Source organism: Aotus nancymaae, unplaced genomic scaffold, assembly GCF_030222135.1.
Source record: "Aotus nancymaae isolate 86718 unplaced genomic scaffold, 86718_ANA_hifiasm-v0.15.2.pri h1tg000036l, whole genome shotgun sequence".
NCBI classification, from domain to species: Eukaryota; Metazoa; Chordata; class Mammalia; order Primates; family Aotidae; genus Aotus; species Aotus nancymaae.
The window spans coordinates 58495024-58639202 of NW_026988450.1; the positions used below are offsets into that span (position 1 = coordinate 58495024).

At 38.9% G+C, this 144179-nt stretch overlaps 1 protein-coding gene across 5 annotated transcripts; it reads right to left on the bottom strand.

Moving 5' to 3' along the window:
- Positions 1-326: 326 nt before the first annotated feature.
- On the bottom strand, positions 327-75891 carry SYBU (syntabulin). Of its 5 annotated transcripts, none has more exons than XM_012443274.2 (8): positions 75776-75891; positions 71812-71892; positions 69887-70088; positions 45788-45985; positions 12632-12734; positions 6056-6259; positions 4176-4325; positions 327-2353 (listed from the first exon to the last, which is right to left on the bottom strand). In XM_012443274.2, the coding sequence occupies exons 2-8, from the start codon at positions 71833-71835 to the stop codon at positions 1246-1248; spliced, it is 1989 nt and encodes a 662-aa protein (XP_012298697.2). In that variant the 5' UTR covers positions 71836-71892; positions 75776-75891; the 3' UTR covers positions 327-1245. The 5 variants fall into 5 exon arrangements, with proteins under 5 accessions (XP_012298697.2, XP_012298696.2, XP_012298699.2 ...); XM_012443273.3 differs by having other exon boundaries at positions 69887-70091; XM_012443276.3 differs by lacking the exon at positions 6056-6259 and having other exon boundaries at positions 69887-70091; positions 75776-75889.
- Between the last annotated feature and the right edge of the window lie 68288 nt (positions 75892-144179).

Below are 144179 nucleotides of genomic sequence, written 5' to 3' on the forward strand. Positions count from 1 at the left end.
TTTGCAAACAAACACTTGAAATCATGGATTCTGGAGATGAGCTCTGAGATCCTGAACATTTTTTCTCTTTGAGGCTTAGCTCCCTTATATGTGTAAAATGCTAATCTCAAAATTTTGGTGTAAGCACCAAATGAATATAGATCAAATACCTTCTTATCCCTTCCCAGCCACCAGCCCTCATCCTTATTCTGGGGAAGAAAGCTATATGGCACTAACATATTCTCCCTCTCCTGCACACTCTTAAGCATGCCTAAGAGAAATCAACCCAACGTTCCTGAAAACCCTCAAGATGTTTACAAACATCTTGTGGACAAACAAGTGCGTGGGTAATTTAAGAGCAAACAAAGCTACTTTTATTCAGAAATGATGCTTTTTAAGTAAGGGTAGGAAATTTTCACCTTTCTTTAATAACTCTTTTTCCCTCTTTCTCATTTATTCAATTCTTACAGACCCCTATTGATAAAGTGTAAGATTTGCTATTTATTGTCTTCCTTATACATTTAAGTAAAATCACAGAAATGATTATTTTATAGGAGGATAAAACATTTAAATGGAAACACTAATCTTTATTTTCATCATGCTGAAGTGTGTGGTTACAATTGCCAATAAAACACTATATATAATAAGCAAAAAATAAGTTAGTACATTGTAAACTTACACACAGTTTCATCAATTAACAGTTTAAGAACAAACAAGCCATTTAAGACTTTGGAGCTACATTTAGTAAAAAATTGCAAACACTTAAATCTTATCAACCCCAAGTAAGACACTAAAGAGCTATTCAAGACTTCTTCAAACCAATTACACAAATACATGTTTATTTTTGGTTACAGTCCCCTGCTATGCACAAGACCATTGGAATGCTGGAACAATTACACATTTTAAAACGGCACAAAGCAAAGCAAGGAGATAACATGCCAGCCTTAGAGAAGCTGTCTTGAAAGTGCAAACTGCTTTTTCTCTTCCTGAACCACTAGGATAAGAACGGGTACCTCAGACGACACGGCAGGGTCATAAGCATGCTTTCTATACTGCACTGGTGGGACATTTACTGGAACCAGGTCTCCATGCCTTTGAAGATACCTCTGGTTTTAAACAGTGAACAGGCTTCAACTAAATATAGTGCAAATCAAATACCGAGGAGCAAAACAACAGAATAGAGACCGTCACAGATCGACCTCCTGTTTCTCTACCTGGCACAACCCACATGGGACACATTGGCACACGGTTAACAACAACTTCTATTTAGGTTTTGATGTGGAAGGCAGTGCGGCGGAGCGAATGCAGGGCAACCACGCAGCAGCCCCTGAGCAAGGCCCCGATGTTATAGACAGGATCCGTTCCCCCTCTCTGAGTACTGAATGCCCACAGAACCGTGGGGACCACGGGGGCAGCCACAGCCAGGAAATCCACCAGGAAGCTGCTGCTCCAGTACTGCCTCATGACGCCCCCACGAGCCAGTGGGATGACCCCATCCAACCTCTCTTCCAGGCAGGCTGCAAAATCCAGCTCTCTCATGACGCGGTTTGCATGAACTTCCGCATCCACCTTGGCATAAGGGGTCTCCACGGGAGACAAAAGGATGGCTGAGTTTGGATTTCTTGGAGTTAAATCAATCACTAAGGCAGGGAGGGACTCTGGGAAGCTCTCCATCGAGTCTGGCTCAGACTCATCAGGGGATGCCAAGCTTGATGGACAGGGGTCCTGGAGCTTCTGCAGCACATTCTGAATGAGCTCCGAGATGGCAGGGCTGTAAGGCACCACGTCGGTCTGGACAGCTCGCTCCACCACCACACTGCCCTCCTCCTGACCCACCACCATGGGCAGCAGCTCCAGGACGTTAGCCCCAGGGGTGGAATGCACAAGCTCCAGGTCACCAGATTCTGTGGTGGCGGCTGTCACCATCTCATCTAATACATCTGTGCCGTCGGCTATGCTATCTCCCACCAGCAGCTCCCTGTCAGCCCCTTCCCCCGTTTCCTGCTCTTCCAGAGATAACCCATCTGCCATTGTGTCAAGAGGTGGGTTGAGGGCTAAGCTCTTCTCTGGGGAATCACATGGAAAGTCTAGGCACAGTTCATCCCTCAGAGAGCCACTGTGTGCCATCTCCATGCTCTGAAGGAGAGACTCCAACTTCTTGTTTTGGATGTTTATGTCCACAAAATATTTCTGAATGCCTTTATCTTTATCAGCCAAGCTGCTCCGCATGGTTTCAATGACCTGTTTGAGCTGTTTAATCTCTTTCCTGGCTTCTTTGAGTGCCAACTGGGCCTCTACTCGGTGGCACTCCTCCTCAATCCAGTCCTCTCGCATGCGGGCTAGCTGGGACTTAAGCTCCACGATTTCACTTTCCCTAGAGTGCCAACAAAAGCATGGTTAATAAAAAAAAATTAACTTTGATCTGGGCAATAGACAGTTCTGGCAAAGAGCCAAGAGCTCATAATCTAATACAACACAACTTGAGAAAACATTCCGGCCTAAACTTAAAGAAGCAGTACATTTTCTCTTTGGCAGAGATTAGCCATGAACTTTCTCTTTAATTGTAAAATGGCTAAAGTAATAATAGTAATCAGAATCAGAATCAAAATAGCTACCACAATTTCCTTTTTTTTTTTTTTTTTGAGTACTCATTATGGGTCAGACATTGCCCAAAATGTGTTACAAGTCTTCAACTCAACCCTCAATATTTGAAACTTTATGATTAGAACAACTTAGCCTCTCTTAGCCTGTTTTTATCTCCATAGCCTACCTGTTCCTAATGTCTATAGTTTGTGGAAGAAAAGGCCAGTTCACTTTTAATTACCTATCAAAGACAAAGGGGAGACTGGTAAGTTTTAGCCTTGCTAAATTGTTCTGATGGTATTCCAATGATAAACATTTTGGAAATCATAAAATGCTCCACGTGGCAGGGACTTTACATGTTGACAACTGCTTATTCGATCTCCTCTCAGGATAATACTGAATTCATCCCACACTAAGGAGAATCTATCCTAATTTTCAGATCCTTCACTGGACAACCCTATTCAAGATATTGGTATATAAATTCTTTCCTACATAGAATTTTTTCACAGTCAGTCCTTACATTCTCAGTGGATAGGAAGTCAGAGTAGTCAGGATCCTCATATATATAAAGAAACATCAATATTGCTCTTTAAGTTTAGGCTAGAATATTTTCCCAGGATTTGCTAAATTCTCATTTCTTCCTCCCTTGAGTGCTCAAATCCTCCCATGGACTCCTCAAACCACAGACCAAACACTTCCAGACTCAGGGTTTGACTCACCCCAGAAGAGAGTTTGGGTCTCAGTTCTATTTCAGACAGATGAGGAACCAAATTAATTTGGAAGATGAAAAATGTCCTCTCCTCACAGTCTATGCCCTTATCTGCTCACAGTTTTAGCAACCAAGGTCAGTGAGTTTTCTCCATATCTTTGTGGCAGCAGAGGAAGAGGTTTGAGCTGATCAGGTAGCTAACCCCAGACTCTTAGAGAATGCAAATGCCACCTTCACCCTGAACTCACAGCTACACTGGTCAGAGCTTTTCTGGTCTGTTCCAAAATGTTCCAGGGGAAAATCATCAAGCAGAAAAACTGGCCTGCTGCCAAGATATCAAAGGTCTTCTCTCCAAGATAAGATCTCTTAAGCATGGGCTTTTTTTTTTTTTCAACAACACTTGGCCAAGAACAATGAGCCCCTTCCTTCGGCACAAAAATAGCATGCAGGAATCACAATGCACACAGATATCCATTCGTGCACGAATATAAACAGGGCTTAATTGGTCCATGGTGTGTGACCATTGTGGAAGAAAAGGCCAGTTCACTTTTAATTACCTGTTCTGCTGGAAGTATGGGATTGTTCCTGCACGTGTTTTTGCCATTTAAAAAGTCATGCACACACCCAATTATTCACCTCAAAGCTGTACACACTGGGAAAAAACAACAACAACAACAACAACAACAACAAAAGGATGCCCTCTAACCTACAGGTCTCCCTGAACTCCTGCAACAGTCAAATCACACAGAATTATGAAATGGCTCTTTTCAGAGGCTGATTTTAAAAATTTGACAAAAACTGAATACAATCATTTTTTCTTTTCTTTCTGTAGGTTGGGTTCATATTTCATTTTATGGAAAAAGCAGCTATCGCAAACCCCACTGTGCAAGGAAGGTAGGTTCACCTTTCATGGAGTCGGCGCTCGGATTCCTTCAGCTTGGTCTTTAGGTGTCTCACTGTAACCTCTTTCTGCTGCAGAGGAGTCAAATACTGCTCTGGGTTTGGGGGTCTGACACCATGATTTTCACCGCAAGACATGTACCTTCCAGAACGCCTGAAACAAAGTAATGAAACGTTACTTTTGCTATTTCCTTTTCTATATAAAGAAAAGTAACACACAGTGTTATCAACTGAATGTTGTGCCCTTCAGAATTCATACGTTTAAATTCTTACCCCAATATGATGGCATTAGGAGGTGAGGACTTTGGGAAGTAATATAAAAGGAACCCCAGAGAGCTTTCTAGCTTTTATTTTCCACCTTGTGAGGATACAATAAGAGGTCAGCAGTCTGCAGCCCAGAAGACAATCCTCCCCGGAACCAGATCTTGCTGGCACCCTGATGTCAGACCTAAGCCTGCAGTATGTAGCCCATGGTTCTCGAAAGATTTGGACCAAAGTCTAGGGCACTTTGTTAAAGCCACCCACATTGAGCCAGACATAGTTAACAGCTTGAGAAGGAATGGCAGCTGTGTGCTGGGGTCTTAAACCTCAATAACAGGTGACCTCACTTCAGAAGGTGAGCTGTAATAGAACTGCCAATCTTAAGACTGTTAATTGCTTTGAAGATTGAGGCAGGTATTTGTGTATTTATGGAGAGAATAGGGACAGTGGAAAAGGAGAATTTTCTATGGCTTAGGAATGGTCTTATACATAATAATGCACAATTGTCCAGGTGCCAGAACTGTCAGTTCAGAGTAACATGCGGCACAATGGGTGGGGGACTGAGGATGGGCCTGGGCAGAAGAGAAGAAAGCAAGCAAGGTGACCTAACTTTCTGCACAGTGTGCCACTGCCTAAAGATCCTGATGGCTATTTGCTGAATGCAAGTTGTTCTAAAATCAATCTCTGCTGTGAGTATGCCTGTTTGGAGGAAATGGAAAGGTCCTTCTGAAGGGAAGAAGTTTCTACCTCTATTTAACTCTCCCCAGTGTGTTTTATAAGAGAGCTCAATGTTTTACAAAACAGCCCTTGCTGGAATCTTGACTCCTCTCAGGCCTGGCTGGGAGCTGGGAATCCCTGTTGTAAGAGAGCTGACTGACAAGAACAGGGCTGCCCAGCAGGAAGAAGATCGAAGGAGGAAGGTAGCCAGCTCCCTCTGACTCTGAACCCAGTCTCAGCCACTGTGCTGCCAGCTCCCTGAGCACCTGCCTGCCTCCAGGATGATCTGTGTCCATGCCTACCATCCAGTCTTCCTGTCGTGGTCTCTTTGGAAATGCAGTTCCTTCTTTCTACTCCACACTCCCCATAGCCTCATACAAATTAACTTCTTGCTTGCTCTTTAGACTTCAATTCCATTTCACTTTCTCAGGGAGACCTCCTCTGATTGCTCCAGACTGAGTTGGATCCCACTCCCCACCTTTCACACACCTCTGGAGCAACAGATGCCTACAGAATCATCTTAAGTTGTTTTTGTTTGTTTTTTGAGATGGAGTCTTGCTCTGTTGCCCAGGCTGGAGTGCAGTGGTGTGATCTTGGCTCACTGGAACCTCTGCCTTGCCTGCTGGATTCAAGCAATTCTCCTGCCTCAGCCTCCTGCTGCCTCTGTGTTATTTTCTCTCCCTATCCAGGAACTGCTTGGACTGTTGTGCCTTGTTAGAAACTGTGGTTTGTGCTATTTCTGCAGCAGCCCTTGAAGAATCAGCTGAATGTGGGAAAAGAAAGCGCAGTATCTTGTAGAATCAGGCAAGGGATCAAGAGTTGTCTAACTTTTTGTTTTTCTTTTTTAAAGAACAGCTTACCAAGTAGGACAAACTAAGGTGCATGAATTAGGTGAGCAGGACTCACCTCATGATGGGGCTACAGTCGCTTCCTTTGTAGGAGCCTGAGTTGCTACTGCTTGGGGAAGAAGGTGCATAACTGGGATGGATATTGACAGGGCTCAGCTGATTCCTGCACAGCATGGACAGAAGGTCCTTTTCCCGCGGAGATGATGGGCTGCTGCCAGGCTTGTGTGATGAAGCTCCATTACTCCGCCCATGAGGACCTCGACTGGGAGAAAAGCATGAAAAATGTTAAAATCCTTGGGGCTACAGATGCCCAAGGTCTAATGTCTTACTCCCTAAATCTAAGGAAATCCAATTTATAGCGTTGAAAGGGGCAATACAGTTATTTGTGTAGACTGTCCTTAGGAGTAGCCTTCTTCCCACCTGGCTGGTGTTTTCTCTCCTTCTGTCAACAGCACAAGCAACCTCTCCCTCTGTTGTTCTTTCAAATAGTTTCTGACCATAAAGCTTGTTTTGGATTACACCCAATAGCCTGCTAAGAACATACACAATGTAGAATATTGACTTAGCTCAGGTTTATTTTGGAGGCTGTTTTCAAGATGTGGTTTTTGTTCTAGTCCACCTGTTTCAGTTTAGAAGCATTTGCGTTTGGTTCATGTCAGGGTAAGAAAATTAAGGTGGTTCATTTGGAGGATGGGGGAAGGTGGTAGCCCATAAAGGAGGAGAAGAAAACAGGGCAGATAAACAGAACACACATAAATGTATAGTCTGTAATTTTGATCACTTAAAAAACTATTTTTTCATTTTTTTCTAGCCCCAATGACTTAAGACAACCTTTGTCATTTAATTGTTGAAATGCTATAACAGCCCATCTTGGTTCTCCTGCCTCTTGCCCTGCTCCCTCCAGTAGAAGGCTGGCCTGTGGCTGGAGTGGTCTTTCAAAATGGAATCTGATTCACTGTCCTCCTCAAAGCCTTTTGATGGTTCCCCACTGCCTCCAGAACAAAGGCCAGCCTCCGTAAGATGGTTCACAAGGTCCAATCCCACCACTCCATTCAACCCCATCCTCCACCACTCCTCCCTCCTCCCTCTGTACTATAGCATTCCAAATGACTTACTGAAGGATGCATGCTTGACCATCCGTAGCTTTTTGATCTCATAATCTCTGCTAGAATGTTCTCCTGCTCCCTTCCCTAAGCCCCTGGATACCAGGATACTTCCTACTTTGAGACTGATAGGGACTTACTCTACAGAGCTTTCTCTGAATTCTTCCTTCCCTAGGCCTGTGTAGGAGCACCTTTTAATGCTCTCTAAAATTTGGTGCAAATTTCCACCACTGGACTTATCACATGGTGTCACAACTGCCTACTTACTTGTCCTTCCTGCTAGACTAGGCCATCCTTGAGGGCAGAAACACAGCCTGTTCTTTCTATCCTCCTACTTTTGATACATGGTAAGTGTTCCCTAAAGGACTGCTAAATAAATAAACCAGGCGTGAGTCACTGGAACTGCCACTTAGTAGGAACTTAAGCAAGTGAGCCACTTAACATAAGGATCAAAACACACACGCACAAGCACACGCACACGCACACACATGCACCTTTCCTACCTTCCTCACAGAATTCATGTGAAAATTAAAGAATGAATGTGAGTGCATTCTACAAGCTATTAAGTGTAACTCAACTAGAGTATTATTAGAGTATAAACTTGTTCAAACCTCACCTGTTGCAGAGATTTGATACCCACTAGTGTAAGGAAGCATCTTGAGAATGTTGAAATTACTTAAACAGGATAAAAGTTCTATGTCAGGAATATTACTCGATGGCAAAAAAAGAGAGAGAAAACAAGATACCCTTCATATAGTAGTACTGCTTCCTGACAATCCTTTCTTTGCACAGCTATATCAACTGACATCTTAATGAGAAATGTGTGTAAATGTGAATGCGAGTGTGCATAGGGGTATACTTGGCTTTGAAACCATTACTTATTTACAATCAAATATAATTTCAACTGGCTGTCAACCTAGCAAATCAAACATAAACAAAATGTAACCAAGTTCTAAAGTGAAAGTTCTTTCCTTTTGAAATTCATTTGAATAAATGAATGCCGCTCTTCTCTTCGTGAGAAGAGGACACTTTACATGGAACAGATGGGCTGATGGCTTTCTGACAAACCAAATTCAGCAGGCTGTGGTAGAAAGAACTTCACGAGTAGCTGAAAAGAACATGTACCCTGGTGTGCATTTTCTTTTCCATGCTTCACTTCTAAGTCTGGCACCAACCAGACTATTTCTTAATCTGATTTTGAGAAATATGGAGGATTAACTATTACAGGCTAGGTGGGAATGTAAAGAGCTGTCCCATATTTTGACTTGGAGAATTTTATTCCAAGTTAACTTCCACTGAGGACCTTCTGTGACCCTAGCACTATTTCCTATGGTCTCTGAATATTGTTCAGGAAATAAATTATCAGACTATTTATAATAGCTAACTTTATTTTTTGAGACAAAGTCTCACTCTGTCACCAGGCTGGAATGCAGTGACACAATCCTGGCTCACTATAACCTCCGCCTCCTGGATTCAAGTGATTCTCCTGCCTCAGCCTCCTAAGTAGCTGGAACTACAGGCACGTGCCACCAAGCCCAGCTAATTTTCTATTTTTAGTAGAGATGGGGTTTCACCATGTTAGAATGGTCTCGATCTCTTGACCTCGTGATCCGCCAGCCTCGGCCTCCCAAAGTGCTGGGATTACAGGTGTGAGCCACCATGCACAGTCTGTAAGAGCTAACTTTTTAAAAAGAAGCAACATGCTTAAAAATATCAGTTCTCTTCATTTAATAGTTCAAATGCTAACATATATAGGTACAAACTCATTATAGGCATTGATAGTAAACATTTTCAAAGGGGAAGCTGAGATTCCATGTTTGCCATGCCATGTACTGGCAAACCCAATGCTATCCTCTTCAGCCCATCCGAGATCCTTTGGTCTGGTGGACAAGAAGAACGAAGTCCACAAAGAGGAGAGAAAATTCTGCTGACCCTGCACCCTTCTACAAACCTGAATACAGCAACTGGAAGGTTAGAGAAAAAGAAGAGTGAAGGAGAAACCTCATGAGTGACCTGGGTGAATTTCTATTCCCTGACCATTGGCTCTGGACTTCAGGTAATATTATTATCACCACCATCATCATCATCATCATCACCTTCACCATGATCTAGGGTTGAATTGTGTCACCCTCTGCAAATTGATATGTTGAAGTCCTAACTCCCAGTACCACAGAATGACAGGGCTTTTAAAAAGTGATTAAGTTAAAATGAGGCAGTTAGGGTGGGCCCTAATCCAATTTAACTGGTGTCCTTATAAAAAGAAGGAATTTGAACAGGCATAAAGAGAGGGAAGATAATGTAGAGACAGAGGGAGAAGATGGCCACTACAAGCCAAGGAGAGGAGCCTCAGGAGAACACAACCCTGCAGACAGCTTGGTATCAGACTTCCCATCTCCAGAACTGTGAGTAAATATATTTCTGTTGTTTAGACCATCCAGTCTGTGGTACTGCATTATGGAGCCCTAGAAGACTAATATAATCACTGCCACCATGATTACCACCATCACCAGCACCAGCAGCAGCAGCAGCAGCAGCAGCAGTAGCAGCAACAGTACCACGTCTCTTAATATTACATTCACCCCTACTGACAAAAACCACCTTTTACCAACCCTTTCACTAAGTTCTGGGCACCATGTCAAGCACTCACATATATCATCTCATTTAACTCCGTGGAGTAAGATGCTATTATTATCCCATATCCCAAAACAGGAAACTGAGGCTTGGGGTCACACACCTGATAAATAATGGAGGCTAACCTCAATCTCACGTCTGTCTAACTGCAAATCCCAAGGGTTTTCTTTTCCGTCTTATTTCTATCTTCCAAACAGATTAGTGTTTTAGTTTAAGAAATTACTTAGAAATATCAGTAGAGTTGGCCTTCTGTGAGACAAAATAATCTGTAAGCCTTTCAACTTTTGTTTTAAAAATAGTTTGTCAAAAATATTCTCTTCAACTCCACTTGTTCCTCACATCTCGTATTGCTTGACCAATCTTCCTGTTAGCCTTCCTTCAGGAAGCTAATTCTCCACAGAGAAAATTCATTCACTAGAGGGGAACCAGCCAATTGAAAGGATGACAAGCTACTACAGAGTTTGGCAGGGATACCTGGCTACTCTAGAGGATCTGCCCTCCATGCATAGTCCTCCAGAACATGAAATTTACATGAAATGCCTGAGATAGTCCATGATGAAAATCTACTGATGGTACTCTCTGTTGGGTGAGATTCTTTTATTTATTTATTTTTTGAGACAGAGTCTTTCTCTCTCGCCCAGGACTGGAGTGCAGTGGTGTGATCTCAGCTCACCACAACCTCCGCCTCCCAGGTTTAAGCCATTCTCCTGCCTCAGCCTCCCAAGTACATGGGATAACGGGCAACCACTTACATGCCTGGCTACTTTTGTGTGTGTGTGTGTGTGTGTGTGTGTATTTTTAGTAGAGACCAGGTTTCACCATTTTGGCCAGGCTGGTCTCAAACTCCTGACCTCAAGCAATCTGCCTGCCTCGGCCTCCCAAAGTGCTGGGATTACATGTGTGAGCCACTGTGCCCGGCCAAGATTCTTTTAAAAACTGAAGATAATAGATAGAACATTGCCATTTTCAATTTTCCATCTATTAATTTTTGTTAAACCTTTGAAGTCTATTGTTGCTTGGCTACAACAGATACTAATATAAGCATTCATCTGATTTGCATATAATTATATTTAGCTGTTTTATGTTTAATATATCAATTTTTGGTCACTTAAAGAAACCATAAATTCTAAACTAGAATATTTTCTCTTAGTCACTCTGTATTATTGACACAACCTTGGAATTTAACCACAAACAGAAATTCCTTTGAAATATTTAAATTGGCTTTGCCTACAGGCCTTCCTTTTTTATTTTTTTGCCTTTCTATATTCTTTGATACCTTGTTCCATGTGTATGTCGTAATTTCTTGAATGGGTTAGATAAATGGTTTATTCTCAGAGCAAGCCATATCTGATTTACACAGAGAATGTTTACATTATGTCCTATATAATCCCAGAAGCACTTGGGATTGCCAAAATGGGGGTGGGAGGTGGGGGCGGGGGATAGAGCAATTGTGCTCTTTTACTGTGGACTTCACTCTTTCCTTATAGGTTTGTTGGCTTCAGCTATATTTTTAATGATAAAACTGTGCCCTGGGGGTCTCAGGTCCCTCTATAAACATCAGCTAAATCTTCAGCTCACCCACAAGAAATAGAAAATATTTGCTTGCTGAGTCCTGGAAAGGCAGGCTTTTAAACACTAAATGGATTTTCTCCAGGAAGAGACCTTAAAAAGTCACACAGTCCAACCCTCTCTTGGACACTGTGGCCCAGGACAGTAAAGTCAGAAGCCAGGTCCCCCCATGTTGTGTGGCTCCCTCCATAGCTTCCTTCAAGTCCCTGCTCAGAGCTCAGCTCATCACTGAAATGTCCTACAACCCACCAAGCTAAAATATACCACAAACAACATTACTCTCTATCTCCTTTCCCTGAGTGTTTTTAAAAATAATGTAATTACTTTTAAAAAATAATTATATTATTTTTCAATTTATTGGTCTTCTTGTCCTACTAGAATGAATATAATTTTGTGGAGTTTTCTTTCCTCATAGTGGATGGTCAATAAATATTTGTTAAATGAATAAACGAAGCCACTGGTAGCAAGCACAGAATCCTGGGGCTTACCATCCCTCCCACTAAATGTGAATAGTGGCTCCCATGTTCTCATAGTCCTCTCCCTCAATTCAAATAACATCAATGGAGAGCATTGGTTTAAGCTTGCTAGGCTCCGTGCTCTGACTCAGCATTCTACCTTTATTAACTTGTTTAATCCCAACGATAAACCCTCTGAGGTAGTTAGCTCTAATTTACAGATGAGGAAAACGAGGCATGGAGTAGTTAAGCAACTTGCTCAGAGCCACACAGCCTGGAGTTGGTGGTGCTGGCATTTGAGCCAAAGCAGCCTGGCTTCAGAGCCCACACACCCAGCCAGTGTTCTCTCTGGGTGGCCACCTATGCCTATGAACTTTACGACACTTTCTTCACTCCCTCCCCAGGTAAATGCTGGGAGTGGTCAGGGAGTAACTGCTTCTTTCACAAAGGTTAAAAATGGAAGCCCAGCTAGGGGAAAAAAAGGGTGAAGTCACAGGCTTCACAGCTAAGAGACTCATAGATTCATGGAGGGGAGGTTGGTGGAAAGTGGGAGACCACTAGCTTCCTACCCAGGTAGGTACATAGGTGAGTGAGGGAAAGAGAGAAGGGACAGAAGGAGGAGTGGGCATAGAGCCAAGGGCTGGATGGCAGACAGCCATGGATGGACAAACACAGGTGTGCCATGTGACCATAGTAGGCAAGGCAGGAAAAAGTACCAGTTTAAAATCACTAACCCCCACCAAAAAAAAAAACCGACTGAATAATAAAAATAATAAAATATGAACAGACAGTAAGCTGGGTGGTTCTATGGATGCATAGATGCAGGTGAGTCACCTGTGTAAAGCATCTTAATTACAGAGCAGAGACGGTGCCTACTTGCGTGAAGAAGAAGACCGCTTGCTTCCCGCAGTCGACATATGGACCTCAGGAGCGGAAATGCTGCCTGTGCTGCTCGAGGAGCTAAAATCAGCTTCACTGCCTGAAAAACAACAGGGGAGAGAGAAGCATGAGGGAAAGAAAACTGGAGAACACGCTGGCCAGTTCTCTGCCTTCCAGGTCCCTGCTCCCTGCGTTTGCACGCTATTGGCAAGTGCCAAGATTCCAGAGCTTCCAGGCTCACAGCATTTTCCTCAAAGCAGGCAAGAGAAGGCCCAGGACAAGGACATCGTTTCATCAACACAGCTAAGACACACAGTAAGGCTGGTTTCATAAAGACGCCAGTCTTCCTGCAGACACTGTCAACAGTGACCCAAGCACACCAAAAAATGCACTGCTCTCCAGTGTGTGAGGCTCTCACTCGACAACAACAGGCTCACTCTACTTCAAGCAAAAGAAAAAGCAAAATACTTATCAGTCCAAGAGTAGTTTTTCCAACAGACTTTATCTTTGGGCTTCTGCAGTCAGCTAGTCATACTTCAATTTGGCACATTAGGTTTGGAGACAGTTAACCATTTAGAGGCAGTCGAGAAAGAGGAAAGCCTGGACCCTCAGACTGCCTGCGCCAGCACTATCTGAGGAGTGACTTTCTCTGACTGAAGTTTTGGTTTTTCTTTAAAGAATAGATCCTTAACAGAAAAGCAGAAATTTAACATTTTTAAACAGGATAACAATGATAGAACCTGTAAATTACACGGAAATTTGGAATTTTAGCTTCAGGGTAGGAGTACAGGCAAGGATGTTGATTAGTTTGCAAAAATCACATTATATTTTGAGTGCAGACTACAGTTGGGTGTGTAATTATAATAGAAACATGCTGTACGGTAAAATTATATAAATTCACTTTAATGAAAATATGTTCTGAAAGAGTAATAATGGAAACATTCTCATACACTTCCTGGGGAAGTGAGAGGAGGTGGAAGAGGCAAGCTAGAACAATGAGAAGAAGAAAAAGAATGTTTTAAAATGGTGAAGTACCTTGTGCTTTTGAAAATAAATCTAGGTATACTGTTTAATTTGACCTTGTTGTTCAACCCCTACAACACAATTTGTGCCTCTTCTGGTCTAGAATCCAGAGCCAGCTCATATTTCTGAGCTAAAGAAACTATGAATAGCCCAAATCCTTGATTTTCTAACAAGCAGTAAAGAATAATTATCATAATAATGACTTTTTTGAGTGCCTACTAGGTCCCTGGCCCTGTTCAAGATGCTTTCTATTCATTATATTATAATCTCACTATTTTACTATGGAGGAAACTGAGGCTGATTTGCCTGAGGCTTGTAGGTGATAAATCCTGTTCAGGACCAAATCTTCATGCTATTTCTTCAATACTATGCTTTGTCATCAGGAAGGCAGTGGGAAGAAGCAGGGGAACAGGAGAAGTTCTTAATGAAACTATGCATTACCATCTCCCTAACAGGCCAACATGAACCATAGGTACAAGATGAGGCCAGACTTTGGCCAACTGGAGAACAGATTTCTCTCTCTGATGGGTTTTATTAGTTTTGCTAGAGAGGAAGGTAGGTAATCACAAGGCAGAGAGAGAGAAAAAAATCCTTTCCCTGGTTTCCAGGAGCTCTCAGGAACTCCAGCCTCTAGGAAATCCAGGTCTCCAGGAACGAGACCAAGAATGACCCATTAGCCAGATGACAGCAGTGACTCCCAGCTCCCAGCAGAATTCTGGGAAGATTAGCATGGCAGTTTATCAGAACTGAGACTAGCTATTCCTTCTGGATTGGAGAGACTTTGTCTAATGATGTAATGAGCTCCTAGAAGTTCCCCAAACTTCATCAGTTGACTCTAAGGAATGCACTGTTAAACTGTAGTAGTTTGCAATCTCAAAGATTCATGATTGGTAATGCAGTCCAGTAACACGCTATTCCTGACAGCCTAACTCAACCAGCTTTGTTTGCCAGTAAATTACCAGTTTGGTTATTAAATGATAAAGATAGGCAATTTTCAAATATAGGTCTCCTGTGGTTATAGCCATCAGGTTTAAGATATTATTTTCTAATGTGAAATTATTACTCTGAAACACTCAGTTTTCATTCCTTTCACAAAAGCCCATTGATTGTAATTTAACTGCTTACATAAAAGCAGAAATTCTAGAACAGGAATAGATAATTGCTGAAAATCCATTGTTACCCCATAGTGCTTTTGATCTGTGGTAATTATGTTCTCTGAACTAAAAGGACAACTTTGTTCTATATTTTATTGGTACTGGAACTCAATATATTGACTTTTATGTATTTGCAGGGCCTAAGGTCACTTTGCTTCAGTACTTCCCTCTCTTACCTTCTGTATATCTGAAAGAGATTAGAAGGCACATTCAGGGACCCCTGCAGCTGTATTCAAGACTATTTGAATACTACGATAGTGAAAAATGAATATACTACTTCACAACTATTTCAATGTATGAATTTAAAAAATGTAAACTGGGTAATGCAATGTAAAAATCAATGAATTATTTTTAAGGGATACACAGGAAGGCTAAATATAATACATCATCTGATATAATCTCTTCATGTACTAAACAAAATAACTAAGAGAAAGGTTGGACACCTAACCCACTTCCCGCATTTATCTATTAGTTGGCAACAAAGATACAAGGAAGGAGAGGCACTCTTTATTCATTTCCTTTAAACAGTGTATGCAACTAAGGTATTGTTACAGTGCTCTTTTGGGTTACTAAAATCACACACAGAATACCTAACCTAAAAACAGAGAACCTCAGCTGGGCACAGTGGCTCATGCCTGTAATGCCAACACTTTGGGAGGCCGAGGTGGGCGGATTACCTGAGATCAGAAGTTCGACACCAACCTGGCCAACATGGCAAAACCCCGTCTCTACTAAAAATACAAAAATCAGCTGGGTGTGGTGGTGAGTGCCTGTAATCCTAGCCACTTGGGAGGCTGAGGCAGGAGAATCACTTGAACCAGGGAGGCGGAGGTTACAGTGAGCCAAGATCATGCCACTGCACTCCAGCCTGGGTGACAGAACAAGACTCCATCTCAAAAAAACAAACAACAACAAAACCATAGAACCTCAGCTAGAGAGCCTGGATTCAAAGCCTGCCTCTAATCCATGGTAGGTGGAGAGTTTTAACCAAGTTACTTCACTTCTCTGTGTCCCAGATTCCTAATTGGTTAAATAAAGATGATACTCAGCACCTGGCCCATAGGTTTCTTGTAAACAATGAATGTCATCCTCATCAACAGTCTTTGTTCCTCATCAATACAGTTTTTGATCAGCTGCCGGGTTAGTGGAGTGTTATTCCAGGACTGAACAGACAGGATGAATTTGATGACCTTTAAGACAATGCTCTGATGCCAAACTCCTGATGACTAAGCACCCTGCGGCAGAAGGCGTTTTTCCAACTATCAAGAAGCTATGCTCAGTTGCCTCCAGAAGTTCTGGCAGTTTTTTGTTTCACAGCACTGATGAACTCTTTTGGGAGATGTTCCTTTTATTTATAATGTTAGAGTAATAAGTGTTCTGTGCATGTTTGCTAATGCCAGGGAATTAGAAAAGGAAGGAAAAATGAAAACAAAAAGAATACGTGCCCAAACTGATAACTCATTAGACATATTTTTAAGCAGTGCCTGTAATCTGGTCTCTTAGGATGTTATTATTTTTGCCTGTTTTCAAGATATGGAGCAGTCCTCATACATCAGAATATCACAATATAGAGCAATCCTGAGCTCTACTAAGCTGTATTAAGCCATTATAAACCACTGATTTAAGTATCTCCAAACCCTCTCTTATCCTTTATCACTGCAAAGCTATCAAATTAATTCAGGTTGGACCACCTCAAATAGAGGCAGCAAATTAAAACAAAAAGCAAAAAATACCTAGTTCCCACCCCTTCTCTCCTAGCCTCCTTCTTCCCCGCCCAACCCACCAAAATACACCAATTTTTACATTTACAGGTCTCCAGGGAGGAGAAAGGAACCATTTTCATTGAAGCTAAGCACAGCTAATAAGGAGCAGCAGGAGCAGTGCACCCATGCAATTATGGAAGACACTATTAAAAGAAGCTGCTCTAAAGTACATTCAGTAGAACTGACTGTCAGTTGCTAAGGCTTGCGGGGGGTCCAGCCAAGGAATCCAAAAAACACTTCACAGCTTAAACAGGGTTTTTGTTTTAGTTTTTGCAAATTACTTTCCTGAACCCCCTGTAGGTATTTATCTCAGAAAGGGGATATTTGGTTAAATGATCAATACATTGATAAGATACATACACAGGTTTTGTTGCATTAGAGAATGAAAGTATTCTTGAAAAATTGTAATTTCCATTTATATCAGTTTCAGAAAACAGTTTTTTTTATTATGATTAATGTTCAATTGATGGACCTGCCATATACTTAAAATCATATATATATACACACACACACACACACACAAACATCTAAACACAAAAGAGAAGTTTGAACTTGAAGTATTTAGAAGTGAATAATTTGTATTGATAAATCCAACTACATAAAATAAAACTGCTTATGGGAAAATAGGAAGGTCAAAGACAAATGATACACTGAAAAAAATATTTACAATACATGATGAAAGGCTAATTCCCTTCATTTACCAAAAGCTCATAAAATTAGGAAAAAAAAAAATAACAGAAAAATGGGCCAAGGACATAATAGGCAGATGACAGAAAAATAAAAACAAATGGCTGATACACAGGAAAAGCAATATATAATCTATCAACGCCACTAAAAATATAAATAAAGGTAAGGATACTTTTTTCATCTATGTGATGGACAAAAGAGTTTGATAATACAAGCTCTGTTAAGGGTTTGTGAAAACAGAGTTAGTAAGAGCGTGAATTATGCTACATGCATAAAAATGAACACTGTACTGCTAGGAATTTATCCTGCACATAAGGATCCAAACAGACAACCTAGTCATCCATCAATACAGACTGGTTAAATCAGGTGGTACACCAGCCTAAGAGAATACTCCGCCATCATGAAGAGGAGTAACATGATCCTGGGTGTGTTGAAGTGAAAAGATATCAAACACCTGTTATTAGATGAGAAAAACAAGATGCAGAAAATTGGATATTACCAGTCTGCTTTTTTTGTAAATAAATCTTTAGATAATATGTAACCTGTTATATGCACAGAACATTTTTCTTGAGGGACAAAATGATTTTTATCCCTCAAGAAAAATGTTCTTGCGGGATAAAATGATCTGTTAATAGCGGTGTCTCTTGGAAACATGAAAGTGTCGATATAAAGTGACTCTTATTTTCATTTTATTATCTTTCTGAGCCATTTGGCTTTTCTAACCATGTGCACATTACTTGTATTACAAAATATGTATATGAGTCCACTGATGTATGAACAATCCATTTTTTCTTTTTAAACAATAGAATTTTTTAAGGAAAATGTTTTTATAATAAGAGTAGTCACACCATATTATGTAGTAATAAGAGAGTTCTGGAGTTGAGACACCTGGGTTTGAATCTTGGCTTCTCTACTTACTCTCTATGGTGCCTTGAGGAATGAATTTACTCTCTCTCTGCCTTAGTATCCTCATCTATAAACTAGGGATGAGGTTATTAAGTATTGCTAAAAGATTGTGGAAATTCAGGTGAAACATGCAGAGAAATTAGAATGATGCCCGGCATATAGCAAGCCCTTAATAATACCATTTTAGCTGAAGCTACTGACTGGTACAGTGGCCCAAAGGCCAGGAGATGGCTTCTCAGAAAAGGCCTTGATTACACTATCCCTTAAAAAGACCTATAATAGGAAATGCTTTTTTCCTACTCATACATTTTTAAAATTACTCTTTACAAAAGGTGGTTTTCCTTTTGCCATTGTTCAGTGAAGAGCATGTTTCTGTTTTTTTATTCTCTCTGTGTGTGTGTACACAATAGGGTGTGTCTCTGTGTACACAATAGGGCGTGTGTGTGTGTGTGTGTGTGTGTGTGTATACAATAGGGTGTTTCCGAAGATTCTGATTCTAAAAAAGACTCCCCATGGGCTCCTCCAAAAAGTTCTAGTTTCTCCTGGGTTAGAACTCTGCCTTCAGAACGTCTCAGATCTGAGAAAGGGAGGAGGCCCTAAAGAGGCCAAGAGGATCAGAGACAACTCCACTCAGTTCACTCCTGTACCTTGGGCTGGCTCAGCTACCTGTCCTAAGCAGAAATACAGGCAACCCATCTGCTGAAGAAGAGTGAATGAGAGAAATGATAAGCAAAGAGGGTGTAAAGAAACTTCAATAAACAAGAGGAGGTGAAAGTTTCTGACTAGAAGTAGCTATAAAGCCCAGCTCCACCTGTCACTAGCTTTGTATCTTGACCAAGTTTTTTTTTTAATTTCTCTAAGGCTTACTTATGTATGTATACACACACATTTTAAAAGGTTAATGTATTATTTGTTTAGCAAAAAGTTATTGAACACCTGCCATGTGTCAGGTCCTGTTTTAAGTGCAAAGACAATGATTCCCACCCCACTGGGTTGTTGTGAAAATGAATTCATTTAATGCATAGAAAGTACTTGACACAGTCATAAAAATGAATCTTAAAATTATAATTAATAATGCAATGACCCCTAAACCTAACTGTGTATGAAGATTACAATGGAAGTTTAATAATAGTGCATATTTCTGGGCAACTCTCCCAAGAATTCCAGTTCAGAAGATCTGGGAGGAGGGTGACCCAGCCATCTGCATTTTAGATAATTACTATAGTTGATTATGCAGCAGGTGGTCCATGAACCAATTGTGAGGAGGAGAGCTCCAAAGATAAAAAAGCGCCTGGACTTTCTCTCCAAGTCTTGTCAAAATTGCAAGAGTTTTCTTCAGTGAGATGTAAACAATGAGAGAGCAGAAGCAAAGGCAGGCCAGCAAGAGGAAGAGGAAGAAATTCACTGGCAAAGTGCACAGGAGAGAAGAATTTAATTTACAGAATGATCTGTACTCTCACGACTCTCCAGGAACACTTTCCTGGAGTGAATACATTGTCAGAGGACCAGAGGGAAAGATGGAGCATACATAAGGCACAAGTTGTTTGAAACTGGGCCAGTTCCAGCCAAACTCATGTACACAAATGTTGGCTTGCAAAGCTAGTAGGATACTTAACAGTTGGTTCATGGTTCAAAGTCCTCATAATCCTGTTGTAAAAGAGGATGGACCAACCAGTGTGCAGTTGAGGGTGTCAAAGGCCATTCAGTAGAGAAAAACATTTCACAATCCAGCATATGCTGCATTTAAGTTATTCCATCAGGGCCAACCTGGATTTTCCATGGCAGACATGCTTCACAGCATCAAAGGAAACGCACAGAGGCATTCGTCGTCTCCCACACTGACTCAACTCAGGAACCACTCCAGTGGCAGGCATGTACATGGGGCAGCCCTCCCCCCATTGCCTTTCACCCAGCAGGTCTGGGAAAGGTTACATCCACCGTGGTCATAAACTTCATCCTAGCTCATTATCTTAGGGACCCAGTAATAACAGCAAATCCTCCCTGAAGTATTTTCCAGACTTGTACATGTTACTTATCTTTGATTTCTTGTCAAATTTACCGAAGTGAACTGAATTTCTGCCCCTTTAAAAGAACTATCTGGAAAGCCTGCTGCTTCTATTTAAGGAGAAGCATTTATCCAGTGTTTACCAAAATGAGATGCCTGCCCTCCTGTCTGGCAGGAAAACCTAAATCAGGAAGAGCAGCACTAATGGTGGTGGTGGGTGTGGAGCAGGGGTGTCATTGCAGGAGGCGCTCATAGCGGAGGAAGGAGGTGATGAAGGGCTAGGAGAGAAAAACAGGGAATGAGACCCCAGGAATGACAGAAGGTCAGGAAGGGCTGGGATTTAAGTCTATGACTTGGTCCAGAAAATAAGGAGAAGGAAAAGCTGAGAATGTTTTGGAGTCACCTCATTTTCCACTCTTCTTCATCTCAGTGAGGTGGTGCTGTCTGCTTGCAATTCTAGACCACAAACAGAATAAAACACCCACTTACTGGGAAACAGATGACATAATTCACAACTTGTTGCCAAGACATCCAATGGGGCCCTTAAATAACGTTTTTTTTTTTTTTAAACTTCACTTCTGTACTTAAACGTGGCTTTTCTTAATTGACCCTAAGACCAAACAGCCTTGACCTTTCAATCCCCATCTTCATCCCCGCTGTGTGAAAACCTCCAGGGTACACCATCCTCCTGACCCACAGCTTCCTTCCCTCCCTTGGCAGTGGCACTCAGAGTGTCAGGAAGGTTGCATCTGTCTTGCACGTGGCTCACTCCTTGGACTTTCTCAGTAGCACTGACCTCCACCTTCTCTGCATTTAAACAGAGCAGAGTTCCAGCACTGGACTTGGCCATGCTCCCCTTCCAATAGCCTGATGAGCCTTCACCCTGGTTCATTAGTTATCTTCTCTCTCTTCCTCACTTGCATTTTCAGCCTCTATGAAGTTATTTCACTTTGCCTTTCATAAAATAATATGGTTTAGTAGTTTCAGTTACTAGCTGTGTGACCTTGGGAAAGACAAGCTCTCTGAGCTTCATTTTTTTTTCTATGAAAGGAGAATAATAAGAGTATCTATTTCATAGAGTTGCAAGGATGATATAAGATAACATATGTAAAACACATAAAAATAGTGCTGGGACTCAGTGAGCACTTTAAAATTTCATTATTATCTTTATTTCTCTTCTCATGATTACCCTCTTTGAACCATATCTAGGTCCCAATACATGTGAGGCCAAAATCTGGAAGACCTTAGAACAGGGGCAAGGAATGAGGTGAGGCTGTTGTGTGGTGTGACTGGCAAGAAAGGATTCAAAACAAGCATGAAAATAAAAAAAACACAGAAGATGATCTTGGCAGAGGATGGTAAAAATTCTCCTTATAGATTAGAAATCAATGAGTAAATCCTCAGATCTTAGCTGTATTGACATAATACTCTAGTTTCACAGGAAGGCCTGCAGCACACCAAGCAACAGGGAGCTAATGACCAAGCCCTTCTCATAGGTTCTGTGGCTCACAAAGAACACGTGGTGAGAGCCATTATCTCCACGAGTTCAGATTTGTGTGTTCCCCAGCTCTTTGCTAGCACACGTGGGCTGAGACCCTAGTCCTGCCTTCAGAGCGAGGCAAATGTCTCAGGAGGCACTCAAGTTAGGTACTAAGAGAGGTCAACGATGGGAAAGACTGTTTCTTGCTGGAAGCATGAAGACATCATGGAGGAGACATACAGAACTAGCCAGGTTTTGAAGCCATTCACAACAATTCAGGACTGTAGCAGGCAGAGCTGTGGAGACAGCACAAGGTGAAGGGAACAGCATGCAGAGATGGTAATGTTGAAAGAATGAGAAGCAACAGCAGGGAATGAGGCAATCAAGGCAACTTGGAGACAGGCAAATTTAAAAGCTTCTAAGACATAGGCCTCAGTGGTTATGACTGGTCAAGTTAAGAGTTGCTCATATTTGATGCACAGGTCTTTTTTATTTTCCTAAATTCCCACTTTTACTTCTCTAAAAAAAATATGCAAACATTTTACTTTACTCAGAGAGGTGAATATTAAAGAAAAGCAAGCATATATTTTTCGTATTCTAGGGATCCTACAGCCACAATTCTGTCTGAAGTGATTCCACTGACAACCCTTAATGGTCTACTGATCTGTGCCCTTTGGGATCTCCATTTAGAGGCTGAACCTGCTGACATGTATGAGGGGAGGAAGTGGCAGGTCAGAGAGTGCCGTACGGAAACTAAGCATGGAACTATTTTTCTATAGGTGAGTGACCTTTCATTATTTTCTCCGTGACCTAGAAAGCTGTTCTCTCAATTTCTTTTTATTTAAAGTGTCTCAGATACCACATTGCCATGTGTGTACCTATGCAACAATCCTGCATGATCTGCACATGTATCCCAGAACCTAAATTACCATAAAAGAAAAAAGAGTCTTAGATGTAAAAGAACTGGATTAATCATAATTCTTCGTTCTGGATATTCTCTCATCATTGGCCCATGCAAGACTATCTTTATTTATTTACTGACTGCTCTGTTAATGTATTTATGTTTTGTTTATGTTTAATATAATAAATGAAGAGACCGCCACCCATCATAAAAGCTAGAACATTGTCACTAACTTACATCCATCTATGTGGTCTTCCTCCATCTCATCTCCTGTTGACCATCTCCTTGCTTTCACTTTTACAAAGAATGATCACATTTATATATTTTTAAAAGGTGAATTTGAGAATTTTTTTAGTTGTTTTTAACTTTTTAAAATGAATAGGTTATCATGATGTATATAAAATCCTTTGGAACAATTTTCATTCAACATTATATTGCTAAAATTCTCCATATAGTTGTAGTGCATTCATTTGCTATATTAGAATGTGTACTTTTTATCCATAATTTATTCTTCATTCTCCCAATAATGAGAAAATGAGTTGACTTTATTCCAGTTACTTGTTTAGCTAAATTTTCCATTCTGATAAACATGTATTTGCATTTCCAGAGCCTAAAAAAAAATCAAAAGGAAATCTACTCTAGTAATATATTCCATAGGCAAAAAGAAATGTTCTGTGGATCACTTGTCCTTACATATTTGTATTTATACCCTCTTCCCTGTCATTATGAAGAATTAAAAGTAGTTATGAAGAGTTAAAAGTAAAACTAGAATCTGCTTTACCTTATCCCAATTTGAGAGTCCAACATGCCTAAGGTGACCCCTTGTCTTATAGTAGCTGCAAACCTGAATAGCCCTCAAAGATCAGTAATTACCTGATGCCCTGTTGAGTCTGGCTTAGGTCACTCCACAACCCTGTACTTAGCATTGGCAAGGAGGCGAGCCCATGAACATGGGAAACTGACCCAGAGTTGCTGGATTATGCTTACAACCTCACTGAGAGAGAAACCTCTTGTCCCAAAATGGAGAGGAAGTATGACGGGGGAAGGCTTCCCTGAGGGTATGTGCTGGTGTTGAATGCAGCTCAGAACTTGTTTCTAATTTCAAGGCTTAATTCCAAGTTGCAAGTGAAGAAAACATCTTCATTTTAAGGCAAACGCCACTGTTTTGGAGAAGGAGAAGCCACCATATGTCTCTATATTAGGGCTGGGTGCAGTGGTTCCTGTCTGTAATCCCAGCACTTTGGGAGGCTGAGCCAGGCAGATCAATTGAGCGCAGGCGTTTGCAACCAGCCTGGGCAAAATGGTATAATCCCATCTCTGAAAAAAATATAAAAAAGTAGCTGGGCATGGTGGCTTGTGCTTATAGTCCCAGCTACTTGGGAGGCTGAGATGGGAGGATCAATTGAGCACCAGAGGTCAAGGCTGCAGTGAGCTATGAGCATGCCACTGCACTCCAGCCTGGGTGACAGAGTAAGGCCCTGTCTAAAAAAAAAAAAATTTTTAAGTCTATATAAGGAAGTAACTACCATGCTTTAGAAATGTTAAAGGCAAAGTAGAAATTTCTATCTTTTGATTTTTATCTAAGTATCTATGTGTTAGAGCTGATGACTTGTCACTTCAAAATGTCTTTGTGAAGTTAAATGTCTGTTGAGCAAGTCAGGCAATTATGGCACAGATTTTAAACCATCCTCAGTGAGTCAGAAACATGTTCCCAGGTGGTGCTGATGCTGCTGGTTTGGGACCACTCTTTGAGAGTCAATGTCTCAGAAGAATGAGAAGACAACTAATTTAGCAGAGATGACATTTTATAAGATTAAATCACTTATGGGTAGAGGTGAAACCCAGTAATGTAGGTTTTAATAAGCCCTCCAGGTATACGGACACTACAGTTTGAGGACCGCTGCTCTAAGACAGGCCTATGCCTGAGATCCCCCAGCAGCTTCCTGAATGGCTGCCTCTGACAAAGGGAGAGCAGGCAGCTTGACTGTAATTTAACATACAGACACACAGTGTAGAATGTATTTTGAGAAGCATTTTTACTTATTAACACTGAGTGATACTAACCATGCTGTATGTAATTGACAATATGTATTTAGCAGCTGTGGTTAAGAGCAGTTTCTGACATTGGCAGGTCCAGGGCTCAAATATCTGCTCTTTCATTAAGGACAGTGTGACCTCAGGCAATCACTAAACCTCTCTATGCCTCAGTTTACTCACTGTTAAAAGGGACTAAAAGAGCACCTATCGCATGGCATTTTTGTGAGAATTAAATGTCATAATGTGGACTACTATAAGTTCACAGTAAATATTCATCATTATCATCATTAGCCTACTTATCCATGTGTTTGCTATGTGTGCTGCTAAACACTAAGTTTTTCTATAATTCTTGCATATGGGCACTGTAGACTTTTTTTTTTAAGTAATGTGATTTAAGAAGGAAAGGTATTTATTAAGTGACTAAACTCTAAATACAAGTGATAAGTTGTAGATTACCTGGCTTCTCTCAGCCATAGTTAGAAATGACTTGTTATGTTCACACACTGTTTGAAGTGCTTTACAGGCATTCTCATTTAATCTTCATATCAAGCATATGAAAGGGGTACAATTATTATTCCTATTTTGCAGGTGAGGAAAGTAGACAAAGGTAACTTGCTCAAAGTCACACAGCTCTTAAATGGGGATCTGAAACATCACAATAAGATTCAAAATATGCCTTAAACACCAGGAAAGTACACCTGCATGGAACTTTAAGATTTGGGGCAATTTTGCCACCTATCCTACCCAAAGTGCTTGCTTGCTCTTGCAAGGAGCACACTAAAACTTTTGAAAATACATTTACAAACAATCTGCAATAAAAGTCTTAACAAAATTATCATTATTCTGTTCTGTATCCCTTACCAGAGAGCAAACAATTTGTGAACACAGATGACACTAGCAAGGAGACTGCCCTTGGACAGTAAACCCTGGGGCTGAGTCATTCCTCTACTTTCAACCAAAATAACAGGATTGAATCTTCATTCTTAAGCAAAAAGTTAACATATTAGAAATATATTTAAAAGAAGTATTGCCATTTGAAACATCAAATAATTAGGGTTTTTTTATGGTGCAGTCTGAAGACCACCTGCATCAGTATCACCTGCACTATTTGTTAAAAATACAGATTCTTGACTCATACTCCAGATCCGCTGACTGAAATTTCTTTAAGTCAGTCTCATAATCCATTTTCACAAATTGCCCAGGTGATCTTCTATGCACAGTCAAGTTGTAAAATCACTACAATAAGTGGTTCATGATTTCAAATCTATCTGTTTAGTAACTGTGTCATCTGTCTGCTCTTTCCTATTCTGAATGCTCCACCTGAGGCCATCATCATTTCTCACCCAGAATTACTGAAACAGTATCACACTGTGCCCAGCTGCTCCTTGTGGCCCTAAGCAGTTTGTCTCCGACATGGCTCCAGAGAAGAAACCTCATTAGGCAATTCCCTTGTTGAAACTCCTCAATGGCGCCCCGTGTCCACAAAGTCCAAACTCCTTATCATGATTTACAAACCCTCCATAATCTCTTCAGACTGTCCTACCACAACACCTGCCAATGGAGCCATTCACAGTTTCCTGAAGGAGGCACTATAGCCTTTTGACTTCCAGTTTTCACACACACTGTTCCCTCTAGCTGGATTGTTTTTCTGTCCCTCTGGACCTGGCTAACTACTACCTGTTCTTCAGGTCTCAGTTTAGCCTTGACCTTTACCTCCTTCAGGAAGAGGATTAGGTGGCCCTCCTTTTTCTGACCTCACCCAGAATTTAACAAGTATTTGTCACATTGCACTGCAATTTCCTGTTTGCTTCAACATATTTGCCAGTATGCCTGTCAGCTCCTTGAGGGCATGTTCTTTTGTACCTCAGTATATCATGCACAGTTTAGCATAGAGTAGATGTGGTTATCTTGAAATGTTATTTCATAGCATTAAAAGTTTCTCCACCATTAGCATTTAGGAATAACTTCTCTTTCTCCAATTTTGCCATTTAGGTTGGATTGACAGACTGGTGTTATTTCCAATTAGGACAAAAATTTTCCCTTCCACTCCTACTTCCAACCCATGTGCCCAAATCTCTTAAATGTCGTTTTCGGCTCAGGATACCAGCATGCAAAAACCATGCTAACTGGAAAAATCTGTCTTGTTCATCACTGCATCCCCAGAGCCAAGAGCACAGAGCCTGGCTTATAGGGGAGACTCAGAAGAATATTTAATGAATGAGGGAAGAAAGATAGCAAAAGAACTTACATAAAAGACTGCAGAAATGATATCATTAATTTTTGAGAAACTGGAAAGGATGGGAGGTAGAAGATTGGAAATGGGCAAAAAGTCTGCAGGTCATAAACAAAGATAAAAGTTAAATTCTGAAAAATCACAAACTGCTGTTTGATGTTGATCTCCAGTAAAATTGTAGAGAAGGCCCTTTAATAAGGCAAGAAGGAGCCAGCAAGAGTTCGCTGAATCAGATGTGAAAAACAATCCTCATTCCTTTTCTGACAGAGTTATGACGGCCACATACATCACATATCTGGAGTTCAGCAGACGTTTAATATAAACACTTAGGATACTTTTATGAACAAGGTTGACATGTGTGCACTGGGTGATAGCACAGTTCAGTACCCACGGGATGTTGACGAATAGACTGTCTGTCAACCTCCAGGGAAATCTCTAGTAACACATCACCTGGCCCTGATGTCATCCATATCCTATTTAACATGCTTTATTAATGACATGAATGAAATCATGGATGGTATGGTGTTGACGGCAGACTCCTGATTACACAAAGCCTTGGAGGGATAACTAATGCAATGGATGACAGTGTCAGATAATAATGCCACTAGCCACTGTGGACTCAGAGCTTACTCTCTCAAGAACTCTACAGCTGCTATTTCCTTTAATCCTTCCTCCCAAAGACATACCAGGTAAACACCAGGAAACCAAAGTTCTGAGTGATGCTGAGACTCTCCTCAAATCATAGAGCTAGTAAGCAGCAGAGCTGGCTTATCTGACATCACTCTTGCTTGATCCTTGTGATCAGAATTCACAAAGACCTAAGAAAAGGGAACCAAGACAACAGAGTTCAATCTAGTCCATCTCAAGTATGCGTTAAACACTTCCTAAGCTAAGGCACTGGATGTGGGAGACATGGAGAAACACAGTTCAAATGCTCAAGAGTTTCCTAGGAGGAGTTGGGCTATCCAGACAAACAACCAGGATATAAGGCAGAATACAATGAGTGAAAACAGACAGGGAGGGCACCCAGAGAACACAGAGGGGGAAGAAATCCTCTTAGCTAGGATGAAGGCATGAGGGCAGGGGAATATGTTATGGGAGAGATGACACTTGAGATGGGCCTGATATACCAGGAATATAGTGTTGGGGTCATGGACAGGAGTTGACCTTGGATGAAAGAGCTCAAATGAACTAAAACACAGAGGAAGAAAAACACAGGGCATGTTTAGTATGCACATATATATATACACACATATATGAAATCCCTTGTTTGGCTAGAATATAGTGATCAAATGAGGAAATGCAGTCAAAGAGGTGAGTTGTAACCAGAGAGTTGAAAAATGTAAAAACTATGCTACAGGCAAGAGGGAACCATGACATACTGAAGGCAAGAGAGAGCCATGATGAGTTTTGTTTGGGGTGGTAACATGAACAGTGATGCTTTATGAAGAAAACACAACACCAATATCTGAAGGAGAGACTGGAGGCTGACGGGGAATTCAGGTGACTGTTACAGTTTGGAGATGGGTCATAAGGTAAGGAAGAAGGAACCCTGAACAAGGAGACACTTTCCAGGTAGCTCTTAGGTTCACAAAATTAACTGTGAACTGTTAGGTTCAAAATCATTTGACACCCCAGGTGAACAAAATGACTAAAAATAGAAAAAGGATGAAGTTAAACATTAAAAAACACGTTTATTCTTCTGCTATATGCTTGACTACAGTGCTACCCACATAGAAGAACAATCGAATGGAGATTTGTATATTTGGAAAAGCAAACAAAATCAGAAATATCTCAATCAAATGAAAGAATGTCTCATATATTGCCTGAAGAATTTGTAAAAAATTATATAATCTGATAAGAATGGATTGAGGTACTCCAAGATCAATGCTAGATTTTAGATTTACCCTCTGTGTATGGTTTCTGTCTTTTTTTTTTTTTTTTTTTGAGACGGAGTTTTGCTTTTGTTACCCAGGCTGGAGTGCAATGGCGCAATCTCAGCTCATCGCAACCTCCGCCTCCTGGTTTCAGGCAATTCTCCTCCCTCAGCCCCTGAGTAGCTGGGATTACAGGCATGCGCCACCATGCCCAGCTAATTTTGTATTTTTAGTAGAGACAGGGTTTCACCATGTTGACCAGGATGGTCTCGATCTCTTGACCTCGTGATCCACCCGCCTCGGCCTCCCAAAGTGCTGGGATTACAGGCTTGAGCCACCGCACCCGGCTTTTTTTCTTTCTTTGACAGGGTTTCACTCCTGTCACCCAGGCTGGAGGGCAGTGGCTAGAACTTGGCTCTCTACAACCTCTGCCTCCCAGGCTCAAGCAATCCTCCTGCCTCAGCCTCCCAAGCAACTGGGACTACAGGAGCACACCACCACACTCAGCTAATTTTTGCATTTTTAGTAGAGACGGGTTTCACCAGGCTGGTCTGGAAGTCCTGACCTCAAGTGATCCACCCACTCCAGCCTCCCAAAGTGCTGGGATTACACGCCCCTGTGTAATGTTTAATGTAAATTCTGTTTGCAAGCACAATTGTCAATACAATAAAACAAATGAGCTGGGTAAATTCAGACAATGTCTGGCATCTGTAGGGAGTGTGACAACAAAAGCAAATGGAGAAATGGAAGGCCTAGTAGGGTTGTTTTTAACTCTGACACGTGTTCAAGGAACTCAAGTGAGAAAGAGAAAAACAGAATAATGAAGTCACAAGAAGATATTTCCAAGATAAGTCCTGGCAGCACAACAGAAAGTGTCTGGATCAGGTGATGTGCTCAGTGGAAAGCAGGCGGAACAGCTCCTGCATGGCTACCCTGGGACACCTGTTCAAGGACCACAGAGCCCAGGGTCCGCCCCAGGAGAGGACACGCACCTGGGATGCCTTGCTCCTACTTCTGTCTTCCTGCTCGAGCTGGGGCAGAAGCTGACGAGAGGCAAAGTGCTCTGTCTCCAGCAGCAAGCAACAACATTTCACCTCATGCCATTGTCTATCAATTGAAAATTATTCTAACTCTCAAGCTTCTGAACAAAATGTTTTTGAACTCCCACTTATCCTTCCAAAAACATTTTCTACAAATCCTGGTGTGGTTTATAGCACTTAAAATGAATGAAGCATACTCACGATTGGATTATGCTCTGCACACAAATTATGCTCTGCATTTCCTTGGACTCGTTTAGTGGAGCCTTCCCCAGGATCTCACTCTCAGTGACGTCTGGCACAAAGCACATGTTCCCAGGCCAACCCTTCATTTGCCCAGCTACTCTGCCCCACCCAACCCCCACACACAAGTTAACTTTTAAATTCAAGTGTACTCAGTGTTCTCTACTTTCTCCACCCCTTCCCTCTCCAGCCCACAATGTTCTGTGAAAAACCAAAATAAAATGGAAAAGCAAAGCAGAGCATTACGAAAAATAAATCAAGACCACTCTTTTTAAGACCATCAGAGAATGTTTGCATGGCAGCAAAAAGAAGGGAATAAGTAGGCTTTGGAAATAGTCGTTTTGAAAATACCCACCCCAACACATTTTAAAGAGTACATATCTAAGGTGGTAACATTATTTTTAACGTGCAAGGAAATGTTAAAACACACATTTCAGTACAGTGGTTACCCCTGGGGAAGCCAGAGAATAGGATCTGGGAGGAGTGTGCAGGCAGCTTCCCTGGTGGCAACTCTTAAAGTGGAAGGTGAAATCACAAGTTTTGTTTTATTATTATTCTACCCAGGTCACACATAGGTCACATACATTTTCCTTAGGCATCACATTATATATAATATTTAAAAATAAAGAAGGGAAGCAGCAAAAATGAATTTAAAACAAAAGTTAACACAATGATTATCAGAGAGAGAGAAATAAAGAAAGAGAGAAGGAAAGAAAAGAAAAAATGAAAGAACAAAAAAGAAAATATGATCTTATTCCTAGAAAGGTTCACATCCTAGTAGAGAGCCATCTAAAAAATTATTATTAAATATAACATGGTGATCATAATACTAGAATTAAAAAAAAACACCACCTCTAAGGTCATACATAGTATTTAAGTTAACAACAATTGCATGTGACATTCAAATCTCTAAGTGTCTTTGCCTTAAAAATATAGTTTTACCCTTTGTAAGTATCAAGATTGCATTACATTTCCTGGGACCCTTCCCAGACCCCACAGTCTGGATGACATCATTGTCCTCTGGGCTCCCACTGGACACTGTGCTTCCTCCTGAAATGTATCACAATGTACAGGGATCCCCTGGTTTACTATTACTGACCCAGTGCCTGCGTCAGTGCCTAGCACATTAATAAACACTCATTTTAAAAAAAAATGATTAGCATTACCAGGTTCAGTTCTGTTAAATCGTGGCTGAGACTGAGAAGAAAAGGAAGGGTTGAAATGCTAAACGGGAGAATCTTTTCCAAACTTCAAGAATGACCCAGTGTTGCATGGGCAAAATCCCTTTACTGTCCCTGTTTCTCTGGGCTGAGCAGGATAGGAGGCTATGGCACAATCTGCAGGTTCTAGATGATTGCCCTGTATGCACTAATGCTTCTAACCCCATGGCTTGGATTTATCACTTCTTCCTCTAACGATGAGGGAAAAGGCACTGGATGTCAGGCAGAAACCCAGTATCAAATTCAGGCATAGCCTTCATCTTTCAAGAACAGTCAGGCCCGCCAGTAGTCTCGGCAGAAATCAGACCTTTCTGGCAGGGGCTCGCAGAGCCTGTCTATCTCAACCGCAAAGGTGAATACGAGAAGCCAAACCCTCAGGAAGATCCAGTTTCCCTGAATAATGTTGCCGCCATGTAAGACAAGGTAGCATCCCTTCCTCTGAAAGTGCCACAGTCTCTCCTGATGGAAAAGGAAGCAACAAATAGAAATGTTAACTGAGACTTCAGAAAGCTCCCAGATATGACCCGAAAATCATGACAGCAGCACCAAGTACCTAACAAACAACTGACAAATTGAGCACCATCAGAGCATGTGCATGCATGACTAATAACAATGGAATAGAAAGTGGGGCATTATTTTGTTCACAGAGTAGCAGAATGTAAGTAAAAGGTCACCATGCTAGCGGGGATGTTGCTAAGGATTTAATTGTTCCATTCAAACTTTAAAATAGAAGGCTTATTCTAGTTAGACCATCTGAGTTATATTGCATCTGAAATTATGTTTAGCTAAACATATTCAGCATGTATGAACATACATTGATTCCAAGTTCCCAGTCTCTCAAGACCTCATTTTAAACTACATCCTACAAATGTCACCCCCAGTTCTTTTCATTCAAGTGAGTTGGTATAGTCCTTGGTGCACATGCCACGTTCTTTCCAGGGAAAACAGAAGGAAAGAAGAGAATATGCCAGGAAGAAGTAGAAATTAAAGTGGCATTAAAATAAAAATAAAGCTGCAAAATATAATCTGGGTCAACTCTTCATGCGTTTTAAAATAAGCACCAGCAGGCTCAGCACATATGGCATTGATTTTATGTATTTTTTTGGCTCAGAAGTCACAGAGAATTGGTCCAAAAGGAAAAATCCCAGCATGGGGCCTATTTTGATACAGATTAATCAATCATTTCCCATTTCCTCCCCTCCCATCATTCCTCAAACTTTGAACTTAATGAAAAATGAAATTCTTTTTTCTTTTCCAAACTACGTCATGGAAATCCTTTCAGGAAAACAAGCAAACTTCATATTTGAACTTAGATTTTAAGCATGACACTTCAAATTCAAGTTATAAATGTTAACTAGATTTATGCTATGGCTCAGTCCCTTTTATATTACATATTTATTGTGGTATCTTACATATCCATTTTGCTAATGGCAACACAAATATATATATATTTTATATATATATGTATATAAATATACATATATATGTGTGTGTGTGTATACACACACATATAGTTCTTTAGCAAAACAACAAAGCCACACATTTGAAGAGAAAAAAACCACTACTGTATATTTCACTTTTTGTTAGCTACATTCTCATGTACATAAAATCCCACAATTCCCATCAAAATGTCAAGCACCTTGTAGATTCTTAGTAAGTATTTGATAAGAAATCTGATAGGCTGAATAGAATTGAAACAAAGAATTGTTCGAACGATTAGATAATGCCTCCATTGACTACAAGGCATTGTAAAAATGATGATAATGAGGTTTATAGTAATCATAATACAATAGAAGCTAATATTTTTTGTATGCCATATGCCATTGATTATTTCATTGAATCTTCAAAGCAGCCTTGTGTGAAGGGTACTCTTACTATCTCCACTACATAGATGAAAGAAAAGTTTTACAGGAGTGATTCAGGTATTTTGAGGTTAAAAAAAATCTCATACTATGCTGGTTTTTAGAAATGGAAACGGAACTTCATTGCAGATACACTGAGAAAGGGACACGGGGCCTTATACTGTTAATGCAGTAAAAGTTTGGAGAAAATGTCATTCACATGGTTTCCAGGGCTCCAAAATCATGATCTCTATAGAATTTCTCACACACCCATGTTTGTCTGCTGTTCCATGTACTGTGAGAAATTATATTTATGAAATATTGAATTAATCACCTAAAGCTTGACTCCAGTGACAAAGCTAGGGACAGAATAGTCCTTGGTACATTCACATTCTCAAAGGGTGGTACCTTTTCACCATTCTGGGCAATTAAAATTGAGTCATGACTAACCGTTGGAAAAGATGACATAAAAACAGTTTGTCCTTTGCCTAAGTAGTCATGAGTACAGAAAAGTAAAAAAAAAAAAATAACAATCTAGCATAATGCTGTGCTCACTTTTTATATGATTAAAGATGAATTTCTTTTATACTAATATAGTATATATTTTGTTTTTTGTTTAGAGTTGCCAGATGTTAGCTATCTACGTGAACAATCTAAATATCTTAAGTTTACACAATTTTAAAGTTACCAAACTAAAGTTGGAGTTACCATAAATATAGTCTTTCTTTTGTTTCTACTAATTAATTCTAACACCACAGGCATTAATCATTTGCCCAGCAGATGAAAAGTACTTTAAGATGACTCATGTGTTTTATAGTACTGCAAACTCAACCTTTATGCTCTTGGAATGTACAGTAAAGAGGAAGTGTTAGCTCACTTAATAATAAAAATAAAAATATTCCACATCCCAATTCCATGAACATTAACTGTGTCAGAATTTCAACTGGATGCCATGTGAGAAAAGTAAATTAAAACTGGTCAGAGAGATGTGCTTTGAGTAATTTTCATGGTAATCAGGCAGACATGGGTATTCCCTTTCCAAATCACATGAGCATGAGCAAGCTCTCTCTTGGTAATAAATACATCGTGTTTCAGCCTACACAGAGGCCCATTTCAAACTGTGCAGTGCCAATTAGCATTAATTGTGGCTGTATTCATCTATTCCCTTAGCACACTACTGGTAAGGCCAGGCTTTGCATTTACAAATGTAACATGCAATGCTCATGGTTAGAAGAGCATTCTAAATGTAATTGCCAGTGGTCGGTGTTTTTTATTTTGGCATCAAATTGACTCACAATTGCACAAATAGACTCATAAATGACAAAGAGTATTTAAAACAACACATGTGTTTATCTTTAAAAGTTTAGTTATAGACCTGCATTCAGAATATCTGAGAGGTGGAGATGAAAACTTGTTGTTAGGCTACATTTTGGCCTACCACAACTATCTTACACACACACACACACACACACACACACAGAGCATAGCCTCTGTGATCCAATATAATTATTTACTTACTGTGACTAATACTACTTACTTAGAAAGTAAGCTCCGTAGACTTTCATGGCAAACGTTGCCTCTGCAAACAGCCTCCCACCACAGGCTAGGGTATGTCTTTTGCAGAAATACAGTGTGTGCAGCTCATCTCTCAGTACAGTACAGTCTCACAGTGGAGTATCCATGGAGACTGAGCCTTTTGCATGTGCAGGGCAAGGAAGTTACTCTGCTGGCACCATAGCAACAGGAGGCAGAGGGAAAGCCAGCCTATCAGGGAAGAGCACTGGGCCTTCTCCCTGGTGACTGCAGTGTTTCCAATGAAACCATCGCCCTCATGAATGGACACAAAGCATTTGAAGAAATACCAAATTGTTAAATAGAAGTAAATGCCTACAAAACAGTCAAGATGAATCCCTGGACGATATTGGAGCAAAACATAAAGAATCTTTCCACATTGATTATAATATCCCAATGGGCAAGCAAGAAATTATATCAAAACTCCACATAGCCCTAAATTATATGGCAAACACAACATTTTTTAGAAAAATGCTTGGTGTATTCTATGAATTCCAGCTATTTAAATATGCATGACAGTTCAAAGCACTGCCAGAGAGAGGAACAGGGAAGCCTGGTTACTCTGAGGAAAGAAAATGGAAGACAGGGCTCTCTGGGACAATTTAAGGCAAAGTCCCTCTAAATAGAAGTTTGCTCAGAAAAATATGTTTAGTAAGATTCCACCAAAGCTCTCTATTATTTCAGAATAATTCTTATGAAGAAGGCATCCATGACAAAATAGGACCAATGCAGATGCAATGATGAGTGGACATTCAAATGCCTAAAGTTGTGCTATTTGTAAACTTTTCTCGTTTCCCATTTTATAACAATAATAAAAGTGATCATTTATTGAGCACATACTGTATACCAGGCAAATACTGTCACTACAAACACAGCTCACTGCCACATGCCAACACCGATTCTTGCAAAGATGGAAGATGTGCATGTTTACCTCGGTGTTGCGTAGTATTTATGTGATGCATATATTCCGCTACATATTAACACCTTTCATGATTTTCACAATAATGCAAAGAAGCTACATATTATTGTCCTCTCATATTACAGTTAAAGAAAAAGAGAGGATATATCCTTATGTTACCAAATAAACTCCCCCTGCTGCTCTGCGAGTGACCTAGTCCACCTTACCTCAATGTCTAAATATAAGGTGAAGAACTCCTTCTCCTGCAATTACCTCTCAGAAAAGAAGAAATCCCCTTACATTAGAGTCCTTTCAAAGCCTCTTATTACAGGGCTCTCTCATAATTACCTTCTTTGAACAAAAAGTACCATTTGCAAAAGACATATCGTTCTGAATTGGCTGCAATCAGTGCTAGTTTTGGCTCCCTTTGGAGGTTCGACTGATGGGATTGTTTAAAATGGAAGAGACAAAGAAATTCACAAACATATTTTGTAATTATTCCTACGGTATGACTCCTCCAGCCTTTTAATGATCATTTTAAATAGGAACACAGTCAGTGGTTAAGTCGTGGCAATCACAAAAACCTATATCCCCTTTTTGCTATCTGAACCTAGGAACTGAATAGCTTTGGATAATGAAGGATACTCATATATGTATACAAGACATATATGTATAAAAGACATATATGAGTATATGGAAAAAACAGCTGTCCCATGCTATCCAGCTCCCATGGAGCTTGTGACAGCCTGTTTGCTAGTTGTACACTAATGTCCCTCTCTATTCTCATTTTCCATAATAAGGACTCATTTGAATATGATGTCCTGGCTATAATTGGAAATAAAATGTGCCACTTCTTTATCCTGACCTTAAAATAACCAAGTCAGTGCCCTCTCCCCGTCCCTCTCCCCATCCTTCCGCCTGATATATGACAGCCAATCGGGTCCCACAGGAGAAGCCAAGTGTTTTGGGGGCACAGTTGCCTATAAGCCTGGATCACCCAAACACCCAGGTGCTATTTTGCAAGATACAAATAAACAAGTGTCTAGTTTTAACCTCTGAATTTTGAGGTCTCATTATAACTTATCTCATACCCTCACAGTACTGTAGGCTTGAGAAGATGTCCAATGAGAGCACCAGACATGGATTCAAAATAGCTTTATCTCACACATATTGAGTGGAAGGGAAGACTATCTTCCCTGGAAAAGTCAGATAAGTTAAAAGGTAGCTCTAGAGATGAGAAAGACTAAATACAAATTTAAAATGAAATATGAATTAAAAAGCAATGTTTCTAATTGAATAATGAATCTAAATATGTTTAACTAAAAATAATAAATTTTAAAAGCCACTGAATATTGACTATTTTCATCCACATCTCTACAGGTTTACTGCAGTTAGCAAATAAAATATTTTAACCAGATGTGGTGGCTCATGCCTATAATCCCAGCACTTTGGGAGGCTGAGGTGGGAGGACTGCGGGAGGCCAGGAGTTTGAGACCAGCCTGGGCAACAGAAGAGATCTCAGCTTGAGAAAAAAATTAAAACTAAGCTGGGTGCAGTGGTGTGAGCCTGTAGTACCAGCTACTGGGGAGGCTGAGGCAGGACAATCACTTGAGCCCAGGAGTTCAAGGCTACAGTGAGCTATAATCACACCACTAACTCCAGCCTGGTGACAGAGCAAGACACTTTCTAAAATGAATAATAAAAATCTCAGGAAAATGAGGGGACCTTATATATATGTACTATATCCCTAGACTTTTCTCTATTTCCACTGCCTCCATCCTAGGCTAAGCCATCTAAATTTAGTGTCCTGCTTCCAGTCTCACCTCTTGACAATCCAAGCTCTACAGAGCCGTCAGAGGGATCTCAAATACCTAAATCAAATTATTTCTCTTTTCTTAAAACTCTCCAATGTCTTCACATTACTTTAAGGATATAGACTTCATCTGTTACCACTCTTTGCCCTTCCCAACTCACTGCTCTGCCCACCACCTGCCACCCCAACCCCAATCCTCTCAAAGTATGAAACAACAAGGTTAAAGTCTCAGTTCAAACGTCACCACCCTAGACACTCCCTTGACCTTCCCCCTCATTTTACTTGTCATCATCTGAATTTATCTTGCTTGTGTGCAAACATCAGCCATCTCCTCACGTTAAAGGTAGGCATCTTGTTTTCTCACTCCTCTATCCTTAATGCCTGGAACAATGATGTCAGCATAGAGCAAACACTTAATAAATTTCATCAAATGAATGAATGAAAGCTAGTAAATGTACAGCCAGGACTCAAACCTATGTTTAGCAGAAACCTCTTCTTGATTATGTGGTGAAATGAGAGTTCCCTTTCCTTTACACCCCTTCAGAGCGATCACTTTGTTGCAATGTTACAAACATGCCAGTCCGTGTATCTTGGAATGCAAGCCTATTGCAGCTGTGTTCCTGAAGCATTACCCCACTTGACCGAGGTCGGCATTCATGTAGCTTACTAATGCTCCTTGGCTGCTCTCAGATACAGGCTTAGATGATAGAAGAAACTAACACATCGAATTGCCCAAGTGAACATACTATGCTGTTCAACTGGTAACTTTCTGTAAATAATCCTATAGTTCACAAAACGCCATGCAACAGATTGTACCAGCAGACAGTGAGGTCCAGGTATTTATCTCTCCGGCTCCTTTTCTGCTGGTGGCTGCATTCCTTGGCTTTGAAGTTCTCTCTTTCTCTAGGTTGGTAACTCGACCCTCCTCTGGCTCCTTCAGGATGCAGGAATGTCTCCAAGCTGTTGCCAGCACCCAGTATTTCACCGTATCTTGTCAGATCCCCTTAATCATGCACATACCTTTGCAGGCAGTCTCTTCAATAAATGTTGCTCAATTAGGGGGATGGGGAAAGCCCAACCTAAGCATATATCTGCATGATTTACAATGCTTGGTTTAGAAGTCTGTGTGTAAAAGAAGTTTCCAGGTTTATTTCTGTTATGCTGTCAGTTGATAAATATGTTGAATGGTGGGCGTCTGGTCTGCTGGAGCTTCCACTACTTTTAAGAGACCTATAATGCTTCCTTCTTAACATATTAGAGTACTGAGTAAGCGTTTGGCAGGCCCCCAAATCAGTGGCTAAGAATGCTGTGCATGCAATAAATCCTAGTAGACCCAGGATTTGGATGGCAGTTACTTTTGGAAAGAGGAGGATTATAATTCACTAATTCTTAGGGAAAAACCATTAAGGGGCCATTTGGTACCATTACATCAATTGGGTGCATCATCAAAAACACAGATGGGAGAAACGCATAATAGAAAGTAACTCATGCAGTAACCCTGCCATAAAGATAAACACGTAAGTCCACTCATCGCATTTAAGCTTTATTTTACTGGTTTGGTCCCTGCTGGGGAGATGTGATAAACTATGAAACAGCCTGCCATAAAACGTGATCTGCTGTATCCTGGGGGAGCATTCTTTCTCTCATGGTGAAAGAAAGTTTCAGAGATCTATTTTGGTATAAATACAAAAGCTCTTGCTTAAGCTGACAAACCCTAATGATTTTCATTTAAGAAAATATACATGATATGCAGGGTAGCACATAAAACATTTTGACGTGAAGAAAGGACTAGTTCATGATCAAGTAGAAAACACTGAAGACCTTAACATTTTTTGATAGTCACGTTTTTGCTGTTTATTTTACTGATTTGCATCCAAATGGCCTTGTATGTTCAACTTTCTGTACTTCATTGAAGTTACATTGAGGCTCACTGATCTTTTTATCAGCAACTGTCAACAAAATGTACATATAGACTGTATCAGCTAATTTATAAAAATTAGTAAGAATTTTTAGGGCTCTACAAACATTTAAAAAATGTGTTTTATATTAACACATCTTTCTTAATGGTAACACTCTCCTAGTGCAATTAAAATTACTCCTTTGAAGGTGGACCTTACCACTATGGCAGTAGTTGAGAGTTAGGAACAAGGCTACCCTATTTAAAATCCATTTACTAGCTGTGTGACCTTGGATGAGTTGCTTAACCTCCTTGTGCCCCAGTTTTCCTATCCATGAAATGAAGGATAAGGATATCCCTTTCTTGCACTGATATTAGGGTGAAATGAGTTAAGTGCTTGGAATTTTGCTTGGGACAGGCGGTGCTCAATAACTATTAGTTCTAAGAAACTAATCAAATTTCAGTGTTATTCAAGCCCACAATTACATCTAACATATCTTTCCAAATATTTTTATAAGGCTCATAGTATCCGAAATAAGCTTACAGCCTGTATTTGAGGCTGGGGTTTGCTGCTGAAGACTTGCTTACAACTGGTGAGCTATTAGAAAAATAATGCCTTGGCAAAGTGTGCAGAATGTTTTCATATAACCAAAATCTTCCCTTTTAACACTAAAATTTTAATTTTTTTCCACTCTGTGGAGACATTGCTAAAATGCTTGACACATTTTTCTGTCTTCATACATATTGTTTTTTGCCAACTCCACCATCACATTGATTCAGTCTGCTTTTACATCAATTACTGCACTAAGTGCTACAAGTGATAAAAGCTGGCGATGGCCTAAAACACTTCAAAGGCCACCCAGGATGGGCACAGTGGCTCACGCCTGTCATCCCAGCACTTTGGGAAGCCGAGGAGGGCGGATCACCTGAGGTCAGGAGTTTGAGACCAGCCTGGCCAACATGGTGAAACCCCATCTCTACTAAAACTACAAAAATTAGCTGGGCTTGGTGGCAGGCACCTGTAATCCCAGCTACTCAGGAGGCTGAGGCAGGAGAATCGCTTGAACATGGGAGGCACCCAGCTTTAGTGGTGTCTTGTTTGCTCTTTCATATTTTCCCATGTCTGTTCATTGTCAGCCATCAGCTATAAACTCACGCTCCTGTCTGTCCTCCTATAGCAAGTATTCCTCTCCTGTTATGTGAACTAGGATAACATGACCTGCTAGAATTTTGTTTCAAGTACACGTAAATTGTGTGTGAGTTTTAGAAGTTTTCTTGTACATAAAGTGCACAGAATGTGTGGCATCTATTTTAAGAGCGACAAATGACCATCAGCAACATTTGGTGAGAAATTACTTTCTGCTAGGTCCAACACGGAGCACTTTATATTCCTTAATTTTGTCTGTTTAATATTTTCTATAACCCATTTTACAGATGCAGAACACAAAGTCTCAAGAATACAACAAGTAGCTAAAGATCACACAGTTGTAAAATAATGGTGTAAAGATTTGAACCTAATATGCTGGACTCTAGAGTCTGGTGGTTAGAAAGTCCTCCTCCACCCCAACCCAATAATACAAAGGTACTTTTTCCCCCCAAGATAGGACAAGTTGGGTAACATGGGGGGAAGCTGTATAAATCTATGCTCTCAACTCCCCTCTAGTTTGTTCAAGTTATCACAAGAATGGCCTACTCTAAGTAAGTTGTCAAGTTGTTTTATTTCACAGAACCAGCTTTGAAGTGAAAGTGATGCTCGTGATAAGAACTGAAACATCTGTTGGCTTCACTGTGTGTGAATGAGCCTCTATTAAGGGAATCAGTGTTGATTAATCACTAACCTCATTGGTTCCTTTTGAGTTTTCTAGCAAATGCTTCTGAATGTGGGAAATAAGGTTTTTTTATGTAACCAGTCCTCTGCTATTGTTGTTAGGTTATTAGAGTTCAGCTCAGCCAGGTCTCCAATTTCAGTAGCAGAGGTAGTGTCTGATGACAAGGGGATATTAACTTAGTTTGAATGCTAAGGAGATAAAGTGACATCTTTCACATGCAGATTTCAACATTTCAGTTTCTAAATGTGGATTCTTTCAAATTTTAGTGACCCGAACCATTTGCTCTTTCCTGGTCTCCTTAATCGCCTCTGGTGCTTTTCTCCTTTCACATTTTCTACTTATTCGTTTAAATTGTTAACTTGTGTAATGGTTTTCCCACCTCTCCAATTAACTTTGTGGACAAAAAGATTCAGGACTTCCCTTGTAAAACAATGACATTAGATCTTTTTCTTCCTTGCCTTAAGATATTCTCCAAGTAGGAAGTCAAGCCTTAAAGGAGGCCTGTCGTTTAATGTTCTAAGGAAGTAATACAATTAGGTAGGTCTTTCATTTCTGGGTAAAAACAGTTTCATCAGGAAACTGATTGCAAACTAAATACAGAAGGAGCACCTGGGAGAAGGAGCACCCCAGATTCCTCAAAAATTTCCCAGTTGGAAAGCCTTCATTCCTTTTCTTTTAATCTGTACTACAGTCCAAATTTATCACACAGTCTTCTGCCTTAAATTACAAGCTCCCTAAAAGCAGAGATGCTGTGGAGGAGGTTCTTTGTCACAACTTCCCGACACTCCTCCCACACTAAACATAATCTCTTGCACAAAGTATAAGCTCTACTTCTCATTTAAGTATTTATTGGACAGCTTTAATACTTTATGACAGACACAATATTAGGCTCTGCAGATTCAGCCTTGTACGTTTTGCAGACTTGTAGATAAAAGAGAGACGTGAAAACACAAAGCCACTATCTAACTGGACTTCAGGACTGTTTTCTTTTGCTCCTTGGTGGCAATTTTTAATTAAATCTGCATAGGCATTAAGTGATAGAAGCCAAAATGACAGAAGGCTCACCGCCTCCAAGAAGTTTCCGGAATGGGTTCCTGCCTGGAAACAGGAAGGGCTTTCCTGCTGTGTGTGCCGCCGGGCCCTGCTGGCAAGGTACAGGCTTGCTCGGCTCACCTTTCCAAGCCCTTCCCAGTGTCCTGTGACATATTTCCCTTCGTCTTCTCCATCATCTACTCAGGGAACATTATTAGCTCTTTATCTTAGTGACCAAAGGGGTATTTTAATAACTCCTTCCTGAGGTGAACAGCAGTGTTTCTGAAACTAGAGCAAGGGACCTAAAATTAAATGGGCTTAGGTTACTTAATGTTAAAGAGTCCCTGAGCCTGTTTAAGAGCCACTAATTGCTTGCTATTTTAATAAATTGGTATTGTTATTATGAGTTGACTTATTTTTTAAAAAGTAGAGCATGCATCAAGAGTTGAAGATCCATTTTGGCTGGAAGGAGATGGCCGCTTGGGGCTATGGAGGAGGCAGGACATTTTAACCTGAGAGCAGTATCCTCTTGTGTTTTAACAGGTTACATCTCTGCATTCGATAAATTTTAGAGTCATCCAGGGGCCTTGCTTCCAGGATTTCCTCTCTTCATATTTACGAGACGGACAGGTTTGTTCTGCTAAAAGTTCAGAGAACTATAGGTCATGGTGCAGACTTTTCTCAAATACAAAGCTTACTGTACAGAACTGGGTCACACTCAAAAGTGGTAGCAACTTTTTCAGTGATGACATTTGAAATTTTAGGCAACTAAAAAAAACAAGCTTTAAAGACCCCTTTACCTTGGTTAAATATGAATAAATAAAAAGGTCAGCAACTAAAAACTGCTCAGGTGATATTTATGCCTCTGAGCAATTACATTAGAAGCAGTTGACAAAAGTGGTTGTTTGAGGCTTTGCCTTTGGGGAAAGGTCATTAAACTAGGATTCATAAATGCTAACAAAGGAGATCCATGAAATCCCTGAAACGGCATGTGATATTTTGTGCACATGGACATTCTTCTGGAGTATGGGTCTATAGTTTTAATGATTCTCAAGAATCCATGAATCAAAACAGCATTAAGAAAAACTGTTTTTGTTTTCCTTCTGTACATCCTTTTATCCTTCCTTTTTCCCCTGTAATTTCCTCATGAAGATGGAGAGCCACAATGCTTCCCCTCCAAATGAGTGGCTGATCTTTAGCAAATGAGTATTTTCTACAGGATTAGGGAATTGCTTAGTGTGAATTCTGTATATATACACAGAGTTCTAAGTATTTTGTTAACATGATTATTACTGAAACAAGGAAAGGCCATGATAATAGTAACTCTAATATAAACTTCATTTGTTCTTACTGTGCCATACTTATCTATTGTTTTACTATTTCCTTGTATTGCCATCACCATAAAAGGTTTTGGGAATGAGGTGGTGGGGGTAGGATGAGGATAACAAAAATAAAATCATTACAGGTTATGTTCAGATCCTACAATAGCTATATGATGAAGCATACTTTGTTTTTTTTTCAATCCATGAAGCTGACATTCTTTCTGATATCATTTTATCTTTTGAATCCCATAGCCTACCTTTGCTGCTGAGGTCAAGAAATGTTGATTCCCTAATATGCACTAGAGCCTGTGCTCTAGGAATGCAAAAAGAGGATGGCAGGGCTGGGTGTGGTGGCTCACCCCTATAACCCCAGCATTTTGGGAAGCTGAGGCAGGCGAATCACTTGAGGTCAGGAGTTCAAGACCAGCCTGAACAATATGGTGAAACCCTGTCTCTACTAAAAATAATTTTAAAAAATTTACCTGGGCATGGTGGCACTTGCCTGTAGTCCCAGCTACTTGGGAGGCTGAGGCAGAGAATCTGTTGAACCCAGGAGGTGGAGGTTGCAGTGAGCTGAGATCACGCCACTGCACTCCAGTCTGGGTGACAGAGCGCGACTCTATCTCAAAAAAAAAAAAAAAAAAAATTAAAAAGGTATGAAGTACTGACGCACACTACATGGGTGAACTTTGTAAACATTATCTTAAGGGAAAGAAGTCACCTACAAAAGCCCATATACCATATAATTCCATTTGTTTGAGATGTCTACAATAGGCAAATAGAGGCAGAGAGTAGGTGAGTACTTTTCAGGGACTGGGGAAAGGGGGAACGGAGTGACTGCTGAGGGGCTTGGAGATTCTTTTTGGGGGTGATACAAACTTTTTAGAATTAGTAAATGGCGACGTTTGCAAAACAGTCTGAATAGACTAAAAACTAGTGAACTGTATACTTTAAAGGGTGCATTTTATGGTATATAAATCATATCTCAATTTGTCAAAAAGCCAGTTGGGCTAAAGGAGACAAGGAGGCAGTCCTGGCCCTTGGGTACACAAGGTAATTGTTTTATTTCTTGGCTAAAATTTTACAACATTCTTTAATCATTATCTCTTTCTTAAATATCAAGGGTACCCAACACTCATTGTACCATTTCCATCTTTCTCGTTTATAGGCTTTCTTCTTCATCGTATAGCATTCCTTTTCTTTTACATATTATTCCAAAGTAGGAGACTATTAATGAATTCATCATGACTAACATTTATCAGGAACCACTAGGAAATAGAGTATTTCTTGATCACAGTTTAAGTTTTGCTCTGTGACAAAATGACCTAATCTTTGGTTGACCAAAAGCAAGATGAAGAATAATCCATTACGATATATCATGTACATCAATGACTCAGGGAGAACAAAAGCAGGAAAAGATGTTAGCGTCCAATGGAAGAAGACACAGGGCCAAGGCTTGGCCCCATCAAAATAAAACCATCTGTAGCTCCTTGCACAGTAATGTCATCACCAAACAAAACTTAGAAGACAAATGTAAGAAACGAGGACTCATGCAAGCTAATAACCTGTCTTTTCAGCTCTTAAATATGGAGAGCATAACTGTGAATGTTAAAGAGAATAATGCAATAGAGACGATACCTCCCCATGACAATGCACACAACCTTTTACTTTAAAGTTATCACTTTAGTTTTTTTAAAACTATCTTTGTTTATCTACTGCATGTATATTTCTGAGATACAAAGTATTTATATACATAGTGCAGATTCTAAGAACTGAGAATTGACCTTTTCTGATGCTGCTGGCGTTTCATTCATTGCAGTAATGACCTCTATTTCATTTTATAGCTTCTAATATTTTGTAATTATTGAACATTTACATGTGTATATACATATAATATTCATATTTAAATCTCTAAAAGAAAAGACAGTAACTAAGCTAGCAAGTATTCCCAGCTCGACATATTTGCATCAAGATAATGCCCAGCTCTACAGAGATTTGCATCAAGATAACCTGTTTTCTTCACAATGTGTGGTCACTTATGATAGTACTAAGTAATTGCTTAGTATAATTAAAGCTAGAATTAATCACATAGTTCAAATGTTTGTTAGAGCATCTAGCTTATATTTCTTCAACTTTGCTTCTTTCTATTTAAAAAATCTCTTTATAATGAATACATATGTCACTATAGGTCACTATAGTTACTCAATTATTAACAACTATTTCAGAGGATAGTCCACTTTCCACCCCGCCTCCTTTAAAAATGATGTTGTGGATGCTGGGTGCAGTATTAGTGATCCCCAACCTGATATACAGGTGTTTTGTTTCAAACGTGAAACTACTCCCATCATATTGTTCTGATGAAAACAATGACAAACTCACTGACCTGGTTTCACAAGGCCTGACTTCGATTCCTTCTTATATCGAGAGGACTGAATGCTTCCTTCACCCACCATTCCAATCGTGCATTTCTTTCTGGTGAAATCTTCATCACTTCCAGGGCGAAAGCCAATGGGGCTGTTTCCAGCATCTGAGGGTGTCTTCACAGGAGACACTGACTGGCTGCTGGGACAGCCTGTGTCATCTAGAAGACAGTAATCAATAGGTGTTTAATGATGAGGAGGAAATCAATGATGATGATGAGAAGCCATGTGGAGCACCATGCATATGCACACGTGTGCTCGCACGCGTCCACTCTGCTTATGAAGCCCAGGTTAATTGCTGTGAAGACTCTCTTTTCATGACGCTATTTTTATTTTCCATATTTTAATGCATGTTTAAAAAAATTTTTTTGAGACAGTCTCACTCTGTCACCCAGGCTGAAGTGCAGTGCTACGATCTCAGCTCATTGCAACCTCTGCCTTTGGGTTTAAGTAATTCTCATACCTCTGCCTCCCAAGTAGCCGGGATTACAGATGCATGCCACCACGCCTGGCTATTTTCTTTTTTTGTATTTTAGTAGAGACAGGGTTTCACCTTGTTGGCCAGGCTGGTCTCAAACTCCTGGCTTCAAGTGATCCACCTGCCTTGGCCTCCTAAAGTGCTGGGATTACAGGCATGAGCCACCACACCCAGCCCCTTGTAAGCTTTTTGATCACAAATATTTCTGTAACATTCATTTTGTCAAAACATAAAGATGTTTCTGTCTTAACACTTTATATAGTACATTTTTGGGTCATATATGTCCATAGATTTTTGGATGTGTTTGGTAATAAGTTGTTCACCAGAACAACTCAGAATCATTAGGGTGAACTCTTCAGAGTTATGTTTGGAAAATAGTTATGTTTCAAAAACAGAGTTATGTTTCAAAAAATAAAAAATCACTTGAATGTTATTGACCACATCCAGTTTTTGATCACTTGACTCATCCAATAGTTAACAGAATTTGAAAGATAAGTCATCTGGCTTTAGAGTTCAAAGAAGCATAGTGAAGTGATCCTGTTTTATCATATACACACAACCAAAAATACATAAATCAGATATATTGCTGTCTGGAGTAAACTGATAAGATGAAAATGAGATTCAGATGAGAAACATTCCTTTAACTTTCAAGTAACAGATTATTACCAGGGTGATTATGTTAAGTTAATATGAATGATATGAAGTGACCTGTGTAGATGCTTATTATGAAAACAGAAAAGTCATACTCCTGACTCCTATAAGTGCTTTCCACATTTATTTAAGTACTTATGATGGTTAATTTATTTATACTTTGATGAGCAGAACTGTATTGGACCTCAAAGCCAAATCAGTATTACTTAAAAATATGTCTACTCAAACTGATCAATTAGTGTCAAATTTACATTACTAAATAACTCTTTATTATATGGAGATGTTTTGACATCAGAGTTACTTTAGTAACTCAATAGACGAAAGAACGAATAAAGATATTTAGTACTAATAACTTTTCAGATGATTACATTTTATGAGTATTAAGGGAACTAAAATAATGTGCCATCTATCAAAGGCTATCTTAAAACTCCACAGCCTGAATAAAAACAGAACAGAACTAGGCCTGAATAAAACATACTGATTGCTAGAATCCATTTAAAGAAAGAATTATCATTGCTTCATTTTTGGCCTTTATTTCATTTTTCATTTATGAAATATCCCAATTCATGGAACAGAGTGAACTTAGCACTAATAAAATGACTTATTTCTCTTGATAATCCTGTTTTAACTTTTCGGTGTATTATCATATGCAGGACCTCTGTGATTTGTTTCTGAAAGTGAATGGTATTTAGTGTGCTGCTCATGCCTGCAGTCTTTGGTCTCTTTTAAACATGCTGTGTTCTTCCTGAACTCCTGAAGAAGCTCTGGCCTTGAATGACCAGGTGATGAGAACCTCTCTTGGTGGCTGTTGCTCAGCCCTTTCATCACTCGCTGCCCTTGCCTTTCGCTTACATTTGCGCATCCCAGGCTTCAACCCAAAGAGATTTGTGCTCCTTTTTAAAGGTGTAAAGCTGCTAATTACTCAGACACAGATTCCAGCAATTTTACAAGGCTCAACAGGTCTGCACATTGTCTCAGGAGAGCCTCTCTTAATTCCTATCTCAAAGCAGGTAAATGAATGAAATCTAATCATTCAACATTCCATGTTGTCTTTAACATTATTTCCTTATGAGTCAGTTCATAAATCACTTCCTTTGAAAGAGAGTGGTCCCCACAAAATAAAAATCTACACTTCAGAATGTCTACCCTAAAAAAACAAAACAAAACAAAAATACCCCCATTTTCTTGAAAACCCTCCGACTCACAGGGATAAAATTAAACAATTTCCAGTATTGAGAAATGCTGTCAAAATTATATCTTGGGTTTTATTACATTTTTCTGCAGTTAAATGAGAAAGAATGTGTACATACCATGTTTTCAGTGCTAGTCCTTTCAAGGACTAAATGCTGGGGTCTGGTTAAAATTCAGGAACCGAAATTATTTAGAGTGGTGGCAGTGTGGAAGGGGCAGTAGCAATTTTTCACCTGAAGTGTGACACTTCACCTGTCATCAGCATTTACAGCCAGGATCTCCAGAAGCAAGGAATGAGAAGATTAACACCTAAAGAAATCCTGAACTTTGAATACATCTTACAGCATTTAAGTCACTCCATAAAGATCTCTTACCTGTCTACTATCATGCTTCATATGGTGGTGGAGGGGGGAAATAATAGGAATATAAGACCTGGCCTTCATTGGTTAAATGAATATTTATCAAGTTCTGGCACTGAACCAGCCCACAGGCATTGTACCCAGGTCCCATTCTGATAGAGTTTATAAATAAGCAGAAAGGAGCTGGGGTCTATGTCACTTACAATGCACAGTTCTTGTAAACTAGCAAGTCTGATAAAGTTAATCCATATCCAAGAAAATGTGTGGGTTATGGGAGAAGCCTTGGGCATTTGCCTGTTTTGTCTAATGCACTGACACTAACAAAGGAATCTAGTTTCAGAAAGGGCAGGCTATGAATTTTTCTACTAGAAAATTCAAATACTTTCTCTTATGCAAAGTAAGACTCCAGCAAAGGCACAGAGCTTCCTGTGCCAGCGAGTAATCTAAGGTATTTTTCTTTGTGCAGCACTGAAGGAGACGTTATCTTTACAAGTCTTGTTTAGGGCTCCTTTTCTGCTCTCCCTCCTCCTCTCTTCCTCTTTATGGCCAATTGGAAGCTGACAGCCAGTTCAAATGAAGATAACACTCCTTTTCAAAATTCTATGTAAAATATTCTTAGTCCCCATTTACTCTGAGATTTTTTTTGAGACTTAAACTTAAAAGACTTCTGCTTCATTAAACAATGAAATAATTTGAGTATCTACCTATCATCTATCAATCTACTTTTTTTCTCACTCTGTTGCGTAGGCTGGAGTGCATGGAGTGCAGTGGTGTGGTCTTGGCTCTCTGCAGCTTCCGCCTCCTGGGCTCAAGTGATTCTCCTGCCTCAGTCTCCAGAGTAGCTGGGATTACAAGCATGCACCACCACATCTAGCTAATTTTTGTATTTTTAGTAGAGATGGGTTTCGACATGTTGGTCAGCCTGGTCTCAAACTCCTGGCCTCAAGTGATCTGCCCACCTCAGCCTCCCAAAGTGCTGCGATTACAGGTGTGAGCCACTGTGCCTGGCCACATTTACTCTGAGATTCTAAGAATAGTAAAGCCAAGCTGATGTCCTTTGGTTGTTTATATCTAATCTTACAATACTAAACTACATGTGGACTGAGCACATATTTAAGAGATTTATTTATTAAACTTGCTTCAGTTAAACTATGTGAATGTGCCTTCTGTTTTCTGCTGGTACCTGACTGCTGAATTTCCTGTACAACTGATAGATTTATAAAGATAAATTCATAATTTTAGCTTTTATAAGTTATGTTAATATGAAGAAATTAGCAGTGACAAAGATTTCTAATATTAGGAAACTGTTTCTGGGCAGGAAATGGCAGACATCCTGAATAATCTGCCCCCAAAGTGTGGGATGTTTCAAATTTCCAGAAGAATGACAAAACTATGAACATTTTAGTCTGGTTTTGCCATAGGGAAGCATTGCTCCAAGGCTTTAGGGAAGAAGATGTAGAAGACTGTTGGTCTATTAGAGAGAGAGGAATTTACAACACACACATACACAGACAGACACACACACACACACACACACACACACACACACACACACACACACACCCTTCTTACATAGTTGAGTTTTTACATTTCTTTCTCCATTATTCAAGGTAAGTATAACTTTACTTAAAAACCACAGGACCACTTTACATGTTTTATACAGGCTGTTCCATTTGAAAATATGGGACAATTTCCTTCCAAGGGCTGCTCTTTTAAATTCCCCTTAGACTGGTCCAAGATAGTCTCTGGTAGAACTCAGGTAAACATTACCCTCCTCAAAGCCACATCTAAATGATCACCTTCTACAGCAAAGGAGACTGATTCACATGTCCTCCTTGATTTTATTAGGAATTGGTTATTTTGTTGTTTTTCTTGTTACATTTGCTTAGAATTGGTGAACACACAGGATAAGGGTATTAGAAAGAATACAGATCCAGGAACTTCAGAGGTTGTGCTATCCAAAGTACTATTAAAAATACGTACCTCTAGGCTGCGCCCTGCATGGGGCAGGGCCCAGTGGGGACCCCCAGCCTTACTCGGGGACCCTTAGCCCCCCTGGGCTGCCCCAGGGACCCTGGGAGGAGGAGCTGGGCTGTCTTTTCTGTCATTTTCCCTGCCTCCCCTCCTCCCCCTGAAATCTGTTTTACTTCTTTGTCTGTCTCTCCATCACTGCTGTGTCTCTCTGTGGCTTCTGTGTCTCTTTCACAGTAGATTCTCTGAATCTATTTCTATCTCTCTTATTCTGGCTTTCTAGGTCTCTGCCCCTCACGATATCTTTGTGTCTCTGTTTCTGTCTTTTTCGGTCTTTCTGTCTTCTGGCTCTTAAAATATCTCTGTGCTCAACTCCATCTCTGACTCCCCACCCCAGGGCCTGTGGGGCCACCACACACCATGTTGTCAACCTCTGCAGAAGAAAGAAAGAAAAAAAAAATACACATACACACACACACACACAAACCTATGGAATGGGATAGTTTCCAAATTGTCATCAAGAAAATAAAAAACATGCTAAGGTCTATAAAGACAGATGGGGAGAAGCCAGCAACTATTACAATTTTATAGCTTAGATGTTGTTAAAAAACTGATTTAAAATCTGTATCTCCTCTCTCTTTACATTATAAGGTGTTTGAAATATAGGACATAGTTAATAATTATGCAATTACAATTCTGAAAAATATGTGCCTAAGTACTTTAAAAGTATTTTGAATCTCATTTTAAATGTACTTGCTAAATTAAATTAAATCTGTTGAGGTTGTTAAAATTTCAGCTTAACTTTTTAATTATAAAACTAATAATTCTCATTGTAGGAAATTCGAAGTGCAGAAGAGTACAAATAAGTAAAGAAGAAAATAAAGTCATACTATTCTCCTATAATTGTGTTACCCAGAAAAATATTTTGTGAATACAGTTTGCTTGCCTATTTGCTTTTTGCTTTATTATTTTTTCATCATATATTATAAACAGTTTCCTAATCTGTCATTGAAAATTTCTCCCTGTAACTTGCTAGGCTTGAAAGAAAGAAGCTATTAAAGACTAACGGGAACCAACACAAAGGAGTCCCCATCGGTCAACAATAAAATGATTTGAGTACCAAAAAGAATAATAAATGCAAGTGACCGATAATCATTGTATATATAAAAAATCTGAGCTCATGATCAAATAAGAAAACACACTACAGAGATAGAGAAAGGCCCCTTTTACCCCCAAAATGCCCAACTCCCTGGACGTCACTGGAAATGATCCAAGGACCAATTCTTTATATTCAAAATTGGCAATTAAAAGGAAAGAAAGAATTAGCATATATTTTTATTGCAAAAAGTATTCCTATATAACCTGTATCTCAGTCTGACTGAAATCCCTCATTGTTATTGCAAAGTTTGTCCTTAAAAAGCATTCTGGTTAATGAAAACAGATGGAATAACAGAAGTAGAAAATTACTATTTTGCAACATCGAATGAAATAATTGATTTAGGCAACAAACGTAAGAGACGGAACCATTAGACACAAGCTAATAGAGAGTTTACAGTGGAGGGATCAGGCCATACCCAAATGTACCCACTGAGTGTTCTTCCCATCACCAACAGTGAGAAAACTCTCTGATGGGATGTGAGATGAGGCACCCAGCCCTCCCTATGAAGAATTCTTACCACACACAAACACGCAATTGCCCCCAAATCCAATCAAGGCTTTAAAGCTAATGTTCAGCTTACGAAATATATAGAAAATAGAATAATAAGTTAAATTAGAGATTGTCAAACTGCAGCCTACAGGGCAAATTTGGGCCTGTTTTTGTAAATAACTTGTTATTTGAACACAGCCATGCCCACTCCTTTATGTATTGTCTATGGTGGCTTTCAAGGCTGCAACGGTGGGGAGTTGAATAGTTGCAACATAGGCCATCTAGCCAATGTCAAAAACATTTACTATCATCTGGCCCTTTATAGAAAAAGTTTGTTGACTTCTGGATTAAATGATACCACAAAAAAGCAAACAGGCACTTTTGAGAAAGTCTGGGATATTTTATTCTTCTCTATCATATGAAGGAATTATGTTAATCATGTTAGAAATTAAAATGGCACTGTGAATATGTAAGAAAATGTGCTTTTTCAAAAAAAAAGTTATGCATGATGAGGCATGTTGGTAGACAAGAAATGACATGATGTCTGGAGATTTGCTTTAAAATGCCTCTGCAAAGAAAAGAGAGACATAACAAATACAGCAATATCCTGATATCATTTAATCTAGATAAGTAGGTAATAAGCACATGACAGTTTACTGCACTATTTTCTATTTTTGAGTATGCTGTTTAAAAGTTTCAAAACATTTTATTTGATTTCTTGAAAACATTATTTTAAAGGAGTACTGATTTAAAATAGATATAAACAGCATTTTAAAAATTTGTTTATTTTCAGACAGAGCCTCGCTCTGTTGCCGAGGCTGGAGTGCAGTGGAACAATATCTCACTGCAGATTCCAACTCCTGGCTCAAGTGATTATTTCACCTCAGTCTCCCTAGTAGCTGGAACTACAGGCTCACATCACTGTGCCCAGCTTATTTTTATTTTTATTTTTTTGTAGAGACAGAGTCTTGCTTTGTTGGACAGGCTGGTCTCAAGCTCCTGAATTTACGTGGTCCTCCCACCTTGGCTCCCAAAATGCTGGGATTACAGGTGTGAGCCACTGCACCCAGCTGAACATAGTATTTTTAAGACCAATACTTCCTGTAGGAAATATTATTTTGTTTTAATTTTTCTCACGATTTTTAAAATTGCTTTAATACACATTTTATAGATACATCCTTGGGCAAATCTTTGATGAGCTCATAAAATGTATGTCTAGTGGAATTACTAAAACTTCCAAGAAGTTTGAAACAACTTATATTCCCATTATTGTATGAACATACTGCACTTACTAAATACCTGCCAATACTAAATATTATTTGGTTTACATATTTCAAGTTAATCAAAAATGAATTTTTGATGTCTTTATTTACATGTATTTAATTGTTTGTGAAGCTCAATGTCTTTGTATGTTCATTGACCTTTTTAATTTATTCTATGAATTGTTCAAGTCCTTGATAATTTTTCTGTTTGGATGTTCAGGTTTTCTTATTGATCTGTAAGAAATCTTTATATATTAAAGGCATTAACCCTTTGTCATATTTCACTGTTTGTTGTTTGCTTTTAACTTTATAATGTTTTTGACATTCAAACCTTGCTCTAGTCTGTCAAATCTCTCTGTATGTTCCTTTGTGATTTCTTCCAATACTTTTATGCTTAGAATGTTCTTTTTAAGATCAACTAAATATTTGCCTATACTTTCTCCTAGATATTTAGAGTTTCACTTTTCATTTAAATTAATTCCATTTGGAATCCACTTTAAAATGTGGTGTGAGGGTTAGATGCTAACATTTTATTAATATTGTAATTTTAAGGAAGTCTATCCACATTACTTTGCAATGCTTTTATGATGAAAATTTGAAAGCAATACTTTTTGCATAATTCATTTATATATTTCAGAATAATAGATTGCCCAAAGTGTGCATGTGCATATCACAAACTTTACTGATAATTTAACAAAAGTGCCTAAAAACCAGTGCCATCAAACACATTTGGTGTCAATTCTGATGAGCAAGTCCCTTTTAAAATCTTCTTGCTGAGGCTGGCAGATTGCTTGAACCCAGGAATTCGAGACCAGCCTAAGCAACATAGTGAAACCTAGTCTTTACAAAAAATACAAAAATTAGTTGGGCATGGTGGTGCATGCCTGTAGTCCCAGCTACTCTGAACGCTGAGGTGGGAGGATTACTTGAGCTCTGGGGGCGGAGGTTGCAGTGAGCCAAAATCTCACCATGGCACTCTAGCCTGGGTGTCTGAGTAAGAACCTGTCTCAAAAATAATCTTCTTACACCAATCACATGTGAGAATAAAACATCAAGTTCTAAAAATTACAACTATTAATAAAATATTTCTTCAAAGTTTAAGAGGCATCTCTAAAACTGCTGGCTCCTTTCTGAATTTAGATCTCAGAGCCCACTAGTTTTCAAAATTGTTGAACTAAACAATTCCAGAAGACACTTAAAAATAACATCAGTGGAGGAAAATATGATTTTGTGCCATAATGTCTTGAAACATTCAGTTATGGTTTGATTCTGTTCGATGTTCTGTTGTATAATTTGGGGGGCAGGGAAGTTACTGCTAGTTTAAAGAAACATTATTTTAAGCTATATGGAAATCTAGTTGATTCTCATGAACAATGGAAGCATTTACTGACTACTTATTCATCCATTCAACAAATATTTATTGAATGTCTACTATGTGTCAGACATTAATATAGCTCTTATTATGCTTATTGCTCCAGATACTAGTATTTTTGAAGATAATTTAATGGAGACAGATAAAACGTCACAGCTTAAACTCATGATTAATATAAACCATGTGAAATTCTTACCACAAACCATTCAGTGCATTTGTATGCACTGAAAGGATACAGGTAAGGCAAGAAAACTAACACTTATTAAGTACCTCTCATGTGGCAAACACATTAATTATTAACATACAATTTTAATAATATGTTACTGTTGGGAAAATGGAGGCTCAGAGAGGTTAAAAATTTTATGGACACAGAGCTGCTGGGCAATTGACTCAGGATTCAAACTAAGGTTTGTCTTACAAAGTGCCTGTTTTACTCACCACCATAAGCTAGCTGTTTTCTAAAATTTCCAATTTATGTTTGTTCCAAGAGGAAACATCAGCAATTCTGGGAATGCCCAAATTAAAAACAGACAAAGGAAGCTGTTAGAAAGAAGTCCTCCCATAATAAACAGACCACAGAAATGTGAGGCAAGAAACTCTTTCTAGTTGTTTCCAGTATTCCTGCCTCAACATATGTAGCCATATAAAATGTGTGCCATTTTGATAATTTTGCATTCTAGGTTTTCAATACCAACCTTGGGTTTCTATTCCTTCACTCAATTTTAGCATCTTTTTGTAGTGAGAGCTCAGAGATCTACAAAGCTCTAAAATCTGCTTCAGTATTATACAACATATTACTGATCAGTGGCTGATGTTGAAGTGTATGAATCTCATCCATCCATCCACTTATTTTTTCTACAAATAATTACTGATTTCCTACTATGTGTAAGATATTATTCTATATATAAGAGAGGTAATAATGAGTGAGACACTAAGATCTTTGTTCTTAACAAGTTCACATTCTAATGATGAGGAGAAACAGTTAATAAGTTAAAAAAATACATAAAAAGATGTTTTGGGGCCAGGTGCAGCAGTGGTAGCTCATGCCTATAATCCCAGCACTTTGGGAGGCCAAGGTGGGAGGACAGCTTGAGCTCAGGAGTTTGAGACCAGCCTGGGCAATGTGGAGAAATCATATCTTTTTTTTTTTTTTTTTTGATACAGGGTCTCATTCTGTCACCCAGGCTGGAGTGTAGTGACACGATCAGGGCTGACTGCAGCCTCCACCTCCTGGGCCCAGGTGATTCTCCCACCTCAGCCTCCCATGTAACTGGGACCAAAAGGTGTGTGCCACAACACCTGGCTAATTTTTTTCTTTTTTTGTAAATGGGATCTCACTATGTTGCCCAGTGAGATCTCCTGGGCTCAAGTGCTCCTTCCACCTCAGCCTTTCAAATTCCTGGGATTATAGGCATGAGCCACTGCACCCAGCCAGAGACCCTTATCTCTACAAAAAATAATTTTTAAAAAGTTAGCTAGGCATGTCCATAGTCCCAGTTATGCAGTAGGCTGAAGTCGGAGGATTGCTGGCACTCAGGAGATCAAGGCTGCAGTGAGCCGAGGTCATGCCACTGCACTCCAGTCTGGCTGACAGAGCAAGATCCATCTCAAAAAAAAAAAAATAGATATTTGGGATTTACTGTTAATATAGTATACTCGGTGATATACGTGGAAGGTGGGAAGCTACTTCATCAGATATATTGTGATAGAAGGCTCCTGAAGAGGTCATTTGACCCTAAACCAGAAAATGAGAAGGAAATAATCACAGAAAAGGCAGAGAAAACAGGGAAAAGAATTCCAGGCACAGAGAGTAAGTACGAAAAGCTCTGAGGCAGGAATATGGGGCATTACAGAAACCAAAAAGAGGAAGAACAATGGGGGAGAGAATGATGATGAGGGCAAAGGGAGGCAGAAGCCCAAGTAGTGCCGAATTGTAGGTCAGGAATCTTTAAGTGCAACAGAAACTGCAGTGTGCACTAAGCATGAGATAACAAAAGTTTGGTCTGCGCTTATAATGGAGAACAGACTGAATCAGTGATGATATATCTAGCTAATATTTACTGAGTGCCTATTAACTACCAAGCACTGTTCTAAACACTTAACACCAGTCTTAACTAACTTAACCTAATATTAATTAACTTAATGTAATGGTTAACTAACTTAATCTAATATTCCTCTGAGATAGGCACTATTGTCATCCTGATTGGCAGGGGTCATATGAAACTAGCACTAATGTTTACACCACCTGCCCAAGCTTGTAATCAGTAAGTGGCAGAGTTGTAGCATGAAGCCAGACAGGCTAACTCCAGAGTGTTTCTCTTTGTTAATCACTATGCTGCATGGCCCCTTTAAGAATGAAAGGAAGAAGCAAATAAACCCATTTGGAGGCTACTACCATAGTAGATATGAGAGGTGACAGAGGTTTGACTTGAGTGGTACTAGTGAAAATTGAGAAAAGTAGATACATTTGAGATAAATTTGGAAAAATAATTGAAAGTATTTATTTACAGTAAGGAAAAATGGAAAGGCTAAAGAATGTCTTCTTCTAGGTTTTTTTCTTAAACAAGTGGGTATATGGCAGTCATTTCTGAATTGGAGGAAAATGGGTTTATGAATGTGTAGGGGGTGAAATCAAGAATTCTGGTTTTGATATGAGACATTTGAGACACAAATTAAACATGGTCTTGGAGATATCAAGTAGGCACTCGGATAAGTGAGCCTGCAGCCCAGGGGGGACGTCTGGAGCATCACCACCCTACAGGTGAGACATTGAAAGACACAGGCCTGCATACAAGCTCTTGGGGAAGGCTGGAGAAGAAGAGGGTCAAGAAGGTGACTTGAGAGGCAGGAGGAACGCTCAGCGGAGCGGTTCACAGAAGCCATGGAGGAAAATCTTTCCTAGGAGAGGGGCCTGTTCAATTATGTTGAGTGCTGCTGAGTGGTCAAGGAAAATGAGGGCAGACAAGGGGAATATTAGATTTGGCCAACATAGTCACTCACATGTTTGCCAGGACACATTTTAGAGCCAGGATTTTGGAGAGGTTTTGCCATGAAGAGGAGCAGAGAAATGGCGGGGTGGGAGGAGAGTCTTTTGCAAATGAAGGGCAGTTGTAAAGAAGGAAGGGAGCTTCTTTTTCTTTATAGATGGGGAGTGCATATGTGTTAACGGAAATTAGCTTGTCAGAGTGACTGAAATGAACACCTCACACTAAGACATGTAACTTACATCTACAAAAGCAGAGTGGAGAGTGGAGTAATTATTTACTGAGTGCTTTCCTTGTTTCTTGGAGACAAAATAATCACTTCATGGATAAACATTCCCAGGATTTCTGAGCTATTTTGGAGCTTCGAGTGCGCCCATAAAAGTCACTCTGATGAAGCCCTGGGCAGTAAGGGAGGATGCAGGGCCAGGTGAGGTAAGCTCCATTTCTGCAGAGGACTCTATCTCTGGAACAACGGCCTAGTACATGGTTTCTACCAAGCATTAAGTTGTTTGATTTGCACTAGCAGCCCCTGAAGAAGGAATTTGGAGGAGGAAATACTTGGCCCAAATATTTAATGTAGAATGAGTAATGAATCTACCTAGATGTTTTGGTGAGGGAGGAGTTGGTGTTGAAATTGGGAAACAGAGGGTGACTCTATCACTGCCAGAAGAAAGGTGAGCCCTGGCATGAGGGTGGTGAATTTGTCTGTCAGGAGAACTTTATCTTATTCTTTTTTTCATATAGTTATGATCTTTCCAAAATAGGCATGATACAAATCTTTCTGACCTTCCCTCTCCTTAGCATTTTGGGTTTATTTGCAGTTTCTAGGCCATGCCTTTATAAAGGCTGAGTTATATTTTTTAAGTTTCCTTGGCAGGAGAACATGAAGGAGGGGGAAGAAGCAGAACTAGAACGATAGGAAGGGAAGAAGAGAGGAAGAGAGACAGACAGACAGAGGCCAAGAAGCTAATTTTTCTTTTTCTTTTTTTTTTTTTTTTGAGACAGAGTTTTGCTCTTGTTGCCCAGGCTGGAGTGCAGTGACACAATCTTGGCTCACTGTAACCTCCCCTTCCCATGTTCAAGCAATTCTTCTGGTTCAGCCTCATGAATGGCTGGAATTACCGGCACCTGCCACCATGCTTGGTTAATTTTTAGTAAAGTTGGGGTTTTACCATGTTGGCCAGACTGGTCTCAAACTCCTAATCTCAGATGATCTGCCTGCCTCTCAAAGTGCTGGGAGTACAGGCATGAGCTATCACGCCCAGCCCCAAGAAGCTAGTTCTTCAGCTCCTGAAAAACGTGTAATAAAGTAACTACAAACCACTTTAAGGACATCTGAATTAAAATGAGTTGTCTTATAGCAATGTGAATAGTTTTTCCTTTCTTTTCCACTTTTCTTCACAGTGAGAATCTGAACATGGTAATGGTCAAGATAGAGTAAGGGATAAAAATGGAAAATATTAAATAAAAAGCACTGTTCATTATACAGTTTATGTAATTGCTAAGTCTGAGCTTTTTCTATTTTGAAAAAAAATAATTGTTTTAAATAACATATTTCTATCATGGAACTTCTTTTTAAAAAGGGAACAAAGAAAGAAAATAGAGTCACAGAAAAAATATACTCACAGTCTAATTCCAATGACATTCATAATATAAAATTCTAACTTATGAAAGTTAGCCTCATAGACAAAATGTCCATCCACAGAAGAATGGTTGAATAGATTATGGTCCTCCGTAGAGAGACACGCCATGCTGTCATTACAATGAATGAGGGGATTTCCTTGTGCTGACAAGCAATGACAGCTACAGGTACTGCCTGGGATATGCATTTTTTGAGGGCAGGGGGAGCCATGTCAGTGTTGCTCATTGTTCTACCTCAGCTACTAGAAGAGTGCCTTGCACACCATAAATTTTGAATAAATACTTGCTTAAAGAACAGAAAGGATCACAGATCAATATAGCATAATTTCACTTTGGCAAAAAGCAAAACAAAATACATCATACAAATGTGATTAGCTCCAATTTGACATATGTGTTTGTATAACATATTTTATAATAAATGCATTTTTGTTACTTCTGAATTTAAAAATAAAAACATAATTAGCATTAAAGAAATATAATCCTCATAAACACTCCAGAATCAATAGAAGGGGAGCCTAGGATCCAGAGGGTCTTAAGAATTCTGAGAGACAGGTCAGTCTCTAACAGCGATCCTATCTGCCTGGTCACCCACACACAAAAAATAATAAAGGCTGAGCCAGCTGGTAAAGAGGCAGAGCCCAGAGAAATCCACACTGAGCAGGGAAAAGTTGAAGGCTGTGGTTTCTAATGGGATGGGTGAATGCTGTGTGGTCTCAATGATAGCACAATTGCGCATTTGGAAACTCTGTTTGGGTTCCCTAAAAAGAGAGAGCAGTCAACTTGAAATAACAGGTCTCCTTCTGGAGCCAGAGGAGCCAAGCAGCAGGCAGGGAAGCTTCAGAGCAAGACGAATGTTTCCAGCAGTGGCTGAGGTACCAGGTCAGGAGTCACTTTCTGCTCTAGTCAGTGGGAGGAGACTGGGGCTTTCTCAGAATAAAAACCACCTGGAGGGTGGGTGGGGTAGTAACTAGTGTTAAATCAAAGGCCTGGGAAACATGAATATGTGGCCTGTACTAATTATCCTTTTTTTTTTTTTAGACAGTCTTGCTCTATCACCCCACCTAGAGTGCAGGAGCACAATCTTGGCTCACTGCAGCCTCCACTTCTCAGGCTCAAGTGATTCTCATGCCCCAGCCTCCCAGGTAGCTGAATTACAGGTGTGTGCCATTGCACCTGGCTAATTTTTGCATTTTTTATAGAGATAGAGTTTCACCATGCTGGTCAGGCTGATCTCTAGCTACTGGCCTCAAGTGACCTGGCAGCCTCGGCTTCCCAAAGTGCTGGGATTACAGGCATGAGCCACTGCAATCAGTCATAATTACTTTTTTGATTGTAATTTTGGCTGCTCGTTTTTCTGATTTTTTTGTGTGACTGAAAAATAACAATTAGAATAGAAAGTGCTCCTCACTGCTCCCTAAACATGCCCTGCCCTTTTAGGACTCTGCTTTTACCCACATTAATCTCTCTCTTTGCAATTTTATGCTTAGCTTCTCAAACTCCCTCACAACCTTCAAAACCTTATGTGCCAGCTCTTGAGTGGGGCATTTTCTGGTTTTCTTAGCAAGAAACCTCCCTTCTAGATGCCCACAACACTAGGGTCATGGTTCTATTGTGGAGCTTACTCTTTTTGACATTTAGAGATGCTAAATTCCTCAGGAAAGGAATGTCACCTTCATCTAACCAAACTATTTAATAGAGTACTGAGTAATTTTCTAGTTGTCTTATTTCCCCAACTACTAAGATAGTGCTCTGCTCTCAGTACATTTTATAAATAAGAAAATTATTCACTTGTTCTGTTCTCATAATTATAATTTCCACCAAATTCCAACAAATGCTTACTAAGCAACTGTTAGGAGGCTGGGGGACTATGTTGTTCCTGCCTTAATAGGGCTTACAGTCTTGGGGAGTCAGGTAATCAAACAAACATTTTTAAAACCAAGCCAGGTGTGGTGGCTCGTGCCTATAATCCCAGCACTTTGGGAGGTCGAAGCTGATGGATCACTTGAGACCAGAAGTTCAAGACCAGCCTGGGCAATATGGTGAAACTCTATCTCTACTAAAAAAACAAAAATTAGCCAGGTGTGATGATGTGCACCTGTAGTCCCAGCTACTTGGGGGCAAAAGCATGAAAATCGCGTGAACCCAGGAGGTGGAGGTTGCAGTGAGCTGAGATTATGCCACTGCACTTCAGTCTGGGTGACAGAGTGAGACTCTGTTTAAAAAAAGAAAGGAAGGAAGGAATGAAAGAGAAAGAAAGAAGAAAGAAAGAAAAAGAGAAAGAAGGAAAGAAAGAAAAAAGAAAAGAAAGAAGGAAAGAGAGATCACACTACTGCACTTCAGCCTGGGTGACAGAATGAGACTGTCAGACAGAAAGATAGAGAGAGAGAGAGAGAGAGGAAGAAAGGAAGGAAAGGAAAGAAGGAAGGAAAGAAGGAGAGAGGAAGCGAGGGAAGGAAGAAAGGAAGGAAGGAGAGAGGAAGGGAGGGAAGGAAGAAACGAAGGAAGGAAGTAGAGCAGAAGGGAGAAAGGGAAGGAAGGAAGGAAGGAGGGAAGGAAGGAAATTTTAAAACCAGATAATGTAGAAAGCATAAAGATAGGACACCTAACCTAGATATTGAAATTGATCCTTCAGCTTCCTACTGTGATCTATAAATATACTTATTTGTAGTCACATCCAGTCTTCTTTTCTGCATGTGTCTTTTTTGGTCTACCTCAGTCTTGTTACAGTTAATACTTCTCTACTATTGTTATATCTTTCTCGCCCTCAATCTCCCTCTCTGTTTTATTCTTTACTATCTACTTCTCAGTTCAAAAACTTTATCAAATACTTGCCTCTTGATAAACACCTGTCACTGTAAATGCAACATTTGTTTTTATTCTATTTTCTGTTCCCCATCCCAGTTAAGCCCTTTAAAAACATTGTCTATACTTTATTTGCTACCTCTCGCTCACGTCTCAGCTGATGGGAGTTTGATACATCCCATCCCCTGATCACCACCAATTTGCTGCAACTGTTTCTGCGGAAGATCACTGAAAACCTAATGGTCTGACCCCTGAGTACTATTTGATGCACATTTTACTTAGTCTTGCAGACACACCTGCATCTCTTGGTTACTTATTTCTCGAAACTCTTTTCCTTTGGAAGTGGAGACACCGTCACACCTGGCTCTCATGCTTTCTCTCTGAATGCTCATTCTTAGGTGTCTTGATTTCCTTTTCCTGCCTCCTCTTGCTATACCTCAGAGTCCTCCCCGTGGTCCTCTAATTTTCTTCCTCCATGCACTTGCCACTGTTAATGTTATCAACACCCTTGACTTCTGCTGGTCACCATCTTAGAATTCTCTTTGGGGCTCCAGCCTTTTGTCTAAAATGCAACAAAGCCTAAATTGAACAAATTAACTTGACTCCCTGTCCTTCTCCCCAATCCTGCTATTCTATATGTATTCATCCAGTGGAGATTTAGACATATTCTTCCCCTTCCCCTTCCATTTGCAACTGGTGACTAAGACCCATCTGTTCCAGCCCCAAATCTCACACATGTCATTCATTTACCAGTCTTCACTTAGACTGCAGCAGTGGCCTTCAAAGTGGGCAGACTCCTATCACTCCTGCCCCCTCCCTGTCCAATACAGAAATAGGAAGACTTTCTAAATTATAAATTGGATCATAATGCTTTCTTGCCAAAAATCCTTCACTGGCTCCGAAATATCTTTAGAAATTGTAAAATGGCAGCCCATGATCCATATTCAGCTATGTACATGTACTATTTGTACCACAGAGTTAGTTTAAAAGCTGAATTTTTAAAATTCAGGCTATCTTTCATGATGACACAAATGTCACCAGTTCTAGAGTTCTCGCTGTTGTCTTCTACCGAGGTGCCCTCACTCTTTACATTACTGGCCTAGTTCCTGTATGGATCCTTGAGCTCATGGAAGAAGTTCTAAGCATGGAATAGGAAGTCTTGCATGACCTGGCCTGCCTGACTTTCTGCCTCTCATTTCATGCTTTTAACTCAAGTTTGCTGATGCCAAGGCTCATGTTTATCTACTACACCATGCTAATTAATGTTACTTCTTTTCTTCCTTGGGCTTATGAAATGTGAGAGGCCAATGCAAATAATAAATGGAACAACAGCAAACTCAAATTACAAGGTAGGAGTGGATGTGGAGTGGATGTGAATGAAAGGGACTGGGACACAGGTGAGTAAAGGCAGCAGTGTGGGAATCCCATCCAGATGGGATAATTTGTTACCTCATTCATTTCAGTGTCAGGCTTAAGGCAGTAAAACAATCGATTTTTTCTAACCCCTGTGTGTCATTCATTTTTGTAGCCTAAGCACAATTCCTGATCCTTTGCAGGCATTTAAGAGATGCTTACTGAATAAACATGTTTTGGTGAAGGCTTGCAAAAGGCTGAATGTCCTATCACTTCCAGGTCTCAGCCTCTTTTCGTTCTGCCTCTTTCAGTGTATCTACTGGGTGTTCAGGGTACACTCTTGGTGTTGGCATACCCCCTTTCAGTGTACACCCCAATCATCCCAATATCACAAAAGGAATATGCAAAATAGTAAAAAGTATAGATATGGTAAATTCAGAGAGAGGATTAATAGGAAAATTTAAAAAAAGAAATGCTTTCTCCTCCCCCTTACTTTGCTACCATCTGAACACAAGTTAAACCTATTATGTAGACATAAACAATATTATGGCTAAGATTAATGACATGGGACCAGTATAGATAAAGTCAGAAGCTATAATTTCTAGGGAACGTGGAGGCCTCCTTCCACATCCACCTTGCCCCATGGTCATTGGTTTAAACAGCCTGGCTGGCCACCATTTCTACCATCGTTGGTTCTTATTCATCTTGTGATGCCACTTTGGGCATCCCTCTCATACTCCTCATACCAAATCCCCAAATACACACAGAACACAAAGATGTGAGGCTCAGCCTTCAGCGTGCACAAGAGTTGTCTGGAAAGCCTGTAAAGTGCAGATTTCTGAGCCCTCTCATTTAAAGACAATAGTTTTGGGTAAGGTCATTGTATTTGAATTTTAAACAAGTTTTACTGAGGATTTAAAAGTAGGCAAACACCATACTCTGATACTGGAAAACATTCTCATAAAGACGTGTTTTAGAACCTAAAAGATTTTCAAGTTAAGTACCTTAATTTGCTTTCAGACATGGTCCAATTCCATCATGTTTACCTTTCACCATTCCTACTGCCAAGGATTTTTTATTAAGCGGCAAAAATTTTGCTTTTGGCAAACTGCAGTTACCACATTGTCAAAGAAATACTGCCTATGTGCTTTTTGTTTGTAATCTCTTTCATTAGGTGCATGCTTCTGTGGCGAGGCAGCTAAGCATTTGAAATATTTATTATACAATATTGCCTAGGTCTCATACTCATTAAAGTGATACTAAATTGATAGGGTCTTTTTTTTTTTTAATTCACAGCAGGCTAGTAGTCATTCAACTGTAGTATAATTTGGTATCACAGCTCACTTCACTTTAAGCAATTCATCTCAATTCTAATCATTATGTTCAAAGCTTCACTGTATCCAGATGCCAAGCTTCCCCAACTGGACAAAAGCACAGGAGAAATATTTGTTTGGCAAGGCCCGGTAAATTTTTGCAGGAATTGTCATGCCTCAACAGGGCACCAGTCAGGTTATAATTTGCCTTAATTGCTCTTGCCATAAACAGCAACAATGATTACCTCTAGGTCATCGGCACTCAAAGAAAGATTTCTTCTCAGCTACTGTAAATAACAAAATACTTTCTGCAAACACCTTACTTGGGATTAGACTGCAAAGGATCTCGGTTTTTGACCATTTAAAAAAATTGACCCAGTACATGTTTTTTTAAATGTGTTAGGTCACACATTCGCCTGTGTATCTGTGTGTGCACATTAAAATACATGAAAATAACTCAGAGATATTAGTGTTCTCCCATAATACAACTAGTCTTCTAACTGCATAATTCGTTCCACCTGCCATGTTTACAAGGCGCCCCAAGGAGAACTAGCTTAAAACCCAGCAATCCATCTGCCTCTCAGTTCTAAGGGGGTAATTATTGCCTCAACTAAGCAAAGAGGAATGCACAGCATGCTGCTAACCGTGTCAGGTGACTGACGTATGTGCCTGGCACACTCACCCAGGTCATCAGCTTTTCTAATAGTGGCTGGGGTCATGGTACAGTAACAAACACAATCCACTACTTATGGAAAAGGGGGAGAAAAATGGACAGAGACTAGATTCAGTGGGCCAAACCCAGAACACAAACCAAAAATGTGGGCTTTATCACTTCTTATATGCATGTTAAAAAACAAGAAACATGGGGGAGGAAGGACAGGTTGACCTTATGCCAAAACATTGGTTTAAAAAAACAAAAAACTTTTTTTTTTAAAGGGGACAGGAAAGCAGGTGTTTTGTTTCTACTAACTCCCTATTAACTGTACTTCCTTATGTATTTTTAAAAATAAAGCATTAATTAACATTTATCAATAATGTACAACGTTCTACTTGCTGTGCACACAAAATAAAGGCTGGCTTCCAATACAGTATAAACTTAACTGTCTCCAACTAAGCTCACAGTGACCAAGACTGAATACAAACCGTGAGGAATACTGTTTGAAGACTGGAATGATGTCCAAGTACAAAAACACTCATGTGCTGATGAAATGCACAGAGCACCTGCAGATCTTCAAAGAAATTTGGCTAAGAAGAAGCTATTAAAAAAAAAGAGAGCTCTTTGGGGACACACCCCAAATGAATTGCAAAAGGTCACATACAACTCCTTCCCTCTGAAATAAGGGAGATACAACATACAAATTAGCATTTAGAATATCAAGTCATTAAATGCTCCTTGCCAAAGCTCCCATGGGAAAACAAGAGGGAGGCAGTGGAGTGGGGAGGGACGATGCAAAGTGGGTAAAAACAAACAGATCACTTTGGAAATAGTTCCATTCTTTTAATTCCACAGGTCAGTAAATTATAAGAAAAAACTTGGGGTGGAGTAGAGGAAACATCCGCATTGAGTTGTCATTTATTTTGTTGAAGTAGAACTACTATTCACTATCATGAATTTTTGTTTTATTACAAATGATAGGAAAGCCAGATTCTCAAAATAAAGGATAATTCTTTATATTAAGTAAATTTTTATGAAGCTCACTACATGATATATTTTTTAAAAATAAATATTTTAGAACATATGATGCTCTTCATAATTAATGCTTTTGATGTAGATTTGGGGAAAGAGTCTTCCGTTTGCAGTTCTGAAAACGTAATTTTCAAATTAAATTTCATTGTGTTTGCGGTGACATCTTCCTCTATAATTTCATTACCAGATTCTAAGAATTCCCCTAATTATGCATGGCCCCTTTTACATGAGTGAATGTAATGATTTATAAAGAAGGTTGTGAAGCTGTGATGACAATAGATGCCGCTAAATTATTTTAGCTTTGTTGTAGTAGAGGCTGGTATTTTTTTAAGTATTGTATGCACCCTGTTCTCAAACTGCCATGATTAAGCCAGGAACACACATTCCGGCCTCGGTGTTAGAGTGGCTGGATTAAAACGAGCGATTTCCCCCTGCTGGTTGGACATGTCTTACATTCTCTACCTCACTGCCTGCAGCATTAACACTCCCCATAGTACCAAACCCATTTATTTTCCACCCACCAACCGGCCTCCTGAAGCATCATTAACATGCCCCCAAAGGCCTTGCTGCTGTCAATTTTAGCCTGCACAGCACTCAAAAGCCTTTGTGGGGTTTATCAGAGTTCTGTAGGAAAGGAAGGGAAAGGCATTAGACTCAACCCATGGGGAATTGACAACACAGGAAGATGAAGAGAGATGAGGCAGAGGCCCAGGAATGGAGGAAATCCTATCTGGAGGCAGGTTACAAGGCTCAAGATTGAAAGGTTGTTTAGAGACACCCATAATTATATGCTTCTGCCACTCAATTTTCAGCTAGTTAATGGCAAAAAGATCAATACCTACTTTCGATTTTCATGTACAGCATTATAGCCTTAGCCAGAGACAGGTCTCCTAGGAAGGAGGATGATTCAGGAAGTGGGTCTGGGGGAGAATGATTCATAACCAAAATCAATAATCTGATTTGCCTTCATATTTTCTAAAATATATTTGGGGTTTTCCTTTTTTGTTGTTGTTTAGAACAACTTTTTCTTTTTTTCTGATAACACTACTCACCCTGAAGTCAGTCACAGAGCAATTGATTACATGGAGAGAATACCAGGAATAAATGTGGAACTGAGTTATGCACACAAAGCTCTGTCAGTTTGAAATGATGTGCCCCGAGTTCATCCACACTCACCAGAGTGAGCGCTGGGCTCCAAAACAGAGTTAAAGTAAACAGCATTACATTCTGCAAATACAACTCTAGATTCTAGGAATATTAACTGTGATAGCTTCTCAATTACCCTTTCGTTTTCTTCTTGGGAGAATAGTAAGCAAAACAGCAGTGGGTTTCCATTTTAAACTAGATTCATATGATTGAAATAGTAAGAAATAAGTTTTAAAACATAATACTTTGATAGGTTTTTTTTTCAAAATCAAGCAGAGAATTTGAGTTAGATAGGGAAAAAAAAGTAAGCAGTGCAGAATTTTCAACATACAACTTATGCAGAGGACAGAATAATTTCGTGAAGGTATGTAATAAATCCAAAGCTGCATTTACAAAATCCTTGAAAAATGTAGCCGTGAGCCCTAAATGCAGTGGAATGTTATGTCCTGCTAAATGAGAGCATTAATCATAGCATCTTGAGTCATGTGTTTCCTCTCATACACGTGTTAATCTTCAAGTTCCATGTTCCCTAAATAAGTTCTAAAAAATTATCCACTTTGAAGCATTCTTCACTAGTCATAAGACAGTCACTCCTTTAAATTTTACACAAATTCCTAATACTTCTCAAGGAATGTAAGTCCTTCTAAGTCATGTTCTTCAATGGGAATAACAAGCTCTGTCAAGTGATAATGGTGGCACCTTCAGGAACCATCAAGAGATTTGTGCCCTTATCAAATATCCTCACAACTTTAAGGAAGCTTTCTTACTCCTGTGCCAAAACTGACATCCATAGTTCACTGTACTAAGAACCAGCATTTATCAAGCACCTCTGTAAGCCAGGCACTGTGCTAGGTAAACATTTAGGTATCTGATCTCATTCAACTTCATAGCCACTCTACAAGGGAAGTATTATCATCTCATTTTAAGAATGTAACAACTGAGGCTTAAGGAGGTTAGGCAACTTGCCGAAGGTCACACAGTATGTAAGTGGTGAACAGGCCAGGGATTCCAGCCCTTCCTGTAATCAGGCTTGGCAGATCACAAAGCCTGGGCTCTTGCCCACTAAACCATAAGGCCAGGCCAGCCTTGGGCTATAACTCTCCTTGATCTTGACCCCATTTGTTAGGAGTTGCTTTATCTTTGGGGAATTTCATAATTAGAGGTACACGGGCTTATAGAGGTTGCTAGTATAAAATTCAACCCAACATTTTTTCTAGATTTAACAAAGGAATGTATTTTTAAAAACAGTCATAGAATGGCAATCATTAAAAAGTCAGGAAATAACAGATGCTGGAGAGGATGTGGAGAAATAGGAATGCTTTTACACCGTTGATGGGAGTGTAAATTAGTTCAACCAGTGTGGAAGACAGTGTGGTGATTCCTCAAGGCTCTAGAACCAGAAGTACCATTTGACCCAGCAATCCTATTACTGGGTATATATCCAAAGGATTATAAATCATTCTACTATAAAGACACAGGCACACATATGTTTATTGCAGCACCATTCACAATACTAAAGACTTGGAGCCAACCCAAATGCCCATTAATGATAGACTGGATAATGAAAATGTGGCACATATACACCATGGAATACTATGCAGCCATAAAAAAGGATGGGTTCATGTCCTTTGCAGTTACATGGATAAAGCTGGAAACCATCATTCTCAGGAAACTAACACAGGAACAGAAAACCAAACACCGCATGTTCTCACTCATGAGTAGGAGTTGAACGATGAGAACACATGGACACGGGGGGGGAACATCACCCACCAGGGCCTGTCGGGGGATGGGGGCTAGGGGAGGGATAACATTAGGAGAAATACCTAATGTAGATGACAGGTTGATGGGTACAGCAAACCACCATGGCAGATGTATACCTATATAACAAACCTGCACGTTCTGCACATGTATCCCAGAACTTAAAGTATAATTTAAAAAATGAAAAAAAAATAGTCATAGAAACAAAAAGTTAGATTTTACATTCGAAATTATATGCTAGAAAAACATATGAAAATTCAGGTGTGAGGTTCCAATAAACTGAACCATATGAAAATGCTGTGTTTGTAGGTCACAACAGCCAGAAATACGTGACTTTCTACAATTCATCCTAACAGTAGAAGTGTAATTCTAGGCTATAAGGGATTCACAATGCACCTGCAGTGCACACGCTTCACGCCTCTGGTGGCTTCCCCAGGGTACTGTACCTGAGCAGAAGCTGTTGCTGCTAACGGTCCTTGCTGAGCGCCCAGAGCTGCTGGGGTTGAACTCTCTGCTCTCTTCCTCAGAAAAAGGAGACTCAGAGGCTGGGGACACTTTGTGCTGTTGTTGGGGCAGATGGGGCCGAAGAATCAACCGGGGAATTCGGCTTCGAGAAATCTCCTTGTCATGATGCTGCACTCTGTGCTCCTTCTCAAAATTGAACATCAGAAAAGAAAACAAAAGCAAAGGCATTTCCCTCTCTGAACTCCTGTGGGTTCCTTCAAGGATCAGTTTCTAAGAAATCACATTTCTGAGTATTGAGTCTTCACAGAGTAGTCCTTCTTATCTCAGTTACTGAATGAGCTTCAAAACTCTTCTACTGAGCTAACCTTTTTAATCTACCGAATAGCACATATCTGTGTGGCACATACACACACACACATACACACCACATATACACACTACACACTTCCACTCACTAGCTGGAAGGCATCCTACTTCCCTATGCCAGTCCTGACTTACCTTCCCACCCTGACTTCTATCACATTCAAGCTTCCGCCTCCCAAAGGCTCTTTATTACACCACACTCTGGCTTCTTACTTGATAGCCTTCAGACTTCCATTTTGCTTTCCCTAAATTAGCTGTGACTATCTGACTACTGTTTTCTTGTCTCCTCACAAAGTCGAACCCGATACCTGGAACAGTTATTTCCTGATAGCTTGCACACAATTATCTTTAAAATCCCTCCTCTTCTGGACAGGATCTTAATTATTCATTAATATCCTAGTACACAAGGCTTGTTGCCAACAGAAAAGCAAACACAAATTTGATACTCGGGAAGATGGCTCCATCTTTTACATCATCTTTAGTTTGTGTTTTCCTTACAGGACATCCGTTAGAAGAGATTTTTCTCTCTCCTTGAAAACTCAGTATGCAATACCCTGCCGTGCCTTGGTTTTAAAAATGCGTAACAGTAATATTTTCACAATGTTTTCCAACTTTTAAGGTGCTTTCCCAACCATTTTCTCATTTGATCTTTACATACCAGATGGTACATAGAGAGGACACCAATGAATGGCCCTATTTTCAGATGAGGAAACAGCCTAAATGGGGTAGAGATGCTTAGGCAAGACTGCAAACCATGTCAGAAGTAGAACGAACTTCAAATCCAGTGCTTTGCAGGGTCACCACCACCCTGCCTTATTAAAATGGACTCCTAGGAGGAGCGTTTTGCAAAAAATTCCACGGCTTCCTCCAACCTCTGCCACTGAAAAGGGACGCTTTGGCTTAGGTGACAAACACCCTTTCGAAACATGACCTACTGTTCCTTTTCTCAGACTTAACCAGGAAGGGTCACGGCCAAAATAAACACCTCTGGGAGGCCGGCACATGGCAGGAATTGAAGAGTAAACCCCAGCAATGGGGAACTTTAGAGGACCCTCAGGCATCCACTGTACCCAGGGGCCGCCAGCCGCACCCAGCCTCGGATTCGCCCTGCACATCTGCCGCCCAGCAGGTACCACCGCGCCAGCCCCTCCGCTGGGCACACCGCAGACCCTGAACCGAGGCGGGGTCACTGACACGCTCGAGTCCTCATTTCCCAGTCGCGAATGCATCAGATTCCTTTCATTCACATCTCACACACAGGACATCGACTGAAAGCTACACCCCACACTCCCAGTTTCAAGAGATGGGATTAACCCTCCAATCATGTCAGTCTCCAAAATCTAGTCCTCCAGTACCGCCTCCCCATCTCCTGAATCTCAACACCTAAGCAATGACCCCTGCCTTCTCCGGACCCCACCACCCCCTCTCCCCTCTTTCCCTGGACTCTAAACGTCACCCCTCCAGCTCTCATCCCGCCAGCTTCTCGCCCCGCAACGCCCGCCTTCCCGGCCCTCCAGCGCCCGCACTGCCCCGCACTCCTTACCTTGCTCTCTCGGAGGGGCCCCATCACGCCGCTGCCCGCCGGCTCCTCGCGCCGCCGCTGCCGCCGTCCAGGAGGAGGCACCTGCGAGCACGGAGCGAGGAGACTGCGCTGAGCCGGCGCGGGCTGCGGGCGGCGGCTGCTGCGGCTCCAACGCGCCGCCGCCGCCGCAGCCGCCGATTGCGCCGGGCTCCCAGGGCGCGCCCGGCCCCGCCCCGGTCGGACACGTGGTGCCGCAGTTGCCTGAGGCCGCTCCCCGAGCGCCTCCCTCACCTGCGGCCCTCAGGGCAACTCGACCGCGCCTGGGCGCGCCCCACCCGCCGATTTGGCCACGGCAGCGCCCGCCCCTACAAGGCCGCAAGTCCCTCCCTCTCCAAGGAGCTCGGCCCGGTAGGGGCAGGCTGTGGCTAGCGGTATCTCCAGCGCAAGGGTGCCCCCACCCTCGGCCTCAGGTTTGAAGCGGGTGGCGTTGGATGGAGTGACTGAGAAAAGCTGCGACATCGCAGAGAGGCAAAACAAAGTTTTCCCCTGGCGACCCCTCCTTGGCCTCCAGGTCTTAAGTCAACCTACAGCTGCCTCGCCCGAGAGCAGCGGTGATCTCTCTCCTACCGGACCCCAGCCAAGCCAGTGCGGCAGGACGACTGACAGCCTGCGTCTGAGTTCCGGGATCTCAAAGGCTGCGGTGGATTCTACTTGTGGGGGTTGCATCAGAAAGGCCTTCAGTGGGCAGCTCAGTCCCTCCGGCTTGGGGAAGCGAGGCTGCTAGGTAGCGGGAGAACAGCCTTTTCCCCAGCTCTGCCCAGCAGCTGCCCGGCGCCAGGAAGGAGCTCAGGCGCACTGCTAAGGGAAGAGCACTGCAGTTGAACTCAGAAAAACGAGTTCAAGCCAGCACTCCCATCAGTCCCTTCAGCCTCAGTGCCTTGATCCCTAAAGTTTTTTATTTTATTTATTTTTATTTTTTGTGGTCGTTTTTTTTTTTTTTTTTTCGTTGTTGTTGTTGAGACAGGGTCTGGCTCTGTGGCCCAGGCTGTAGTACAGTGGTGCCATCAGGGCTCACTGCAGTCTCTAACTCCTGGGATCAAGGGATCCTCCTGTCTAGGCCTCTCAAAGTGCTGGAATTACATGCAGGTGCGTTTGCCTGCCTGGCCTACGCCTACGGTTCTTGCCTCTTCTGAATTGCAAGTTTACCCTTGTTAAATTGAGGGATAATAATAGTGATACCTACCTCTAGGATAGCTGTGAGGATTAGATGAGGAAAACAAAACAGCTCTATCCAGCTGATTGAACAGAACTTTCCAAAGGGCAGCTAAATCAGGTCCAGGTGATCCAGTCAATATTTGCTGATGCCTTTTACATGACAGGCAGAAAAAGCATTTGTGATGCACACAAATTTGTTCAAGAAAGGTTAAAAATCTGTCCAACTGCAGACTTAGAATAGGGTACATCGCTGGGCCAAGGGCCTTGATTTATTATACTTGCTACCCTTAAATCTTATCTGGTGATGGAATGCAACATGTATAATGACTTATATACCCTTTATTCAGAATTGGAGAATATTCCAAGCAGCAATGTGACAGGTGAATACTCTGATCCTTACGCACTGGCGTCCTATATGGGAGGACTGTGCTCCTTGAAAACCGAGGGTTACTGTCCCCTTTTATCCATCCTCTAAACAGCTTTTCTCTGAGTCCTCAACTCTCAAGCCTAAGAATGTATGTTGTGAGTCTAGAGAGAGCCTGAAGCCAGAGGATTAGTGGAATCAATTTCCCTTCTTTCTACAACTCCAAAAGAGATCATCCTCCATAAATCTTCATGCCTTTTCAATCTACTTAGCTGTCTCAAGCAGTGAGGTTGATAATTTTAGGATTCTTTATTTGGGAAGAAGAGGTGATTAATTCATGCTTTCAACACTCACAGCTGTCTCAAATATGGACCTCAGGAAAGTGATGGTCCAGGATGATTCATACAACCTATTATTCCTAAAATTGTGAGCCTAGGATAATATACTGTGAGATAAGAACAAACTTTGAAAGTCAATAGATTCCTCTGAGTCCCCTACTTGGAACTGAGAATTGATACTGGGGACCTAATAGCAGAGACACCCTCCACTGAGCTAGCCAAGTGTCTTTCTCTTACTCACCTGACCCACACATAGCATAAACCACCAAGTGATTTCCATGCTACCCAAGTAATGACCGTCTTGAATCTAATTCCTTCTGTCCACTGTTTGTCTCCATTATCTTCATGTAGAGTCTAAACCACAGTCACCCGTATTGCAATAGAGGTCTAACTCAAGGTCTCTTGCTTTCAGTCTTGCCTCTTATTCCTTTCTATCCAGTGTTTCCAGTTTTCCACAAGTCTTTATGAAAAGCTAAATCAAGTCATGCTTCCCCATGAAAACTCATTAATGGTTTCCTGATTGTCTTCCAGGTAATATTGAAACTCCTTAATGTGGCGCACAAGGCTTTCCTGATCTGGCCACCTTGTTTATCTCTCCAATCTTGTTTCTTGCCACTCCTCTCTTTTATAGATACTGCCTCCCCTCCCTAACCTGCCTCTTTGGCCCCTGCCACTCTTCCCCTGCATACAAATGGATACTGCTCCAACTGTAGCGTTTGCATTTCTCAGAGGTGGAGGTTTTGTGTTCTCTTTTTTCTCGAGACTGCTGCACCTGCTCTTTCCTCTGTCTGGAACATTTCTTGCACTACATCTCCCTATCCTCCTCAACTCTTAAAGATACATTAAGTTTCATTTTAGACAGCTTCTTCCAGGAAACCTCCCCTGATGATTCCAGGACACTTACTTTTACCCCCAGGAGAGCTGTTATGATCTCCTCAGAATTCCCTATTTACTCGTTTGTTTTCACCGAAGCTTGTAGGCAGTGCCTAGTACAATTCCTGTTATATGGTAGACACTCAATCCATAGCTGTCAAATGAGTTAATGCATGAACGTGTGAATTCCATAACGCCATAAGGGGTCCATCATCAGTGTAGGATAAAGAGCACAGATACAATTTGCTTTGAAAATGATTCAAATAAAGCTGCCTCCACAATGTATTTGTATCTGATAATTGGGTGTATGCCTAAAAAATCCAATATGTGTTCAGTGACAGCTTTTACTGCAGAAGTGCAAGCACTGAGAGGCTGTGCAGTAGCCTTGCTGTCGCCATAGCAACCTAGCAGAGGGAGAGGCTGATGATTTAGTGTTCAGATGCCTCTTAGCGCTGTACTTTTGGAACCCAAGCCTGTTTTTCCACTGTTCTTAAAGGCAAGTTTTACCAATGATAATATCTATGCTGCCTTAATTTCATTCAAGTGTTTCTCATGTCATTAGAAGAAATGTAACATTTGGATGATACCATCAAAGAGATATACAGCATACTATGGTCTTCTTTCCTCTGCTTCAAAATATTCTTGTGCATCGTTTTCATTTTCTACTTAAAGACTTATTTTATGGTCTTGTTTTATCATCTTGTAGCTTCTTTAAAAATTAACGTATTTCTGGCTTTTAGAAAATATTAATGACTTTAGGATTGAATCTTTAAAGATTATAAACAACATACCTGTTCAAGCCTGGCAAGGCACAGGAGAGATAGGGTATTGTAGACTGGGAAGGAAGATAATGTCTTTATATAATTATTCCCCCAAATCTGGGATAAGTTATGGACTGTTTATGTGAAATTTGTAATTAAATCATTCCTACCTTTCCTATGCACAAAACTTTATATTTTCAGAACTCTTTCGCATATATAATCTTATTTGAGCCTCACAAAAATCCTGTGAGGTACATGTGGCCAATCTCTGAGACCAGATAAGTGAAAAAGCAGAGATTTTTATTACTAGGAATCCCCCAGACTGCAAACTTCACAGAGAAGACAATACAAATGCACTGCCGAAAAGAAAATGCCTGCAGCAAACAACCAAGACACATCACGGTCCCTCACATCCACTCTTCCTCGCATCTCACCTGTGTATGCTGGGGGCTTTCTTGGGCTCAATCAGGGCTGACAAAGCACCATCTCCTAATCCTATCAGCTGTGTGAGCAAGCACTGCCGTCTCTCTCGGTGACCCGATGTTGGGTGATCTGCACAGCAACAAGGAGCAGCTGACGTGCTTCACAACACGTCATGAAGGAAAGAAACTGCATTCTGGGGCATCCTGGGATTTTTCTGTGTGTCTGGTGTGGGGTGGGGTTGAGACCCATATTTTTCTTACCAGGGAGAGAGCTGCCTGTTTTCCTGTAAGAGCATGTGTGCATGATCAACCCTCTTCTTTTTTTTTTTCCCTTGAGACGGAGTCTCGGAGTCTTGCTCTGTCGCCAGGCTGGAGTGCAGTGGCGCGATCTCAGTTCACTGCAACCTCCGCCTCCTTTACCCAGAGGCGGAGTGCAACCAGAGGTTGCAGTGAACTGCAGTGAACCCAACCGATTCTCCTGCCTCAGCCTCCCAAGTAGCTGGGACTACAGGTGTGCACCACCACACCCGGCTAATTTTTGTATATTTTGTAAAGACAGGGGTTTCACTGTGTTGGCCAGGATGGTCTTGATCTCCTGACCTCGTGATTTGCCAGCCTCAGCCTCCCATAGTGCTGGGATTACAGGCGTAAATCACCACGCCAGGTCCAACCCTCCTCACCCTCCTCTTAATATGTGTGTTATTGTTACTATATGGTTGAGGTACTTTGATGTTGTAAAACTGAAATAACTAGAATTGCACAAGATCACTTCCTCAGGAGGGGGCCTAGAGGGTGCTTGGGGCAGGGAGGGCAGTGGGTAACCTGAGGCAGGGCATGCTTGAACATTCACTGGGCTCAGAGTGTGTCAATTATCTCTGCCCAACAAATGAGTGTTCAGAGTGTCCTCTCAGTGAAAAACAGAAATTAAGGGCAAGTCCAGAGGAAGAGGCAGAGGTTGGGGGCTTGGGGCCTTGAAGGATGGTAAGGGTCTGATCCTCTGCTTGCCTTATGGTAGAGCAGATATGAGATAGTCTTACCCCAAAATATCTTTTTGTTTGTGGCCATTGGTTCATCTTTGAAAATAGGGTAGGATACTTGTCAAAAACACAGGCACGGTGATTGCATTAAACAAAATGGGGACACATGGTTAGACAAGCAGGTGTATACTTATTGAGACAAGGAATCAGAATGATTGAAATTAAGAGGCTCTAGAAAGTATGAGTGTAAAGATTGCCATCTAAGTAGGGGAAACTGAGACTTGACATTTATCTAGTGAAATGCTTTATATGTTTGGACAATCTGTTTGTCTCACAGATGTACAGAAAAGGCAAAGGTTGTTAATCTGTAAGACATGAAAAGGAAAGCCTAAATCCACTAGTTAAATTCTAGGGTAATAGAGAAACACTTTCCTTCTCCAAGAAACCAGAAGATGTGAGAAAGGCAGCTGAAAGCTGCCTGAACCCAGCAGGGCAGCTATAGAGAGAGGATGCTTCTCAGACATGGCAAGCACAGAGCAGATATGCAGGCTGGAGGCTGTGAGGGGTTCACTCAGCATCCATAGCAGTCTAGGCTTAGAAAAAAATTGAAATCTAGGTTCCCAGAAAGCAGATCTATGGCTAGATTTGAATTACATTAAAAACAGTATGTTCTCCATAATTTATTTCCATAATTTTATGCTTTTGGCTTCCACTTTCTAGTACACATCTTAAAAATTAACTTTGTCTTTATTTCTGCTGAAAAACTGAGAGCAGGAGCAAAAGAGGAAGATTTTGAGCTTCTCTTCCCAAAGAACAAAAGCACTATTGCCGAATGAGGCCGAGCGCCCTCAGAGGCCAGCCAGATACTATAATGGCAGCAACAGCAGGGGATGGTTGGGCTGCTGGTGTGGGGGTCACTTGTGCAGTTGTAGAGCTGGGGATAGTTTCGATTGCTGCTTTATTCACACTTCCTAAGTTATTCCTGTGAACCACTTTCCTTTATACCTGCAATCTTGTGACCTTGTGAGTAAAGCTAGCCCTTGCTGTCTACTCCCAGCTCCTCTCTAATCCACTGCAGAAGAATTTGTAGGAAAATAAATTTGGAATTTGGGAATCTGGCCTATGTAATTTCATCTGCCCATGTGTCCTCTTTAGGTACTTCTGCCAATCAAGAGGAAAAATGTGCCTTTTAAAATGGTAACTAACTTTTCTTTAAAAAAGGATACTAAACCATGTTATCAAAATTTTGGAAAAGAAAAAAAGATACTCATTATCTCCTTGCCTTTACATCAATTATCCATATTCCTTCTGTTAGCGGTTCCATGTATTTACTTTCAGGCTTATCTACTGTGCATCAAAACCAGCATGTTAAAATAAGAATGAAATTCTAAGTGACATATGGCGAGTGAAGTTACTACTCCCCTCTGTCTTTTCTCTGATTATCAGGCACTGATCTGAGATACGGGGATCTCGGGCCTCCTTATCACTACTGACAAACAGCTGAGGGTGCTCCTGGAAGCCTGGAAGTTCCAGGGTGGCTTCCCAGTTATCTGGTCCTGGTGGAGACTGAACCCATCTGAAGCTTCAGAAAAAGTTGCTGATGGGGAATTAGCAAAGCTAAGGCTGGAGAAATGTCCTTAAGTCAGAGGCTGGTAGAAAAGTACCTGTGTCCCTTTCTAATCAGAAGCCCAGATACTAGCTCGCAATAATGTGATGCTAATTCAGGGAAGCACAGGAAAGTGAAATGAGTTTCCCAAGTCTGGAAAAAGATCTGTGATGAGAAAATGTAGTTTAATAAAGGACATGAATTCATGAGTTTCATAGGCCTGGAGTTGAGGACTTTTTTTGCCTCTGACAGTGCTACTTCAGGCAAGTTATTTAACCCCTCTAGGACTCAACACTCAGTATGTGCACTTTAGTTAAAAAGGAAAGAAGAACCAGTTGTACTAGTTTGTGTCTTTGAGCAAATTAACTTTTCTGTGCCCCATTTTTACACCTAAAAAATGAGCTTAATAATAGTAATTAGTTCATAATACGGTTATAAGGACTAGATAAGAACACACACAAAGTCTAGCATTTATTTCTGGCATATAGTTAGAGCTTAATAGATATCCTCTGTCCCTCAGGATCAAATGACTCCAATCACCATTGCTGCTTCCTGCTTGCTTGTTTCACATTCTCTTCATCCTAAAAACTTTCATCTTAATTTTTACTAAATGGAAGCAATATGTTTTCTCTTAATGACTTATGACATACAAAGAAGGAAACTGAATTTCTCATTAGAAAAGATATTGCCAGGACTTTTCCTCCAGAAGGTAAATCAAAAAATGTTAGAGTAGAAGGCATGGTGAATGCATAGACACCTATCACTCACTCATTCATTCATTCATCCCTCCATCCATCCATCCCTCACCTCTTACTTCATTCCTATTCTGAGCCATGTAATGCCTCAGCCACTGGTTCCAGAATATTCAAAGATGAACAATGATTCCTGTCCCAAGTGTCTCAAGGTCTAATAGAGACATGGGCATGACCATCAGCTGTTAAACCATTCAGTGTGTTTGCATGAGATCTGGGCACCCAGAGGGTTTGCCAGTATTTAAATTAGACTGGGGCTGAGATGTTCAGGGATGAGTTTTAAGATGAATTTTGAAGCATTGAATACATCCTATTATAATCTTCTTTTTTCACAGTTTCTTTCTCTTTATTGTTCCTTTTCTCTCTTCCTCCTCTTCTTCCTTTTTCTCTGCCTCCTCCTTTTTCTTTTTCTACTCTGTTTTTTTTTTTTTTTTTTTCTACTTTGAGATACTTCAGCCACCCTCCAAGCCCCAAGGATTGATGCAGAGGAAAACAGCTTTTGGACTTCCCCTTGAATCTTTACTACCTGGCTGTAACCTTCTAGAAGAAAGGGATTTTTCTCAAATCTTGATCAACTAGGACAGCATCAAGACAATACCTGGTGGTTTGTTAATTAGCAATAGTTGACGTTTTAAGAATACCATGTTATACTGCCACCTATGGGTTTGTTCGTGAAATTTTCTTTTGACAGGTAAAGTCTCGGCCTGAAATGTAACAAGGGTTAATGATGCATTTATTCTTTCAGGGCTATTGCAGAATTCAAAATATAAGGCTATACATAACTGGATGTCAATAAACAGAACATTATTCAGTATGTGTGAAATAATGAGCAGGTGCTTTGATAGACAATGGTTCCAAACTCCCTTCTGTTTACCTGCTGAACCACTTTAGGCAAGCTAGGTAACATCTCTGTATCTTGTTGTTCTTATTTGTAAAAGACATGTGTGGTTCTACTTAATAGGTCTATTTTGAGGATGAAATTCTATAACACTTGTAATAAGCCCAGCATAGTCCCTTGTACTAACTGGGGATTCAACAATAGATTTCTTGTCCTCTTTTCTTCTCCCCTTCCTCAATTCACAATGACCCAGAAGAGGATAAACTATGTAATTCCATTTTAACTGAGCAGTAGGGTAAATCTTTCTAAAACAATAATGATAAGTGATATTCATATGGTCACTACATTATCTATTCCTAGGCATCTATTTTAGTTTTTTTAAATTAATAAACTTTATACTTTTCAACAGTTTTAGGTTTACAAAAAAATAAGCGGAAGATACAGAGAGTTCCCATATACACGCTTACTGAGATCTATTTCAATCTTCCTGATTAGTTAGGTATAATTGTACTCTGGCTTTTGAAGAAAGTGTAAATAAGTGCCTGTCAAATGGTTCTATATCTCCCACCTTCCCCTGCTCTTTGCCTGCTCACTACCTTTTGATTTGCCTCCACGGTCTTCTCTGTCTCCCATGGTGGATTCAATGCCAAGACTCCTAGAAGTTTCCCAAAAAGTCTTAACAACACTGCCTCTCCTATGACCAGAAGGTGAGCACAATGGGAAAACCCCGCAACCCTGTGGATGAATGACATGGCAATGTGCTTGCTTTTCACCTGCAGTGGGGCTTCCGTGCTGCATGGCAATCATTTTGGGCTTCTAGCGAATGTTCTCTCTTATTCTTCACAATGTCTATTTTAAACTTCCTCCATATTTCAAACCTACCAACCTACCACCTCTGCCCTCATGTCATTCAGATGACCATTTTTTTCTGATTGACAGACAAAACAGTAGGTATTAAGAGAACTCTCTCAATCTCCTGCCTTCAAACCTGTAAATTCACCTGCCTCCACCACATCCTTCCCATTTCTGGTTCTTTAGGATGGAAGTTGTGTTTCTTCCTATACAAGGATAATTATTTTACCTGAGCTCTGGATCCCATAATTTTCGACCTCTTTTGGGATATTATCCTATCAGTTAGTCCCTCATAGGATTATTGAGAGTATCAGAGGAGTTAAAAACCATAAAGAACATGGAAGAGCACCCTGTACACACTAAATGCTCAATGAATGTTAGCTATTCTTCACCATCTTCTTCTTCTTCTCTCTTTTTTTTTTTTTTTGGATAACTTCAATCCATTTTTTTTTCCTACTGGAAATTTCACATCAGCATTTAAACATGCCAAAATCTTTCCCAATGAAATAAATGACTCTCCAAAGCTCTCATATATTTCTAGAAAACGTGATTTCTTATCCCCATTCATCACCAAGCTTCTGAAAAAGTTAGTTGTCTAGAGCATATGTCTCACACCTTGCTACCCCTTGAACCAATCCACTCCACTCATGTACTCACTACTCTACCAAATAGCTCTTCCCAGAGGTCACAAATTCTTCCATTTGGTTTAATCTGATGGCTAGTTTTTATCTTAACCTTGACTTCTCATCAGGCTTTGGCATAGTTACATATTCCCATATTTTTGAAAAGCACTTTCATTTTTTTTCTGGAACATTGCCCTCCTGATCTTCCCCTACTTCTTGGTATCCTTTCAGCTCATTCCTTAAATGTTGCTTTTGCTCACTTTCAAGGCTTCACCCTTTTGTTCTTTCATCCATCCTTCTCTCCTGGGGTAATATCTTTCTTTCCAGTAGCTTTAACTGCTATTTATAGACAGATCTTATAGAAATTATATAAATGCACACCTCTATCCCATGATTATCCCATAATTTATCTGAATATCTCAACTTTTATATCCCACAGGGTCCACAAACTCACTACACTCCAAATTGAATTCATCATACTTCCTCTAAAAGCTGATTTTACTTTTGTGTTCCTTCTGTGTTCCCTAAGTTGATAAATATCATCATGTAGTCCCTGACACCTGGGTGACATTCTTAACTCTTCTATCTCCTCTTAACCATTACAACTAATTGGAACCTAAGTCCTATTTGTTCTACTTCATAATTATCTTTAAAATGTGTTCATTTCTCTACCACTTCTTCCTGCCTGGATTTCCAACGTGGCCCCCAGACTTGTCCTATTCGGTTCATTTTTGAACAGTGGCCAGAATGTTCTCTTTACGGCACAGATCTGATCATTCTTTCCTCACCCCATATCCCTAGCCCCAACTGAAATCTTACAATGCTCAATACCGAAGTCAAGATAAACTTCATCCACTAGCATAGCTTGCAAGATCCCTCATGATTTCATCCTTGCATTCCAACTTTGGCTTTCACAAAATTTCCCTCTACCTTGAACATTCCTCTCATTCTCCAACCTCCGTTTCCCAACACCATCCAGTTCCTTTTGCCTTTCAGATATATTCACTGGATAATTTGATTTGTCAGAGTCATGAACTTTGCTCCTGTCTTGAGTGTGAAATAGGGTAAAATGATTTCTGGCTTTGAAAATGCTTTCTGCTGGAACTATATGGGTGTATTGTATAATGGAAAGATAAAGTTACATTAAAGCTATGATGAATATAGAAGTTGCGCTTGCTTTTGGGCTTGTAAAATGAGTTGAATAGCAATTCAAAAATAATTTTTAAGTGACCAAGTGAAATAATGACTTACAAATTGGCATAACTTGAAAGGCTTTTGACAAAGAAAATAATACATTTCATCCTATGTATTATAAAATGTTAATCTTAGCTTCATTATTGTAATGGATTCATTTCTCCTGAGTGAGAATTCAAAGAATACTCTTTGAAAAAGTAACCCTATGAATCCTTGTTATAGTTTTTCCTCCTGTTTTCTTCTATCACTTTTTTTACTTTTAGTATTAAAATAGAAAATAATTCTAAGTAAGAATTTATTTTACAAAAGACACTGTCATTTATATTTTCACATATTTATGTAGTTGCTTTGCTATATTTTTATCACTGTAACTCAGGATGATGTTGTAGTTTCAAATTTATATATGATCAAGGCTGGGCGTGGTGGCTTATGCCTGTAATCCCACCACTTTGGGAGGCCAAGGTGGGCAGATCATTTGAGGTCAAGACTCCAAGACCAGCCTGGTTAACATGGGGAAACTCCATCTCTACTAAAAATACAAAAAATTAGCCAGGCATGGTGGTGCACGCCTGTAATCCCAGCTACTCTGGAGGGTGAGGCAGGAGAATTGCTTGAACCCAGGAAGCAGAAGTTGCAGTGAGCCCAGATCATGTCACTGCACTCCAGCCTGGGCAAGAGAGCGAGACTCCATCTCAAAAAAAAAATTATATATGATCTAGGAAGGGCTATTTTTAAACTTGAAAATGGTTACTTTGGCAAGAGAGTATTGGAAACCTTCATATTATAAACCTGCTTTAAATATACTTTGAGAGTAGCCAATTTCCTAATTCTTGAGACACTGTATAGAACTCTAAGTTTGTTAAAACCAACGTGCTATATTTCCCTTAGAGAAGACGTGGAATTTTTGCATGTTTTTTTCTTTTCTTCCTGTCCTAATGTCAGCAGTCCTCTCCACAGAGTTCTAAATTCAAAAATACCTCTATAGGAATGGAAATGTTGAGTATGGGGAATAAATATAGAATTAAGAATCTTCTGTTTTTCATTTTGTCTTTTAATTATGTAATGTATATCTGAAAAATATTGTCTTAAAACGTGAAGATTATACATTGCTAAAAACCAGGAAATGAAGCAAACAATAATTAGGCAGGTTTCCTAATGCTCACTTAAGAATTGCCTTACAGACTTACACTTTTACTAACTGTATATCCTATCCCTTGAATTCCAGGCTTTTTATACATAAGTGATATTATTTATTCAACAAATATTAATTGAGCCCTTGCTGTGTGCTAATAGCTCTGGTGAATGTTGGGAGAGATTCAAGTCGTTTGCCTTGTTAGTACAGATAGGTGTGATGTCTTATTCTGGATTAAGCAATGTTTGAACTGCTATGTGGCCATGAGGAATAAAAGTAAATAATGAGCTTCACCCAAATACTGTTATTTATTTTAAATAACAAAATAAAATATTATTTTAACACTTAAGGGAAACACACGACACATTTAATATTAATATAGAGAAATTATATTTCTAGCTTTAAACTATATCTTAAGATAAACCAAGAATAAAAACACATAAAAATGTGACAAAAGAATCCTATTTATTAATACAGGAAAATGGTGTATCTTTTTCTTTATAATTAAGAAATGTGGATAAGTCAAAATTAAGCATCTTCTTTTTTCTCCCTTGGTTGGATCTTTGAATCTTTTCCACAGAGTAATGCTGCTTTTATAAACATTAAAAACTAAGTAGACATACAAAATTTTCTAAACAGTAGAAAATGTATGCATTTCTTCACCTCATTTTGCCTTACTGGCTCTATTATTGTATTTTATTATAGTCACTGTCTCATAATTTAAAATATAGCAAGAGATCATTTACAGAGGAGGTTTGAGCAAAAAAATTGAATGTTTATTTCCCCCTTTCCTTCTAAATTAGAGAGAATATGACACTCCTTTAACACAAGGTTTTCTGGTAGTCTTTTGCCCATCGGAAATTTGTTTGTTCTAGGGAGCTTTAATTTAAAAAGGCTGACAGCAGATCTGTACTTATATACTCCTGGCATTGGGCCTTCCATAGAAATGCACATTAGATATTCAACTCCTGTCTTAAGCATTCTATTCCTGTAACCTGACTTCATCCTTTTCTTTCCACTGTTGCCACTGAAACTGGAAATGACTGCAGAATACAAATCATATGATAAATATTTGGGAATTTGTCTTTGTAGTTTTTCAGAACCACTGCCAAACTTCTTGCCTGGAGAGCTGTGTGAGGCTTTTCAATCTGAAACCTTTGAGCAATCCCCTTCTCTAGCCAACTGGGAAGCATCCACATGATTTAATTGTAGCAGCCCTTCAAAGGGTTTAATAAACATTTCATCTTTGAATCTGTATTTTTCTAAAGGTGCTCATTTGTTGGCCATATATTTATACTCAGTAATTTCAAACACTGGGATGCATCTTCTTTATGGAGATGCTCAAATGTGATGCATATGGTTTGAACAGTATTAGCATAAATAAAGATTGTTTCCCTAAAATTTTTATCACAATGCTGTCCTCTAATTAGTCTGATCCTACTGAAAGACACTACCTGTGGGTTTACTTCTTCATTTACCAGTAAGCTACTAAGTGTACCATACAAGGTCCATTTATTGATCCTCTTGAAGATACTATAGCAAATCACATTGTCCTTGTGGAAGACAGTCCCAGATCTAACATCTTATCTATGAGTAGAATGGGTAGGACAAGTTTTAGGCTAATTAAATATGCTCAGGTGGCTCTGGATTCTCACTTTTAGGCCTTTTGTGATTTTCTCACTGACCTTACTTTTAAGCTGAGTTACTAACATATATAAAGGAGGGTTTTGCCTGTCCTATTTTTCTGCTATAATGAATGCATTCCATCTGCCTCCTTTAGTGTTGTTAAAGCTTCTTCTACAAACTTCTCAATTCATGAAGACAAACTGAGGATGTTCAATATAAGTTATAAGGAGAAATGAATGTAGCAAAAATGTAAACAAAGCCAGTGTTTAAATGTATTCATAATTGGTAGCTCTTGAAATGATGATTAAGACAAGATATTGAATGTAGGAAGGACATTTCCTGATCAAATAGGGCAGAAGCTTTTCTCTTCATTGAGATATTGGGGCCAATGCTTTCATCCAGTAAGCCAATATTCTTGTTATTTACATCCATTTTAAGGCCTGAAGCTGTATTAAGAATTATATTTATGGCTGGGTATGGTGGCTCATGCCTGTAATCCCAGCACTTTGGGAGGCCCAGAAGGGTGAATCACCTGAGGTCAGGAGTTTGAGACTAGCCTGGCCAACATGGTGAAACCCTATCTCTACTGAAAATACAAAAATTAGCCTGGCATGGTGGTGCGAGCCTGTAATCCCAACTGCCTGGGAGGTTGAGGCAAGAGAATCATAGAGACGGAGGCTGAGTGAGCCGAGATCGTGCTATACTACATGCCAGCGGGGGCAACAAAGCAAGACTCTGTCTCAAAAAAAATAATAAAATAAAAAATTAAAACCTCTGCATTCACCTGCTTGGCCTCTTTAAAAGTCAATAATTTAATATCTTTTTTTTTTTTTTTTTTTTTTTTTTTTGAGACGGAGTTTCACTGTTGTTACCCAGGCTGGAGTGCAATGGCGCGATCTCGGCTCACCGCAACCTCCGCCTCCTGGGTTCAGGCAATTCTCCTGCCTCAGCCTCCTGAGTAGCTGGGACTACAGGCACGCACCACCATGCTCGGCTAATTTTTTTATATGCTTAGTAGAGACGGGGTTTCACCATGTTGACCGGGATGGTCTCGATCTCTTGACCTCGTGATCCACCCACCTTGGCCTCCCAAAGAGCTGGGATTACAGGCTTGAGCCACCGCGCCCGGCCTTAATATCTTTTAAAGCGATCTCTCTCACATAGAGCTTATACACCATTTCAAAGAGATTAGCATTTGTGGTTTTGGACCTTCATGTTTTCCAATAACAATGAGAAAGGACTGGACTTGCTGAACAGGGGCCATTAGAACATGTGTGATGACTTTTCCAATAATGTGGCTCAGCTTACATTTACTTTCAGAAAGACAGTCTTGCTCCAAGTCCACTCTAAGATGAGCTTCTAGTATGGCAATGTGAGAAAATTAGCCAAAAGGAATTTCTGGTTTAGCCAATGTGTAGGCAATATCAAACAACTTGACAATCTGATGTCTCTTCTTGGCCTTGGCACCTACAAAACTTCTATTCATGATTACTGAATTGAAGTTCTCCAATGTTGCAGGGGTAGGGATTTTTCAAAGCAGATGGCTTTTTGTTGCATTTCACTGCCTAAATGTTTATTTACATTGTTCATTTTTAATGAGGAACCCATGATGCCATTGACAAAAGCATTATATTTCATATTGGCCCAATTTGAAGTTTTTCTTCTATACATAGAGAACAATAAATTTTACTCATCTACAACTCCATCACCACGTTCATAAGAGGTCTTCCGTTCTGTCTGCCATTTAAAACTTTCCCCACACCAAGAACAATTCGGTCATTCCCTTCTACTTCGGTTTTTCCACTTAGTCTTTTTTTGTGCCTTTCCCTACAAATCTTATAGACCTTTTGCAGCTTTCTGTAAATAGATACACTCTAATAAACTGGGTATTTGTAGGGAAAAATATATATTTACTATTATTAATTAGTTTTAGAAATAGAGGTGGGTATTTTTGTAAAATTGTTGCTTAAACCAGTTTTTTTAAAACATTATATTTATCAGATCCTAAGTAAACTTATTATGTGCAAATGTTGCATATATAAATATATATAAATGTTACATAGAAAAGGACAAAAATATTTGTCTTTATATCAACCTTAATATTTATGAGTCAAGCAGCCAATTAGGCAAATAGCTCTGATGAAATATGACTCTAAAATGTTCCTAATTTTAAGCCATCTTCTGACAGTGTCTATTTAGCTTAATTAATTTTAATAACAAATATCTAGAAACACATCTTTCCACACCGATTTCAAATTTAAAATAAAACTAGAACCATAGTTTTTGTTTGCAAATCAAAAGTAAAAGTCTTTTTACTTGTTAGCCTAGGAAGGAAGTTGGTTCACAGTTATTTGTAAGTTCTTTAAATTTTTGCGTTTACAGTTTTAATAAATGGCTTTCATCAATTCTATGTTGACAAGTTACAAGTTATTTTAACATTTATTTCATTATTTATACCTATTGGAGAGTTGAGTTTAAACTTTTGTACTGTGTATTTAACTATGTTAGTATTGCGTCTCATCTCAAATAATAAAAATGGGAGTTCATGACTGTTGTCTGATATCTTAATATTCACACTGGCCATTTTTCAAAACTAAGGTTTATTTTCTATGGCTCACATGAAAATATATTTCCAAGTGTACTGCAGCTAGCCTGCCTAACTGTTTACCAGATTACTACCTATCCGAACATAGGACAACCTTTAATTCACGCTAAGGAAAAGAATAACGTGGTTAACAAGAAAGTATGGGAGATGAAAGAAGTAAAAAGCAATATCCTAAATAAAATACAAACACATCTATTAATAAATAATATTTTCTACTCACTTGACAATTATTAATAAATATTTTTGACATTTCTCTTTGGCTTTACTGTCTACATTATTTCTTATTAATCAGATGTTCATTGGGTGTTTATTGTATTTATTCTGACTCTGGTACCTTTTTTTACTTGTGACAAATAAAAGGGAGGTCCTCATTCCACAGTGAGTGGAGCTGGAAAAGACATGAATTGCTGAGTATTGTCCAAGAAGATTTTGGAAACATGAATCTGTCCACCTACAAATCCATAGTGGCTTATTCTGGAAATGCTAAGAAATTCTCAATGTCATACCCAAGGATTATGAGATAAGTAGGAGAAGCTTGAGGCTAAAGTGATTAAAAGAACAAGGGAAACTAAAATGATCAAAAAGAAGTGAGGATGTTGCCTGAGAAGTCTAAAACTGTAAGGATTCAAATCTGAAAAGGCAAAGGCTGAGTGGATTTTGGACTGAAGTGTATATACCATACAGTGTGTAAATACAGTAATCTCACACTTGCCCACTCAGCAAATGCTGGAATATGAGCATGAGAGAGTACCTTCTGACTCCTGAGGAACTTAAGATGATGTGTGGTCTCCAAAGTGCAGAGAAGCTCCCTATCAGGGTGGAGAGCAGCTAAAGAAACTACTGGGCATGGAAAAAGAAATGCTAGCTTGGCACTTTGTAAATAAAAAATACTATGATGTTTAACGTGTAGAATGATACCAGTAACCTCATTTAGCTTCCTCTGGAGATACCTAGTGTCATCTATATAAATGCAGTGAGAATGAGAGATCCATTATGCAGGCTTAGACAGGGGTGTCCCTCTTTGATTCACAGGATATTGTAGCAGAGTGCCGTTTGCATATGCCTGGACCATACAGAATAGTTTTAACTCAACAAAATGGAGAAATGGCTTTAAAAAGTGCTCAGCAAAAGAGATGCAGATTGAAGTTAATGATGATAGCGCAGGAAGAAGCAAAGCAGAAAATTATGGAGCTGCCTCTTTTCCCAGTATGAAACTCTTCATTAGTTACATTATCAAGTAGAAACAATGGAGAATAAGCCACATATATTAAATATTAAGGGTGTGTGCTCAACAATTCTGTTATTATAGAGATGTGTGATAAAAGAAGTTGGTAGAGCACTGGCCTAGGGTCACATAACATGAAATATCAATGTTCATGTTTACCAACTTTATTACCTCAAGAAATATTTAAAATTGCCATTTTTAGTACCTCTGTGAGGTTCCCTTTCCTTCAGTGCTTTTAACTTCTCTCTCATGCTTACTGTGGAATTTAGATCTCCAGCTTGTCCAAGCTGAGGTCTTTTATCTTCAAATTTCACCTGGATGCTATTGTCCCAAACCCAAATTATATTTCAAATTACATGTCATTTTTAATTCTCCCCTAATTAGCTCCTCATTCCAAATTTATCTACGTTACCATTATTCCTTTAGGAAGTGAGATAGAGAATAGCATATAAGTTAAGAGCATTGCATCTAGGCTGCCTGAATTAAAATTTCTGCTCAGCTGTGACTTGGAAAATTTACATTTTCTTTATGAATTTTAGTCTTCTTATTTATAGAATGGGGGAACTATTGGTACTTACATCAATAAATGCATTCTGAATTTTGGGAAAACCCAGTAAAAGCACACAAAACACTGTCTGCACAGAGCAAATGCTCAAAATAATTAGCTATTGTTACTTTTTCATCAGTGCTCAAAACGCTGGGGTCATTTTCGGCCATCTCACCCACACTTTTCTACCTCCTGTTTCCTGTAAGTCACCAGGTCCTGTCTGCTCCTCTCAAAAACGACTCCTGATCTAGTCCCACGGCCACTGCCCACTCATCTTTCCAACGCAGGCTAAAGCCAAGAATCTCCGACATGGTCTTCTCTCTCTGCAGGCTCTCCCAGACTCTACCCGATTTCCACACTGGACTATATGAATCTAATTTTAGTATAGGATTTATCTTACAGACCTCTCCTCAAAAATTTTGAGTTCTCTAATATCTCTCAGAACATAATGTAAACCACGCCTTTGGCTTCAATAGTTTTTCAAAATTGGCTTTGTTTTATGGACTTTCTTGGCTATTCCAGCTTGCTTTCTGTTCCACTTTTCGGAACTGGAGTATAGGTTCCACAAAATTTAGCATTCGCTCTCCATTTGTTTTCAAATCATATGTTTGTCCTTTCTTCCCAACCAGATCTTGATCCTGAAGGCAAAGAAAGTATGTGTCTCACTTTCTTTTTGTTCTCCCAAGGCACCTGGCCCTAAATGCAGTAAACACATTATAGATACACGCCGCTGATCAATTGATTAAGAGATTTTATGATATCACAAGGTCATGGATGATATTTGAAATTGGTCATTAAGAGAAACCTGGATCTTAAGATATACTCTTGATTTTTGAGGTGGAAATCAAGAAGATAGCTACTTCTTTCTTCAATATGATGTTTAGTTTAATGCCACTGTCAAAGATTCCACAAATATCAAGTCAGTTATATGAAGTACAAGAAATATAAAGAGACATAAAGCATAGGCTCTCTCAGTCATGTCTTACGTGTGTGGAAGGGTCAGTTTCACAAAAATATATACATACATACAGATAGATAGGTAGGTAGGTAGGTAGATAGATAGCAATGGAATAAAGGCTGCAATAGGACTCACTTTGATCAGGACAGTAAAAGATATAATGGATCAATACAAGACAGTTTCTGGGTCAGATTTCACATTATATTTCCTAGGTAACATCTTTCATTTTTATCTGTAATTTGTATAAATATTCAAATTTTAGTTAGTCCACGTAGTGTGTATAATGGTAGTGAATCAATTCGGTTTGGAAACTGGTTGGTAAGTGTATATTTTTGGAAAAACAAGTTATAGTTAACATACAACCATGTCAATATTTGATAGAAGTGGGCATTTTTTGTTTTACGATGAAAATGTTTCTGGTGGTACTTTATTATTCCTTTTAGTCTTTCCTTATCCCTAGTACATTTTTTAATGTTAAGTTCTCTTTTTTTCATTTTCTCATTTTCTAGTATTCTGTCTGACCCTGGCCTGTATTTTATAGTGATTTTACTCCTTTTGCCCTCAAAAAACATGCCAGTGGTATTTTTTGGCTTTGTTTATTGTTGCTGATGCTATTTCATACTAAGTGGGTTGCAGGTGTCCTATACTTCTGAGTTAAAATTTAAATCAGAGTTAAAATTTAAAAGTATTGTGCAACAGTAAGAACCATAGGTTTAACTTATTGTATATGTCTGATTAGTGTTGCTATTACTATTAACAGGACTAATACAAATGTGGTATGATCATTTGATATATTAAGCTAAATAAACAGGTAATGACTAACTCTGCATGATGCTAACCATGATAATTTTAGGCTTCAATAAATCACATACAGTATATTTAGAAAATAAGAAATAAAAATTTGAAAGTTTAAGTAAATGAATAAGATTTATATAATGGCTCCAACTGAGAAGAAAAAAAGGTCACAAAAGAAGCATGTGCTGATTTATGGTCTTTGACATGATTTCTCAAAGTGTGTTGCCAGGAACTCAGTCCTGTAACTTGCTTGGAGAAACAAATATGCTCCATTATGTAAAAAGACCAGGAAATGCTCTATACCATATGGCTCTTTAAAACTTCTCAATCCAGATTAACCTATTAAGGGCCCTAAGAAATTCCCCAGCAAAGAGACCAATTTGACAACACTGAGCTCAGTATTTACCTAACTCATTTAACCACAAAGCTTTTTTTTTTCTCAGAAAATGTAACACCTGGCAGTCCCAGTGTTAGAAGAAACACAGTTTGAGAAAAGCAGGTATTGATTAAGTGCTAAAGAGATCAGAAGAGGGAGAGACCACTTGCAATTGGGCAAAACCATTCTGCAGTAGGAAAAATTTGGGTGAGATCTTGAAACTTGAGGGAAGATGAGCAGGTGACATCCCAAACAGGAAACACTGTGACTGTAAACACATAGAAAAGAGAGTACCGAGTGTTGAGAGGAATGGTTTGGAAGAAACTGCTAGGAAAGTAGAAGGTTCCTGGAAGGCAGAAGAACCATTTCTCAGAATAAAACCCTCTTTCTGGGGAAGCAGAGGTTCCTATAGGGAAGAAATGGGGAAATGGGCTTTAACACTGTGAAATCCATGCCACTAGTGAAGTGATTAGCAAATGATATATTCTAATTTTCCTTCATTGATATCCTTTTTAAAATGCTTATTTGATCGGGAAAGTTATTGCTTAATTAAAACTTGAATGGTGTAGGCCAATGCTGTCCAAAAGAAATATAATGAGTCCAGCAGAAATATATATGAGCCAGTTATAATTTTATAATATAAAATGCCTGATGCACTTTTAAATTTCCTACCAGTAGCATCAAAAAAGTAAAAAGCAAAAAGTAAAATTAATTTAACAATGTATTTTATTTAACTCAATTTAGTCAAAACATTATTTCAGTATGTAATCAGTATCAAAATTAAAATTAGTTGGCTTTTTTTGGGGGGATGAGCCTTCAACGTCCAGTTTGTATTTTACACTCAAAACACATCTCAGTTCAGACTAGCCATATTTCAAGTGCTTGATCACCATGTGCCTCATACTACTATATTGGACAGCACAAGTCTACACATTAGCATAAATCAGCTGGGTAAAGCGGGGTAGATTTGGGTGGTTTTCTAACAGTTTTGACCATGATCAGAAGTTTCAAATTATTTAAAATTAAGTGAGTAATTTGTGAGTAACTTGCTTTGCCAGTTTCTAAAATTTAAGTGAGTAACTTGCTTTGCCAGTTTCTGAAATTTATGTTTCCATTTTTTTTGGTTGAATTAAAGATAGCAAATTATAGGTTAAAAGGGATAAGCTTCACTTTTGACTTCAGATCAGCTAATTAATGTAAATAAATGACCATCAAGCTCTCTCTGGTCTGTTAATGAGTTAACGGTCAGTGCATTTCTGACACTGAAACAAGAAGGCTCTATTGCAGATGGCAGTTGACTAGTAACCACGTACATGTTCTAAGAAACTATTTTTTAGATTTTTAAAATTTTAAATGATTCCTCCTGCTGGTGCAGTCTCTTCACACTTCATCACATTTCTAAATAAGCAATCATATAACAAGTGAAGATTTTATGCCCTGAAGGCATTATATCAATACTTACCAAATGCTTCTACTTAAAATACAAAGCAGTTTTATTCACACTTCCCATTTTTGAATCCTCTAAGGCTGTTTTGGGAGAGGAGAAACTAGAAGCCTGCTGTTCAGTTTTTGTTTCCTACAAGTTCTCTTTACTGAGAGCTTGCACGTTTCTTGTTACGTTTCCAAAGCACATTTAATACACATTAGAATCTGAGTAAATATGGCACATTCTGTAAATGGAAGCTCTGGAAAACTGCTGCTTTCAAATGGAAGAGAATACCATGGCAACTGCTGTGCTTCTGTGAAGAGAGCTCTACTTGACCAACGTAGACGTGGATTAGGAATGGAAAATATCCAATAGCACAGCATACTCTTTGAAAGTTCATGGCTTTATTCCAGAGTCTCTGAACCTTGGCATCATTAACTTATTGGGCTGGATAATTCTTGGAGTAGGGTCTGTCCTTTTCATTGCAGGATGTTTAGCAGCTTCTCCAGCCTCCACCCACTAGATGCCAGTAGCAGCTCCCCCTACCCCCAACCCAGGTCATTACAAATAAAAAATGTCTCCAGATATTGCCAGACATCTCCTAGGAGACAAGATCATCCTCAATTGAAAGGCATTGCTCATGCCTGTAATCCCAGAAATTTGGCAGGCTGAGGCGGGAGAATCTCTTGAGGTTAGGAGTTTGAGACCAACCTGGCCAATGTGAAACCCTCCATCTCTGCTAATAATACACAAATTAGTCAGTTGTGGTGGCACATGCCCCTGTAATCCTTGCTTTTTGGGAGGCCAAGGCTTGATCACTTGCAGGCCAGTGGTGGGGGAGAGCAGATGGTGCAGTGAACGGAGATCATGCCATTGCACTGCAGTCTGGGCAACAGAGTGAGACTGCATTTCAGAAAAAAAAAAGTCTGAAAAAAATTTATTTAAAATTATAGCATGAGCTTTAATCTCAGAGTACAAATGTATTAATGATAAACTATACTACATTTACTTTTTAAAATAACTTATAGCCTTAGGAAAATGTATTAAAGTCATATAAGATTCTCTTGTACCCCACCTTCTCAATCTCAATGCTCTTGTTTTAGCTTATCATCTAATTTAAATATCCTACCTCATTTTTACATGGAATTGGCGTACCATAATGAAAGGCCAACTTTCATACAAAATTAATTATTACATACAACAGAGAGTGAAAAGATGTAGCAGCTTGAACCAACTTAGCTATATTTCAAGGATGTTTACTCCAATTATTTTTGTAATGACCTGTACTCCCTAAAAATAAACAGGAAGGACACTAAAACACCACCGTCATCAATTTGGTAGTTTTCAGTAGCGCCACAAAGAAAATGCAGTGATTTGTGTTTTAAATAGTATCTAAAACCTCTCCTATCACATAAAATATTGTATTTAAATAAAATGTTTCAAAGTAAAATTTACATTTCTTGTTTTTTTTTATTGTTTTGTTGTTGTTGTTTGAGACAGAATCTTGCTCTATTGCCCAGAGTGCAGTGTAACGATCACAGCTCATTTCAGTCTTGACATCCTCGTCTCAAGCAATCCTCCCATCTCAGGCTTCCAAAGTGTTGAGATTACAGGCTTTTTTGTTGTGGTTTATTTGTTTTGTTTTTTAAAACCAAACCAGATTAAAAAACACCTTAGCCCTGTCTATTGCTTGTCATGTAAAAAATTTGAACAGTTTAAGTAGAAGCACATTCCATATTTTAAAGCTTATTAGCTTATAAAATGACAGAAGTCAAGTTCATTCTGTATGTTTTACTGTTTCCTGAGCAACTCTTAGTGAAAGCTGGCATGACACCACAAGGCTTGTAATTAGAGGAGGCTAATGGACTTTTTGGCAAAAAAGTAGAGTCTTGTCATATTTTCCTTTAAATTAAGCAAACACAAGTATTCAAGTTGGGAATAAGGGAGAGAGGGAGGGAGGGAAGAAGAGGCTGGCGGGGGGAGAGAGAGAGAGAGAAAGAGAGAGAGACAGGGAGAGAGAGAGAGACTTTCAATAGTGTAGGAATTTCCAGTTAAGGCCTGAGATTTAAAGTGAAATGCGAGGTGTGGATCTGCTGTTTCCTTGGTTCTCACGTCTTACTGAACCATATGTGTTGCTAATGTTTAAAGATCCAACTATTTTAAGATTCTAATTATAAATCAACAACTTCATCTGGTATTTAAAGAATATTGACCTGTTCTGATGCTAGAAGAAAACTGGCTGGGTTACTTAATGGGCAATTTAAAATATTTCAAACCTATTTTAACTATATCATCATGACTTGGTTTCTTTAAAACCTAAACCAACATGTAGTATGAGTCTTCCACTTTTGTCTGTCTGTATGTATGTGTACTATGGAGAGTAGAGGGTAAGGAGTGATTTTGAGGGGATGTCACCACACAATTTTCCAACAAGAAAAATGAAACCTGAAAACATATTATTCACGGTAACATTAAAAATGGCAAAATAGTATCCTGCTATTTCAGATCATTGATGGCAAAGATAAACATATTTCAGAGCATCTTAGGGTGAACGCTGAGTGGTAAATGGTTTTTTTTTTTTGGGACAGTTTCGCTGTTGTTACCCAGACTGGAGTGCAATGGCATCATCTCAGCTCACCGCAACCTCCGCCTCCTGGGTTCAAGCAATTCTCCTGCCTCATCCTCCCGAGTAGCTGGGATTACAGGCACACACCACCATGCCCAGCTAATTTTTGTATTTTAAGTAGAGACGGGGTTTCACCTTGTTGACCAGGATGGTCTCGATCTCTTGACCTCGTGATCCACCCGCCTCGGCCTCCCAAAGTGCTGGGATTACAGGCGTGAGCCACTGTGCCCGGCAAATGTTTTATTTTCAAACTTGACAGTCCTTCTAAGGAGTCTCAGTGAAAAAGATTGGACTAGTAACTCAAGCTCAATAACTTAAAACTTAAAATTCCTTTTAATTTATATGATGTATATTTTATGAACATTAGTAAACATGAATATTTAATTCAATCATGTTAAATTTTGCATACAAATAAATTGAAATTCATCCACATGTCAAATTTTTAAGTGTCTATGAAAGAGGAGACATTGAAAACAGCAAAAATTTTACTAGGCTGATAATTTAGGTTTATTTCTCTGACACTGAATTACTTTAAAAAGCAACTGACTTATGAGTTTGGAGGTATTTATTGTCTCTGTCACAAATACTTGTAAAATCTGACAGAATAGATTACATGTATGAGTATTATAATATAAAACATATCAACATGTTGAAGTTTAGCTGGTACAGCATCTTATTGTCATTTCTGATTCAATCCTATGTCAGGTTTGGTTCAAACACTGTATGTTTTAATATCTGGAGTGCAAGTAAAACAAATGTGGATTCACTTATACCAATTAAAAGCTTCTTTGGGTTGATTCTTTCCCTTCCCCGCTTCTTTTCTCCAACTTGTCCAAAGAAAATTTGATTCTGCTAGAAGCTACTATTTCATAATAGAGAAGAATGCATTCAGAAACCATCATTCTCAGCAAACTGACACAAGAACAGAAAATCAAACACCGCATGTTCTCACTTATAGGTGGGTGTTGAACAATGAGAACACATGGACACGGGGAGGGGAGCATCACACACTGCGGTCTGTTGGGGGGAAATAGGGGAGGGACAGCAGGGGGAGGGGAGTTGGGGAGAGATAGCATGGGGGAAAATGCCAGATATAGGTGATGGGGAGGAAGGCAGCAAATCACACTGCCATGTGTGTACCTATGCAACAATCTTGCATGTCCTTCATATGTACCCCAAAGCCTAAAATGCAATTAAAAAAAAAGAATGCATTCATTGATTTTATAGTTCCCATACAATGCACATTTATTTGTTAGTTTAAATAGATGTTTATTCCTTTATTACAACTGTCTTTGTTCAAGTAAAATTGACAAAACCTGGATCCTAGCTACCTACGTAAAATAGAAAATCCATACATGTGTCATCAGTGGAGGCACTTTAATCCTTCAAAAACTGATGAATGCTCATCATAGTCACATTTATTTTTAGTATAAATATAGAGGTTTTAGCAGGCTTAGGTCAAACAAAGAAAGATCAGTAATGGTAACAGAATTAAGAGCAGAATCTAATGATAAATTCATTTTCATGATGTAGAAATTACCTTCTGTTTTATTATTCTTTTATTAGCTGTTTCCAACATACATATGTCTGCATCCACATACCAAGCTGAATACTAAGCAGTTTAAATTCTACTTTAAAAATTTAACAGTTACACTTTGCATATTCATAAAAAGAAAATTTAGAAAGATAAGTGTTTAATACTATTACCTTATATATTTAGCTTTACAACTTATTTTCATGTGTACTTGCTCATTTAATTTCTAAATACCTCCTGACATTTACTGTGATGTTGTTCCTATAAGACTGTTTTGATAAGGTTATTGTGTAATAATTTATGTTTTTGTAAGTATTACTGAATGAAGATATAAATGGCTTTTCACTTCCATAATTTATCTTTCATTATTGTTTAAATGTAAGATCTTTAAACAAAATTTTAAAGTAAAGAGAATTTGCATTTCTACCAGGATATGAGTTTTTACCAAACAATCCTGATTCTTTCCTTTCTTTTCTTCCCTCTCCATCTCCCTTCATTTCTTACTTATAATAGAATTCTAAGAGTATAATTCTATTGCTTTCTCTAAAAAAATAAGAGGGAGTGAGTGAGGGAGAGGTAGAAATAGAGTTAGAGTGGAAGAGAGAGAGAGAGAGAGAGAGAGAGAGACTTTGCTTTTGCTTTATGTTGGCATCAAAGGGATCCTTAATACAGAATTTTTCCCCTTTGTGCAAAAGGGATAAAAAATGGGTTCTTTTTAAAAGACAGAGTCAATATATCTCAAATTATGAATCTTCTAGATGAAGCTCCTTGCTTTTTCCAATTTATAGCATAGTAATTGGGTATGAAAATGCTGATTTCAAATATGTAATGTTGATTTTCTACCTCATAATAATTCTTTTGGAAAGAATAAACTCAAATTTACATGCAAAAAACATTTATTTATGTCAAAATCATTAAATTCAAGACAAATCTTACTTCAGCATTTCCAGTTCCCCCCTCCCCCCTTATTATAGGTGTGGCATAGTGTCTTCTTAAAAAGAGAGGAAGGCTATTTGAGTGCATATTTCATAAGCTTCTTATTCATTATTCATGCCATTACAGATAGAAGAAGTATATACACATGGGGCATTTTGTCAGATGTGTCCTTTGAGAAGTACACTCAGCCTAAACCTCAAAGAGTCTTTTTCAGTGGGGGCTGGAGGGAAGCTCAGTGAGGATGGCAGATGGCCCTCCTCAGATATATTCCTATACTGCAATTTAATTTTTGGCCACATGAATTAGGCCAACAGCACCTTACCCTAAAAGACTTTGAGTGATTAAAGCATTTGCAATGTTTCAAACTAGTTTTGTTCTATGTGTTTCAGAGACACTATTTTCTGAAATACAAAAATCAATCTCAAATTCAATTTTGGTAGGATTCATATCACTTTTTTAAATTGGATTTAGGCTTCTTGCAAGAAGACACAACTGATTTAGGCCTATGACTTAATTAATATGCACAAAAGATGCTGCAATACTTTATAAATATTTAATTATATAAATGAAGATGGCATGTTTCTCCCTACTTGAATTAAAAATGAGTTATTAGTATAAACCTTTTTGAAAAACTCATTTATGAAGTCAAAATGAACTAATAAATTGGATGGTAAAATGCACTATGTAATTTAAAAGTTGGGGGTGGCTCACAAGATGACTGAATAAAAACAGATTTGGTCTGCAGCTCCCAGTAAGATCATCACAGAAGGTGGGTGATTTCTGCATTTCCAGCTGAGGTATCTGACTCATTTTATTGAGACTGGTTAGACAGTGGGTGCAGCTCACAGGTGAGCTAAAGCAGGGTGGAGCATCACCTCACCTGGAAAGCACAAGGAGTTGAGTAACTCCCTCTTCTAGCCAAGGGAAGCCATGAGGGACCATGTCTTGAGAAACAGTGCATTCTGGCCCAGATACTATGTTTTTTCCATGGTCTTCACAACCCACAGACCAGGAGACTCCCTCAGATGCCTACACCACCAGGGCCTTGGGTTTCAAGCACAAAACTGAGTGGCCATTTGGGCAAACACAAAGCTAGCTGCAGGAGAGTTTTTCATACCCCAGTGGTGCTTGGAATGCCAGCGAGACAGAAGCATTCCCTCCCCTGGAAAAGGGGCTGAAAACAGGGAACCAAGTGGTCTAGCTTAGCAGATCCCACCCCTATAGAGCCCAGCAAGCTAAGATCCACTGTCTTGAAATTCTTGCTGCCAGCACAGCAGTCTGAAGTCGACCTGGGATGCTCAAGCTTGATGGGGGGAGGGATGTAGCCATTACCGAGGCTTAAGTAGGTGGTTTTCCCCTCAAAGTGTAAATAAAGTCACCAGGAAGTTTGAAATGGGCAGAACCCACCACAGCATTGCAAAGCTGCTGTAGCCAGGCTGCCTCCCTAGATTCATTCTCTCTGGGCAGGGCATCTCTGAAAGGCAGAAGCCCCAGTCAGGGGCTTATAGATAAAACTCCCAACTCCCTGGAAGTTAGAAGCACCTGGGGGAAGTGGCGGTTTTGGGCACAGCTTCACAGACTTAAATGTTCCTGCCTGCCAGTTCTGAAGAGAGCAGAGGCTCTCCCAGGATAGTGCTTGAGTTCTGCTAAGGGACAGACTGCCTCAAATGGGTCCCTGACCCCTGTGCCTCCTGACTGGGAGATACCTCCCAGCAGGGTCAACAGACACCTACCTACCTACAGGAGAGCTCTGGCTGGTAGCTGGTGGGTGACCCTCTGGGACAAAGTTTCCAGAGGAAGGAACAGGCAGCAATCTTTGCTATTCTGCAGCCTCTGTTGGTGATACCCAAGCACACAAGGTCTGGAATGGACCTCCAGAAAACTTGAGCAGACCTGTAGCAGAGGGCCCTGTTAGAAGGAAAACTAACTAACAGAAAGGAATAGCATCAACATCAACAAAACAGACATCCACACATAAACCACATTAGAAGGTCATCACATCAAAGACCAAAGGTAGATAAAGGGAAGATGAGGAAAAATCAGAGCAAAAAGGCTGAAAATTCCAAAACCCAGCATGCCTCTTCTCCTCCAAAGGATCACAACACCTTGTCAGCAAGGGAACAAAATGGGGTGGAGAATAAGTTTGATGAACTGACAGAAGTAGGCTTCAGAAGGTGGGTAATAACAAAGTCTTCCAAGCTAAGGGAGCATGTTCTAACCCAATGCAAGGAACCTAAGAACTTTGAAGAAAGTTGGATGAATTGCTCACTAGAATAATCAGTTTAGAGAAGAACATATATGGCCTGATGGAACTGAAAAACACAGCATGAGAACTTCTTGAAGCATATACAATTATCAATTGCTGAATCGATCAAGTGGAGGAGTGAAAGAAAGGATATCAGAGATTTAAGGAAATAAAGATCAACTTAAGGAAATAAAGCATGAAGACAAGATTAGAGATAAAGAATGAAAAGGAACAAACAGAGTCTCCAGGAAATATGGGACTATGTGAAAAGACCAAACCTGCATTTGATTGGTGTACCTGAAAATGACGGGGAGAATGGAACGAAGTTGAAAAACACTCTTCAGGATATTATCCAGGAGAATATCCCCAAACTAGGCAGACAGGCCAACATTCAAATTCAGGAAATACAGAGAACACCAGCAAGATACTCCTCAAGAAAAGCAACCCCAAGACACATAATCATCAGATTCACCAAGGGTGAAATGAAGGAAAAAATGTTAAGGGAAGATGGAGAGAAAGGTTGGGTTACTCACAAAAGAAAGCCCATCAGACTCACATCGGATCTCTTGGCAGAAACTCTACAAGCCAGAAGAGAGTGGGGGCCAATATTCAACATTCTTAAAGAAAAGTATTTTCAACTCAGAATTTCATATCTAGCCAAACTAAGCTTTGTAAGTGAAGGAGAAATAAAATTCTTTACTGACAAGCAAATGCTGAGAGATTTTGTCACCACCAGGCCTGCCTTACAAGAGTTCCTGAAGGAAGCACTAAATATGGAAAGGAAAAACCAGTACCAGCCACTGCAAAAACATACCAAATTGTAAAGACCATCAACACTATGAAGAAACTGCATCAACTAACGGGCAAAATAACCAGCTAGCATCATAATAACAGGATCAAGTCCACACAAAACAATATTAACCTTAAATGTAAATGGTATAAATGCACCAATTAAAAGACACGGACTGGAAAATTGGATAGAGTCAAGACCCATCGGTGTGCTGTATTCAGGAAACTCATCTCACGTGCAAAGACACACACAGGCTCAAAATACAGGGATGCAGGAATATTTACCAAAGAAATGTAAAACAAAGAAAAAAAAAGCAGGAGTTGTAATCCTAGTCTCTGATAAAACAGACTTTAAAGGAAAGTCCAACAGAGATCAAAAAAGACAAAGAAGGGCATTATTGCATAATGATAAAGGGATCAATGCAAGAAGAAGAGCTAACTATCCTAAATATATATGCACCCAGTACAGGAGCACCCAGATTCGTAAAGCAAGTTCTTAGAGACCTACAAAGAGACTTAGATTCCCACACAATAAAAGTGGGAGACTTTAAAACCCCACTGTCAATATTAGATCAACAAGACAGTAAATTAACAAGGATATTCAGGACTTGAACTCAGCTCTGGACCAAGTGGACCTAATAGATAATCTCCAGAACTCTTCACCCCAAATCAACAGAATACACATTCTTCTCAGTACCACATTTCACTTATTCTAAAATTGACCACATAATTGGAAGTGAAACACTCCTCAGAAAATGCAAAAGAACAGAAATAATACAAACAGTCTCTCACCACAGTGCAATCAAATTAGAACTCAAGATAAATAACATAGTACCTCATATAGATGTCTGGGGGTGGAGTGGATGAGCAGTTTCAAACAACTTTTAAAATCATGCAGGAAGACAATTCTTTCTCAGGCAGAGGTTCTCAACCTTGACAAATCTTAGAATTATCAGAAGACATTTAAAAAATATTGATGCATGGAGACCACCGTGTGATTCTGTCAGGGGCGTTTGAACTAGAGCAACTCCATCTTGAACAGGAGCTGGGTAAAATAAGGCTGAGACCTATTGGGCTGCGTTTCCAGGAGGTTAGGTGTTCCAAGTCACAGGTTGGAGGTTGGCACAAGATACAGGTCACAAAGACGTTGCTGATAAAACAGGATGGGGTAAAGAAGCTGACGTAAACCCACCAAAACCAAGATGATGACGGAAGTGACCTCTGGTCATCCTTATTGCTCATTATATGCTAATTATAATTCATTGGCTTGCTAAAAGACACTCCTACCAGTGCCAATATAAGGAAATCACCCTATATGGTCTAAAAAGAAGGAGGAACCCTAAGCTCTGGGACTTGCCCACCCCTTTCCCAGAAAACTTATGAATAATCTACCCTTTGTTTAGCATGTAAGCAAGAAGTAGCCATAAAAATAGCCAATGAGTAGCTCATGCTGCTGCTCTGCCCATGGAGTAGCTATTCCTTTGTTTCTTTACTTCTCTAATAAACTTGCTTTCACTTTATGAATTTGCCTTGAATTCTTTCTTGTGCAAGATCCGAGAACCCTCCCTTGGGGTCTGGATTGGGACCCCGTTCCAGTAACATCTTCCAATGTGCAGTTAAGGTTGGGAAACATTGCTCTTAGTTTGTCTGCACAGTAATGGCACTATTCTTATATAATTGCTTTGCTATTACACCTAAGTGACTTCAAATAAAGTGAGGTTTGGGGCATCAGGTAGGTGTGAGGAATTAAGGATAGCACAGGTAAGACAACTCTCCATGTTATTAGGAATGAGATGACTCTAACAGTAACAATAATTACCATAATTTCAGGATAGATTTCTGAACTCCTGCAGAAATATTATAAGTCTTGCTAGAGAGAAATCTGCCTTTAGAGCATTGGCCAACAATCTTTCCCCTCTTGCTGAGGTGGGAGTTTAACTGGTACCCACTTAATGCCAACTGGATTGAAGCCAATAAGAAAAACAGCTGCATTTAAATCCAGTTTCACATGCAAGAGTCTCCAAGTTGTAAACTAAACTATTATCTTCATGGTAGCTATTTTTGAAAATGTACACAGTTGATAGTTTAGCAATAAATAATACAACACATTTACTTAAGAGCAGATATGACACTTCAATCCTAATCTGTGAAAGCTCCCAACCAGGAGAACATATATAAACTCTCATATACTACAGAAGTATTCAATTTGTACAACTGCAAAACAACTAGCATATGACATTCAAATTAATTCAATTTAAAATGATTCTAGATCAAGAGCATTAATTTTCAGTTACAGTCTAGAGCAAAGCCTGCAGTAGAAAATTATTATATAATCTTTAATAAACTCTAAATAGAAACTAATTTAAACTTCTTCACTTAACTACCGTCAACCTGCCAAGTGTGGAAATGGCAGCATGCTACTATAGTTAGCAGCTCTCTCCTGGTCAGTCAGATCAGAGTGACTCAGTGAAGAACCCACAGAAATTAGCTTTGTATGGTTTGATAAAAGGAAAACAGCTTTCTACACTAATGACAAATTAGTGATAATTTTATAATGCATGATTTATAATTTCTTTGCAGGAATCATAAGTCAGACAGTACAAATTCTTTGCTATTTAAATGCTCACTTGAAAACTTAAATTTTCTCCTGATCCTTTCTAACTCCAAAACTAGGCTAATTTGGAATATCAGCAACATTTTCCAAATGTGATTTAGTTAATCACATGTTCCTTAAGATTTTTATGACAAATTTATAGCAAGAATATAACCCCTTAGCAAAACAAGTATACCTCTCTTACCACAACAAACAAACTTACCTCTTGGGAAGAAATGATTAAAAATTACTGGCTCCGTCAAATAGGAAGAACTACATAAGGCTTCAGTTCTGGAGGCAAGGACTGGAGACTTGTTCAAACTAGCCCAAGAGTCAAATGGCTGTCCCTAATCTTTAAAGGGAAACCAGAAAACTCTGCACTAGTGTGTACTGCTTCCGGGCACCTCCCTTTGTTCTAAGTAGAATGCTAATGCTAAAATTGCAATTTGCATTCCTGCTTACTCAGAACACTGATGCAGTCTGACAAAGCTTCCAGCTTAAATATCCTGATAGGGGGAAATAGTCCCAGAAGGTGATATTTCCCTTGCAGGCTAGTAAAACAAGCAACATGATGAATGTGTAAATTTGAACAGCTGGAAGTTTGTGATCACATTTATGTTACCTGATCTAATTTGTAACATATATTAGAGACATTAAGAAAAGAAATGTTTGGCTTCTTGTGAATGTCCATTAAGGAAGTCAAGAGTGTGTCTGAATGTTTTCACCTCTTATTTTTCCTTAGTGTGCAAAATTTTCATTGGCATACATGAAAACAGCTAGTATAAAAAGAGAAGGAAATTCCTTAGGGCAGTGAAATACAGATTAAGCCTAGTATAATGGGATGAAAAATATGAAAAAGTGATTTTTCACTTTGTACAAAGGAAATACAAAGCAGGGATTGCTATGTAAACTCAAATTTTTAAAAAGAAATTTAAGGTGTTTTATGTGCTATCTCATCCCTTCTCCTAGGGTCAAAGGATGAAGTTTCTTTTCTTCTTTTTATATATGATAATTGGATAACAGAATACATAACTCAATAACTGGGAAAAAAGTATTCTGGAGCAAGTGATCAAGTGATCACACATTTAATTTACTACAAGACTCTAGATATTTACTGATATATACAAGACTGGAAAGCATATCAATAATATGTCAGTCACTTCATGATATGGTTTGGCTGTGTCCCCACCTGAATCTCATCTTGAATTATAGTTCCCATAAACTCCACATGTCATGGGAGGGACCTGGTGGGAGGTAATTGAAACATGGTGTATGTTACCTCCACGTTGTTTTTATGATATTGAGTGAGTTCTCAGGAGATCTGATGGTTTTATAAGGGGATTTTCCCCTTTTTGCTTGGCACTTCTTACTGCTACCATGTGAAGAAGGACATGTTTGCTTCCCCTTCCACCATGATTATAAGTTTCCTGAGGTTTCTCCAGCCATATGAAACTGTGAGTTAATTAAACCTCTTTCCTTTATAAATTACCCAGTGTCAGGTATGTTTTTATTAACAGCATGAGAATGAACTAATACAGTAAATTGGTACCAGGAGGGGGTGCTGCTATAACGATACCTGAAAATGTGGTAGCAACTTTGGAAATAGGTAGCAGGCAGAGGATGAAACAGTTTGGAGGGCTCAGAAGAAGACAGGCAAATGTGGGAAAGTTTGAAACTTCCTAGAGACTTGGAGGGTTCAGAAGACAGGAAGATGTGGGAAAGTTTGTAACTTCCTAGAGACTTGTTGAATGGCTTTGGCCAAATGCTGATAGTGATATAAACAAGTAAGGCTGAGGGGGTTTCTGATGGAGATGAGAAACTCGTTGGGACCTAGAGTAAAGGTAACTCTTGCTGTTTTAGCAAAGAGACTGGTAGCATTTTGCCCCTGCCCTAGAGATCAGTGAAACTTTGAACTTGAGAGAGATGATTTAGGGTATGTAGTGGAAGAAATTTCTAAGTGGCAAAGCATTCAAGGGAAAGCAGAACATGAAAGTTTGGAAAATTAGCAGCCTAATGATGCAATAGAAAAGAAAAACCCATTTTCTGGGGAGGTGTTCAAACCAGCTGCAGAAATTTGCACAAGTAACAAGGAGCCCAATGTTAATCACCAAGACAATAGGGAATACATCAGAGATCTTTGTAGCAGTCCCTCCCATCACAGACACAGAAGCCTAGTAGGAAGAAAATGGTTCAGTGGGCCAGGCCCAGGCCCCCTCTGCTGTGTGCAGCCTTGGGACATGGTGCCCTGCATCCTAGTTGTTCTAGTCATGGCTAAAAGGGGTCAAAGTACAGCTCTGGCCATGACTTCAGAAGATGCAAGCCCCAACCCTTGGCAGTTTCCATGTGGTGTTGAGCCTGTGGGTGCACAGAAGTCAACAATTGAGGTTTGGGAAACTCCATGTAGATTTCAGAGAATATATGGAGTCACCTAGATGTCCAGGAAGAAGTTTGCTGCTGGGCAGAACATGGAAAACCTCTGTTAGTGCAGAAGGGAAATGTGGGTTTGGGGGCACTACCTAGTAGAGCTATGAGAAGAGGGCCACGGTCCTCCAGATCCCAGAATTGTAGATCCACTGACAGCTTGTGTGCCTGGAAAAGCCACAGACAACACCAGTCTATGAAAGCAGCTAGGAGGGGGCTGTCCCATGCAAAGCCACAGAGGCAGAGCTGCCCAAGGTCATGGGAGATTACCTCTTTCATCAACATGACCTGGATGTGAGACATGAAGTCAAAGGGAGAACATTCTGTAACTCTAAGGTTTAATGACTGCCATATTGGATTTTAGACTTGCATGAGGCCTGTAACCCCTTTGTTTTGGTCAATTTCTCCCATTTGGAATGGGTCTATTTGCCTAATACCTGTACCCCCATTGTTTCTGGGAAGTAACTAACTTGCTTTTGATTTTAAAGGCTCATAGGCAGAAGGGGCTTGCCTTGTCTTAGTTGAGACTTTGGACTTGGACTTTTGGGTTAATGCTGGAGTGAGTAAAGACTAGGGGACTGTTGGAAAGGCATGATTATGTTTTGAAATGTGAGGACATGAGACTTGGGTGGGGCCAGGGGCAGAATGATAGGGTTTGGCTCTGTGTCCCCCACTCAAATCCTATCTTGAATTGTAGTTCCCATAATCTCAACATGTCGTGGGAGTTACACGATAGGAGGTAATTGAATCATGGAGCCGGTTACCTCCATGCTGTTCTCATGATAGTGAGATTGTTCTCATGAGATCTGATGATTTTTAAAGAGTTTTCCCCCCTTTTGCTCTGCACTGCTCCTTGCTGCTACCATGTGAAGAAGGATGTGTTTGCTTCTTCTTCCACCATGATTATAAGTTTCCTGATGCCTCCCCAGTCATGCGGAACTGTGAGTCAATTAAACATCTTTCCTTTATAAATTACCCAGGCTCAGATATGTTTTTATTAGTAGTGTGAGAACAGACTATTACACCTCACCTAATGCATAACTTTGTTATTATTTCAGCAAGGAAAATCAGATTGTCTTTGGTCTTTTCCAATAAGTAAAATAAGTGTTTAGGTATTGTCAGTATGTGGAATGTTTTCAGCACTATTGAGCTTAGTTAACTTTCATTTTTAAGTTTCTAGCTGGATGTCAAGATGCAAATTTATGAATGACAAGAATTTTGTGTAATTAACATAGCTAAGCTACTAAATCTGTTCTTTTTGTACTTCTTTATGGAAAGTGATCATAAATAAGTTAAGTTCAAGACGATTGGTAAGTTTTCTAGACAAACTTCAGTGATGATTAGTGGTAACAACTAAACAGTAGATGCTGAATTTAAAAGTTTTGGTTCCAAAAATGTGGCATAAAGATAAGAAATACCAGACTGGGAAATACTGTGAATAAATTATATAATAGACTAATTAAACATCTGTACATAATTTTAATATAATTGTATAAAACATTATTGATCTAGCTCAGGGTGTTGTTGGAAACTGAAAAATAAGCCTCTGGAACATTGTTTCAAAAGTCTTTGACTGAACCTCATGACACAGCTACTTCACTTCAAAAAGAAGGAGGAGAAAACACTCTAGTTGCTAGAGAAGAATCACTGTAGTCCCCACCAAACGTTTCCAACTTAGTGCAGAGGGTAGAGAGGACTATCTATTCTTTTCCAACTCCGTCATTTTTCTTCCTCTGCTTTCTACATAAACCCAAAAGATGGCTCTGGCTCTGGGATTTTACACTTTTCCCCATGAATAAAGTTTCCTTTTTCCTGTTATGAAGAGGGAGGAAAGCGACTTCTTTACTGTTAATTAGAAAAGCAAGGTTGCCTAGGTAACAGATTTTCCATAAACAGGTCAAGAGAAAGATTTCTAAAGAGCTAAAATTTACATGATGCCATGAAAATTACAAAACCTCTTAAATGCTCAAGATAGGTTGGAATTTTGGCATACTAATGGTTAAAAACTCAGAATTAGATAGGCTGAGTTTTATTCTGAATTTCTAATTACCAACTGGGTAATTAGAAAAAATCTTTTAAATTAAGACAGTCTCTTAACTTTCCTCATTTCAGAAGGGGAAATTATAATAATTGTAGTGAGCAATAAGTGAACTGGCTTGTGTAAAACACTTAAAAAATACCTAACATTTAATATACACTAAAATATGATATTTTTACTTTCATAATTTAATGCATGAGGAAAACAGATAAATGTATATCCATTTCTATAACATGATAATTAGACAATGCATACCCCTTCTAAAGTGGGTAGCTGTAAATCAACACCATCTGATTGGTGCCACCAATTCTAGCTGTTTTTGCACTTATTCATTCACTAATGTTCTAAATCATTTAACGAATACTTTTTTGTGCACTCATTATGAGTTAGGAACTGTGCTACATACTTGAGGTAAATCTATAAAAACTTCAAACAGGTCCAGTCCTCAATGATCTTAAATTCTAGTAATATACACTGCTTTGTGTCATTATTATATTTTTATGCAAATGCAGTAATTATATTTAAGGTTTCTCAGGGACAAGAGCCATATATAAAAAATTTTCATAATCCTCACAATTAAATGCATTAAGTATTTCTTGACAATCTGTTATGGATCAAAAATATTCTACAAACATATAAATGTTAATACAAATAATGGTCCATCATTTGAAGAGGCATAATTTTTTCTTATTTAAAATTATATGAAAAATGGTCAAAGTATCTACTGTAATAAAAGTCAAAGAGAGAAAGCAATATTATGGAACTAAAAATATAAAAATGAAGAATTTTTAGAAAACAAATATAAATTGACAACTATTAATATTAAATATTATTAATTTAATAAATAAAGGAATTGTAGGAGGAAAGTGATAAAAATTTCCAAGCTGTACTTCAAATAGGTTAAAAACAAATATTTGCAAATTCATCCTACAAGCACATCACTCAGATATACAAACTAATAATGTCTGCAAGTTCTTTTTCTATGCTGATTATAAAAATTAACCATACATAAGTCAATATTTGTCTTCTTGTAAGTCATTAACTGGAAGAAATGCCAGTTGTTCTTTTTTCTTTCTGTACCTAATTCTGTAGTGAGGTCACTGAGGAAGAGCTTGTTTCAGCACCATGGACAAAGCACCCTCAACAACCTTATTCTTGGGAGCTACAGTAAATGTTCCCCTTTGGTTAAAATTTAAAAATAACTTTATAGTAGCCACCTTTCATTTTAATATATCTTAAAAACAAAATGGATACTAAAGAATATTCATACGGATAATATAAAGTTTACACTTTCAAACCCCTTCTCTCTTATGGAAAAATATAATGGCCCTTTAAAAGACATGCATCAATGTGATGAATGCATTAATGTGTCATTAGGTTTAATGTCTCCCACTCACTTAGACTATCATTCCATACCTTTTAAAGTTAATTTGATGTGTATTAATGGTGTGAAATTGATGAAATTATGAATTGAATTTCCCTGGGCACAGGTTAAATCAAGGAAGAAGGAAGATAACTAGTTAATATTACCTTCCACCCATTCTTCATTTACACTACAAAAGATGTCAGCTCTGCCCTTGGGAAGAAAATTCTCACGTCAGTAAGTTGAACCCAAATTGATTTTTAAGGTTTTAAGTCAGGAAACTGTCATTAGTTGGGTCACTGAAGGTTCACAGTTTTCTTTAGGGAATAAGGAAATATGTACTCTTCTGAGATTAAATTCATATTTCATTCCTTATTTTCAGAGAAATAGATAACTTCTTACTTCTTTCTCTTTCTGTATTCAACTTGCACATTTTAACTTAGAAGTTCATTCGGAATATTCTTATTTTGTAATCTCTCTCACATCCTACCATTTTCACATAAAATGATGTTTGGTTAATTTAAAAGCTGAATTAAATATTATGATAATAAATACCCTTACAATTAATGTAAACAACTGAAAATCTAAGGTTCTGGTCCCAAGAACATTTGATATGGTAAAACTTCAGTTCTCGGTATCAAGAAGACTGAATTCTAATTTTGAACTATGAATTAACAAAAATACTAAGAAACAGAAAAACACTCAGTTTATATTTTAAGTAAGAAGCAAAAGTATAAACTCACTATTTCATTTAATATTGGTGAATAACTAAGAGAATACAGAACTTTCTAGTCTTTCTAGTGACTCATGCTTCTCTGTCAAGTAAAAATGATTTCCAAACTAAAAAGGACAAAATAAAACTTGGCAAAGGAGAATAAAGCTTAGGCCAAGTCATTTCACTAGCTTCTCTTAAGACATTTGACAAGTTATGAACTGGGCTTTATAATCTCATCTTATACAAATAGAATTACGGTATCATTCTTAATGTCTATGAAGAACCGTGGACATGAGATGTCAAGATATTAAAAATCTAGAAGTCAAGCATATGATTCTAATTTTCAAAAACCAGAGAGAAGGGAAAGCCTGTGAAACACTGATTGATGAGACTGAAATGAAATATTGAACAATATTTTGATACAAATTAGCAAAATGGTTTCTGGATGCTTAGAAAAGAAAAATGTGACAGAGATCATCCTGAGCTTCTAAGAATTACCTGGACCAAGTCCAGATTTTTTTTTCTCTTTACAGATAGGCTTAGAGTTGGCAGAGCACATATATTTTGATGAGGCATCTGGCAAAGTGTCACATGGTATTATAGAGAATTTTGGTTGGGTGACAGTAGAAGTAATTAGGTCAGTTCAAATCTACTCTCAATATAAGGATAATTGGATCTTCCCAATAATTAAATGGATTGCTCTAACATTAGAAGTACTCACTCTAACCACATTTTGACAATTCACAAGACCATATAGAAAAATAATCTAGAACTAAATTTTTAATTTAATGTTTTCTTTAGTTACTTTAGTTACTCTGTATAGCTAGGCTTCTGCTCATCATCAGGCCCTGGAGCACCTTCCAAAGTTGTGTCATTGTACAGTGTTTCCTGATACGTTAGGTGTACTACTGGTGGTAGTACACACAGAATTTTAGGTGGTTCATGGATATCTTTTGTAAATATGTATTTGTACACTTTAGAAGAAATGTAACTAACATATAAAACATGGCATTTCATGGGTGGGCATTATTCCTTTGATAAAAGCCAAGTAAAAAATAATTTGTCAATTTAAGCAAGAATGAGTAAATAGTATGATTCATATTCAGAGATGATAAAAATTGTGAAGTATACTAGAAAAACTGAAGTTCTGGAAATACTGCCTTCTCCCAAGAAAAGAACATTTCTTTCATCAGAAGTGTGTACACAAGAATCTCTTTTTGCCAGCACCTGCTGTCAGTCTACAAGACCACGGAAGCTTTAGTTTCCTGTCTTCTTTGGGGATACATTTAGATATTCTGGGACTTCTGCCATTGGTGGCCAACCCCAAAGAAGAAACACCCTGATATGGGTGAGGGTGGCTCTGAATATCCACAAAAGACTTTTCAGATATTTCAATTAACTTAATTTACTTTCTTAATTTTTCTAATGAGAGATCTTTATGAACATCAGTTTTGTCTTTTTTTCTATCCTATCCCCTCTATCACTTCTGCTTGGTGCTATCTCTGGGTTCCGTCACCTGAACCACAGAAAACATCCTGCTAAGAGGAAAAGAAAAGACCAGTTGTAGACTCAAAACCTCAGTATTTTCAAAAAGACAAAAAAAAAAAAAAAAAGCGAAGAAAATAAAAACACCAGCTGTTATTTTTGTACAAGTACTATTTAAATAAAACACTTCCTCCTTCTTTTCCAAAATTTTAAATAAAAAGAAATTAACCAAACTGAAATTAGTGTCTATTGCCAAGATGCTATTTGATACTCTAGCGTGATTAGTTACGTCTTAACGGTATGTATGATCATTTAAAATATCAATAAAGTTATATGCAGGTGTTAGTTTGTACCACAAGTATTTTAAGTATGTATTAAATACTTAAAATAGCATATAGTAAAGTGAGGTATTTTGTATACATTCAGATTTAGAAAAATAGCCAATGTTGGAATTTGATGTATTTAAAAATGACTGTAAAGAAAGTTCTTTATTTTGAAATAATTATAGCTTCACAGGAAGTTGTAAAAATAGTACAGAGAGATCCCATGCACCCTTCACTCAGTTTTCCCCAATGGTTGTATCACATAACTACAGTATCATATCAAAACCAGGAAATTGACATTGGTGCAATGTCTCTTTATAACTCTATGATATTTCTTTTCTTTCTTTCCTTTAATTAATTAATTTTTGATACAAGGTCTTGCTCTGTCACCCGGGCTGGAGTGCAGTGGTGCTATCACAGCTCCCTGTACCCTGGGCTCAAGCAATCCTCCTGCGCCAGACTCCTGAGTAGCTGGAACTGCAGGCACGTACTGCCTTGTCCATATATATATATATATATATATATATATTTTTTTTTTTTTTTGGTGGAGATGGGGTCCCACCATATTGCCCAGGCTGGTCTCAAGCAACTGGACTCAAGCAACCTGTCCATCTCAGCCTCCTAAAGTGCTCAGATTACAGGCACAAGCCACTGCACCAGGCCTGATATTTTATCTTATGTGTAGATTTGTGTAACCACAATAATCAAGACACCTGGCTATGCCATCATCACAAAGATCTCCTTCATGCTACCCTTTTAATGTCACACTCTTCTCACCCTCAACCCATCTCCAAACCTTGTCAACCACTACTTTGTAGTATTACTCTTTTGTGCTTATCTTTTACATATTCTTACTAATATATATATATATATAAAACCCACATGACTATTAGGAGACAGCTGGTTCAAGTGTGCCACTGGCTACATTACTCACTCTCTGCAAGCCTCAGTAGATCATCTGTAAAAATGAAGTTTTGGACCCATTTTTTGTTTGTTCGTTTGTTCAGTGCATTAGCATTTAAGAATGCATACTTAGTTTCTATTATGATGTCACCTTAAAGACTATTAAATACAAATCAAGTGAATAAAATATTATTTAAATATGTACAGATCATCATGAATTGAACAGTGTATTTAAAATATATTCTGCATTAAAAGTGTTATCGTCAAATAAATCAAGTAACCAAAATCTGCACTATGATAATATATTGGTGCTCTAAAATCTGAAGCATATAAAAAATGATTTCACTTGGGTTCACCTCTCAGAGACAGGTGCTACTGCTCTCCCAAATGTACAAGTGGAGAAAACTTGGCATAGGGAATACCTGACTCCTTTTCCACCCTGTGGGAAGGAAAAGACAAACATTCCTAAAATGTGCCGCCGAAGAATCTGAGCTGGCATAAACTATAAGCTGAAGATTATGATCTGTAGGGTTCAAATGTGGCCCTTTTCTGAGAAGGGATATCTAGATGTTACAGCTGCCATTTGCTTCTGCTGCACAGGGTCTGGGGACAGGGCCAGAGGACCCAAGAGGAACCTAGCAGTGGAGACTTCTGTTTTCCTTGATAGCACTACCTGCTGGACACTGGGGAAGAGAAAATCAAAGATTTTCCCCAAGTGGCTTCTTTCATTTAAAAGCTCTCAGAATCTCTTTCCACATACTAAATTAAGCTAACAGATCTCTTCTGCTGTACAATTCACCTCTATTTTAAATCCAAACCTGTTGATACCACCCACCATGAGGAGGTTTTGAGTTCATCAACGTAGCCCTTCAACAACACATTAATGGAAAATGGGTCATCCTTTCTCACCTGGAATAGTCTTTATGAAAGTTTCCCCAGGAAGCAGAAACTTGAAAAGTGTCCTCTGGGGACTTGGGACTGTCTCCTTCTCTAGAGAGCTCAGTGGAGGCTTCTTGGAAAACACCTATTCCTAATTAACTCTCCTTATCAAAGGCCACCATTTCCAAACCCCACTCCTGAGGACAACCAGTAAAGGGAGATTCAAAACCGACGGCCTATGCATTGGCCAGGCCAATCTTGCTTGTTGCAACGAGGAGTCTAGCCCGATCATCTCACCAACCAATCAAACCAATCAAACAGGAATGCCTTCCCCCTGGCCTCCATCTGCTGAAAGTCCCCTAGATGCGCTCCGTTCGGAGCGCCGCATGTCGGCCCTCATTGAACCGAAGACCATCAGTTGCTCGCCCGTGTCGGCGGGTACTGACAGCAGAGCCCCCATAGACGCCCCAGTCTTACCCTTTCTCGCCCAGAAGGGCCCCATCGCGCTGTCCAGGAGGAGGCACCTACGTGCGCTCGGGAGACCGGGCCCCGGCTGGGCCAGGTGCCGGTGCGCACGGGACCCCGCGTCGCTGCTGCTTTGCGCTCAGGCCCGGGGAGCCGGGCCCGGCCCGCCTTAGCCCGTGTCGGACACGTGGTGCCGCGGAATCCCTTGCGCTCAGGTGCCCGCGGCCCCTCGGCCTCTGTAGCCAGTCCGGCGGCGGCCGGGGCTGAGGACGAACTGGAGAGAAGGGCGGGGGACCAAAGGGTCGGCACCGCTGGGTGGGGCGCAGCGACGTGGGGGCGGTGAGTGCCGCGTGCCGGGGGCGCCAGGGTTCTGCTCCCAGGGCTCGCTGCCTGATTCCTGTTGCCAGGGCCCCGTCAGATTTTGCTGCAGGATCTGTTTCTTGAAGCCGTTCTCAATGGGGGTGGCGCGCTGCAAAGCTCTGGGCTCCTGCCAGATGAGGGAGCCCCAGCGGAGGCCGGGAGGGCTTGCGTTGCAAAATCCGGAGCGGATCCCCCGGGGCGGCTGCGGGCCTGGAACTCCAGTATCTTTCGAGGTCTTTCCTCACCCTCTGCTAAGGAGTACCCTTGTCCTTACACTGGAGAGGAAGAGCCCTGAACACTGACTGTAGCGTGAACCTAAGGTGCCCTTTAGGACAGTCTATCCCTGGGAAAATCAGCTAAGGAGGAGCAGCTTAAAACTGGGGGGCGAAGATTTACCTGCAGCTCAAGCTCTTTCTAACTTCACCAGTGACCTTGGGCGCCTCATCTAAACAGTGTATCTCTGTCTGAGTTTCCTGATCTTTGATCTGTGGATAAACGTGGCTGTTCACTTTCCATTTCTCAGGAGATGACAGCAATTGGGTTTAAGAAAAATACTGCTGACTTCTTTAATAGCAAGTGCAATGGAGATGCAATTTGTTTTGACTTTAGGTAGGGCTGACGGGAACTCCAGACTGGGAAGGATACTGTGTGCTAATTTCTTAGTCCAAATGCAAACTTAATTATCAACCCCACTACCTGCTTTTCTGGGAAGATAGGTTTCTGAAGAGACTGGTGCGAAGGGGCTTTCTTCCCTCCGAATTGCCCGAGTTCCAGCCAGGTAGTCCCATCAAGAATACCAAACTTTCCTAAGACTATTCGTGATAAAACCAGTTGCATCGTCCTATTATAGCTAAGGGTCAAAGAGCCACTACCACAGTTTGGCTAAAGACTCTTCTAGTTGAGATTCTTGTGATGTTTTTCACTTACTTTTAGATTACTCTTCATTTTTATTCCTGAAGGGAACTTTCTGTATAGATGGAATGGATGCTTCTGGAGAGTAGCATCCCTGTCCTCATCCTACCCTTTCTCCTTTCCCTTTCCCTGCCTCTCTTCCTTACTGTATTCACTAGCCTTTAGCACACAGTCAGCTTCAAATCCAACCTACTTACATTCATGTGTGAGGAAACTTGGCAGCGCAAGTTCATGCAATGGAAACTCAACAGTCTCTTGTGCCTACTTAACCTGACACATGTTAAGTGCATTAAGCATTTTATTTTTGTTCCAGTTCATTTTAGTAATCTGGTCGTCTCTTTTATTTCTCACTGTAAGGCTCAGACGTGAAGATTTCTTCTCTCTAGTATTTTCTAAGCCCTGGAAATCCCCTCCCCCACTGAAAATACATCTTCATAACACAATGCAACCCATCCCAACATTTTTCTTTTCTTTTCTCCTCCTCTCCTCTTCTCTCCTCTCCTCCCCTCCCCTCCACCCTCCTCTTTTGCCAAACCTTGACATAGGAGGTCTTAGTATGTTCCTTCTCTTCCTCCTCAGTCCTCCCCTTCTGCCTCTATTCAAAGTCCAACCATTGAGTTTAATCCTCCTTTGGCCTTAAAGGGACATAAGTTCCCTCCTTTGGCTTTTGGTCAAAACTGCTATCTGCCCAATATTTCCTCCAGCAGATTAGCTTATGTTCTCTTGGAACTATGCTCTAGGAACTCGGCTTTCTGTTTTCCTTCTCTCCATAATCCAGGTTTCCCGGATCTCTGCATCAGGTATTCCTGGATTGTTTTTATTGAATTCCAACAAGGTATTTATAAGATCATTGTGAAGCTAAAAAAAAGTATACACTAAGTCCTGTGAAAATATAAGACTATTAGGTTAAACATAACCAGTTTCATGCCCTTGCAAATAAACAATTTCCTTTAGAATGGGGATCGCTACCTGCCTGGAAGGAAATGTCATTCTATTTTTATTCAGAAGACTTAAGGGCACCAAGAGTGTATATGTGAGTGAAGTGGGAGAAGTGGGGGTGGGGGTGAGGGCGGTAAAGTAGGGAAAAGGAATGGGTGGACATGGAGTTCCTAAGTGGGAAGGGTCAAGTGGACTAGAACATAGGAAGAGGAAAGGAAAAAATCCTGCTTTTGGTTTTCATCCTACTGGGTACGGTGCTGACTGTACTGTGGAATAAAAGGAGGAGGCTCATACACAGGCACTTTCTTCCTTGTTCTTTGTCCACCTGGTTCCTCCACAAGGTATCTTCTATAAGATGACCTTCTGAAATTGAGAATATACTAAATATCTCTCGAGGAATATCAAAGCACAAATCACTGAACTCGAATTTTGCTGGAATTCCAAGAATACAATATAATTGTGGAAACAGTTGTAGAATTCATTTAGGAGGAAGGTTTAAATTAGGGAGTTTATGCAATTGTGGAGATGGCAGGACTTTAAAAGATGATCTAACCCAGGCTTTTAGATGTTGTATCAGTCATGCTTTCTTAGTTTTGGGTTTCGTTCTTTTCTCCTTTTTAATTCTCAACTTCTTCCCAAAACGCCTATGTTTCCAAACCAGGACTTATTCCTCATGGCTACCAATACAACACAACACAAAAACAGCTACAAACCTTCCCCACACCTACTTGTTTTTCTCTAGATTTTAGATTTGAATTAGACTAAAGAAAATCCCTCTTATAACTTCCTAAGACATGGACATGGGAACAGTGCTAAATAAGCAGCTCACAAGTTGGAGGGGTCAAATGATGCCCAGAAGCCACATGTTCAGATAAAAAATCCAAAGTTAAAGGAAAACAAATTCAGTTAAAGTGACAGCCTTTCTTATATAGAGCTACAGTGTAATTGTTTTGTTCAATTTTAATTGATTTTATCAAAAACATGCAGAACTAATATTTAATAGCTATCTATAATTTACTTATTCAGCAGTCTACATCCAGTACCATATTCCAGACCTATCTTATCTTCCCTTTCTCTCTCTGAAGTTCCTTAAGACTTGTTTTCTAAAGTGTGATTAGATTGATATGTTACTCCTCCAAGGTAACAGCACGGGAAGGAGTTCACATTTGCTGAGTATATACTGTAAACTAAGCACTAATTTACATTAATTTAATTATTACATTTTTCTTAAGAAGTAATTATTCCTGTACACTTTGGTGATACAAAAAAGAGGCCTATGGTTTGCTGACAATCACAAATCTATTAAATTGTGCAATAGAGATTTGAAGCTAAATATTTGTGATTATTTTGTATTCCTACTCACTGTAGAGGCTTTCTGGAGGCAATGCTTTCACTCAAAGGAATAAGTCAAATGGGAGAAATATTAGATGCTACTGCAGGATGTGCAGGGAGTAGATTTGGTCATGTGCTAGGAATACAGTAGGTCTTTTCTGTATTAAACATACGGTAGTGTTAGCCTCCCTTACACCACACATGTGATGACTAATATTTATTTAAAAAATATGGCTGGATGCCATGGCTCACGCCTGTAATCCCAGCACTTTGGGAGGCTGAGGAAAGTGGATCACCTGAGGTCAGGGATTCAAGACCAGCCTGGCTAACATGGTGAAACCTCATTTCTACTAAAAGTACAAAAAATTAGCTGGGTATGGTGGCATACACCTGTAATCCTAGCTACTCGGGAGGCTGAGGCAGGAGAATCACTTGAACCAGTGAGCCTGGATCCAGCCGTTGCACACTAGCTTGGGCAACAAGAATGGAACTCCATCTCAAAAAAAAAAAAAAGAAAAGAAAAAATATTTTGGAAAAAGATTATTTATTAAAATTCCTGGATCTACACCATGATTTTACAAATATTAAAATATTATCCAACAACTTTTATTTTTTTGGAGATGAACTCTTGCTCTGTAGCCACGCTGGAGTGCAGTGGCACCATCTCAGCTCACTGCAACCTCTGCCTCCAGGGTCCAAGCGATTATCCTTCCTCAGCCTCCTGAGTAGCTGAAATTACAGGCACATGCCACCACGCTCAGCTAATTTTTTGTATTTTTAATAGAGATGGGGTTTCACCATGTTGGCCAGGATGGTCTTGATCTCCTGACATCGTGATCTGCCCACCTCGGCCTCCCAAAGTGCTGGAATTATAGGTGTGAGCCACCGTGCCCGGCCTGAACAACTTTTATTCATAGCAGACACATTTAGTGAAATGACATGTATGGTGAATTGAAGCAAGTCATAGTCCTTCTCTGAGCTTATAATCCTTATCTAGAACACAGAAATAGTAAATACTATCATGCTTTGGGAGCTTGAAGTGAGTGTCGAAGGAAACAATGGAAATAAAAGTGCTTTGTGAGCTGTAACTATATCTATACTATTGTACATGAAAATCAGAAAAGAACTAATTAGAAAAAGAGTGAAGTGGAAAAGGAATATTTTATAATTTAAGCTTTGCACACATAGAGTCATGAAATTTTAGCATAGATAAGAAATGTATAGATTAGTTAATTTCCCCTACTTTATAAATGAGGAAACAAATTCCCAGAGAAAGTAAATTGTCTACAATCACATTAAATTCTTAAGAATATTGCAGAAAATTCTAAAATAAGAAAGTGGGGCTGGGGATGTTGGCTCATGCTTGTAATTCCAGCACTTTGGGAGGCTGAGGTGGGAGCATTGCTTTAAGACCAGCCTGGGCCACACAGCAAGACCATGTTTCTATATTGAAAAAAAATAGTCTGGAACATGGCATATGCCTTTAGTCTCAGCTACTCCAGAAGCCAAAGCGGGAGTGTCATTGGAGCCCAGGAGGGTGAAGCTGCAGTGAGCTAAGATTGTGTCACTGCACTCCAGCATAGGTGACAGTGCTGGACCCTGTCTCAAAACAAACAAACAAAAAAAGGTGGTATCATGAGAACAGGCAGCTTCAGTCAATTAATATTTATTGAGTGGCTATCATATGTCAGGCACAGTTTTAGATGCTAGGACTATAGTGATGAACAAAATAGCATCCTTGCCTTCAAATAAATGATATTCTAACAGAGAAAGTTAGATAAAAGGAATGTGAGAAAACAAGTCATTTCAGGCACTAATCATTGTTTTAAAGAAGTTAAAATGGGAGATGAAATTGCTGAGTGGAAGTCTGGAGCTCAGAAGTTTCCACGTTGGAGGTAAACATTTCAGAGTCTTCATCACATAAAAATTTTACAGCAATGGATTTTTTAAGTGAATAATTTGTTCCTAAATGCAAGTGATTTTCTTTTGTCTGGTTGCTGTGTAAGCAAGGTGATTCAAACATGACCTAACTTGTCTTCCAAAACTGAAGTCACCTGAAGCTGCTCAGCCACGACTGAGCAGACCATCACCATAGCAACAGATCTTGTCAAAGACGAGAGTGAATCTTTTCTCATTTTGAGGCTTTAATCATATATCTGCCATCATAAAATGAAGGTGTTTATGACCACACTTCTATTTCTTCTGTTAAGGCCCACAAACGTGCCTCAAATCCATCTCAGTGATTGCTGCTGAGATGGGACTCACGACTCCTCTGGAGGAACAGGCTTTTGTCAGTGTGTTCTGTGTCCAAATAACCCCAACTTCTGAGCTGAACTTGTTAACGGCTTCTTCACATGTCTGTTTTTAAAACATGTGTGCAAATTATTACTCAATTTAGATTCTCTCCTAAAAATTATCTAGAGAGTCTGTTTTTGCTTATCACGTAAATTTTTACGGAGTGTTAGAAAATATAACTTCCATAATCTTTATTTAGTGCTGTGGTAGCAGTTGCTATAAATTCTTCTCAGGTAAAAAATAATAATCTCTGAATTTAGAGAAGAAATAATGAAGCCAAAGATTACAGATTTTCGGTATTGTCTTCCTCAAGGTGTAGTCTATGATCAAAGAGGCCCTGTAACACCTCAGAACACCCGGGTTTCACAATGACTATGTTCTACCTTTAGAGAATATTTTTTATCTATTGGCACTAGGTTTGCATTATAGTTCTATTTTATTTTCTAAAGTAAAGAAAAATAAGTACATTGTGGAAAAATTTAAAATGCAGAAAAGCTTTAAGAAGACTTAAAGGTATCATTTATAAGGAAAAAATCATTTGTAATCTCTCACTCAAAGATAAATATGAATAGTATGTGACTTTTCCATATAACTTTTTTTGTGGGGTGGGGGCAGATTCTCACTCTGTCACCAGGCTGGAATGCCATGGACAATCTCAGCTCACTGCAACTACTTCCTGGACTCAAGTGATTTTCCTGCCTCAGTTTCCTGAGTAGCTGGGATTACAGGTGCCCACCAGCATGCCTGGCTAAATTTTGTATTTTTAGTAGAGATGGGGTTTTACCATGTTGGCCAGACTGGTCTTGAACGCCTAACCTCAAGTGATCTGCCCACCTCTGCCTCCCAAAGGGCTGGGATTACAGGTGTGAGCCCAACCTTTTCCATATAATTTTAAAGTAAAACAGAAACTTACTGTAAGCTTACTTTTAAAGTAAAATAGAAATTTACTGAATATACTGTGTTAAATAATATTTTTTGTCACAAAACTATAGAGAAAGCATAGGAAATGTATAAGGAAAAATAGAAAATAAAAATTACTTATATTCTCTGTAATAACCATAATTATAATTTTTTCTACATTTTATATATATGACATATTACATATTCTAATAGAAATATATATCTTTTTAAATGATATTCCCTGTTTTGTAGCGTGATTTTCCCACCAAATAACATTATATGTAATTATATCTATTAGTGGCTATTCCGCTGCACATTTTAACAACTTCATAATAATGAGGCCATACTATACAGCTTCTGTCAAAATGTAGATACTCATAGACAGTGTCATGTCTTGATGCAATGGAGTAAGTTCATATCCAATTGAAATGAATGTCTTTATTGATTTTACGCACAGTAAATCAAGATAATAATGCACAATAAATCAAGGCTATTAAGGCCATTGTTAAGGGAAAACTCAGTAGGAAATTAGAGAGTTTTTTAGTTATGGATATGAAAGGCTCAGGGCAGCCTCTCACCCCCAGTTTGTTGATAATGCATATATGTGTGTAGGACTGTGATCAGGACATTATATGGGGTCAGCTATAGTTATAAAGGTTATTCAATAACCTTTATAAAGCACTTATGTATTTTTCATACATAAAGCACTTATGTACTATTCATAAAGCACTTATGTATTTTTTTCACAGGGTGATTATACACGTATACATAAAGATAGATATAGAAGATACAAATAATATAGGTAAAGATAGAGATGAATAGCGACCTTGAAAAGAAGACCAGCTATGGTTTTTCTTTAACTTGGTATAAGCATGTTAAACTTGGTGGCTCTCCTAGCTACCTGGTTCCAGAATGTTCTTGGTAATTAAATTTTTATATTTGTAAAAGTTACTACTGTAGAACGTCATCACCAAATGGTTGAGTTTTATGAGACTAATGCTTTCAGTTTACACACTGGCACTGAATATTGAGTACTAGACTGGAGACCAGCAAATCAGGAACCATTAAACCAGTTTCTGCATTTTATCCAACCAGTGTGGCTCTTTGAATGGGTTCATAATGTATTTCACAGTGAGGGTCATAGAACAATACCATGTGCATTAGATAAATTTTGGGGCTTGTTGAAAATTTACATTTCTGGAGCCTACCCTCCATCAAATAAATCAAATCCTCAGTTTTAACACACTTCCTGGGTGATTGTATGGACACCAAATTATTGAAAAGACTGAGAATTAAGGGAATTAATTCAGAGAATTAAGAAAAAAATTCTGTGAGCTCCTTAGCATTAGGCATTCTGCTTTTTTTTTCTTATTTCCACCTCTGTCACTGCCTGGCCCATGGAAAATACTGGTTATATTTGACTGTTTATTATTGACTATTTTGATATTTCTAATATTTTGATAAGCTCTTGCCTTGTATTATAACATTTTTCTCCAAAACATCTTGTGAAAACTTTGAAACAAGTCTCACAAGCTCTGTGATTATTCCTTGCATACAGTGGGCACTTAGTGAATGTAGTAGGCACTTAATGAATATTGACTACATGAATGTGTTAAAAAATATGTGATGACACCTAATCACTCTTACCTCAGAGCAGTGAGCTACCTCCAATTCCTGGGAGGCTGTCTTCTGTCTCTGAAGGACAGGAGTCACATTTAGGCATCAGAACCTCTGTGTTTCATCTCTGCCAAGAATTCCACATAATCACAGGTAAGTCATTAAGCCCCACTGACTTCACTAAGCCCTACTGACTTCAGCTTTGTAATCTGTAAAATGGAGAAAGTTGCAGAGATTCAATGAGATAAAACCCATTAGAATAATTTGAAATTAATGAAGTGCTTTGCAAATCTAAGTTATTATTATTATTACTCTCTTCATCAAGGTGGTAACCATCAGGAACTTTTTCACGTGCCTCAGTTCTTAGGAGAGCCAATCACTGTCTTGTGGTAAGTTTGGGGCAAGTGTACATTACATTTAAGAAATCTGTCAATGTGTGACATCCTTAAGGAATGGATGGCAAATAAGTTGACTCATGTCTACCTTTTCACCTCTGGTGTCCAAGGCAAACATCAATAGTGAATTATAGTTCTAGTTCTTATGGAATCAAAGGTGGCCTCATGAGCTTTCTCAACACGGCACCACAGGCGACCCCTGTAACTACCTGGCATTGACCCTTCTATGGAACCCTATCTCCCATCTCTGATGAACAAATCTAGAAGTTTGCATGCATTAGATTGGAGTTATATACGTAGTTCTTAAAAATATGAGATTACAGTTGACCCTTGAACGACATGGGTTTGAATTGTGCAGGTCCACTTGCTACCACCTCCACCATCACCTCCAACATCACCTCTGCTATCTCCTTCACCAGCTTTACCATCATCAACACCATTGCCATATCCATAGCCTTCCTTTAGTTCTCCATTCCTCTAATCCGTCGTGACATCACCTTGTTTCACAACAACTTTCTTAAAAGAGTAGCATCACTATGCTTTCCTCTTTTGCTACTCTTATTTGTTGCTTAGCCAGCTAAAAACTGGTTTCTATTCTACTCTCATCACTCAATTGAAATTGTTTAAAATAAATTCACTGCTCTCTATAATCACAATATTGCCACATTCAGTGAACACTCTTGGCCCTTAACTCACCTGATCTCACTGCAGCCTTTGGTTCTGTTTTCCAGTTCCTTCTTAAAATACTCTTTTTCCTTTGGTTTTTGTAATAATAAAACTTCTGGTTACCTTCTAATTTTCTATCCGCTCCTTTTTCAGTCTTTTCTAAGGGCAAACCACTATTCAGTTATCCCTTCCACGTGGTTTTCCTTGGCTGTCTGCTGTTCTTACAATCTTTAGGTGACTGCAAATGTAACCTCTCATACTCAATTCCTACATCCAGTGAATAAGAGCAGGGCAGTTTGATGCAAATGAATAAAAAGACTTGGGTAAAGAGGAGAAAGTTTGGCAAAGCTCCTGAGGGATGTAAGAAAGGGAGCTGACTAAGACATGCTGGCCAGGGCATGAAGCCTAGCCTAGCTGAGGCTGCAGATCTTAAATGTGTGGTGTATTGAAACCACTCAGTTGTAGATTTTTTTCCCAGCATTCTAAGAATATGAAAAAAATTAAATATGTGGAAATGTGGCTAGAAAAAAGGATGAAATATTTAAATGTTTTTCCTTACAATCTTCTCTATGATTATTCCCTTAACCAGGAATCATATCATCAAATAGTTAGAGGTCATGGTTATTAAAGAATAGTCATCCCCAACTATTTCGTAGTGAGAGCAAAATAGCTTTCTTGTTTATTGTGGTAATTCTTCATTTTACTCATCCATGATTTTAAAAGATTTATAGGTTTCACATTTATTGTTTTAAATTAATATGGCTTAGAGTTAGGTTTGTCTAGATCCCTTAATGTGATGTTTGTAGACATTCTTGAGATGATTTAGTAACAGTAACTCCTGCAACAGACAAAATAAATTTGATGTAAATATTTGGAGCTATATCCGCCCCTTCAATAAGAGGTCTCATATATTTTCAGGATTGGGTCTAAACCAATTTATTTTTAACCAGAATCTTTGATCATACATGGATAAAAATGTGGCTGAATTCATATGAATTATTGGGCATTTTATGTCATCTTGCATTTTCTGCTGCAGATTCTTGGATGTAGCACTTGAAATTATGTGAAGTCAGAGAAATTTATATTTTATATATAATACAGACATTTTAACATGGTTTTTCATTAGAGTTTTCTTGTCTATCTCACCAGGCTCAACTTTCCATTCTTCCTAACCTCACAACATATGCTCCAGCCATATTGAATTACTTCCAAATCCTCAGCCATGCCACATGTTCTCTCACAAAATGGTGAGAGAACTCTTGAGAATTCTGCAAGACTTTATCTTCTTTAGGAAGTCTTCCTTGACACCCTAATGTTAACTGTATCATATTTTTGCTGCCTCTACTAGACAATAAGATTGTCGGGGACTTTGTTTTTACCCTGGTATACCGAGGATATACCAGGGTCTAGCACAAGGCTTGACAATCAAAGGCATTCAAACCTTGTTACTTGGTTGAGTGAATCAATAAGTGGATGAAATTACTCTCCAAGTTTTGTTATTCTTTTAAAATCACATGATCTGACATATTTTTTAGTAGTGTTTCAGTTTCTTGAATATAAAATTGTTTTAGCAATATTTAATACAAATATTGTTTCTTGGTGGTTCTGTATCTTTGTGGTTGTCTAGCATTATTCACCAGAGAGCTTGTGCTGTTCCTGCTCCTGTAAGTTTCACCTCCTCCATTTTTATGCATTTACTTGTATAGGCCTAGATTGATTCCTGCTGCAGCAGGATCAATTTTACTATAAGTAAAGCTGTATTGAAAGTGACAACTTGGATTCAATGTCCTCCTAAACTGGGCCTTACCAACCTAGTCACAGATGAAATAGCTCCCATAAGTATTGTGGAGCACTCATGTGTTAGAGGAGTGAGCACTTAGAGGAGACCCTGTGGGAAGTGAGCACATGGACTCACGAGGCTTCACATATTAATGAGAGGCTCTCCAATTCCATCAATATCACAATGAATGGCTGTATGTAACGTAGGGAGGAATGAATGAAAGGTAGGAGGATTCTTCCCATGATCTCTGAAAGGACTGAGGTCCCTGTTAATGATCTGAAACAGGAACTTCCAAAGAGAGAGTGGATAACTTCCCCTACACTTTTCATATGCAGTTTTCTCTGCCATGAATGGCCTTGTCTGCCTTCACTAACAGTTCCAATGCTGCTTCTTGGAAACGTTTCTGATTTCTATTATATCTTTTAAATAATATTTTTAAATGATATACTTATCAAACACATTTATGCATTTGTATGCCACTCACTTCCAGCTTTTCTGAGGCAGGAACACTGTCTCATTTGTTCTTGTATCCCCCATTGCTAAGGACAGTGCATGGAACTTTTGTGTTCTCTCCTCTCACACCTTAACAGTGCCCCTCCAAAGCGTGATGGCTCCAACCAAGCTGCCCTGCCCCTATAGAAGGTGCCTACAGATAATTCAGTGGCTTTATCTATGACTAGCACAGTGCCTGAAATATCACATAATAAGATCTGAGTAAGTGATGTAGTTACAGCAGATGACTTCATATGGTGTTTGTAGACTGCCATTTTATTTCAAGGTATTGGACTAAACTCACAGTAGAAAATAAATACTTTAAGAATGGACCCAATGTGGGTAAAATCAAGGAAATCTTACCAATAGAAGAAACAGAACCACACAAATATCAAGCAAAAGGTATAGAATTGGGAATCTGTGAAATTCCGTAGGTTTTACAGGATTAATCTTATAAAATATATTCATACACTTGAAAGTGTCATTTAAAATGCCATAAAACTTGTAAATTGTCACATTTTTTGAAACCAACTCAGGGGAGATTTATGCATTTGTAAAACCCACTTTTTATTAAATGGAAGACAAACTTTTCTTGGAGATACTTATGTCATATTATCATCTTCATAGTCAAGTTTTACAGCATTCCTTATATTTCTTTTTCTTCTGACTTGTTTTTCAACTTTTATTTTAGATTTTGAGTTGCATGTGTAGGTTTATTACCTGAGCATATTGTGTGATGCTGAGATTAGTGGTGTGATTGATCCTGTCACCAAGGTACTGAGCATAGTACCCAAGAGTCAGTTTTTCAACCCTTCTCCCTTCCATTCCTCCCCCATCCAGTAGTCCTCCATGTCTGTTTTTCCATCTTTATGTCTATGGGTACCCAAGGTTTAGCTCCCATTTATAAGTGAGAACACGCTGTATTTGGTTCTTTGTTCCTGTATTACTTCACTTCACTTCTCTTATTTCCTCATATTTCCTTCAGCATGATATTTTATTTGAAAAGTTGAAATTCATTGACTTTCATGAAGTAAGCTTTAACTAGTACACTGTTCCTTTAAGGTGTTGTGATGTGTAATAATAAAATTAAAACAAATATTGAAATGGAATTTATAGTTATATAATATTCCCATGTCTGTAAGCTAATTTAATTCATCATCAGATCCCTGAACTAGTTAATGGAATCACTGAAGATAGAAGGCTGTTGTGCTGTATTTTACATTTCCCCTCCTTTGACTCAGGAGGTAAATTCCTTTTCTTTTTCCCAGTAAATTTTATTATATTTTCCTTCATATAATATTAAATGTTTTAAGAAGACAGTAAACATGACATTAAAAATATATTTTTCTTTAAGTTATTAAATATGAGAGACTGTCGGTAATGTACATAGTAAGGTACAGTGCCTGGTACCCAGGTGACACAATAAATTATCATTATTAGTGCAACTGCACTACAGACATGTCTTCAAATTTTTAGTTCTGTAAACTCTGAGGCTAATAACCATGTATTATTGACCTCTGAGTTGCTTGCATCACCTAGCATAATTCCCTGCATATATGAGATAGTAAATTTTGGGATTAATAAATTAAAGAGATGATTGAATGGGATAGCATGTATTAAAACACCTTGTGAATATAAAATGCTGGCCTAATAAGAGATTAATATTATATTTATTGCTGTGAGTGATTTAAAAAATATTTCTGAAGTATGACTACGTTCAGAAAAGTACAATATCATGTGTGAATAAACTCATGTAGCCAGCCCCAAAGACAAACTATTACCACATCCTAGAAGTCCCACTTATGTCCCTTTAGGTCACTGCTTCTCCCAAAGTTAACAACTATTCTGACTTCCAACACTGTGGATTCATTTTGCCTGTTTTTGAATTTCATAAAATGGAATCATACAGAATGTACTCTTTTTGTGTCTCACTATTTCTGCTTAATATCAAGTTTGTGCAATCCATTCATGTTTTAGGAGATAGCTATCATTTGTTCATTCTCATTGCTGTATAGTACTCCTCTATATGAATACATCAAAGTATATTTATCCTTTCTACTGCTGAGACACATCTGGGTTGCTTCCAGTTTTGGGCTATGATGAAAGTACAATGAATATTCTTCTACGTGACTTTTGGTGAACATATGCACATATTTCCATTGCAGACATACCTAGGAGGGAGATGGAGGATGAGTATAGATATATTCAGCTTTAATTAGTATACTGCCAATCTTCCCAAGAATTTATATTTAGTGATATTATCATTGGCAATATATGAGAGTTCAGTTGCTCTTCATTCTAGACAACTCTTGGTTTCATTTAGCTGTTTTGGGTGAGTATGGTGGTATTACAGTGTGTTTTAATTTGCATTCCTATGATGACTACTGAAAAAGAGCATTTTATTTTGTTTTGTTTTTTACTGGCTGTTGCTTTTATGAAGTGCCTGTCCAAGATTTTGCACCTTTTGGCGGGGGGTAGATTCATTTTTTTTTATTTTGTAAGAGCTCTTCATATATTCTGGATATGGCTTCTTTGTCAAGTATAGGTATTACAAATATTTTCTGTGTGAACAATTTTAACCTGCAGCCCATTCAGAGTATAGCTACTCCACATGGGCCAACTACTGGTTGTGTCAAGCTAGTGTGCTATAGAATGCCGAGGTGATTTTCAAAGACACCAATGTCAGTGCATCATTCCTGAACAACTGAATCAGAATCTCTGGGTGTTGGGACTGGTGCTACATATTGTTCATTGTTGGATCCCCAGTGCCTTGTAAGTAAGTAGTATTCTTGTTTTTTGTTTTTTAGATGGAGTGTCTTGCTCTGTTGTTCAGGCTAGAGTGCAGTGGCACCATCTCTGCTCACTGCAACCTCTGCCTCCTGGGTTTAAGCATTTCTCCTACCTCAGCCTTCTGAGTTTCTGGAAATACAGGTGCACGCCACCATGCCTGGCTAATTTTTGTATTTTTAGTAGAGACACAGTTTCACCATGTTGGTCAGGCTGTTCTTGAACTCCTGATTTCAGGTGATCTGCCTGCCTCGGCCTCCCAAAGTACTGGGATCACGGGGTGAGCCACCACACCCAGTCACAAGTGGTATTCTTGACATTAAAACAGGTATTTAGAGTTTAATCTTTAGCTCAAGATCCATTTTTTCACCAAACCATATATACTATAATTTGAATATATTATCTTACATGATTAAACACATTTAATAGAACTTGATAAATAGAGGAAAATAAAAATTTGTGTTCAGATATTTGCTCTGTATTCATAATTATAACAAAATAAACTTTCTAGTAGAATGCTTAATAATATCCTCATGTAAAATGAAAAAAGTCATTTAAAAATGTTTAAACTTTATTCCTCACAAAACGATGACATGATTTTAAACATTTTTAAGAAAGATTTTTGAGATTTTATATTTTAGTGGAAGAGGTTTATTGCTCAAAATCAGCTGGAGTATATTTCTCTGAGAGGAGAGTGGGGGATGGAAAAGGCTGCAAGTTGTGGCTCATAACTGAGAAGAATATGAGGAGAGAGGTGGCCAACAATGCGAAGACTTGCTTCGTGAAGCTGCGAGCAACCCATTATTAAGGGTAATCACATGGAGTTAGAATTTCCATCCGGATGGAAATTTCCACAGTGGGTCAGATTGTCTGACTTCTAACAGTGTCTTACAACTTTAAATTCTACACCTTTTTTGCAATGTAAGGCGTTTCATATCGTGCAGACACAGTTCTTCCCCTCGAGGTGAAATCCTCCTAACCCTACTCCTTTTGGTATTCTTGCCATGGATGCAGAGCAAAAATTCACCTTAGGGTTTTAGAAGTCACTCTTTGAAGGAGTATTGCCAAAACGATACTTTCCTGTCATTGATTTAGCAGAAACATTCTCACTTGTCTTCCCTTTTCCTTTTGGATTTATTCTTGCTCTGTATTTTTAGGGACCACTACCTCCCTCAGCTAAATTCAAGATGTTCTGTGAAATGGAAATGTGACTGAGTACAAGGCAAGATTGACAGTGAGAGTCTTCGGTTTTCCATTTACCAAAGATAATCTCCAACATTAAATATAAAAAGCTCTGCCTGATGGTTGCATTATAACCAGTGGGGTGTCTTGTCAACCAATATGCTGGGAAACAGGTTTATACAGCTGACTCTTTTTAGTAATTATTGCCTTTAAGGGAGAGCAATCAACCATGTTAAATTAGACTTAGTTCATAATTGTCAGATATTAGTATAATGGATTCAGCTAAAAGGATTTTAGACATTTGGGCCAATTTGGCCCTCTGTTCTAGAAGCTGCACTTGGCATCTAATGAACCTATTCCTTGAAATTGGAGAGAGGATGACGTGAATAACCAGATGCCTGGCTTTAGTTACTAACATTTCCTGACACATGGGTGCCACCCTAGACATTGCTAACTTTTGTGTGCAGGACTTGGGGCAGGTCTACCTCTAACAAACAAAATTATCTGTAGGAAGTTACTGACTCTGGGTGCACTAAGTCCAGAGCTTAATTGTCCGGCTGAAAATCCACAATCAAGACTATTTTCATTTGGTTTCTTAGTTCACATTTCCAAATGTTGTCATTTCCAAGTAAAATTTGTTAGGCAGTTTTTAGTCTTATGTTAGGAAGTGAGTTGTGCTTGAATTCCCACATGTCCTTAACTGTTCAGCATATTGTGTTAGTACAGGATTGTAAAAGTTTTAGTATAAGAAACATGACATTTCTGAGTTTCTTTTTTCTAAAGTCTCTAATGCAGGGAGTGTCTATACACAACAGAGAAATCACACCAATTCTACTAGTAACTTAATATGTCAAAGTTGGGCCACAATTTTCACAGCTTACTAGGGTTGGCATATTATATATAGAATTAGAAAAATTTGAAGATCTCTTTTAGTATGGCCTCCAGATCATTTTGGGAGATTCCAGGGGAAAATGATTATTTTGATAAAACAAGTGGTCTTTAAGCCCTATAGGCCTTACCTTACAGACCCTTTGGAGGAGACAGATCACTCACTGTTGAGTATCATTTTAGATTTCTCCTTGATTATAGTTGTATCTGGGAGTCCCTGAGTCTAGGATGCAATTTTATTCCACAACTAATCCCAGTATGATCATAGACTAACCACAGTTTTCATCTTTTAAAAAGTACTCATTAGCTTATACAGGTAACACATGAATACATGCTTATGGAAACATTTCCCACAACAAAATGTTTTTGGAAAATGATATTTGGGAATAAAGAGTTAGTCATCCTTCATTCCTGCCTGTAATCCTACTCCAGATGATTCAACTGTAAAAGTAGCCATTATTAATAGCAGAGTATCTTTTTTTCTGACCTTTTTAATGCATTTACATTTAAATATATATATAAATGTGTACAAATATGTAGTTTAGCCAATATTAAATAAATCAGAGTATGCATTTTTTTGTTATTTGTGTTTTTATTTAAAAGTATACATTAATTATATTTAAGTCAGAATTATCAAAGCTTGGGAATGCATCTCTGTCTGCAAACCCAGATTTGAAATTTTCTAAAGGACTCCTTCCTTTCTGTACTGTTTGATTTCATCCCCATTTCCACTCCCATTGTCTCACAGTCCAGCTGCATCAAAAGGAAAGACATTCTAATCAGTGCAACAATTTAGAAAGCTTTGCTTGTGTCTCCAGATTAAAGTATACAAGCAATTTTGGAACCAACAGGGTGAGAAAATGGAAAAAGCTAACAACAATTTTAATTAAGAGTTAATACTCTATATAGATTGCCTTCGTGGACAGCAAGGAAATATTTCTTATAGCCTCAGAGATTGAAATGGGATAATTGCTAGGAAAAATAGGTCCCTCTGACCTATTATCCCTTATTTCTACCAAATTCTAGCAGCTTTCTTAACCTTTCTTTTATGATCACTTGACAAGGAGCAGAGGGTGGTGGCTCTTCCCTGCAACAGTTGAGCTTGATTGCTTACAATCTTCCACACCCAGGGGTTTGCATTCCCCCCTTGATTAGGGAAAATGGTCCCCTGCTCATCCTGTCAAGACTCCCAGGCTGCACAGTGAATAGGGGAGAAATCTCATTTTGGAGACAAGCATTTTCTGTGAACTCTATTAAGCAACAAAGAAGCAAGGCTTTCACGGGGTCACATTTCCAGGATATAATCACCAACTTCTTGGGTGCAATATAAGGCCCCTGCCGGAGTCCACTCTTTCCGTATTCGTCAATGTGATTATTTCATGATAACAGCTTTCTCGAGGGAGTCAGGGATGCTTTCTGCACATTTTAATGAGCCTGTCATCCTGCCTCAATTTTTTCCCATAGTCTTTATTTCATTTCTGATTCCTTTTTTCATGTTGTGAGCCACATTTATTTGGAAGGCAGAGAGGACACAGAGATTTTAAATGTCATCCAATGTAGATGAAAATCCATTGTCTTCCCTTCCTGAGATTTAGTGATACTGCATTTTTTTATTTAGTTGGGTTAAAAATATTCTGTACCTGTGTTCTGAGAAAAAATATATAATTGGACATGGAATTCAATATGTTTCTGGATTAAAAAAGAAACTTTCTTTTCATGAAGATTTGAAACATGAGTTAAGTGCAGTTATAATTAAGAACAATATAACAAACATCCCTATGTAATAAAAGATTTCAGGGTCATATCCAATGAGCCAGAAAATACAAGATTCCATAGTTCTGGTTTTACTAGACTCTATTAAAAGAGGCCAGATGATCTATGAATAAGCACATTTCTAACATTAACATTCTTATATTTAGGTATTACTTAATTTAACAGCAAATGCTGAATTTGAGATTCATAAAAATGTGGTTTTTATTTTTAGAAATAGAAAAAAACAAATGGTCAGAATATTAGATTTTATTTATGTTACCTATACTATTTTATTTGTATTAAATTTAACCTTAATTTTAAATTTGTTTAATATCTTTTCTTATACTAAAGTTTGATTTTATAACTAAATTTACCCTGAGATTTAGTATAAAAGGATAGTAGCACAGGATTTGATTTCATAAATAAATTTACTTTGGGATTTCTTATGTAAGGACTGTAGATTAGGATATATTTTAATGAATTTCAACTACCCCTCAACAATGGTTTATTCTAATTTTTCGGATGGCTTTTGTTAATGAATGATGTCTGTGACTAATGCTCCCTGTAGCTTCACCTATTTAAATTAATCTAGCTCTTTATCCTTTGTAAACATATGTATGATCTGCTTCAATCAGATTTTCTGAAAACAAAGAAAAGCACTCCCCATCTTTTCCCAGGAGGTTTACAAATGATATGCATTGAACTAATCCAATTGGACTAATACAATTATTTTTTGTGTGTATGCAAAAGTGCATAGTTTGTTCAATAATATATGAGAAAGGAGATGTGACTATTCTCCTTCCAGCTTCTTTACATATGCATCTGGAGGAGAAAGTGTTTCTGAGCTAAAAACCCATGTGGCCGCTAAGACTTCCTTACTGACAGTGCTTCCGCTTTCTCTGGAAACAAGGATGCATTCTCCAACACAAAGAGGACACATCAGTTAACTTTCACTCACACCTTCTTCCAGAAGTGACGACAGGTTTGTGGGCACAGATTCAGATTCCCATCTGGCCACTACTGTGACAGAGCTGAGGCCTGGATATCCAGACCAGCTGGCAGAGGGGAGGACAGGCCCTCTCAGTCTGAGCCTGGGTGTGTATCCACGAGGCTGTCCCTCAAACACTTTCTTGGTGCACTTCCTTCCTCTGCTCTCCCTTTACACACTGGTATTCCCAAAGCTCTTTCTTGGTTCTTTTCTCTTTTTATACTACATAATCCTTGGTAATTTTTACCAAATCCATGGTTCTCATCATCTCCTAATGACTCTAAAAATATATTATCAGCTCAGACCCTCTCCTGAGACCCAGACCCAAATCTTCAACTTATTCAGCACCTTGCTGGAGATCTTAATTTGGATCTATCTTTGGTTCCTCAAACCCATCAGGTCCCAAAAGGAACTATTATATTTATTCTAAAATATGTGTTCTTTTGTGTTTCCTATCTGAAAGAATGACACCATCCAATTGCCAAAAGTGAAGTCATAGCGACTTCTTCCCTCTTGTCACCTCTCACATTCCAGGTCACCAAATTCTCCAAATTTCGTCTTCTAAATACATCTTAGATTTCTCCCCTCTTTTCCATGACATTTTCCATGACTATTTCCACTACATCAGTTAAGGTAGGGGATTTCTTTGTTATTTTGTGGAGGAGGGAAGTGAGTGGACAGGGAGATAAATGTTTTCATTGACGTGGTGCACACTCTTTGTCAAGATATAGAAACTGAATGTATTAACATCCCAATTTTTCTCCTTCTTACATACCTTTGTGAATATAATTTTAAATGGTTGTAAATTAGTTCAAGTTTAAAGACGAGTCATGATGATGGTTTACCTGATGATGACATGTCCTTTGCATCGATTTGAAATTCCACTAATTTATACTTCCATGAACATTATATGAAAGTCCTTTCATGCACATTCTTGCCAATTGTAAATATCATCTGTTTGTAACACCTGGATGGGCAAAAGCTGTATTTTATTCTCTTTTAAGTTATATTTTTTATGATTCTTAACATGTTTGAGCATTTTTGTATCTTTATCATGCTTTTTTAAATGTGAATTACTTATTACTCTCATAAATTTTCATCATCATCATAAACTTTAAAAAACATTTCTGTTGACTTGGAGGACCACTTTATGCAATGAGCATATTAACCTTTTCTGGGGTATTGGTGCATGTGTAGTACTTTTCTCCTTTCCTACTTGCCTTTTAATAATGTTTATGTTACTTTTTGTGATTCAGAAATATTTTTCATGTAGTCTCAACTCCTGGTGTTTTCCTGTAAGCTTCTAAGACATAGTTATAACTAGTCTCTCTCCCATGGTCTCCTCATCCTTCCTCTGCACTCCCATGTGTCACAGAGTCATCTTTTCACAACATAAATCAGCCCTGTTACTTCCTGCTTCCAACACTTCCATGACTTCCCATTGTCTACATTGATTTCAGAGCATGGCAAAGGTTTTTAGAGCTCTAGTACCTTGATGCCACTCCAACACATAGTCTGTCACTCACCCTCACCATCTAATTATCCAGCCATATTAGTCTAACAGGACTCAGATACACCATGGGTGCAATTCGTGTTAGAGTTTTTGCATGTGGTCCCCTTTTGACTGGAATGACTTCCCCCTTTCCTTGACCTGTTAGGAATTCCTATTTATTTTTCCAGGACTTGGTGCATTGATTATTCCTTTTTTTTTTTTTAATACCATGACACAGTAAATATTCCTCTTTTGCCCCGTGTTGCCAATTTTTGCTGTACCAATGTCCCTTTTGTGTAGTCTTATTTATACAAAAGCTTTCTTTAAAACATAACATTCTTAATTTAAATAAAACTACTTAAAATTGTATATCTCTACTGTAAATGGAGATACTATATTACTTGCAATAGATAAGAGAAAACCATTAAAATGAAAACAGAGTATGGAATGATAGACAATGGAGACTTGGAAGGTTGCATGCGTGGGAAGGGAGTGGAAAATAAGAAATCACTTAGTGGGTACAATGTACGTTATTCAGGTGATGGATACACTAAAAGCTCTGACTCTGCCACTATACACTAATATATGCTAACAAAATAGCACTTATACTCCAAGATTTATACCAAAAGCCCTCACAAAGGCATACACAAAATGTACCTGTGCTCCACCCAAAATCATCTTGCACATCAACAGTTATACACATGCTAGCTTTTGTGAAGCACTGCTCAGTTTTACCATTTATTAAATTTTCAAAAGGCAGACTTTTAAGAGAGATATTTCCTGGGTGATATTGTAGATCATTGTACAATCATAGCTTATAAAAAGACATAATTTGGTAAGAGTTTAAACAGATCTTTGGATACTCACATTTATTTCTAGTTATTTATCACCCTAAAGGTGTTCATCTTTATCATGTGCAAATGGAGCAAGTCTTGGTTCACTATGCACTGACTGAATTATAAACAGACCATGATGGAAAGTTTTAAAAGTGTTTCTTAGTCCATCTATTCTGTGGCATTTGTCTTAATTCAGGCATTTGTATTAAATACAGATAAAGGAAAATGAAATCAGCAGGACAATGAAAATGGGATGTCGGGTCTCAGGGGGCAGATGTTATTACAGAAAACTCTGTCAGGCTTAATTTGTTAGATTCTATGGTAGAATGAACGTGAACTTAGAAGAAAACATAATATTATGTTTAGACTTGGGAATGGTTAAGGACTATTGCCAGGCTAGATTTAATTACATGTGTCATTTGACTTTGTGGTACTCTATATTCATAAAATCTCAAAAGGATCTGTTATTTTTCCTAAAGTTTTAAACATACAATTCACATTACTTTCTATTATTTTCTCTCTTTATTTTTTTAAATCTCTAGGTGCTGATTTGTAAATTTGATAGAGGTACAATAGAAATAGTCTGCTTCCAAATGTTTCCTATTATTCTATTTTCTAAGACTGAGTCAAAATAGAAGCTGAACATTTAATAAGTTGAAAGCTAAATATAAAAGGTATTATTTTAAACTTTACGGATTTTTTGCATCTCTCATCCCAGGATTGTAAAGTACCAATTTCTACTAAATGCACAAAAATGCTGCCAATCTTTAATATTTCCAAGAGAACAGTAAACATTAAGTAGTAATATAAAAATAGAACTTTGTACCCAGTAATGAAGGGATGTTTATTTCTTACATTACACTGAAAGGTATAATTTTAGTTGTTTTTTTTCAAATTACAACCAAATACAAAAACCTCTTTTCATCCAGAGAGAATGTTATTAAGTTTTCCTTAAAAAAAAAAAAGACAGCTGTGTGCAGGACGATCTCAAAAATAGTTTCAAAGATGAATGTAATAGCTTATTAACAAGGTTCAGAATTTTAATGAGATCAAGTCATATGGTTTAATTCTTTATCCTTTATTAACTTTATTACCATTCACCATTTGTGAACTCAGGCCGAGAGAAGGCAGTTAGCTTAAACAAAGCTGAAATTGCATCCATGAGTTCATAAGTGTTTGGCCTGATAATGGTTGTCTTTTTTGTTCTATTATCCAATATGTGATTTTAGTGTTTCTCTGGGCCTTTAGCTGAAGTTGGAGCTCATATGCAAGTGAGATTCTCCTTCCTTTGATGAGAGCCCTCTGACATCCTCAACAGCTGGCCATAGACTTGAATCTCACAACAGCGCAGCTCTCTGAATCAGAGGTCAATGAGGAGGCTTCAGAGTGCCACAATCCCTGTCTTCCAGTTTGTAACAACATTGTATATGATTATGGGTTCGCTTCCTTCACATCGAGAGAGATTCCATAGCTTCTAGAAGATTCTTCAAGAATCCATTAATTTAAAAATAAAAGATTTTTGCAGTACCTCATTTTGTTGTAATTTGTAGTCCTAGAGCACTAAGAACACATTATGTAAACTCTAAATATTTTTAGGGTGAAACCTAAAAGACTTCTTTTAAAAAATATCATGGTAGACTATATATTATATTTATCATTCCAACCAGTTTCAAGTGTACAATTCTGTGGTATTCAATACATTCACAACAGTGTGTAACCATCACCACTGTGTATATCTAAAACTTTTCATCATCCCCAACAAAGACTCTGTAGTCATTAAATAATAATTCCCCTTTGCCTGCTACACTCTATCCCCTCAGCCCCAATAACCACTATTTCGCTTTCTGACTCTGAATTTGCCTAGATGTATATGATTCCACTTACATGGAATACATATTTGTCCTGTGTCTGGCTTATTTCACTAAGCATAATAGTTACAAGGACCATTCATGTTGTAGTACATATCAAATTTTTTTCCTTTTTATGGGTAAATGATAATCTATTGCATGTATAGTCCACATGTTCATCCATTCATTTGTGGATGGACACTAGATTGTTTCCACCTTTTGGCTACTGTGAATAATGCTGCTATGAACATGGGCAGACAAATATCTGTTTGAATCTCTGCTTTCAATTATTTTGAATATATATTCAGGAGTGAAATCCTGGCAAGATCTATCTTTATTAGATTAAAAACTTTAAATCAGTTTCTTCTTTTCACCATCAAGAGAAGTTTTTGCCATAGAACTATTCAAGTTGTTCCCTAGTCAGTTTGCTGTATATAATTCCTCTGATATGAACCCATCTAGGTGGTCTCTGTAATTACCATGTTTCCATAGCCTTGCAAAGCACTTCAAACAAAATCTGTCAAAGAACAATATGGCTATTTACAATTGATCTTGAGTATAGATCTTGCTCTTTTCTCTTTCAACATTCATGCCACATAAAGAATGTTTTACTTCATGAAAAATACATTCTAGGCATTATTCCCATGCAATCTTCAGAATTTATTTGGCAAATTGCTTGAAATGGCACTTGTCACCAGTGAACAGGGATGGAAAAAAAGGACATGTCGTTCCTCTTGTAGAAATGATTATTCTGGACACGGTGCTAATTTGCCAACCCTTGAAAAGTCAGTTTTGTTTATAAAACCTTGACATATTCACAGAATTGAGAATTTTAAGTAAATATCATGAGCTTGTGTTTGCTGATCCCTGGGGTAATTGGTTAATACAAGTTCCTCAGAGCTCTTTATCCTCAGAAATCATATTAAAACGATGACATTATCAAGGTGTTGGAAGATGGGAGAGGAAAAGAATTAAAGATGGGTTTACAGTGGGAGCTCAGACTTAAGGGTTTATTTTCATTTCTTCTAAAGTCATTTATCCTAAAGTCATTTTTATGTCCATCAGGGAGACAAGAGAGAGGGAATGGGCATATTCCTTTGAGACTCATAGTTAATTATCCTAAATAATGTGGTAGATGCTGCCAGTTAATGGGAATGAAAAAAGTAATATCAGGAACCCGCAGTGCCCACAACACTGCTTTCACACCCTGCTGTCAGATTTGGTCTAGCTTAGCTTCGGTAGGTTTGCCTCTATTCTGAAAAACAATGGAATAATAAAATGGAAGGTTTTGATGGCGTTTGTACTCTTCTGTCTGATTTTCATCTGTATCTCTGCTAAGTTGACTTCTGAAACTGAAATGAATTGTTCAGAGACAGTGAACAATATGGTGTGATGGTTCAGAGAGCTCTGATTTGGGGATCGGACCAATTTGTATCTGATGTCACACTCTGCCACTAGCGTGAGTTCTTAGATAAGTCGCTTAACTTCCTGAGCCTCTGTGTCCTCATCAGTAATCCAAGCTTAATAATACTTCACATAATTTTTATGAGAGCAAAATAGAAGAAAGTTTGTACACGGTGATCATTATTGAATGGCTTCTTTGTTCTTACCGCAATAGAAAATGCTTTACATACATGTCTCCAGTTGGTACATTAGGAGTGTCAGGTGAGTATTACCTATGTCTCCAGTAATTGTAACAGCATCAAATCTCACCCCACCCGCACCTTCAATTTATTCTCCAGAATATGACTGTGGTAATCACCATCAAATGGAAATCTGATCATATTATTTCTCTACTGGAAATATGTCAGTCTTATTTGATCATTTATCAAGACTACGTTTAGACTTCTTAGTATGACATTCTGGTGAGTTTTGACTTCTGCTAGCTTTTAACCTTTTCTCTGACCCTCCCCTGTATTTGTCCTTGGGCACAATTAAATAACCAAAGTTTCACACATGCCCCATTCTGTTTCACAATTTTCCCCCTTTCCTTTTGCAGAATAACACATTCTCTGCTTTGTTGGCCACTCGCAAATGTCATTTCTTCTAGAAGCCTTTCTTGATACCTCATATAATGTAACTGTAAGTTTACTTGACTCTAGCAGGCAGAAAGCTCTGACTTCCTGAGAGCAAGAATTGTCTTTCATTTCCTGTATGAAAATATTAAGCATCACTTCTGGCCTTTTGTAGGTCTTACCTAATATTTACTGAATTGAATAAATGAACATCAATCCTTTGAAGATAATTAGCCTTGTGTTCTGATTTGTTCTTCTTGACACTAAACCAGGGACACAAATCTAGTTACCCTTACTAATATCTCTCAGTGGACTCAGTTGCCTACAGGGCAAGTCCAAGCTTGGCTGATGTTTTAGGTAGAGATTAATACGTGGGTTTTCCTCTCCTCCCTCTCAAAACCTTCCTGAAATGATGTAGGTTTACACGAAGAGTAATGCAAGCTCATGAATATAGAGAGATAGAGTAGGGATATAAACAAACCAAATAGAAATATATTTATTAATACATTACTACAAAAGATGTGAGATTTAGCACTTTTGCATTTGCTCCATTCACCCACCCACCTCCTTGAATCACATTTATTTTTAGTGCTTATGTTGATTTTTAAAATAATACGCTTACATATAACCCATAATTTATTTTCTTACTACCATATTAGATATTTAAATGTTGTCATTTTTGTTATCAAAACAAGGCTGTATGAAAAATTATTTTACATAACAATCATGTTTGTGCAACCACTTACTTAGGAATGGAGTTCTAAAAGTGGCATACTTGTTTCACTGGATAAAAAAATAGGAAAAATTGGCTACAAGCTAGATTTGAATCAGAGGCACTCTGAGATCTTAAACGTTTTAAAATTGGCAGCCTCAGTTCATCCTATGGTATAAATAATGAAATAAATGACATATATGATGTACTTCATCAAATAATAAATATGAGGCACTCTTTGAAGGAGGTCCCTAGAATTACCCTTACAATCCCTCCCTTATGCCCACTGCAGTCCTTCAAGCTGAGTGTGGAACTCTTCATGCTACAAAAATATGGGATAACTTTATATTTTTGGTGTTTCCTTTCATAGTATATCAGACAAAAGGTTTTTGACTGGGGTTGGGTGCAGTGGCTCATGCCTGTAATCCCAGCACTTGGGGAGACTGAGGCAGTCAGATCACAAGGTCAGGAGATCAAGACCATCCTGGCCAACATGGTAAAACCACCCTCTACTAAAATACAAAAAATTAGCTGGGCGTGGTGGCGCACGCCTGTAGTACCAGCTACTTGGGAGGCTGAGGCAGGGGAATCACTTGAACCCGGGAAGTGGAGGTTGTAGTGAGCTGAGATTGCGCCACTGCACTCCAGCCTGGCAACAGAGTGAGACTCCATCTCATTAAAAAAGAAAAGTTTTCTACTGTATGCACTCTCAACAAAATTTACCCAAATAAATTAAATTTTTTTACAAAACAAGCTCAGACACCACTAGGGGTCTGGGGTCCCTCTGTCTTCCTATTCTGCCATCCTTTTCATGTCTCTTTCATCCACATGGCTGGAAAATGTCTGCTCTGCCTACAGGCATGGAATCTGCACACTAGACTAGAAGAGAGAGAGTTTTGCCAAAGAACAAAAGACCTTTGCCCAAACCAGCCACTCAAGGCCATCACTTTTTAAAGAGCTTTCCCAGAAACCTCAACCAGTGACCTCCAGTTAACATGTCATTTTCTAGAACTGGGATACATAGTGATTCCTAGTTGAAAGGAGACAGAAGATGAGCATACTTTACCACGTCCTTTGAGACTAGATTATCAGTTTGGTTAATAAAGATGGAGGGAAAAATGGAGATTGAGAGATTGGGTAGAAACCAGCTGTGTCTCCTATACTTGGCAATTCAGGTGAAAATGTATTAAAGAAGGCCGTAAAAACACGGAATATTTATCCTTGATTCTGTTATAGACAAAGAGATTAAAATGTGTGGTGTATACAACACTGTACAATAATGTAGAAAAGAAGGAATTGTCTATAATTTTATCTTCCTTTAAAAAGTACTGTTTTTTTTCTTCTGTGGTTCTTTCTGGTCCCATTGAAAATGAAATTATGGCTTTTATATACCTTTAATCCAGAATAGGTTACATTACATATTCTTTGCAGTTTTTCTTAATAAATCATGTATATTTTTAATATCTTTCTACCTAATTTTCTAAATATTCATTTTAAACAGTTGCAGTATATGCCACCAGATTTATATAATATTTATTTATTTAAATCTACAATGTTAGACATCTAGATTATTTCTGCTTTAAAGAGAAAATTTAGAAAGTGTTACAAGGATTATTCTCTTATATACAGCTTTTTATTTCTTTAGGGCTTATTATTTGTGGAAACATTTCAATATGTTGAACTACAGGTCAAAGCATAGGATAATTTTTATGATTCTTTTGAAAAGAATCATTCTATTTTTGAGAAATTTTTTAAACCGATTTATAGTTTCATCTACGCTTCATCTGTGTATTCAACACCTTTAAAAAGAAAGAAAAGGAAAAGGATGAAGTCCAGGACTGAATCAACCCTGCCCTCTTGTGGTAAATCTTAAAGTTACAGGGCAGGCTTTTTCTTCTAGGACTTATTTTGTGTTTTATATTGTTGTAAAGCGACCAATTATAATTGTATATATTTTGGAGGAACAGTGCTAAATTATGATAAAGGTATTTTCAGATTTTTTTAGATGTTGTGAGCCTGGCCTAATGCTGTTCTCATTAGCCACTTATCTTTTCAAACAGAATGTACAGACCTCAGTATTAGTTGTTATTAGACTCATAGGAATTATTATATCAAATATATAAAATTATATATAACTTTGTTAGATTAATAGAAATAGTTTGGGCTTAAAGTCCACAACATCAACAAAGAAATAGCTCTACAATAGATCCATATAGGTAGAGGTAAATTCTTGTTCTAGTTGATGAGAGAAATGGTGATATGACTTGGGAAGCAATCTTCAGAAGGGGATGGATTTTAAATGATGATTTAAAGGATGGAGAACATGGTTGAAGACCATTTTTTGATCCAAGGAGAACAGTAAGAATTGTCTAGCTCAATTATTCTATGTTACAAGTGTGGAGACTCAAGATCAGAGAAACTAAGTGGCTTCCCCAGCAAAAACGCCAATAAATCATACAAAACTTGTGAGTGTCTGGCCAGCTCTTTCTCCATTCTGCTCCATGGTCTTCCTGTTAGATTTCTTCTTAAAGAGTTGTGAGCATCAAAGAAGATAAGACACAAGAAGTGCTTTGAGTAATAGTCAAACACAGGGAAGTGGAATTATTAAGCGATATAGTAGAGAGGTGGTGCACATTGAGTCAAGAGCACTGACTTGCTCGCAAAACCTCTGAGTCTGGGGCGTGGTTTTATTGCTTGGTGTTCAGCAAGTCACTTAGTTCCTCAGAGAGCCAATTTTCTCCTCTGCAGACTAGAGATAATGTATTAGTCCATTTGCCTTGCTATAAAGGAATATCTGAAGCTGAGTAATTTATAAAGAAAATAGTTTTTTGGGGGGTTCACAGTTCTGTAGGCTGTACAAGCACAGTGGCAACATTTGCTTGGCTTCTGGTGAGGCCTCCAGAAGCTTTTACTCATGGCAGAAGGCAGAAGGGAAGCGGGTGTGTTACAAAGCAAAAGAGGCAGCAAGAAAGCTGCCAGGCTCTTTTATCATTGCAACTAACAGAGCGAGAACTCACTTATTACCATGGGAGGGTACCAAGCTATTCATGAGGAATCCACCTCGATGACTCAAACACCTTCCACCAGGCCCCACCTTTAACACTGGAATCACATTTTAACACGAGATTTGGAGGAGACAAACATCCAAACTATAACAGATGCCAATAAAATTACAGGAGCTATTATTAGGCATGGCCTAAATTAGTTTGCCTAAGATCATTGAAATGGTGGCACTCAAAAGGATCTTTAAAAAATCCAGTGAAACCTATTTTACTTCCTGGTGGAATAAATGCATCTGAACTAATACACGTAGCAATGGTTCAGGAAATCTTAAATAATAACTGTTACCCATCCTAAGCATTTTACATAGATCTCTCCTTTA

Coding starts and splice junctions, on each gene's coding strand:
- SYBU (XM_012443273.3), bottom strand. CDS start 71,835: ATGGGGCCCCTCCGAGAGAGCAAG. Junction 12,735..45,787: donor GTCAGGCCTTGTGAAACCAG/GTCAGTGAGTTT, acceptor GTTGTTTTTCAG/GCAGTGAAGCTGATTTTAGC. Junction 2,354..4,175: donor GAGCGCCGACTCCATGAAAG/GTGAACCTACCT, acceptor TTGGCACTCTAG/GGAAAGTGAAATCGTGGAGC.